The sequence below is a fragment of the Pan paniscus genome, chromosome 3, assembly GCF_029289425.2.
Source record: "Pan paniscus chromosome 3, NHGRI_mPanPan1-v2.0_pri, whole genome shotgun sequence".
NCBI classification, from domain to species: domain Eukaryota; kingdom Metazoa; phylum Chordata; class Mammalia; order Primates; family Hominidae; genus Pan; species Pan paniscus.
Window position 1 is genome coordinate 25,320,778 of NC_073252.2, and position 109,544 is coordinate 25,430,321.

Consider the following 109,544-nt stretch of genomic DNA (forward strand, 5'->3'; position numbering starts at 1 on the left):
TGCTATACTCATGATAGTGAATAAGTCTCACAACATCTGATGGTTTTAGAAAGCAGTTTCCCTGAACAAGTTCTCTTCTCTTGTCTGCCACCATGTGAGATGTGCCTTTCACCTTCTGCCATGATTGTAAGGCTTCCCCAGCCACGTGGAACTATGAGTCCATTAAACCTCTTTTTCTTCATAAATTACCCAGTCTCAGGTATGTCTTTATCAGCAGTGTGAAAATGAACTAATACAGTAAGTCATTGGGTCTCTCTATATTAGGGTAGGATAGGCTTTGCTGCAGTAATAAAATTGCACAATATCTCAATTTGATTTCTTGTTCATGCCCCAGTTTGATGCAGGTTGGACACCAATTCTTGATGGCTCTGTCCAAGCAGGGACTCAAGATTCAGACTCTTCTCATCTTTTAACACTGCCACCTTAAATATGTAGCCTCTTAGGTTGCTGCAGAAGGGTGAAAGAGTGTGGGAGATAGCACAGGGGGTTACAGCCAGGCTTGGAAATGATATTCATCACTTCTGCCTATTTTCTATTGGCTAGAACCTAGTAGTATGGCCCCACCTACCCTGCATACAGGCTAGAAAAGGTGGTCTTCCAGTGTGAGCACATAGAATTGTCTCTGCCACACTGCGTGGTCATCTGTTCAGTGGAGGTTGCGATAGCACCTACTGAGATAGTTGCTCTGTAATTAACTGCTTAATCAAGGGTAGTTATAGTTATGTGATTTTATTTGAGCTGTTATAAGAATAACTAATCTGTCATAAAATGAGGTCTGGGTTGCAGTCAGATTCAGAGACAGAAAGTAGAATGCTGGTTGCCAGGGGCTAGCAGGAGGGAGGAATGGGGAGTTACTGTTGAAAGGGCACAGAGTCTCAGTTTTGCAAGATGAAAAGGTTCTGAAAATGAATAGTGGGTGTATTAGTTCATTTTCACACTGCTATAAAGAAATACCCGAGACTGGGTAATTTATAAAGGAAAGAGGTTTAATTGACTCACAGTTCTGCATGGCTGGGGAAGCCTCAGGAAACTTACAATCATGGGGGAAGGCAAAGGGGATGCAAGCTTGGGCCTTCTCACATGGTGGCAGGAGACAGAAGAGTGAGCAACAGCAAGAAAAACTGCCTTAGAAAACCATCAGATCTCATGAGAACTCACTCACTATCACGAGAACAGCATGGGGGAAACCGGCTCGTGATCCAATCACCTCCCACCAGGTCCCTCCCTCAACACGTGGGGATTATGTGGATTACAATTTAAGATGAGATTTGGGTGGGGACACAGAGTCAAACCATATCAATGGGGATGGCTGCACAACATTGCATATAGAGTTAATGCCACCAAGCTGTATAGGTAAAAATGATTAAAGTGGTAAATTTTGTTACGTATATTTTACCACGATTTTAAATATTAAAAAAGTATATATATATATTAAATTAGGTCTGGATTAACTCCAGATATGGGTTAACCTGGCCCAGGGACAGGATGACGGCTCTCTAGTGGCATTTGTGTCAGACGGTAGTCTGGCTGGTTCTGGGCCTGAGCTACTGATGAAATTAAAGAAGTTTCAGATGGTTTGCTCTCTGTGCTTTAGGGAAACTTGGTATTTAAAGTTCTTCAAGTTTATCTTGAATGCAGAGTCACTTATCATTAAAAGGAAGGAAGAAGAAAGAAATTGTGATTCTTGTCTTCCTTCTCCCAGGCTCCCTAGTCTCGGAGTCTTACCTCTGCCCAGGTCACCTCAGGACTTACTTTCAGCTCCAACCCATCCAGCCATGGTTCACAGCCCTGACTGCACATCAGATTCACCTGGGGAGCTTTAGAAACAAACTGATGCCCAGGCCGCAGCCCAGTTCCATTCAGTCAGGCTCTCCGGGAGTCGCCTGGGCCCAGTGCTGTTTTAAAGGCTCCCCAGCTGATGTGACTGCGCCTCCGGGGCTGAGAACCGCTGACTGCAGTCTGTTCTGGCTTCTTCCCGGCTGCGTCTCTGCAGAGCTGCTAAGAGCCGGGAGCTTCAGACAGATGCAGGCTGGAGACCCACCTCGGCCACCCGTTCACTGAGTGGTCTTGCGCACACTGCATAACCTCTCTGTCTTCTCATCTGTACAATGAGGGCAATGAGAGTGCATAATTCATGGGAAATGGTGCAGTTCCTGGCACACAGATTAAGTACTTAGTACTCAGTACTTGTTAGTGTGAACATTTCTTGTTACTATGACTTCCTAATGTGAGGACAAACTTGCCATTTTCTCACAGGAATGATATGATTTGTATTTTGTAGCCTGCTCCACTGAGATCCCTAACTGTCAAAAGTAAGGAAGGGGCTACCTCTTTCCCCTCTGTTAAAGTGTCCCCCCCTTAGCCCGCATCCGCCTGTCACCTCTCTTCTCTTGACACATTCCTTTCCTTCCCTCAGATCATTCTAAATCCTATCAAGCAAAACCAAAAGTGAATATGAATAATCAAATACAGATCTCTGCCTAGCATGCACCTGCCATGAAGTGTGACAGGGCTGTTTTTACAGGAGGGGGTGGCTCTCTCCCCACGGCGGCTTGCAGGAATTTGTTCAGGCTGGCTTGAAGCTTAAGACTGTGGGGTAATAACGAGTTGGAACCAGCCTGAGTTAAACCAAGTCTGGTTCTTAATCTCCTTAAACAAACCCAATTCAGACAGGCTGAGGCAAGAGGCCACTTGAACTGTTGGGGGCGTCAAGGCCGCTGGAGCAGCAGCTGGTGGAGGCTGGGATGGAGCTCCAAGAGCCTGCCCAGGGATGGCATGACCTAGAACTTGGTCAGAGTGGGAGGAGAGGCCCAGAAGCAAAATTACCAGAATCCTGTGGCCCCAGACACTGTGTGAGTTTTATTCTGGCACCATATTCACTTTATTTATTATATGTAAAATTAAATGCGAGTCAAGCCACCACCCACCAGAGTCCTTTGCTTGGGAAGAATCTTTTTCAGGGTTGAGTGGAGGGAGGCAGGAGTTTATAGGTAACAAAGAGCATGTCCAAACAGTCCTTTGGTGCCCGACTCTCACTGGACAGGGCCGATGAGCCCATTGTCTGAGCCTTCTGCCAGAAGGAGCCTGGGGACCTCCTGCACCCTGCCCCACGTGGGAGGCTCCCAGAGTCCATCCTCAGTGAATCCCCTTCTGGGAGCTCCCAGGCAAATGGAGCCTCAAAACTGAGGTGCAGGCTGTGCCACCTCCTGCCACTCTCCCAAACCCATAGACTTCCAGCCTTTGGGAACTTCCCTTGCAGTTCTTGCAACTTTGAGGTCACCCACTTAACCGCTCAGTGCTTCCATTTTCTTATCTATAAAATGAAAACAATTGTGTCCTCCTCATAGGGTCAGACTGAAAAATAAATGAGTTCATATCAAATCCTTGGCACAGTGCTCAGCACAAAGGAAGTGCTGAATAAGTGTGATACTCTGTGGATATTGTGAACCCTCAGAGTGTCCCGAACCCCTTCCCAGCTTCTCCCAACCCCTCCCAGCCTCCCCCAACCTTCCAGCCCCCTCCCAACCGCTCTCAACCTCCTTCCAGCACCTCCCAACACCTCCTAGTCTCCCCCAACCTCCTTCCAGCCCTCAGGCTCCTAAGTAAGCTTTCAGGAACAGGGACCTCTTCCATCTCCCCCAAAGGTAACAAAATACATACTCTCAAGACTCCAAGTTTCCAAGTTCTGCTAGCCTCTTGAGGAGGAAAAGACAAAAAAAGGCCTTCTGGCAGCCACAAGGACAAACAAAAACTGGCTCAATACATTTTCCAGCAGCTGGGAGCATAAGGTTCAGTTCCCTAAGAAGGAAAGCAGGGCCATTCATCATTCATTCACTTGTTCATGTTTTATTAAGCACCAACTGTGTACCAGTAAGACAGCCCCCTGCCCTCAAGGACACCACAGCCTGGGATGGGGTTCTCAAGCCCAGCTCACATTAGGATTACCTAGAAGCTCTAAAAAGCTTCTGTGCACCCAGACACATGAAATCAGAATCTCCAAGGGTGGAAGTCAGGTAGCAATGTTTTTTTTGTTTGTTTGTTTGTTTTGTTTTGTTTTGTTTTTTTGAGATGGAGCCTTGCTCTGTTACCCGGGCTGGAGTGCAGTGGTGGGACCTCAGCTCAATGCAACCTCCGCCTTCTGGGTTCAAGAAATTCTCCTGCCTCAGCCTCCCAAAGTGCTAGGATTACAGGCATGAGCCACCATGCCCAGCCCAGGTGGCAATTTTTTTACGTTCCCCAGATGAATCCAAAGTGAGAACCAGTAGGAATGGCATATATAAGATTATTCCAGGCCAGTGCTGCTAGAAATGAAAGGTGATGTATGGTATGTGTATATCTCAATAAAACTGAAGAAAAAGAAAAAGGGAGAGAGAGAGAGGAAGGAAGGAAGGAAAGAAGGCAGGAAGGAAGGAAGGAAAAAAGAAAAGAAAAGAAATTAGAAAAAAAAAAGGAAAAAAATGAAGCTGTTGAAAATACACGGGCAAGGGTAGGGTTACAGAAACCCAGTGGGGGAGGCTGATTCAGGCTGTGGCTGAGGTCGCGCTCAGGCAAGGCTCTCCAAAAGGAGGAGTGTATTCTGTTTAGATATCAGCAATAGTCAGACATGCTGAGGTAATGAAAGGGAAAGTGTGTATTTCTCATTGCTAAAGCAACAGCAACCTATGGTATTGACATTATAGGACACACTGCATAATGAAGTCTGTTAATGAGTATTAATAGAATTGGCACTTTTTTTTTCATTGAGATGAATGCTTCACAAGCCTCAGGAATAGTTTTTGATGGTTCCGTGAGAACCGATTAGGAACTCTGGGAGAGGAAATCTGATGTGTGAGCAAAAACAGCAAGTCCTGAAGCAAAACATCTCAGTGGCAGCTTTGACTCACCCCCGTGTCTGAGCAGTCTCCAATCTGACAGGTTGCCATGGTGGAAAGAATCCAGAGACAGCTTCCAATAATTTCTCCCCTCCCTGGGCTTTTGTGCTTTTCCTCAGTTCAAGAGATGAGTCTGTGTGCCCTCCCCTGAGATCTGACCGGCCTATGGCTTGTTTTTCATCAGTAGGTTGTGGAGGCTATTCTGTAGGACTTCCAAGCCTGGGCCTGAAGAGGATGGGCAGATGCTACTATCGCTCTGGAGCACAGGTGCCATGCTTTAAGGAAGTCCAGGCTAGATGACTTCAAGGTCAGAGGTTATATGAAGAGAGGCCTTGGAGGAAGAGCAGTTTCAGATCTAGCCAAGCTCCCAAGTGAATTCAGATGCATGAGAAACCCAAGGGAGACCAATAGAAAATCACCCTACAGAGCCCTGGTGTATTAGTCTGTTTTCATGCTGCTTGTGAAGACATTTACAAAAGATAGAGGATTAATTGGACTTACAGTTCCACGTGGCTGGGGAAGCTTCACAATCATGGCGGAAGGCAAGGAGGAGGAAGTCACATCTTACTCGAATGGCAGCAGGCAAAGAGAGAATGAGCACCAAAGAGAAGGGTTTCTCCTTATCAAACCATCAGATCTTGTGAGACTTACTACCACGAGAAAGGCATGGGAGAAGCCTCCCCCACGATTCAATGATTTTCCACCGGGTCCCTCCCAAGACATGTGGGAATTCAAGATGAGATTGTGGTGGGGACACAGCCAAATTATATCACCTGGCCAGAGTCCTGATCTACAGAATCATGAGGAAATGTAAACCATTGTTCTAAGCCACTAAGTTTTGGAGTTTTATTACAGCAATAATAATTGAAAAGTTTCTCCTTCTGGCTCTGTAATTGGACTGTAAGTTCAATTAGTCCAATTATGGCATTGTATTATATTTTCATTGTATTTCCATTGTATTGCAGTCTTGTCTAAGCCCATTTGGTCATACCCAATAATTAGCTGGGCAGCTATTGGTAGCCTCCAATCAAGGGTGTTTATCCCAAGAATCATGAAATTCAAGAAAGTTGTGAACACAGATGGGGAAAAAGATAACATCTTTATTTTCATTAATGTTTAACTGAAATTTAGCATTGCCTTTCGTTACAAATGAGACAAGAAACCACAGTAGTATAAAAATTCTTGTGGCTTTGTCACAAGTGATTTCTACTGTCGCTAATAGAAATCACAGATTTTTTTCATATCACATTACAATTGACTTCATTCTTTAAGATACTAACAAGGAAGTACATATATAATTATATAATAAATTTGTTTTTAATAATTTGATAACTGTAATATAACTGGTTTCCTCTGTAGTAATAAGTATTTTATTTTATGCATTTGGAACCATTATTTTGCAAAGGGATCCAGAGGCATTACCAGACTCTTAAAGGGTCCAAGGCCCTAAAAAAAATAAGAACATCTGAACCAGAGGTAGAGATGGGTCAAAGATCACTACTCCACAAACCTCCTTCTCAGTTTTATTGAAAGCAAGTTTCATACAGATTCCTGCTGCCCACACAGACATTGATTAGCAAACTGACACTAAAACAGTTCCTGCCTACAACTTGTTCTGGAAGCAAGATCAAGTTCTGGCACCCTCTCTCTTTTTAGGAGTTCCAACAGCATCTCATATGAAAGGTTCATTTAGGGCAAATATTCCAGTGGCAGGTTTCAGCCAATTAGTTACAGCGGACTAGGAACATGAATTCTCCAAGATAGCAGCTAGACACCATAATCATGCCTTGGGAAATTTTCCAAAGATCAAAGTAAAAATAGTTGAATAAGAATAACATAGTAATGGCTAACACTTAATTGATAACTTCCGGCTTGCCAGACACTATTCTAAGCACTCATCATGGAATAATTCATGAAATCCTCGTGATCAGCAGATGGGGTAGGCATATTATCATACCCATCTTACAGATTAGGAGACAGGCTCAGAGAGGTTAAAGAACTTACTCAAGGTCACATAGCTCCTAAGAGACAGACTTAAGTGTGAGCTGTTGCAATGCTTCTCAAACTTTGCCATGCATTAGAATCACACTGCAGCTTTAAAAATCCCAATTCCCAGGGTGCACACCAGCAACACACCATTACATTGGCCCGCGCCAAGTCTGCCAATTAAGTCAGTCTCTATAAGTAGAGCCCAGATACTACATTGATATTTTTTAAAGCTTCCCATCAGGTGATTACAATATGCAGCCAAGATTGGGCTCCTTGGATTCTTAAATTCAGTTCTTCGAGAGCAGGGGTCCTGCTATAATACATTAAGCCAATCTTGAATGCTCCTTATTTCACCAATAACAAAAATAACTTCTAGCACCTATTATGTTAGCTAACAAAGCCTCTGATATTGATCTGAAATTTAAAAATAGTAACTGAAATCTTGTGGTAGCCACCTCAGGTTAGATGTCTGGCTTGAAGTTATTAAATGCTAACAAACCACCCTTGCAGTGCTGTGATTAGAACACTTAAAACGTTAACTGTCTCTAATGAATAGATTAAAGTGAACCCACACACACTGGATATTACACTATTTCTGTTAAAATATTTTAAATGAAATTACAGACAGCATAACACATTGCCATCACATTCACTCCCTTCTTATGTTGAAAAGCCTAACAATGCTCCCACCTGCCCTGCAGTCACCAGATGAAATTTCCTGAATCACCTAATTAGTAATTGATATGGTTTGGATATTTGTCTCCTGTAAATCGCATGTTCAAATGTGATTCCTAATATTGGAGGTGGAGCCTGGTGGGAGGTGTTTGGGCCATGGAGGTGGGTCCCTCATGAATGGATTGGTGCCCTCCTCTTGGTAATGAGTGAGTTCTCGCTCAGTTAGTTCACATGAGATCTGGTTGTGTAAGAGTATGGCACCTCCTCCCTCTCTCTCTTGCTCCCACTACCACTATGTGATAAGCCTGCTCCCCCTTCACATTCTGCCGTGATTGTAAGCTCCCTGAGGCCTCACCAGGAGCAGATGCCAGTACCATGCTTCCTGTACAGCCTGCAGAACCTGAGCCAATTAAGCCTCTTTTCTTTATAAATTACTCAGTCCTGGATATTCCTTTATAGTGACATAAAAACAAATTAACACGATAATGTTACTATTCTTTTTTACCTCCTAGATCTTCGACATGTGACTTTGAGGTCAGGTGGTGTTTCCTTACCCCTTGAGATCAAAGTTAGATCACCTTAAGACACCTGTCCCCTGTCCTTACTCTGCCACCATCATTCTGTCAGGGTCTGGGAAGAGTCTGAGACATTCCCTACTTGCAAGCTAATAAGTTAGCCTGGCCGAGTCCAGTGACTCACACCTATAATCCCAGCACTTTGGGAGGCTGAGGCAGGTGGATCACTTGAGGTCAGGAGTTTGGGACCAGCCTGGCCAACATGGTGAAACCCTGTTTCTACCAAAAAATACAAAAATTAGCTGGGTGTGGTGGCACACGCCTGTAGTCCTAGCTATTCAGGAGGCTGAGGCGGGAGAATCCCTTGAACCTGGGAGGCAGAGATTGCAATGAGCCAAGATCACACCACTGCACTCCAGCCTGGGTTGTAGAGAGAGACTCCATCTCAAAAGGAAACAAAAGTTAGCCTGCTACTGTTTTATGGATGCTGGCAGAAGATATGAGACTTTTGGGTCAGAGACAAAGCAACTTTTATTAGTCACAGCAGAGCAAGCAGAGACCATGATGTTAGCTTGGGTCTCAATGAGTCCCAAGTCCTATGGGGGTGACAGAGGCAGGCCCAGGGAGATGGCACACATTACAGGTGATTTCCATCACACCCAAAGAACATTGATCCTGGGAAGTGAGCAGTAAACAAACCTGCTCTTTGTCTGGTGGGAAACAAGATTGCCTGTTGCAAACACAACCCTGAGAAATAGCCCAGGTAAAAGCAGAATGGTTTGGCATTCCTGGCATACCCAGCAATCAAGAGCAGGGACGCTCAGAACTCACAGTGGATTGCTTCTTCTGACACCCGGCCATTGACTTTGTGTTATTTTCTTCTCAGCACTTAACTCCCTGATAAGTTCTCATTAGTATGTCCTTATCTGTCTCTTTCAATGCAGTGGAAGTTCCAGGAGCTTGGGGTCATCTGTCCTTTCATTGTTAACTCCCCAGCACCAAGGAGAACAGGCCTGCAGAAGGCATTCCGTAAATGTTTGTTGAATGAATGAGAGGGACTAACCTCACTTTCCAACATAAGGCTACAAATTCTCCACTCCAGTCAAACAGGATTCTTAACTGCCCCCAAATCTGCCTAACTTCACGGCTTTGGCCTGGAGAAGCCTTGGCCGCAGGTGGCTTACCTCTCCTGCACCACACAGTTCACCCCCTGCAAAGCCCACTGCAGTATCTTCTCTCAGTTTCCTTCTACCTATGAATCTTCTCTGAACTTTTATAGCTCTCCTCTTTGGTCTCATGCATTATTAATATTTCCATCATTATATTCTTTTTTTCATAATTATTATGTAGTTGTTAAGACCTATGAGTCTTGTTAAAATGTAAATGTCCCTGAGTTGGGAAAAGAAAGAAAGACGAGACCACAGCGGCGGTAAAGGGTAATGGTGACAGCCTCTAGACACCTGTATTGCTACTTACTAGCTGTGTAACCTTAGGCAAGAAGTTAAACCTCTCTGAGCCTTAGTTTTCTCATCTGCAAAATGGGGGAAATGACCATAACTACCTCCTAGGGTTATTCTGAGGATTCAGTGAGATATTTTATGGAAAGGACTGAGAAAAGTACTTTTGGTTATTTGTGGTACATCATGCCATGCCATGCTGGATGCCTTCCCTGGAGACCCCTCAAGAGAGCCTCACCCCATTGGAGTGCCAGCCCCTTGAAAGAGAAGATGCATGGACTTCATTCTGCATCCGCTGCTGTTCCTCACTCTGCCCCAGAACACAGGACTGCGAGGAGGGGAAGGGCATGAGGAGCATGTTGAGCAGATGCTCCCACATGAAGTTAAATCTTCACAGAAGTGGGAATGTAGCAGAACGAGCTGCAGACAAAACCCCTCAGACACCGAGTTAAAGAAGGAAGGGCTTTATTCGGCTGGGAGCATTGGTAAGACTCGTCTCAAAACCCGAGCTCTCCGAGTGAGCAATTCCTGTCCCTCTTAAGGGCTTACAACTCTAAGGGGGTCCACATGAGAGGGTAAGAGGGTAGTGATCGATTGAGCAAGTAGGAGGTACGTGACTGGGGGCTGCATGCGCCGGTAATCAGAATGAAACAGAACAGGACAGGGATTTTCACAATGCTTTTCCATACAATGTCTGGAATCTATGGATAACACAAGCAGTTAGGTCAGGGGTTGATTTTTAACTACCAGGCCCAGGGCATGGTGCTGGGCTATCTGCCTGTGGATTCCATTTCTGCCTTTTAGTTTTTACTTCTTCTTTCTTTGGAGGCAGAAATTGGACATAAGACAATATGAGGGGTGGTCTCCTCCCTTAGGAGGAGTGTTCAGTTGATGCAGCCCCACATGAGAAAGGACTCTTCCATGACTTTGACTTTGATTCTGGTCAAAAAGAAGAGACTCACTGAGCGAAATGGCTAGAGAGCAGTTATTTCACATTTCAGGTCTGGCAATGGAAGCAAAAGTTATAGTGGGTAACCTTGGAGCTGAGTTTTCTGGGCTGCAGAAGGCAAGTATTTCTAACTGGTCCTGGGCTGGCCTGGAGCAGTCTTTCTCTTTGAGTACTATTTTATTCAATAATAAGAAGTTATACATTCATAGAACTTTGCAAAGCACTTGAACATGTATCATCCCCTTTGACCTTCACAATCTTCGGAGGGAGGTATGTCCAGCAGCTTCATCATCCCCCGTTTTACAGAGGAGGAAACTGAGGCACAGAGGCATCACATGGTAGAGCTGGGATTCAAACTCTGCCTCAACCTTATAGTAAGTAGAGTAAGGCATTCCCAAAGATGCCCATGTCCTAATTCCCAAAACTTATGAATATGTTACCTTACATGACAAAAGGAACTTTGCAGATGTGATGAAGTCAAACATCTTTTTTTTAGATGGAGTCTCGCTCTATTGCCCAGGCTGGAGTGCAATGGCTCGATCTCAGCTGTCTGCAACCTCCACCTCCTGGGTTCAAGCTATTCTCCTGCCTCAGCCTCCCAAGTAGCTGGGATTACAGGCACATGGCACCGTGCCTGGCTAATTTTTGTATTTTTTAGTAGAGACGGGGTTTCACCATGTTGGCCAGACTGGTCTCAAACTCCTGACCTTGCGATCCGCCTGCTTCAGCCTCCCAAAGTGCTGGGATTACAGGTATGAGCCACCGTGACTAACCCAAGTCAAGCATCTTGAGAGGGGAAGATGATCCCGAATTATCCAGGTGAGCCTAATCACAAGGATCCTTACCAAGAGGAGGTCAGAGTCGTAGACGAAGATGCTGCCAACTTTGACAATGAAGAGGCTACAGCCAAGGAAAGCAGCCAGCCGCTGGAAGCTGGAAGGGCAAAGGATGCCTCTCCTCTAGCACCTCCAGAAGGAATACAGCCCCGCCAATACCTTGATGTTAGCCTAATTAGACCCAGTTAGGACTTCTGACCTCCTGCACTGGAAGCTAAATCTGTATTAAGCTCCCAAGTTTGTGGCAATTTGTTATAGCAGCATCAGGAAATTAACACACCCCCCAAATCCTGCCAGGGCATCATGGTCATTTCAGGAAGCATGGTATTTTAAAATAAATTCATACTTGATGGGAACAGCACAGAAGGCATGCAGGATCCACACAGCCCCTCCAACTACCCTGTGCTGCCAGCTCCTGGAATTCTTCAGCAGGATGTCCATGGAGGCAGGACAGTGCATGGCTGGAAACATGCCTTCTGGAGCTGGCAGCCTGGATTTATAACCCCAGCTCACTAGCTGTGAGACAATAAACAAGTTATTTAGCCTCCCTGTGCCTTGGTTTCCTCATCTGTGGATGGAAGTGAAAAACAGCACAGACTTCAAGGACCAGAAGAATTAACAGATGCTTAGGACAGTGCTGGGCACATGGCTGTTAGTTATTATTATTATTAAAGGGCTTTTAGTGTTTTTGGTTTTTTTTTTTTTGATACAGGGTCTTGCTCTGTCACCCAGGCTGGAGTGCAGCGGTGCAATCTGGGCTCACTGCAGCCTCCACCTCCTGAGCTCAGGTGATCCTCCCACCTCAACCTCCTGAGCAGCGAGGATAAAGTGACTAATAAGCACCTCCCAGGACTATTGGAAGAACCAAAAGAGATAATAGGCATGAGATTATTTTGCAAACGGAAACATGCCATTCAGATGAAAGGGGTGAGCATAATTACTGGCAAGGAGTCATTCCGGCTAGAATGAAATTGAGGAGAGGCAGGGGTCGGGGGTGACCCAGAGGCAGATGCAGCACCTTGGGGATGGGGAAGAGGACTGGAGCCAAAGACCAGCCTGGTGCCTTTCCACCAAGCAGCGTGTGTTTTGGAGGCTGGCTCTGGGCAGGGCACTGCGCAAGACAGTTGAGCACTTAGCCCACGGGCCAGCCCTGCTCCCCAGGATTGGCAGATTCCCACACACTTCCTCCTACTTAGAGAAAAAAAGAAATGGAGGCTTTGAAGGAAGTGTGTGAACATTTCAAAGCGCCACTAATTCATGACCAGCAACCACAGCTGAAATGCTGAGTAGAGTGAGTTCTGGCTCACAGTGCATCAGCTGATAGATTTCCCAGTAAGAAGTGGCCAGGCCTTTTGGGGTGAGTTAGCAACCTGCTCCAAAAGCAGATGTTTTGCAGTGGCTGGTAGGTCTCTGTGCTGCATGCTCCAGACAGGGTGGCTAACTATCCCGGTTTTCCAAGGACACAGGAGTTTCCTAGGACACAGGAGTTTCCTAGGACACAGAACTTTCAGTGCTAAAACTGGGAATGTCTTGGCCAAACTAGGACAAGTTGATCACCTTATTCCCAGGACTCTGCATCTCCCTTCACCAAAATCCTCCTGGAAATGCTCCCCAGCTCACCCTGAAATAGTACGGCCTTCATGCTCTTGCTTTTAGATTCATTACATAAAGCAGAGATTGGCAGTGTTTCCAGACCAATTCCAAACACTGTCCATTCACTGAGTGCTTTACAGTTTGCAAAGTGGTTTCCCATACATTAACATGTTTGGTCTTTAGAACAATCTCAAGGCCAAGGATAATAAAGATGGCTGTGCTAGAAATGCTTCAGAATGTAAGAAACAGAAAATATAACTAGAATGACTTAAGGAAATAGGTTGTTACTGTTTTCCAAAACAAAAAGTCTAGAAGCAGGCAGTTGCTGTGTTTGCGTCCTTAGCATGATATCAAGGCAAGCTGACTGCAACTCTTCCAGTCTTCCCTCATGGCTGCCACAACACTAGATACCTGGTTTCATCTTAGGCAGGAAGAAGGTGGCTGATGGGACACAGCCAGCAGAATTCTGCTTAGGTTTCTTTGGCCAGAGCAGTGTTACAGGGGCATTTCCAGCTGCATGGCCATTAGAGATATGAAGTTTTAGCTTTCTAGCCTCTGTAGTAGAGGAAGGTGAGGGATAAAAGGAATAGGAGCAGTGTTGAATGAGTCACTTACAGTATCCGCCACAGTATGAACAGAGGGTGGCTTACTACAGGGCAGACAAGGCTAGCGGGACTTGGGATCTCATGGAGCCCTGTGATTCTCAACACTTCATTGTACATTGAATCAACTGGAGCCCTTTTAAAATAATGATGCCCTGGTCTACCCCAGACAACCAAAATCAGAATCTCTGAGAATAGGTCCTAGCATAATTATCTTTCAAATCTCCCTAGTTGACTAAAGTGTGCAGCTGGCCTTCTAAAGCTGCACTGTTCAAGTGCTAGCCCCTAGCCACATGTGGTTATTGACATTGAAATTAAGTAAAATAGTTTCTCGGTCATAGTGGCCACATTTCAAACAGTCAGTAGCTGCACGTGGCTCGTGACTACCCTTTGTACAGTGCAGATACAAAACATTTCCACCATCACAGAGAGTGCTGTGACTGGACAGTGCTGTTCTAGGGGAACCTGAGAGTGAGGGAGCCTGTTTGGAAGTTCAAGCAGGGCTGGGCTTAGTGAGGCAAGTCAGATAGCCCTGACCTGGATGCAGTACAGAAGAATGGTTAAGGGGGTGAACAGGGAGCCAGGTGGCCCCAGTTTCAATCGCAGACCCTCCACTCACCAGCTGGGCAACTTCAAACAAGTCACTATCCTCTCTGGCCTCTCTTTCTCCCCCTGCAAAATGCGGGTGATAACAGCATACCAACTTTAGGGGTTGCAGTAAGGACTCTAAGCTGATCCTTGTAACATGCTCAGGACGGTGCCCTGGCACGCGCTACCTGCTGCATATGTCGGCTGTTGATGTTATCCAGGAGGCCTGACAGAGGGCCTCTCCCCAGGCACATCTGTGATGTTAACTGTCAACCCAAGACTTTCTCCCAGGTTTCCCAGCTGGGGCCCTGACACTGGCTTTTCCATGTCACCCCTTGCTCTGGGTCTGATTTCCTGGTACTCAGCCAGTCAGCCCACCCCAGGTCCAAGTATGTAGGAGGAGTGAAAGAATGAATGAGTGCACAAACACCGAACACATCCCTGGGATCATTCACTGAGTATAACCAGCCCCTTGACTTGTAACTTGGCCCTGGGTTCAGCAGGTGCAGAGGGCATGGAGCAGGGAGTCAATCAGTCCGTGTGGGCCAGGGCAGGTCGCTGGGCCTCTCTAAGAATACCTGATCTATAAAATCAGGGGTTCAGCCCAACACAGAGTACAGCCTCTCTGAAAGGCATTAAATCTCTGAAACATAGAATTTTCCTTCCTTGGGGAAAAATTACAGCTTCTTAACTAGGGTGCCTGTGCCCTGATCTTCCCAGGTTTCCGATCTCCCCAAGATACAATAGGAGTCCTTTGTCATCGCTCAGAGCTGCCACCCAGCCTTCCCTGTCCCCTCCATCTCTCCAGGTTGTGCTGTCTAGGAAGGGGGGCCAGGGCGTGCATCAGGAAGAAGACATTCACTGCAGCAGAAATGAGTAAGATGCCCCCTCCTTGCTCTATGAGGACTGTCAGAAAGTGGGGGGCAACGCCCCCTGATACAGGCCTGCTCAAACAGCCCCACCTCCCAGGGAAGGAAGGGCACTTTCAGATGCAACAACCTTGAGCCTCAGCACATCTGCTCCTGGCGTGCGAATGCCACAGCGCGGCAGACACGCCGCGATGGGTCCCAGTCATTAACTGGCTGTCAGGTTCCTCAGATGATGGAGCTAAAAATAGCGCGCTATAGATAGAAGCTTCTCCCACGCAGGCAGGCGCCGGCTGCAAATGGAAGTGGGGAGCAGGGGCTGTGCGCGGCTCTCTCCCCTAAAGCGAGGTTCGTGCTCATCTCTAGCCCCCGCCGCTCTCGTGGGCCACGTCCTGCTTCGCTCCGCAGCATCCCCGCTCAGGAACCTCAGATGCGCCCAAATGTTCCAAACCCGCGCGGGGCGGGGGCTCATTTGTATGCCGCACCCTGGATACAAGTGATAAGGCCCCAAACACTCCAAGGAGACCGCACAGATGAAACCCGGCGCTGCTCGCTCAGGAGGCGAGATATTTATAGAATCCAAATATCAGCATTTTCTCCCCATTTACACAAAGCAATTTCAGCCTTTTCAGATGAGAAAAGAGCAGCCCCGGCCGTCATTCATTCGGGTGCGGGAATCACATTTGGGACCAGGAAGCCCTGATTTTATAGGAAACCTCGTGCGCAGGCTCGGATTAAAGATCAATGGCGACATAAAATGTGGGCTGTCATATTTTCGCTCTGAACATGTCCTGGTAATAAAAAATGTTGTTTTAGTAAATAAACTCGCGGAGATGCATTGCCTGCTGTTTATGCTCTTCAGCCTTGGTGCTTGGAGCAAAGGATGACTACAGAGAGAGAGAGAGAGACAGAGACAGAGACAGAGAGAGAGAGAATGAATATCATCTTCGGAGTCCACAGCTGAGCCTACCAGCTGCAGGGGAAGCCTCTGACCCTCTCTCCACCTCCTGAGCCAGCGCAGCGCACTGTGTATTTCTCTGCCGAGATGCTCATTTTGCTACTTCTTGAAGAAAAGTGTGAAATGTGTTTCCAAAAAATAATGAGGCCGGCAGCGGAACAGGCAGGCTGTCAGTGCAGACCCTGGGGAGAGATAGGCGTGGGGTCAAGTCCTGGCCCTGCCGCATCCGGGCTGAATGGGTCTGGGGAAGTTACCTAACACCGCTGAAGCTCAGTTTCCTCATCTGTTAAATGGGGATATAGTAGTCCCTCCCTCATTGAGGCATAGTGAGGATTAAATGATAAAATGCAGGAAAAGTGCCTGTCAGGCCAGTCAATAGCAGATTTTATTATTGTGCCCAGGAATTGGAAGATGAATTCAGGCTATCAGTGGATATCTCCCTGGACCATAGGTCTTCAAGATTTGCTGAGCAGCTCCCAATTTGCCTGAAGTTTGACCAGGAAAAACACCTTATGGGGTTCCCCCATAATCCCCCATAGTTTTGTTCAGTATAACAGGCAGCCAGGCACTGGGGCTCACACCTGTAATCCCAGCACTTTGGGAGGCTGAGGTGGGAGGATCACTTGAGCCCAAGAGTTAGAAACCAGACTGAGCAGCATAGTGAGACCTCATTTCTACAAAAACTTTAAAAAATTAGCCAGGTGTGGCAGCTTGTGCCTGTAGTCCCAACTATTTGGGAGGCTAAGGCTGGAGGATCGCTTGAGCCCTGGCGTTAGAGGTTGTAGTGAGCTATAATTGCACCATTGCACTCCAGCCTGGATGACAGAGTGAGGACTTATCTCAAATAATAATAATAATAACATGCAAAATATGAGGGCAGAGATCTGGGCCTTTCTGGCTTTGCAGTCTGAATGATCCTCAGGAGGAACTTAAGTGGTCTTCCCTGACATGTCCCAAAGCCCTGTTGACAGTGGGCCAGGGGGTGGCTTTGTGGGTCCAGCATGCAGTCATGCCTCATCTGAGATCTCTTTGGGAAACTGGGCACAGATCCTTGTGTATTCAGACCAATCCCCTCCAAACCTCCTGGGCATTTCTGACACCACCCTCCTCCTTTGGGCACACCAGGCAGGGAGGGACCTGGCATAGGGCTATCTTGTCTCAGGATCTCATCTCATTCCTTGCTTTTCCGCAACTCACCTTTCTCCCTGATGTCTAGCTTAGTCGTTCTGAAATTTTAGTATCATCAAAATCGCCAGGACAGATCCTAGACTGCTTGAGCTCCATCCCCAGAGTTTCTGATTCAGTATCACTGGGATTAGGGCCCAGGAATGTATATTCCTAACAAGTTCTCAGATGATGCCAAGTGATGTTGATTTCCAGACCACCTTTGGAGAACCAATGATCTAAAGAAATTCATACGGAGGGTGAGGGACTGGGAAGTTCTGCTATTACTGCTATTACTCATCATGTCTCATAGGGTCTTGACGCATCAGCTCTTTTGGTTTTGTGGGCCTGGATCCTTTGAAATACAACAATAAATAATTATAAATTTAGATGAGTGCTCTGTAGGAAAACTCAGTGTGCCTTCAGAGAGCATATAGAGGGTCCTGACTGAGGGTCAGGAAGGACTGCTTTAAAGACACGACAATAGAAGCTGAGGATTAGGGTGCATAAAATTAGATGAGGAGCCAGGGAACAGCATTCCAAGGAGCAGGACTGGACTATGCTTTGGAGCCACATTGTCATGGGTTTGTTGCTCAAAGAAACCAACTAACAGCTGTGGTTTCATTGAGCCTCAATAATAAGAGGTCAGGGCCAGGTGCCACGGGTTATGTCTGTAATCTCAGCATTTTGAGAGGCTGAGGTGGGAGGATCACTTGAGTCCAGGACTTTGAGGGCAGGCTGGGCAACATACTGAGACCTCATTTCTACAAAAAAATTTAAAAATTAGCCAGGTGTGGTGGTGCATGCCTATGGTCCCAGCTATCAGGAGGCTCAGGTGGGAGGATCACTTGAGCCTAGGAGTTTGAGGCTGCAGTGAGCTGTGATGGAAGCACTGCACTCCAGCCTGGGAGACAGAGAGAGACCTGTCTCAAAAGTAATAGTCATAATAATAAAAGATCAGAAGAGAGACCCAGGCCCTTCCTTCTCACCTGTCCCTGCCCCTTCTTCCTCCCCTGCTTCCCCTCCTATCTGCCCTAGCACCATCAAGTCCTGTTGCTGGGTGCTCTGCCTTAGTTGACTCTTGTCTTCATTGTACATTGTGTCAGTTATCTATTATCGCTGCATAACAAACCCTAACATTTAGTTCTCCCAATTCGTGCGGTTGGCTGGGTGGTTTGGCTGCTGGACTCACCTGGGCTCACTCATGCAGCTGCACTCCGCTAGCAGCTGGTGAGGCAGCTGGGCTCTGGCTCTCTGGGCTGGGCATCTCTCTCCATATGGTCTTTCACTGTTCGTTCTTCATGGTAGGGCCATGTCAGAGCAATATTCCAAGATGGGCAGGAGGGAAGCACAAGGCCTTCCAAGGTCCAGGCTCCGGAGCCTACCTACTTGTCACTTCTGCCACATTCTATTGGTTGAGAGTGTTGGCCTGAAAGGAAGAGGCTGAGGCATGAAGTGTAATTTAACGAGTTTACTTAAGCCAAAGTGAGGACAGCTGCCTGGAAGACTCAGATCCAAGTAACCTTGCCTATGAGCTTCGTTCTGCCTTTCTTAAAAGCAGGTTTTTAAAGGAAAGAAGGGGACACGGAGGCAGTGGGCTGCTACAACGCTGTCAGGAATCCTCATTGGTTTACAGAAATAACATTAATTAGGGATTGGCTATACATTGTGAAGCTACAGGGTATGGGTTATAGTGTCTGGTGTGGCATTACTGGGTTAATTTACAGCTTCTTGTGGTAATAGCAAGCAGTTTCAAGAGATGAATGCATAGCTCAAAGTGAAGTGTAGGATGAGAGTGCTGTCTCATTGTCTTGTCTCTCTGGGCTTGATCATTTAAAAGGACTTGCATTCCTCAGATAAAAGTTCTTTTTTTCTCAGGGGAAACCGGAAGGCAGCGGAGCAGAGAAAAGGAGCTTGTTTCCTCCTGTTTTCTTCCTGTTCCCATCTGCACAGCCTCAGCACCAGCCTTCAGCCTTGCAGCAGCAGTTGTTTCCAGCTTTTTCCCACCCTTCCAGAGCCAGCCTGGATACCAGCTTTACAGGGCACTTCCTCCATGCCTCTAAGTCCTCATAACCCCGACCTCTTCTGATTCTCCAGTCTTAAGGATGGAATGTGCTTCCTTCAGCTACTACCTCTTTGAGATCTCAGTGGTCCCACTTTGCCTTTTCAATACTCAGTTCAGCCAATTCCTTGTATTAAACTATCTCTGTTAATATAATAGATGTGGCCGGGCATGGTGGCTCATGCCTGTAATCCCAGCACTTTGGGAGGCCGAGGTGGGTGGATCACTTGAGGTCAGGAGTTTGAGACCAGCCTGGCCAATATGGAGAAACCCCTTCTCTACTAAAAATACAAAATTTAGCCAGGCATGGTTGCATGAGACTGTAATCCCAGCTACTCAGGAGGCTGAGGCAGAAGAATCACTTGAACCTTAGAGGTGGAGGCTGCAGTGAGCCGAGATCGCACTACAGCATTCCAGCCTGGGCGACAGAGCAAAACTCTGTCTCAAAAAAATAAAAATTAAAAATAGATGTAGTTTCTATTTTCCTGACTGAACCCTAATACTTAGTATATCAACAAAAATACACTCTGCTGCAAGTATCAGATACCCAACTATTGGTGGATTAAACCATAAGGTAATTTACAATTTACTCAAGAAAAGGCCTAGAGCCTTTGGTTTAGTTTCTCAACAAAAGATCTTCTTGCAAAAGATCCAACTTCTGTCTTCCTACTCTGCCATCTATGGATGGTTGTCTTTTCATCCTCATGCTTGTTACCTCATGGTAGCAAGATGGCTGCTTTTGTTCCAGACATCATGGCTACATTCAAAGGCAGAAAGTCAGCATCTCTTCTTCCTTGGCTCTCAGAACTTCTTCCTTGGCTTGCTCTTACTCTCTTTCTCAAAATTTCCTCAACAGACTTTCCTTTACATCTCATTGGCCCAAACTAAAACAATGGTTACACCTAGCTGCAAGAGAGGCTGGTAAATTTAATCCTTAGCAAAGGAGGATGGGATTACCATGATGGGCTAGGTCAATCATCGTTCTACCCCTGGGACTCTATCTACTACTACCTGAAAGAAAAATCAGAGATCTCTCCTCAGTGGAGAGCAGGGAAGGGGTATCAGGAGTGGGATTGCAGCTGAGAAAACACTTCTGCATCTACCCACTGGCCTTTACTGCCTTCCTTGCCCCTGGCAGGTGCATTGGCACTTAGCTTGCTTCCAAGTTTCCTTATCCATGGTTTGCTGGAACCTCTGGGTCCAACCCATGCAGCTCAGGAAAGCAGAGTGAGAAACAAACCCTGGCCCTCCTGGTGCTCCACATGCAGGCCACTGGACAGGCCTGAGCTCCAGGGCTTCTGGGCCTCTCCAACTGGGCTTGGCTGCCACACTGCTGGCTGAAGGCTCACTTTCTCTTCCCCCAAGCTCTGTCTCTCCAGGTGTACCCTGGGTTGTGAGGAAGAAGAGAAACCCAGCTCTTTAGAAAATTCACAGTCTAACCAGCAGCCTGTGTCCCTTTCTTCCTGTGACTGCCTGTTTTCTGGCCTATGTTAAATAGTGAAATGAAGAAATTTAGAAAAAAAGCAATTTCTCTCCCTTCAGGGCTTGGTTTTTTCAAAACAAAAGAGGGCAGGAAGCTGGAAAGCACCACCTCAGGCTTGTGTGGTGGCCAGCTCCCCTTCCCTCCTCTGCTTCTCATCATCGCTCCAGAGCCGAGCTGGGGCCTGCAGCCTCCCGAGCCCTGACTACCCAGTGGAAAAGGTGCAAGCTCTGTGTGCTCTAGTACACTCGTGCCTGTCTGGATATTCCTAGAGCTACCCACTCCAGCCATGGCTGCTGGGAATGGAAAAGCTACGTGACCTTTTCAATCTCTCTCTAGTGCCATTTTTCTCCCACAACCACTGTCCCCCACCCCCCAGGGACAGAAGGAAGGTGATACAGTGATGTGTGTCCCTGCCCAAATCTCATGCTGAAATGGAATCCCCATTGTTGAAGGTGGGGCCTGGTGGGAGGTGATTGGATAATGGAGGTGGATTTCTTATGAATGGTTTAGCACAATTTTGATGGTGCTGTCCTCATGATAGTGAGCTCTCCAGAGATCTGGTCATTTAAAAGTGTGGCACCTCCACCTCCTTGCTCTTGCTTTCACCATGTGAGATGCCCACTCCCTCTTCGCCTTCCACCATGATTGTAAGTTTCCTGAGGCCTCCCAGAAGGCAAGCAGATCCTAGCATCATGCTCCCTGTACAGCCTGCAGAACCGTGACCCAGTTAAACCCCTTTCTTTAGAAATTACCCAGTCTCAGGTATTTCCTTATAGCAATGCGAAAATGACCCAATACAGATAATAAGGGATTTCTATTCCCTTTATATTTTCTTTTTCTTAATTTGTAACTTAATATGTAACTCATATGTAACTAAATACATATACACAGATATACTATATATACCATGTACATATTTTATGTATATGCATATTATATGTGTATATGTAATATGTGTATATTACATATGGATTATATATTACAATATATAATTGCACACATGCAGGTATACTAAATTGCATATATACAGGTAAATTATATATACAATGTACATATTTTATGTATATTATATATTATAATATGTGTATATGTAATATGTGTAATAACATATGGATTACATATTATGTATAATAATTCTAATAATGAGCCTTCCTTTGTTCCAGGCACAGGTCTACATTCTTTTTTTTTTTTTTTTTTTTGACACAGAGTCTCGCTCTGTCACCCAGGCTGAAGTGCATGGCGCGATCTCGGTTCACTGCAACCTCTGCCTCCCGGGTTCAAGCAATTCTGCCTCAGCCTCCTGAGTAGCTGGGATTACAGGCCTGCACCATCACGCCCAGCTAATTTTTGTATTTTTAGTAAAGAGGGGGTTTCACCATGTTGGCCAGGCCGGTCTGGAACTCCTCACCTCGTGATCTGCCCTCCTCAGCCTCCCAAAGTGCTGGGATTACAGGCGTGAGCCTCCGTGCCCGGCCAGGTCTACATTCTTTGCATATTACCTCACTCCATCTCCCCAGCAGCCCGGAGAGTTGCCCAAGGCCACGCAGTCAGTGGGTAAAACAACTGAGATTCTAGTACTGGAAACTACCTGGTTTGAAAAGTGATCCTAAGGAAAGGGCAGGTGGCCTTTTGCCCTTGGTAAATCCGGGAAAGCTTCTTGAAGGTGGGGGTGGGTTCGCTGGTTAAAGGAGAGGAAGAGTGTCCTCTTGGTTGGAGGTGGCAGAGAATAACCCGGAGGAGTGGGCGGTCCTGGGCACAGCCGTTTGCTCTTCGTCTGTCCTCCACTCATCTGGCCTTAAGTCAGCAACATCAAGAGCAACTGCATTATCTGGTTCCAGGGCATGATGGTTCCAACGCACATTACCCCCATATGCTGACTGCACCAGCCCTGCGCTGCTGGAAATGCGCTGGTCTCGGCCTATCAGAGCTCTAGTGAGCGGTTCCGGCGGGTTATCAGGAAGCATTACTTCCCGCCTAGGCATTCAATGAATTGCATAAATGCCATCCACTGTGGCTAAAGGGCTCCTGCTCCATCAGCATCATTTCCGAGGCTGTCATTCGGCGTGACATGTGTGCGCCGGGCCTCTCGCCGCCATCTGGCAGCCTCTTGGAAATCACAGCTCCCCCTGCACCCCCCATCCCGTGCTCCATCAGGAGCGGGGGCCTGAGCCAAGACCGTGGGTAAAGCAAGATCGGGACTTAGGCGCGCCTGTGCGGTGACAGCCAGGATTTAGTCGCCTCGATTGCTTTCTGACATGTTCATAGCTCTTCCGGGCGTTACCTCTGCAGCCGTTGAAGCCGCAGGAGGCAAGAAGCAGAAATTGCATTTTCCACAGTGCACGCTTTGGGAAGGCCCATTCTTCAGGTCTAGAGGCAACTACCTGGGAAGGTTCCAGCAGCTGCCACTGCCTCCAACGGCCTGCCCTGGCCAACTCCCCCAGAGGGGATGTTGCCCGTCCCAGGCAAGAGGACTGTCACTCGGACAGACAGAGCAGCAAGAGTGTGCTCTCCTCTGCGGCCACTGAGTAGGCAAATGGAAGTCCTCCCCTGAGAATCCTGAAAAATCCCAAGAGAATTTCGCATTTTACGGACAACTTAGCCACGAACATTCCCACGGCGGCAGGGGTACGGACACATCAGCAGCCACACTTAGCCAGTTCTCTAAATCCTGCAGACCAAAGAATGTTCTCCCACAGCGAGGTTACACAAGAACCAGGGAGAGAGATTTCGCCTCCTGACACCAGAACAAAGGGGCTGATGTGAGGGTGTAAAGGGCAGGGAGGGTGCTGGACTAATGGGTTATTTGTTTTGATGCTAACCCTAAATCCCCCTTCTCTATTTCACTCTAATATCTACTAGGTGGGTGTTGCCCCGAGCCATGGCTCCCAAGTTTCGCCATGTCAAGGAATTTCCTGATGGATGTGGCAGGACCTGCCCAATCTCAGGAGCTCCGATCCACTTGCTTTGTGGTGAAGACAGGAAAATGCATTTTTAGTTAAGTATTCGTTCAGGGCTCTCTTGCAGGTGGTTCTCAGCTGTAGGTTAAGAAACCACGGCCACTGCACAGAGTCCCTTCCTCCTTCATGGAATCTCTCCCTGAGGGGTGAGGCAAGGATGCCAACCGCGAATGCAGTGAGGGAGTGTCTGCCTCATTGAGGGAGGTCTCACTGCTCCGCGCTTCCTCCTTTCCACCTTAGACACTGTGTCCGCTCCCAGGACGCGCCCTCTGTAACCCACCCCATGGGGGGACTCTCGTTTTCCTGTGTTCTCCCTCCCACAGCATTGTTTCTTTCCAAAGGTGGGTGCCGACCATGTAAGATAACACGTCAAGTCTCCATGTGGCCAGCAGCAGAAACAATGACATATTTCTCTGCATGTCCTTGGGCGCCTAGCAGGGTGACGGGCTTTACAGACATTCTTAAGCAACTGCATTACACATTTATTAAGTACTTCCCTTACTTCAGGCTCTGGGCTAGCTGCTGGTAAAGAAAAGAAAGAAGGGAGACGAATAATTTTAACTCAAATTGATAAATGGAGCTTTAAGTATAAAGCATCGAACCTATTTGATTGGCAGAGATTGAAATAAAGGAGAAGACCCAGCTGCGGTGGAGCAAGGAGGAACTCCGACAACGTATGGAGGACCGTTAAGTGGGCAGGACTGTTCTGGAAGGCAAGGGGGCAATGTGTGACCAAAATTAAAATGTCTGTTCCCTTTGATCCCAAAATTCTAGTTCTAGGTACTTTTCCTAAGGAGATAACAGAACGAGGACATGAAGCTGTTTGCTTGAGTTATTCCCCAAACATCTATGGAGAACCTACCAGACACAGGGCAGGTGCTAGGTACTAGGCACAGAGTAGAAATGAAACGGGCAGGAGGATGTCCACGAGTGGATGGGTGCAGAGAGGATCACTCTGCTGGGGTCTCTGAGAGCAAAAAAGTGGCAACAACCTAAGAGTCCATCCATGGGTGTCTGAGTCCATTTATTTTGACACAGCCATGTAACAGAAAATTAAGCCATCATTTAAAATGTTGATGTGAGCCAGGCTTGGAGGTTCACGCCTACAGTCCCAACACTTTGGGAGGCTGAGGTGGGAGGATCACTTGAGGCAAGGAGTTCAAGACCAGCCTGGGCAACATAGCAAGACACCGTCTCTATAAAAATAATAAATAGGCCAGGCATGGTGGCTCATGCCTGTAATCCCAGCACTTTGGGAGGCCGAGGCGGGTGGATCACAAGGTCAGGAGCTCGAGACCAGCCTGGCCAAGATGGTGAAACCCCGTCTCTACTAAAAATACAAAAATTAGCTGGGCACGGTGAGGGGTGCCTGTGATCCCAGCTACTCAGGAGGCTGAGGCAGGAGAATCACTTGAACCCGAGATCATGCCACTGCACTCTAGCCTGGGCAACAGAGCAAGACTCTGTCTCAAAAAATACATCATCATCATAATAAATTTAAAATTTTTAAATGTTGAGGTGGGCCAGGCATGGTGGCTTATGCCTGTAATCCCAGCACTTTGGGAGGCTGAGGCAAGTGGATCACTTGAGGTCACGAGTTCAAGACCAGCCTGGCCAACATGGTGAAACCCCATCTCTACTAAAAATACAAAATTTAGCTGAGTGTGTTGGCACACGCCTGTAATCCCAGCTACTCGGGGAGCTGAGGCACGAGAATTGCTTGATCCTAGGAGGCAGACGTTGCAGTGAGCCAAGATCACACCACTGCACTCCAGCCTGGGAGACAGAGCAAGATTCTGTCTCAAAATAATAATAATAATATAAAAAGTTGATGTGTGTATCTATAGTTATTGTTGGAGGAAGCTCTGTATGACATTGCTGAGTAAAAAATGCAAATTAGGAAACCAAAAATTCTCATTATGTAAAATTACATATAAATGTCTACGTGAGTATACACATAGGAGAAAGGTGTCGAAGATGTCATCTGTTAGATGTCAGAATGTTCAAATAATTGGTTTCCAGCACATTCCTCCGTCTACCTGTTTTTGAATTTTCTACAACAGCATGGAGCCAGAATGCAAACATTATCTTTGCAAGCAGAACAAACGAATGAACGAGCGAAAGAAAGAAAGAAAGAAAGAAGAGAAAGTGAGAGAAAGAGAGAAAGAAGGAAAGAAAGAGAAAAAAGAAAGAAAGAGAGAAAGAAAGAAGAAAGAGGAGAAAGAAGGAAAGAAAGAGGAGAAAGAAAGAAACGAAAAAAGAAAGAAAGAAAAGAAAAGAAAGAAAGAGAGAGAGAAAGAAAAGAAAAGAAAGGGAAAGCAAAACAGCACCAAAGCCCAACCAGGACGCTAACAGCCTCAGAGGATGGAGCAGCCTCTTGGGAATCCTGATACTCCTCACACTGCCTTGCGTGCTATTTGCCCTGCAGGATTTCAGTTCACGGAGGTTAGGAGTGGGGCTGACACATGGTGGGGATCTGATAACTGTTTGTCCCTTTGTTGTGGCTGCTGTCCTCCTGCTGTGTTCTGAGATGAAACACTTGTACCCCAGAAAGACTCATGGGTCTCCTGTAACCTGACAAGTGCTCCATGACCTTCCTGGGCTTCTGTCTTCCAACGTGAGAATCTCAGAGGCTGGGACTGCCATCTGACAATATGTATCATCAACCCCGGGCCCAACGCCAGGCTGGGATTTGGCCGGCTGGCCCTGGGCCTGGGTTGTTCTTTCTTATCTACTGAGGCTTCGTTGAACTGGCCAACTGACGAGGCACAGCTGAGGCAGTGAAATCTTCCCGAGCGATACATGTGGCTGTCAGGATTATTCACAGTAGTTTGTGTCCCCTGTCCAAGACCCTTCTCCCCATAGACACCCTTCCAAACCCAGCTCATGACTAATAAACCCATACCCAAATTGATCTCACAGCTGTTCTTCAAATGTGGTGCCAGCCCACTCCTCGGAGCCAAGCTGTTTGGACTTGCAGTAAATTGGGGCAATTTCTCATCTGGGGCTTGTCACTGGTTTCAGAAACTGTTCTCATTCAGCACAGGCTTTTCAGTGGCGAAAGTAACATGTCTTGGCAAAAACACTGAGTTTGGAGAACTGGTTTCTCCTACCACCAGACACACTAGCAAAAAGCCCACGTCTAGCTGCTAGTTCATTCAGTTCTTCAATGGATCCATGATTTACTCATGAAAAAGAAAACAGTGAAGGTCCCCTCCTCATGGCTTTCTTCCAACAAACTGAGGCACGACTTCAAACGGTGTGGCCCAGATAGGGAAGGGAGACAGGAAATTAAACACCAGTTGACCAAGTCAGTATTAGGCAGCTGGGGAAAGAGGATGGGGTGGAGGTTATTTGGAATAAGGTGTCAGGTTATCCATGAGGGCAAGAGCTGCCAACCACTTGAAGGCCAGCAGTGGCCAAAGTTCTAGAACCAGTAGCCACAATCAAGGTAGTAACAGTGGTGGGAGAAGTAACAATTGTAACCACAAACATCTGTGTGAAGCTCTACCCTTTATAAAGCCTGTTTCCATACATAATCCCATCAGCTGCAGTTAAAAAAGCAGGCTTTCCCTTAGATCCAGAGCACCCAAGGGCCATAAGGATCCGTTTATTCATTTATTCATTCATTCACTTATCCACAAAGACTTACTTTTTGCAAGCACTCCACTAGGTAACTATGTTCACCAACATTCTACAGAGAAACAGAACCAATAAGATGTGCATACGTAAAGGGGGAGGTTTATTTTAAGAATTCACTCACAAAATTATGGAGGCTGGCAAGTCCACATTTTGGAGGGTGGGCCAGAAAGCTGGAGATCCAGGAAGAGACAATTTGCAGTTGAATTCAAAGGTCATCTGCTGTCAGAGTCCCTTCTTGCTCATGGGAGGTCAGTCTCTGTTTTATTCAGGCCTTCAACTGATTGGATGAGGCCCACCCACATTATGGAGGGCAGTTTGCTTTATTCAAAGTTCACTGATTTAAATGTTCATCTCATCCAAAAACACCCTCACAGAAACATCCAGAAAAATATTTGGCCAAATAGCTGGGCATCATGGCCCAGCTAAGTTGACAGATAACATTTTATTTGCTTATTATCCTTTTTATTTTTACAAATTGATGGGGTACATGTGCAATTCTGTTACATGCATAAATTGCACAGTGGCCAAGTCAGGGCTTTTAGGGTACCCATCACCCAAATAATGTACATTGTAACCATTCATCAATTTCTCTTCATCCTCCCCACTTCCACCTCCTCACCCTTCCGAGTCTCTATTGCACATAAAATTAACGATCACAATAATGAAGGCACTGAGCTGAATAAACCTAGCCCTATAGAAGGTCATAGGCTAGTAGTGAAAGCAATGGCATGTGCTAGAATAACTGTACAAGATTGAAAGTGATGCATGCTATAAAATAGACATAGATGAAAGTGCTAGAAACCGGAATGCATTTCCTTTAGTCAGGGGAGGAAGTGAGGGAGCAAGGGGCTTTCTGAAAAAGGAGGATTTGAGTGGGATCTTGAAGAGTAGGTAGGATTTGGATGGGTGCACATGCACATAGAGGGAGGAACATGACACCAGCTAGATGGACGAGCATAAACAAAGAGAGATTAGAATCTGTACAGGGAGCATCCAGGAAGTCATTGTACTTATAGGCAGAGGAAATACTGAAAGAATTAAAAAGCAATATGGCAACCAACAGAGTAGACACAGGCCAATGCACCCTGCTGATGCATACCAGCTAGATATCAGCCTCAGCTATAGCACAGGGTTTTGAACATCTTCTTTCCCATCCCACTCCTGTAATAAGTGGTCTTATGTATTTGCACAGTTATCACTAACAATGGGTGAGCCAGGTTGTAGGAGGCAAGCATTACGGTGCTTGCCCCAGCATCCACTAAACCCAACTGTGGTTTCCCTCCCCAATCTCCAGCCCATACTCTTCAGTTTGTACTTCATCACTGGCTCTAGATGGGCCATGTGATGCAGTCCTAAGCCAGTCAGAGCCTCACACCCTCACTGCCAGGGAGATTGGTCAAGAACAATGACACCACTGGAGCCAATTATACACTGCAAGGCTATTGCGGTATTTTCATTCTTCTGCTCTCATCCTCAATACAAGAGGTGATAGGAGTGGAGCCACTGTCCTGTGTTCAGTTTGAGACTGAAGCCCAATACATTCATGGGCAGAGCAGAGACACAGAGAGAAGATGGGTCCTGGTTACTTCGAATCCAGCCCACAGCACAGGGAGGAGGCTGTGAGACAGAGAGCATGAGTCCAAATCCACAAGCACCTGGCAGTGCTTCAAAACCATGATAATCATCTTAACATCCAATGTTTATTAAGCACTTACCATGTATCAAGCACTAACATTGTATTTAATCCTTTCAACCTTCAAAGGTAGTTACTATGATCTCTCATTTTATAGCTGAGAAAACTGCCTCAAAAAAAAAATTTAAGAAACATTCTCAAGGGCCCCCTCACAAGTCATCAGTGAAATCAAGTTTCAAGCCCAGGTCTCTCAGATGTTGAACTCCGAGCTCTTGCTGCCTAAGTGGTTCAGAAATACCTGGAAAGAGGCCAAGTGTGGTGACTTACACCTATAAATTCCAGCATTTTGGGAGGCCGAGGTGGGTGGATCACCTGAGGTCAGGAGTTCAAGACCAGCCTGGGCAACAAGGTGAAATCCCATCTCTACTAAAAATACAAAACTTAGCCAGGTGTGGTGGCGGACATCTGTAGTCCCAGCTCCTGGGGAGGCTGAGGAGGGAGAATTGCTTGAACCCAGGAGGCGGAGGTTGCAGTGAGCTCGGATCGCACCACTCCACTCCAGCCTGGGTGACGGAGCGAGACTGCCTCAAAAAAGAAAGAAGAAAGAAAGACAGAAAGAAAGACGAAAGAAAGAGAAAGAAAGAAGGAAGGAAGGAAAAGAAAGAGAGAGAGAAGGAAGGAAGGAAGGAAGGAAAGAAAGAGTGGAAAGATTTTTTTTTTTTTTAATTACAGAGATCCAGGCCAACCCCTAGAGATCTGGGTCACTGGGTCTGGGGTGGGGGCCCAGACACCAGATTTTTTTCAGTGCTCCCAAAGTACTACAAATGGGCAGCCAGGATCAAGAGCCACTGGTCAAAGCACATGGGATGAAGCTCTTATTTCTGTAAAGCAGTTTCAGGCATTTGTACAAAAACCATGTGACACTGACCTCCCAAACTCCCAGTAGCTTGGGGCGACCCCATGTTTCAGTAAACACCTCCCTTTAGATTACCTACACAATCTCGGCCAGCTCCTGATGGATGGAACTGAGATCTGACTTAAAGGAAGTGAGTGAGGGGTGAGGAATGGACTAGGTGAGAAGAAGAGAAGCTCTCTTTTTTATTTGGCCTATCATTTTTAGAAAACACACTTTATAGTACTATGAAGGAACAGAAAGCAGCTGCTTTGGGAAACTCTGGGGGATGTCAGCTCCTGGCTTGTCACGGTTATGATCCATGTTCTGTTCCACTCCACTTACAAGAACAAATTTCCCCATGAAATGCCGGGTACAGTGTACACAGCTGGGCCCACCACACACACTGCAGCAAGGGCCAGGAAAGGGCCTGGCTGAGATAGGGCACGAGCCAGCCTTCCTCATCCTGGGGCCAGTTGGTTTTGTAGTTGTTGGAGGAGGGGAAGGGAGTTATTTGGTTTTCTTCCCAGAGGTTGGATGAATATAATCATTCAGGAGTTCCTCTCTGAACATTCTTCCTTGCTTTAAAAAAAAAAAAAAGCCTGGACTGCAATTTTGTCTTTATGGCCTTTCCCAGGAGATCGGCTTTTATTTCAAAAGTAAAACCCCAGCACAAAGGGTAAGGAAGCTTGCAAACCTTTTGAGGATGGCTGTATAGCAAAAGCTTTCATGAGAATGCTTCTGCAAGTCCTGTATTATCAGGAAAACAGCTTTTGCACTTGTTCTCAAAAATCTCCAGGTTCCTTCTGATTTTATGATTCTGAGTCTCTTGGTTCTAACACAGTGCTGGGCACATAGTTGATATTAAGCATGAAAGTGGTGGTTTTTTGTTTTGTTTTATTTTGTTTTGTTTTGTTTTGTGTGTGTGTGAAAAAACATGAGCAAAAAAGAACGCCTATTGGCCAACTAGCTTCCTTCTTCATCAGCAAGACTCAGGACTTCAGTATCCCCTGAAATGTGAAATGATTACCAAATGGCTTGAATTTTGATGATACATTTCACTACTGGAGTGAAATTTAAGAAAAAAAATGCAAATACAAAATTATCCTATGTTTGTTGTTAGTATTTTAATGTGTTTCTACAAACAAACAAGAAAACGTTAAAACTATATTCAGAGGGGTGGGGAGGGAGAGGAGATTCGATCCAGTGCTGGGAAGGATGTTATCCATTTCTAAAAGGCAACAGGGAGACCTTTGAACCCAGGACTCAACTCTTAAGACCTTCCTTTCAAACTGATTGTTACTCAACATCCTTTGCCTACAACCAAAGACAAATGGACCTATCTGTGCCAGATCACACTTCTCCTTCCTGTCCAAAAGGATAATGTGAGGGTCTCTGATAACATCTCACATCTTCAAGGTCCACCTGGTCTGGAGCATTTCGCAAATCCATATTAACCACATCCCAAAAGAGCCAGTGAGCCCATGAGAGTCCTGGGTGATTTTTACTCTTTTCTTCTACCAGTGTGCCAAACTGCCTAACAATTTTATAAGGGATTAACACCCTCCCGTCTGGAACTTCTGCAGTTTACCCTTTTTTCCTTAAAAGGGAACTAAAAAAGCTCTTTCCATCGCCGGCTCTCTCATGCCACTCCCATACCTCGTGGTTCCTCAGGGAATACTCACAGCAGTTCCATGGCCATATCAGCAAGTTTTTCAGTGTCCTGGGGTGCAATTTAGCTGAGCTTTGGACATGGATGGTACTAATTTAAAGGAACTAGACATTTTTTCACTGTCCTCCTGGTCCGAAGGATCAGTTTGCTTGTTCCCTAAATAGTTGCTTTAAAGGTAAGCTTCTCTGAAAAAGCTAAAAGCAGACTTAGTGTGGTTATAGTCTGTTCTGGGCTTCAACACTTGCTGCTTATAGGCTCACAAGGAATCCTCGCAACAACTCTATGCAGTAGGTACAGCTGTTTACCCTCTCGTGCAGATGAGAAAACTGAAGGACAAAGAGGGTAACTTTTCCAAGGTCACACAGCTCATAAGTGGCAGAGCCGGCCATGCAACCCCCGTCCTGAACCACCATGCTACACTGATCTGTTCCTTGTCACTTTTTTTGAGCTTAGCTTGAAAAGCCCTTCATGATTGGCAGGTGGAATTATGGGATATGATTTTCTCTTTTCTGTTCAAGTGTTTTGCATCAAACAAATGTTTTTAAAGCCCTTTGAGATAGCTCTAGCGCCCCAACTGGCCCCAGCCTTAATGGAACCCGAGCCTTCCTCTACCAGCCCTGGCCTCCCTGCCTCCTTCAGCCTCCCCCTGGTTGAGAGCATCAGTCACGGGGCTGCTGCCTCCTTCACTCTGCAGCGGGAAAGCCCACCCGGCTCCTTGCCTGCCTCCTGACTCATCCCCTGTCGGTCCTTTTGGGAGCCACAGATCCAATGGAGCTGGATGGTAAGGACCAAAGACTCTCCCCTGGAAGCATTGTGACTCCAAGAAAAGACTTGATATTATAAGTTGAATTGTGTCCCCTCAAATTCACATGTTGAAGCTCTAACTCCCAGCTCATTAGAATGTGACCTCATTTAGAAATAGGGTCATTGCAGATGTAATTAATTAAGATGAGGTCACAGTAGAGTTGAGTGGGCCCAATCCAATAAGACTGGCGTCCTTACAGAAAGGGGAAATTTGAACACAGATCTACACAGAGAACACCACGGGAAGATGAAGGCAGAGATGGGGCGATGCATCTACAAACTAAGGAACACCAAAGACGGCCAGCAAACCACCAGGAGCTAGGGAGGGGCATGGAGCAGATGCTGCCTCACAGCCTCAGAAGGAACCAGCTCAGCTGACACGTTGACCTGGGCTTCCAGACTCCAGAATTATGAGGTAATACACTTCTGTTGATTATACCACCCAGTTTGTGGTACTTAGTTACACAGCCCTAGGAAACGAATACACTGAATATCACATGATAAAGAGGAAAAAAAGAAAATTCCAGTTAACAAAATCTTCCAGCTCTCCTCTTAGATTCCCTTCTTTTGGGAAACCTTTCCAGAGCCTTTGACCGTGGCCCTACAGAAAAGGGGACTGGCAGAGCTCGCTGGCAGAAGAGAAGGCCAGGACGTGGCGTTGAGATGCTGTGTTGCAGGGATAACATGCTAGTGTGTTTATTTGTGGTGCCTTTGGTGGAAAGCTTGTGAGGCTGGGAGGAAATAAAGGCACCTCCAAGGTCCCCGTTAGGCTCCATCCTGCCCCGAGTCTGGGTAAGGTGCTCCTTCCACGTGTTTCCTGCCTTAGCTCCTTAGGCTTCCCCCATCCTCCCTCCCATCGCATGGCCTGAAGATCGTCTCTTTCCTTGTTGGCTCCCCAGCTAGACTCACCCTCAGGACCAGACTAAGGTCAGGAGATGCCCACTGGCTCCCCATTGTATCTGCATGGCCAAGCGACATGCCAGGGCCACCGTACACATCTGTTAGGTGGATGGATGGATCGTGTGTGTATAGGAGGAAAACGAGAGCCAAAGAGCTACGAAGATGAAGCCAGGCGTGGTGGCTCATGCCTGTAATTCCAACATTTTGAGAGGCCAAGGTGGAAGGATAGCTTGAGACCAGGTGTTCAAGACCAGCCTGCGCAACAAAGCAAGACCCCATCTGTACAAAAAGTAAAAAAATAAGCCAGTTGTAGTGGCATGCATCTACAGTCTCAGTTACTTGGGAGGCTGAGGGGGGAGGATTGCTCGAGCCCAGGAGTTCAAGGTTACAGTGAGCTATAATTGCAACACTGCACCCCAGCCTGAGTGACACAGCAAGACTGTCTCAAAAAACAACAACAACAAAAACTACAAAGATGAAAAGCAGAAAGGGAAGGTAAAGAAGAAGCAGAATATTTTAAAAATAAGAGTAGGAGTGAAAAGGTAGAGAAAAGAGAGAAAAAAAGGACAAAGAAAGAATGAGAGAAGGACAAGAAGAATATGCATTTTTCTGATATGGATTCACAATTCCTGGTCTGATCCTCTTGGGACCAGGTGTTTTTCATATTCCAAATCTGGGGGTTTTTAAGGAGGTACTGTGGGGCATTGTACCCACATGAGGGCAGCCTCCTGTACGCAAACACACATTGACATTTCTGCAGCAAAAAGGTATGTATATTCACACAATGTGGGATAAACAAAGACTAGAAAGAGCCTCGCGTAGTTGGAGTCGGGTCAGATTTTCTTAAACTTTAGGTTTTCAGAGGATTTTGGACTTAGGAGGATGTTCATGGAGCATGGTTCTCTTATGGGGCCTCTGCAACCCAAGCCATGCTAAGATGGAGTCTGCTCACACTTTTTGTGTCTAAGAAGGCAAAATGCCCGGGGCCGAGAGCCTTTCCCCTGCTGTTGTGTTCTCAGGTCTCATCCAAGGTGAGTTTTGGGCCAAGTGTTCCCAAGAAAGCATTGAGGACAAACCATTTGCTCAGTCTAGAAAAAGACAGGGCTTTGTTGGCAATCAAAGCAAGATGAAGAATGAGAGACAGGGAGAGAAGCCTTCGTATGGAAAATCCAGTCCTTTAGTTGCATAATCTTCACTTTTCCCCACTAATAAGCCCCATTTTCCATTATTCTTTTCTGGGAAATCGTTCCACAGTCATTTTCCCAGCTGCTGGGCCCCCGCCTCTGCTGTCCTGGCTGCAGATGGTCTGGGCAGCGTCTGGTGGAACCCCCATGGGGCCTCCAAGCACTGAGAGTGCTCCCCTCCTACAGGATTTGTCCTGGAACCAGCTGAGCTTACTATTGAATGGCCTGAGGCAGCCGCAGACATATTTCTGCTGTCACTCAAGGATCCTGGAGCGTGTCCAAGCCCAACTCCCAGTGCCATATCTAGAGGTGAGGGTTAGGATAGGGCAGAGAAAAGAAAACAAGATTCACGGCCAGGTAGGTTTGGCTTTCAGGCTTGTCTCTGCCACTTGTCATGTGATCTTAGGCACATGACTTCATCTTTCTGAATTTCAGTCTCCTCCTCTGTAGAAAGTGAATAGTGATATTCTCTTGCAGAGCTGTTGTGAAGGTGAAAGGAGATAACATAGGATAATATAGGAAAAGCCTAGGCCCTTACTGAATAGCAAGTGTTCCTATGTTTGTTGTTCCATGAACCATCTGTTGACTCTTCTTCTTCGGGGAGTGGTTTCCTGTTTCCTAGGTGGTGGTTGGGGTGACGGCTGTGGGAGAAATTGGAAGACTTTTGGAACAAGTCCCTGAGTTTCTCCTGCCCTGGTCCATACTCCCCAGACCTCAGGCAATTCCACAACTTTTGGGACCCTCCAGAAAGCTGTCCTGCAATTAGGCCGGTTTCTATAAAGCAAAGTTGACTTCAAAACCTCCCTCTCCAAGATGTCAATGGTTAGAAGCAACCCACTGGTGATCACACCAGCTCACTCGACCTGGCCTACCTAGGGGCCAGTGTAGCTCCAGGGCTGGCCCTGCCCCATGCAGACACCTCCACCTGCCTGGGCACATCTGCCCTGGACCAGCCCCTTGGTGCTTCCCAAGTCAGCTGCTGCCATGGTCGGCAGCTCACAGAGCTCTCATAGACAGGGAGGAGACCCAGCCAGCACTGACCACTGGTATAGATGCCCAGGGCAACACAAGTCCTCCTCAGCTCTTAGGACTCACCTGCGTCAGGTTGAGATTCTACTCACTGTGCATGGTCACTATTGTCTGTGCAGTGCTGTTGGCTCCTGGTGTCTGTCCGTGGAGTCCTCATGGTCCAAGATGGTTGCTTGAGCTCCAGCTACCATGTCTGTGTTCCAACTGCTTCCTCCCCACCCAGTGACCATCACTGAGCACACGTCTCACTGATTCATGTGATGGTTCTAAACAAATCTATACATTCTTTGAGAAAGGCGGGAGTCTGTGTCCCCTCCTCCTGAGACTGAGCCAGCCTTTGTGACTTACTTGTTACCAATAAAAGGCAATGGAAGAAAGGCCACATGCCTCATCCCAGAAAGCTCATGCAGTTTCCAGCTGGTACTCTTGCCAGGCGTGCTCTTGGGGACAGCCACCACTAAGTCTCACGCCCCAGGATCATCATGTTGAAAGGGAATCATCAACCTGAAGGGAATAGCGTTGTTATAAAGACTACTGGATAGGACCAGGCACGGAGGCTCACGCTTGTAATCCCAGCACTTTGGGAGGCCGAGGTGGGCGGATCATTTGAGGTCAGGAGTTTGAGACCAGCCTGGCCAACATGGTGAAACCCCATCTCTAGTGAAAATACAAAAATTAGCCGGGCGTGGTGTCGCGCACCTGTAGTCCCAGCTACTTGGGAGGCTGAGGTAGGAGAATCGCTTGAGCCTGGGAGGTGGAGGTTACAGTGAGTTGAGATCGCGTCATTGCACTCCAGACTGGGCAAAAAAAAAAAAAAAAAAAAAAAAAAAGACTACTGATATCAGTTAGAGGGCCCAGCGCTGGTCAGGCCACAGTTCCTGGGAAGTGGTTCCTCTCTCTACCCTGCTATGGAAGCAGTTGGGGGAGCTGCTAGGAGGGTGAGCTCTGGAGGCTGAGTGTTGGGAGTCACATGCTGCTTCCTCTGCTCATTGGCATGTGTCCTTATGTAGGCAATGTTACCTACCCACTGGGCCTCCTTTTTCATCTGTAAAATGGGTATGATAATTGTCACCACCTCACAGAATTGATATGAAAATTAGATTAGTTAATAAATGAGACAGTCTCAGAACTGTGTCTCACTCAATATCACCTGTTTTATTTCATGCCACCAATTATTCATAAAATTACTGTTTCCTCATATATAGCTTTCTCTCCACTGGAATGTGGCTGTACAGGGCAGGCACTATGGTCACTCTGCTGGTGACCATCCTATCCTCACTGCTGGGTCACCACAACCTCGAAGAGTGTCTGTCACACAGCAGGGACTTGAATCAGTTTGGATCAGGTTTTTTTGCTTTTTCTTTTGAGTTTGGATCAGGTTTGACTATGTGTAACAGATCAACTCAAAACAACAGCGGCTTTAAAAGGGAGCAGTTTATCTGCCTCTCAGGAATAAGAGGTGTCTGGAGGCGTACACCCCAGGAAAAGTTTTGTGAAACTGTCATTGTCAGAGGTCCAGACTCCTTCCACCTTGCTCCTGCAGCAGGTTTAGTGTGTCTACTTCATGGTCCATGATGGCTGCTTAAGCTGCAGCCATCACATCTGAATTCTGTGTCAGGAACAAAAAGGCACAAAGAGGCATAAAAAGGCAAATTTTGTAGGGAAAATTTCTAGCAGTTCTATACAATAATTCAGTTTACATCTCATTGGCCTAATCTTAATGCATGGTTACATCAGCTAGGAAGCTTATCCCACTGGGAAGGGCAGTGTTATTCCCACCGGGAAGGGCAGCATTATTCCCAGTTAAAGTCAGGATTCTAAGGGACAGGAGGAAATATTGAGAAGAAATGAGCAGTCTCTGGCCAGTGCTCAGTAACTCTCAGACAGATAAATGGTCCAGCCCGCCTCCGCCCTTTCCACCCACACGCTGGGGGTTCCCACTGCCCTGCAGGCCAGCTGACCTGTGATTTGCGCCAGCTTCGTCTCTAGAAGGCTGTGACTACTGCCTGAGAGGGAGTCAAAAGGTAGGAAGGAGGCTGGCTCAGGAGAGGGGAATGGTGCAAGGCAGAAGCAGCCACTCTTCCATCCTTGGCATACCCATCCTTGACAATGACACTGTCATCAGTCATCCCTTCCATGCCCAGGGCCTGCTGTGGCAGGGACTTTGGGGGCTTGCTCCAAAGGAGTGAGGATGGCTAAGGACAAGACCAATCTTCTTTACTTCCTAAGATTTCATCACCCCAGGACTTCATCTGCTTGGTTACCAGATGGTTATCACCATCTACCCCCACAGGACACAAGCTGTCACCTTGTGGCCACCGTCAGTGCGAGTCAGCAGTCCTCTGGGCAGGTGTGAAGGTTCCAGCTGATGAAGGGGAAACTTCAGGCTGGAGAGGCAGGGCAGGAGCCCTACTCAGCCTCTTGGGTCCCAAGAGCCCTGCATCCTCTTTGGCTCAAGGTGCAAAATCTTCTGAGAAGGTTGGGCCATAGTGGGTTCCGGAAACAGGTGCCAAGTCACAAGCTTCTGCTTCTGAAAGGGGAGAGCAGGGAGCTGGATTTGGGCAAATCTAGGCCAGGTTCACACATGCTGAGTGGACAGACTCTGGCTCCTACCTGGATCCTGCTCCTCTGCAGCTTTCTGTGCTCACGGTCATTGTCCGTCTCGCTCTATCCTGGCCTCTTCTGCTGACCACCAGAGCCCCACAGACCACGACCTCTGGCCTGGGCTGAGTCTTCTGGCTGCTAGGAGTGGAGGATTCGCAAAGTTCACAGTCCCATTAGTCCTCAGGAATAAAAGGTCCTACTTGGCTACTAGATGATTCCTCACCGCCATCACCAACACCAAAGCCAAGATCAAGGGAAGACCGTCATGGGTCTCTTGAGGACGTGAGCATGGAGGCGGGCACCAGTGCAGAACACTGAGCTGTTCGTTGACTTTGGCAAAGTTCTTGTCCCATGCTATGCACTTTGCACCTAGCATCCTATTTCGTTTTCCCCTCAACCCCGTGCTGTTGAGACCATTGTTATTATCCCCATTTCACAGATGAGGAAACTGAGGTGTAGAGAGGTAGACTTGCCCAAGGACCTCACCTACAGGGAAGCCCCAGTGACCCTGTGGGGAGGTAAAAAAGGACATCTAGAAAACGTGTGATCTCCTCTTGGTGGCAGGGGCCTTGCTAGCAAAGCAAGAACATTGCAGACATGAATTCTGGATCTAGATATTTTGGTCATCACCTGGCATGACAGAGTGTTAAGAAGTGGACTGACCCGGGAGAGGACCAAATCCAAAATTCTCCTTATGCAGAGGAGGAAACGGAGGCCAGAGTGGGGAAGCACCTTGCCCTGGCTTCATGTCAGCAGGTCCAACGTGCAGCCTGCTCTCATTTAGTTTGGACATTTCTTGTCCCTGATGAGTTGCTATTTTGTAAAAAGGCTTTTCTTTGGTTTAAAAAAAAAAAAGGTATTTCTGTCCTGTGGGCATGGTTGGATTTTCCCTCAACTTTTCACTAGCACCAAGTGCAAAAAAGGCTGAGGTTGTTACACAGTGACAAGCACCCCCTATCAGTATATTTTGGGAGGACAAACAACTTCAAGGGACTCAGCATCATCTTATCATGACACCTCCCACTCCCAAGAGTGATCTACGTAAGTATCATGCTAAACACTTCACAGTTACTCCATCGCATCCCCCAGTCCCTGACGGAGGAACTCCTCCTTACTTTTCCCATCTTGTAGCTGAGGACACTGAGGTTTATCCAGGGAACCTATCCAAGATTACACACTTGATAAACAGCAGAACCAGCTCTAAAGGAGGGTTGGCAAACCACAGCCCACAAGTGAGATCCAACCAGCTGCCTATTTTTGCATGGCCCATGAGCTGAGAATAGTTCTTACACTTTTAGAGGATTGGTGGGGCGGGGGGGAAAGGACCAAAGAAGAATATTTCACGACTCATGAAAATTATATGAATTTCAAATGTCAGTGTCCATAAATAAAGTTTTATTGGGACACTGCCATGCCCATTCATTTACAGATTGCTGCTGCTTTCGAGTAGTTGCAACAGAAATGGTACGGCCAGCAAAGCCTAAAATATTTACTGCCTGGCCCTTTACAGAAAAAGTTTGCTGACCACCCCCGCTCTAAAGCAAAGGCTCCTACCCCACGTTTTAATGTTCCAAGAAAGCTCCAAAGCTGGCATCAGAACTGTGAGCGTCAGGGTTTCCAGACCTTACCCTCAGAATGACGCCAGACAAGACAAGCCATGGAAATCACCAAACTTCTCTGGGGCTTAACTGCAAAATAAGGATAATCATCATGCCCTGCCTGGCTCCTAAAACTGTCAGAAGATGAAAACAAAATAATGTACATGAAAGCATTTTGTAATCCAGAAAGCACTCTACAGAAATGGAAATGATTCAGAGAAAGAGGGCTGGTATAAAGGAAAGAAGCCAACTGGAGGAGGTGGAGGCGGGTTTGCCTTGCTTTTGCAGGATTCATTAATAAAACAGACCAAGCCTGTTGGGAATGGCCTTTGTCATAAACCCTGTGCCCCTTGCTCCCCCATGGAGCATATTCTTTGACCCTGAAGCATGGATTCATCTCTTAAAACATTTACATTTGGGGCCAGTGTCACTGTCCCAGAGAAATGGCTTGCAGGGCATTCCCAGGTTTGGGCTTCTTCCCAAGGTGTGGGCTTCCTCCATGAGGCAATTTTAAGGTACTAGGAAGACTTCCCTGTCCCCAAATTCACTCTGCTCTTTTCTGCTCACTGATTTGCAAAATTTCATGGAGATTCATTTCTGCGATTATTCCAAATCTGTTAAAACAAATATTTCTGGACTAGGCTATCATTAAACCCTGTTGGTTATTTCTAGAGTGTGAACAAATCAGTTGATCATTTGTTCAAGAAATATTTGCTAAGGTCCCACAAAATGTAGGAGACCAATGGGCATTCGAGGGACAGACAGGAGATGCTAGGAGGGTGAAACCGAATCAGATGTTGTCACCACTGTGTCCAACCAGCTCCATTTTTCAAGGTGTTTAAGAAAGAGAAGGGAGAAAGAAAAGAAGGTGTAGCAAGAGTTCCAGCAGGCATGGTTAGGGCTGGAATCCTTCTACGATGGAGAAGGGTGAGAGGCAGCAGAGCCCGAGAGCTAAGTTTTGTGGAGACACGTTTTGATTTTGTGAAGGGGTATTTGGAGCTGCTGCCTGGTAACTCCGGGGTGGAGTCCACTGCTGCCATGAACCCCCTCCCACTTACAGGGGAACCTGCTGTTTTTGACTGTCAGCACAAAAGCCAATCTGAACCCGACAGCAGCCCAGCTTTCCTATCGTTCCCCACCCACAGGCGCAGCCCCCCTGTTGGCACCATGGATGCCTGACACTCAGCTGATCTTTTAAAAGTGAGAAACAAACAAAACTGTGTGCAGAATTGGATGTTTATTTCCACCATCTGCATGGCAATACAACTTCAAGTTATAATGGCATCCGCTCTCCATCAGTATTAGGCAACCATTTAAACATCTACAGCCATTTACTGATTATAAACACACACTAAAAAAAAAGGCGGCAAGTGGCATGTGGCCCCGCACCTGCTGCCTCTGTGTGCGTCAGTCAATTTCATGCCTAGGAAGCTCTGGGCTCCATGGGGATGGATCTATAAAGCAGTTTGGTTGGTTGTGGGTTTTACTTTTTTTTCCCTGGGAACAGCATAAACCAAGTTGGCCCAAAATACACTTATTGCAAATAGATGGGAATAAATGGAAAATAGACAATGATCATAAATGCAAACCCCAAAAATGCTGAATTTCCTAATGTTAAAAGGTCCATTTGCTTTTAATTAGAAGATAAAAATTGATGAGTGTTTTTACTGGCCTTCAAGAAAAGTTAGCAGGGATTACTGTTCAAATGCTCCTGCTTGCCACCACCCCCACCTCTCCCATCCCAGGAAGGTCTGAGTCACCAGGCAAGGACAGAACAGCACATCAACTGGATGTGGTGAGAGGCACTGGAAACTGAAGAAATCGATGCATTTTATAGGGGGAAAAAAGAAAAGTTGATCCAAAAACTGGGAAAACGTTTTCTGGATCAACTTTTTGTCTTGCAAAAGGTTTCCCTACCTCCTTCAGACCTGCCCCTGGCCGTCATGGGCCTGTGGCTGGCTGCAGCCTGAGACCTGCCTCAGTACCATCCTGAAGGGGCTGTGTGGTTTTGGGTTGCCATTCTCAGAATCTGCTTTATTACCTGGGAGAGCTAAAATGGGGAATTTCATAAGACTAATGGATTCCTAGGGACTCTGGATCTTACATTTCCAGGTTAATGTCTCCAACGTAAGGTTTGGTTTGGTTTGTCTGAGAGTTTTCTAACTAAAAGTATCTTCTGCCACTGTGGTGTAAAGGCCCCACTGATTGCCCATGACCAAGTTTTTTGGAAGGAGGAGTGGGAATAGACCTCTCTCAGCTTCTGATCTGGTCAGAAGCTCCAAGTTCTCCCAGAAAGCTCCTTCATCTCTCTCATGTGATCCATGAAGCGCATCAGAGACTCTTCCACCAGGAGCACCACAGTCAGCTCCTCTGCTCCACCCTGGGGGTGCCTCTCTGCCCCCCTTTCCTTTGAACACTGGTTTTGAGATGGCGCTCTGCCTTCTCGGCTCATTGAGCCTGGCTAGCGGGAACCCAGCATAGCTTGCTTTGTCTTCAATCCATTTTAGAATAAAAGCTCTATATAGCTACAACAATTACCACCCCACCACCAGCATATTACAGAACTAATCCTATTTGGGGTTCTAACTTAAAGCCTCACATTGGGAAAGGTGGCATTGAAAGTGAATTATTACACACCAATGTGGACTCAAGTCCATTTCTCACGATAACCAGCAAAACTTGAAGCTTGTCAAATTATAATTTCTCCAGCATCCTGAAAGACCTTTGGGAGCCTGTGTGGAGGCATAAACATCTCCTGTAAGTCCAGTTTTATTAACCCAGGGGAAAGTTGTTTTAAAAAAAAAAAACAAAATGAAAACACTGTCTCAAGTACTTTCAATCTCCCCTCTCCGCACTTGTGTAATTGTCACTGGTTCCTAATGCTTCCTGATTCCCTCCTCTTACCCTTTTTCCACTAAAATCTACCCTTAGGATCTTATTTGCATCCTGACTAACGGGTAAAAGGAAGGTCATTACAGAAATGAAACCAACAGCATATTTTACGACATCAAGACATTATTGTTAAATTTTTCAGGTGTGATAATGGTATTGTGACTTAAAAAACAAAAATGACTCCTTTCCTTTGGTGACCCATATTGAAATGTGAGCTACACCCAGAAATGATGAGGAGATTTGCTTAAAGTGATAGAGGGGGAGGACTGGCTGGTGCTGTAGGTGAAAAAAGATTGGACCTGGTATGTGCCAAAGCTGATTAATGGATACTAGGCGTCATCATATTTTTTGGTATATGCTTGAAAGTTTCTATAATAAAAAGTGTGTGTTTTTTTTTTTTAACAAAAAGCCCACTCTTAGGGAAACATCTGATAAATACATCCAAAGTAAGATGTCACCAACGAATAAGGATAAATAGCAGTTATCTATTTCCTGAGGCATCTGCGTTTAACAGGACTTAAAAAGCCTTAAGACAAAGAAATGAATCCAACAGTGCAAGTCAGGCAGGAGAAAAGAGGAGGGGAGCGAGTGGCTACCTCCAAAAAGGCCACTGAAGCCAAGCGCTCTGAAGAGAGTTCCAGGCTCAATTTTCTTTCTTTATCAGAACGAATGGGATTTAATAAAGATAGGCCAACAAACACAACTACATTTTACAAAGACTGTTTCTGGTGCTATTTTATTGAAGATCTTTTCCAGTTTATTTTTAACCACCATTTAATAATTTTAAATAAGATTCATTTAATAATAGCTACTGTCAGACCACTTGCTATATATGAGACTTTTTGCTAAGTACTTTATATATGATAGATTCTTCCATTTGATCTTTATTTCAGTCCTGTGAGATATTATCCCCATTTTACTGATGAGTCAAAAGTAACTTGTGCAAGATCACTCAGCCACTAAGTGGCAGAGCCAGGGTTGAAGTCTGCCCTCTCACTTTGTGATCACTGTAGTGCCCAGGAGAAACCTCTTCCTGAAGGTTGGTCACTGAACAACTGATTCACCTTCTCACGGCATATGGACCACTTATCAAAGGTGTGCTAAACCATTGAGTCATGAACCATTCCTCAAAACAGTAGTTAGTATTTAAAATCATTAAATAGCTAAAAAATGATGCCAGATGAAAACAATGGCATAATCTGCGATAGCCAACACAGAAAAAGATTCATGAGGCTAATGAACCTTACTGACGATTGGTGTCACTGGAATAGTACCAAGTGGATGCAATTGGGTTTAGTAGACATGTTTAGAGCAAGGGAGAAAAGAATGAGTAGAAATTTGTGCAGAAGGGTGTAGGTCATTCTGTTGGCCACGGGTATCGAAGGTTGGATTCTCTGGAAGGTACATACTGAGGCAAAGTTAGGACAGCAAAAGTTTTATTGGGCAGTAACACCTGAAAAAGAAAAGAGGGGAAGCAGGCCAGGGCAGGGGGAGCCCTTGGACTGTGATGCAGACCCAACCAAGTGTCCGATAGCCCAGCAGGGAGCTCCAGAGCCGCACTGGGTGGAAATGGCTAGGCCCTTATATCTGCGCCTTGCTCAGAAACTGGCTGAAGGCCATGACTTTGGCTCAAAGACAGGCTTGAGCTAACCTTGAAGGAGCTAACAGTAGGGAGGCTGTCAGCTAAGCACACTCCTTGCAGCTGGGTAGAGTCTTTCTGTGCAAGATCTGAACAGAACCTCTTTGTGTCTACCACCCAAGTAAAATTTTTAGAGCTCTATTCTAGGAGAGATGGAAAACCACTGAGTAGTTTCAATCAGATATGATGGGATTTCATACATAGTTATATAAATATTTAATAATACCTATTGAATCATTCATGCAATAAATATTTGAGTGTCTGTCATGCTCCAGGTGCTGTTTAGGTGCTTGGGATACACGAGTGAACAAAACGAAGATTCTGCTTCAGTGGAGTTTATGCTATAGCCAGAGAGGGAGAGACAAACAGTACAACATAATAAATATGTAGATGACAAACTATGTTGGACCTCTGCTCCTCAGTGTGGTCATGGGCCAGCAGTGTGGGCACGCCCTAGGGATTTGCTAGAGATGCTGCCCCACCCCAGACCTAGTGAATTTGAATCTGCATTTTAACAACTCCAGATGATTCTTACAAACCCTAAAACTGAGGCCCCACCCTCAATTTTAAGACAATTTTTACACAATGTTAACCGGGGGTAGGGGGAGGGGGAGATAGCTACAGTATTAAAAAGGGTAGTCAAGGTAGAGCTCATTGAAAAGGGAGAACTTTGGTAAAAAGTATGAAGGAAGTGAGTTAGCCAAGCATCTGGGTTAAGAGATGTTTCCAGGCAGAGGGACTAGCTTGAGGCAAGGCTCTAAGGCAAAGCATGCCTGGAGTGTTTGAGGAACAGCAAGATGGCCAGTTTGGCTGGAATGGAGCAGGCAAGGATGAAGAGTTGGGTCAGAAAGATAAAGGGGGAGTGGTTATGGTGGCCAGTGCTGTGGGGCCTTTTGGGACACAGCAAGGCCTTGGGCTTATTCTCTGAGTGACATGGGAGCTACTGCAGGAGTTTGAACAGACAAGTGACAGGACCTGTTTCCAGAGGATCACTCTGGCTGTGTGTGCGTCACATACCTAGGAAGCTCTGGGCTCCATGGGGATGGATCTATAAAGCAGTTTGGTTGGTTGTGGGTTTTACTTTTTTTTCCCTGGGAACAGCATAAACCAAGTTGGCCCCATGTGTAAACGGACATGGGTAGAACCAGGGGAATCAAGGGTACTGTCATAATCCAGACAAGAAACACTGGGAGTTCAGAACTGGCTGGTTACAGAGCAGGTGGGAAATGGCTTGATTCTGGATAAATTAGTACGTAGATATAGCATGATCTCTTGATGGATTTGGCGTAGGATGTGAGAGAGAAAAGTGGAGGATAACTCCAAGGTTTCTGGCCTAAGCAACTGAAGAGAAGTTCAGATCACAGATTTTTAGGGGAGATCAAGGAATCAATCACCTTTGTCATGTGGAGGTTGAGATGTCTATCAGACATGCAAAAGATGTTGACTAGGCAGTTGCATACAAGTGCAGGGTTCAGGAAAGAAGTCTGCTAAAGATATCCATTTGGGAGCTATGATCAGCTATTCTACTACAAAATCATGTAAGAATAGGGCTAAATATACTGAACAACTGGCATGCCTATAGATCTGCTATTATACCATAAATTTTGGTCAGATAATATAATCAATGTGGAAGTGATTGTGATGTGAACTTATTCTGTATATCTTTCCTGGGTTGTGACCTGAAATTTCAGGTAATTAGTCAATGCACTTTAAATATGGGTTTAAAAAAATTCTCAAAAATGCAAAACAAAAGAAAATCCATAAAAGCCAAAATAGAAAAACCCTGAAAATAAAAAATAAAGGTCATCTAAAATCAACTGCATACTTTTAATTTCCACTGGCAAATGGACAAAATTCATTGATAACTCCCCCTCAAAAAAAGTTCCACTGAATAAACTACATAATACTGAATACATTTAAATTTAAATCTAGCACAACTTAGGACAGTATAGCTTTTTGCGGAGCATAATAGCAGTTATTAAAAGTAAGTACTCTATGCATAGATACCGAGTTAATCACGTTACCATACATTATCTCATTTAATCTTCAATCCTATAAGGTTGTATCTATTTTATATTTGATGAGACTGAGATTCAAAGAGGCTGAATATGTGACCTCACATGGTTAATAAGCACCAGTGCAGAGATCAAATTCCAAATCAAAGGCCACTACCTGCAAACTTCAAATAGCACAATTTAGATGTGAAATCTAAAGAAGAAAGTGATATTAACCTATTTTCAAATAAAAGATAGTATTTCTTTTAGAAAAGATTAAATGCTTCTAAGTACTTTCTACAGTCAATAGATCCTTTGCAAAATGATTGCTGGAATATCGTCTCTTTCCTTTTTTTTTTTTTTTAATTTAGCCCCCAGCCATGACTCATGCTTCTCATTAAGGTATGACTTTTCTTGCTGATTTCTAGACAAGCTGATACTGATGACTGAATCAAAAATGGGGAAGTAATTTAGTTCAGTTATTTGTACTTTCAGATTTTATCTATCATAATGATTCGGTAAAATAACGTACTATCAGTGACTTATCAAAAATTTATTTCATATAATAAATTATATAATTTATTTTTATCTTTAAACAGTCTACACCGAAAACATTTTTGGAAACATCTTTTCCTTTTGGTAAAACAGGTTAGCAGGCTGATATCAGCTTCATATTCTCATTGCTAAAATCCCCCACGGTTATACAGTTAAGCATAGCCTTTCTTTGTATGTCTCAAGTTGACACCACTTGATAAAAAACAAAACAATATAAACATTTCTAGATTTTGCCTAAGGCCTTAGCTTTAACTGCAGAGTAGTGAGTAGGAAATTATAAACATACATTCATTAGCCTTAAACTTACCATCTTACATGCGCACATACCAAAAGGGCAAAAGGAAAGTAAAAAGTAAGGCACAAAAGGATGCAGTGAGTGTTAGGTCTGTCTACTAAGATTGGCCATAAGAGACATTAACCAACATAATATGACAGACAAGGAAAAAACTGACTAATAGAACCTTTTCTTAAAAAGCTGTTAATAGCATATTCAATTATTATCAAATTATTCAGGTTGTGAGACTTCTAAAATGACCAAATTTCTGTGTATGCAAAACTGGACTTTTTTCAGTTACAAAATAAGGTTGGCCTCAAAAATGCAAAACATAACAAAATCATTTAAGGGTCTGGCAGAAGTTAGTACATCTCAGAAAGTGGGAAAAGGAAACCCAACTCTTATATGCACCAAATGTGTATGTATTCCAAAACCTTTCTCCGAGTATGAGTCAGACTCACCAGAGCTTTATTATTGTTGTTTTCAGCTGTTGGTTATTTTCCTCTGTGAAATATAACTCTCAGGATGAACTACTAATTCAATATTAAAGTAACATCAGCAGTACACACAAATTATCTGTTTAAATTTTACTAAAATCTATGGAAGCCATAGATGTAGTCTAAGCACATTCTGTAGCCCAGTCCTCAATAACAGTTCTTATTATGAGGTGGTTAAAGACACAGCACCACAGTGAAGTGCTGATCATAATATTAGAAAAATTTAATTTATATTTAAATTTACCATTCTGTATATCAAGTGCCTATTGGCTGAACAGAACTGTATTCAATAATTCATATTCTATAACTTCATTCAACTAATACAAAAAGCTAAATAGAAAGATTTACAGTTGAACACCAGGTTCCTAAGGCTGGCGTCACATATCATTCCCTGATAGAGCGAGAATTCATCAGCAGAGGACCTAAGAACCAAACTGCGAGTTTGATTTAAAATTCCTTTCCCTGCCATGTATAAGTAACACATTGTGTAGTGACCAAAAGAATATTCTATGTTCCACCATTTTCTTTTCTAAGCACACTGCCACAGCCCAATGACTTTAAAAACCTAACTCCAATATTTTACCTGATAGTTTTAATAAGTGTAGTTGGGTCAAAAAGATAGAAGAGGTTATCTTCGGCAATGATTGGTAATGTATCATCCACTGCCTTCGTCACAGTACAAAGATAACAAAGGCCAATTATGAGGCTTACCAATCAGTACTAGCAAATTATAATAAATACATCCTTTTTAATACTTATGTGTGGAAATGGGAGTGAGTGAAAATGACACTAGGGTGGGGACAAAGGAAAGCCTGAATAGACAGAACTCTTCAAAAACTCTTGTGAATTCTATGCCCTCAAATTTTAAGCCAGGAGGAATAGAGCTAGAATTCCAAAACCACTGAAAAAGAAAGGGTTAATAATAAAAACCACAGCTGATTTTCTGCATCAGGAATGAAATATTGTAACATATCTATCATTCACATGTGAGTTCATGTAATTTATGTTCAATTAGAATTATTATCTATTCAGCAGCTGAAGCCCAAGAACTGCTGATACACTGCAGATGAGAAAACATTTGCTACTCTCCCAGCTCTGGCCTTTCTTAAGCTAAATGATGATCACAACAATATAGATCACTTGTTCTATAAAACAATTTTGGCTTACATGTATAGCAAGCTGCACTGCCAGCATTTACATTTGCAACAACATTTCAATCCCCTTTTTGACTCTAGAGGTTGCAACTCTTCAGCTTTATTGGTTCAGCAATTTAGTCCCAAATTCTCATGAAAAATTTACACTTTTTAATCCAGCATTTATTCCCTTGAAATGAGTTACTACACCTATGTAAATTTTTTTAATGTTTGAACCCCAAAGATAAAATAAATACATTTTTAAATAACCTTCATGATATTCATAGTTAAATACTTCATCTCAAAATAGTCATTGACTTCCAAGGTGGTCAAGCCAGTGACCATAGGCGTCTACCTTACACATTAAAGGAAGTAGTATCTGTCTGAGCTCATGTTTACAAACAGTCTGGGACAATGTACAATGTCACCAAAATACCAGAAAATCTCTTTCTCATACATAGGTTACAATTCCAAATCAATAAGAAAAATGCAGCCCAGAAGGCAACACGGCATTCTCTACCATAGTGTTTTTAAAAGTATGTTCAATGGGCTGTTAACAAATATTTCACTTTAAAAAAATGAGTTTCTCTTTGGATAAGGATATATTAAAACTGGGTTATTTAGTGAAGGAATTCTTAGAGCCTTCAATATGCCAACAGGCAGGTTTGCAAAGGCAGCTCCCAGAATTATTTGTCTGTAAACGTTTTCTCCCCATGAGCATCTTTTAGGAACATGATCCACAGAGCTGGTTTTGAGAAACATAGCTTTGGCAGGTGGCATGTTCAGAAGCTTCAGTAAATCTTCAGGCTATGACATATCTATTTCTTAAAATAGTCTTAAATAAGTCTATTTCTTAAATTAACAACAAAAATTATTGTTAAAGCCAGTAAGTCTGGAATTTCAGACTCAGAAAAATGAGCACATGGGCAAGTAGAGGGGAATACACCTGTTTATCATACTATGTGATTTTCATCTTCCTGGCAAAAATATGTTCAAAAACACCCATGTTAGCTAATTTTGATGATGTCTGTGCACAACATCTGAACAAACTAACCAATATATGCAGGCTGCTTAAAGCAAAACAGTAAGTGGAATAATGTTTTCCCTTACCCAAAAGGAAAAATGCACCAGTGAGCGCCATATAAAACAATTTATAATGACATGTTTGGAATCCGTGACCCTGGTTATCACTTAAGATTTTCTATATAGTATAGTTTGATGACATTTATACAGCTATCTTCTTTGAAGTACTACTGAAAGTTGCTATGGTAAACTTCTCTTTACTCAAGGAGTTTATCTACTTTAGAGGAGTATTTCTCAACCTCAGCACTAATGACATTTTGGGCTGGATAATTCTTTGTTGTGGGAGTTGTCCCATGCATTGTAGGATGTTGAGTAGCACCCTGGCCTCTATCCTCTAGATGTTAACAGCATCCCACCAGTTGTGACAACCAAAAATGTCTGCAGATGCTGTTCAGATAAGCGAATCATCCCCAGTTGAGACCCACTGCTTTTGAGTCAAAACGAAAGTTTATACCTTGACTCTGCTTCCTTGGGGAATGCCCATTTTACAGGCACACTGTGACTTACACATCTCAACAAACAACTAGTAACTAGTGGCCTAAGAGATCTTTCTCAATTCTGTGTGATCAGAAATGGTAAAGAATGGTTAGGAGGAAGCACTCTACATTTCAAAGAGAATTGAAGTAATTTTACTGTCATTACACTAGTAAAAATTATCTGAGTCATGATGCTTAATTGACAGATATTCTAACAATTAGAAAAATGCTAATTGTATATTATAACCTGTTAAGGATCACAAGGATTGATGCAGTCTAAGAATGGGAAACTTAACAATCATCAATGGCTAGTTCAGACCACAGTCTGCTCCTTGACTGAATATTCCCATGAAATTCTCAACTCAAAAATCTCAAGTCTTATCTTTAAACTGCTTGCTTGTACTACAGCCTTATCATTTCTTTCAAATGATCAAGAAGAAACCCTTCGCATGTCATTAAGAAGCATCCTGGTATGTGTCAACAAGTACATTATCTAGTTTTAAAGCCATTTCTTCAATATCCACATCTTCAGTTTTGTCATAATTGTCATCACTCTCTTTACTTCGTTCTTTTCTTACTGCCTTTAAACACCTGTCAAGTCTCTTTATGAACAGGTCCACATCCTGCATCTTCATTCCGATGGCTGATGCAGCATTGAGGTAAGCACAAGGGTAATTATTTGTATGTGACATAAAGCCTCTGAAAGTATAGCCACTCACAGTTTGCACGGACCCAAGAGGCACAACCCTGAAAGAAGAAAGATTTACCAACTTAATATGTCTGGTAATGGTAACACAATGTCACCCATAAACAAAAGATATGTGTTACAAAGCCTTACATCCACTTATTACGAAGTTTAAAACAGCCATAAATCATGGCCTACGAAAATAGACTGTATTGACTTTAAAATGAAATTCTATAATACACTGCTTTTTTACATAGAAAAGTCCTGCCTCGTGATTATCGTTTACTTAACTTCTATTAAAGACCTATAAGCTCTAGGAATCTCTTTTGATTTTATTTTTGCCAGTATCTTTTTCTCTTTACCTGAAGCTCTAGGAATCTTAAACACCTCTACATCTTCTTTAAAGAGGTAAAAAGAAAATGATTTGGTTTTGTGCCAAATCTGGAATATGACTTCATATATACACACTTTACTGAAATATTGAAATTTGCAAGTCAAACCACTGTAATTGTCATGTGTTACCTCAAATAATCAACAAACTAAAAGTCTAACTATCTGATCAGTGCTATACAATGGATAGTTTTAAAGCACAGATACAGAAGAAGTTATGTAACTGTTTATAGTGGGGTGGTAGTCAGCAAACAGTAATATTTAGCAAAGGCACCTGCATTTTTAAAGCTTGATTTCACTGGCATATTAGATATAAGCAGATTTCTAATAGTTTAATCGCTTAGCTTTTTGTTTTTTTCAAAGAAGTCAATTAGGCTCAACCTAAACACAAAGACAAATAGTGGCAATACTAAAAGCAATGTCAAGAAAACCATTTTAGAAGTGTCAAAACTATATTGTATATAGATGAGTTCATCAAGGTAAAAAGTAAATTAATCTAAGATTTTACTTTTAAAAAGTTGTCCTGTGATATAAAATCTCTATTCTCCGGTAGCTACAGAAAAATTATTTAATAGAAGCATATAAAGTATTTACAGCAAGATATTTCTTTTCAAGTCATTTTTCTCTGACCTCATCAAATCTAAAATGAAAAATCAGATTCATTTTTCAGGCCATGTATATAGAAGAGGAAAAAGTAAAATTTTCTGAGGCAGTTACATAGGCAAGGATTGCATACTCTTTTTTTTTAGTTTAGGAAGAAGGCTTTTCCTTAAGAACACTTTCACTTCAATTTAGTGATGAAGATGGCTTATTTCTAATACCATAATGTGACTTGCCGAAGATCATCTAACAAAGGAAATAAAGAAAAAAATCTATGTAGAGAGGTAATAAAACTTTGGTTCTGTACATCTATGAAAACAAACAAGATTCATGTCTTTTTGTGACTATTTCAGGCATAAGCAGTCCACAAGTGGGCATACAGTAGCCTTACAGATTCTCTAACTCATCATTCTTTACTCCATGATGAATTCGCAGGTATAGTTCAGGATATACTTGGGGGACTATTGTTGAGGAAAGGTATTTTACTGGAGTTAAGTTTGAAAAGACAAATAAACCCATATCTATCTTAAACATACTTACCTGGCTCCAGAAACCTGTCTGGTAAAAAGCATCGAGCCAAGCTGAGTGACAGCTTTGTCACGGTGTTCATCTAGTGTTTTAAGTGTCATAGCTGAAAAAGAAAAAAGTATCCCAATAAGCCTTGGTTTACTGGCATAAAAATCACTCAAATAATAACAATAATAATGATGAAGGCATTACTTTTTATTCATTGTCAAGTGGCACAATTTCACTTTAATGTACTTAATAAATCTTAGGGATTTGTTTATATATCAGACAAAAATATTTTAATGTAAATTAACATCTCCAAATATGAAACAGAATTTCCAATATCAGCCTTCAGGAGAGTAAATTTTTCCAACTAAATAGATGGAACAATAACATGATCAGTGTGGCTGTTTATTCAAATTCAACCAAGTTTTAAAAACTTGTAAAGTGAGGATGTGGGATATATTTCAGTACATATATAAAACTAAGTAAGATCAAATTCTGCATATAGAAATGGAAATGATCATTCTGAGGCTGTGTGGGTAAACTGGATTGCATACATAGCACCACTCGTAGCTACCATTTACTAAGGACTCGCCATGCTAGATGCTTCACAAACAATCTCAACCAATCATTTAACAATTTTGCATGTGAGGGAAAAGGAGGTCAGAGGCTAGGACATGGAAGATTCGGAATTCAAGCTACACAATATCACCTTCTATAACATCTACATAGATCATAAATCAGCAAAGGACTAATTGGGGTGGTTTTTATTATATATTGGTGTTCAAATGGTATTCCACAGAAGCCCATTCCTAAAAAAGGCTTCAGCTACAAATGATTCACCTTCCTTACTTTCTTCAGATATATGTGAAATATGAAACATTATATTACATATATTCACAATTTAAAAGGGGGTAATTATGAAGCTTAAAAGATAATTAAGTTCATAAAAGTCAACATTCACATTATTGTTTTTAGTAGCCCCTACATTACATGATAAAAACAGTCCTTATATATACAAATGAAAATATCATAAATACAAATTTCTCTAACATCCGTAGGCTAAAGAAAACAAGCAATAATGACATTAAAAACAACATAAGAAAAGATTTAATTTCTGATATGTTGGGGTTTTGTTAACTGGAGAAAGTTTTGTTTATTTGTTTAGTTTAAATAATAGAGACAAGGTTTCACTATGTTGTCCAGGCTGGTTTTGAGCTCCTGAGCTTAAGTGACCTCCTGCCTCAGCCTCCCAAAGTGCTAGGATTACAGGCGTGGGCCACCAAACCCGACCTGGAGAAAGCTTTAATTATTTATAAATAGAGTTATGGTTAGAAATAGGACTTTAAGTATTCTTTTCTGCATTTTTGTTATAATACTTAATATTGATTCTGATTCTCTCAGTGTATAGGCTTTATCTTAGAAATATATTAGAGCATTTCAAAAGCCTAACTAAACTTTTTCAATTTACAAATTAAAATACTGTGATGAATTTAGAAATATCATTATAACTAGAAAGAGTTTTCTCTCCTTCTAGAAGTATCAGCTTCCTCCTAGAGTGGATCATAAGTATTTGTTTTTCTTTAGGAAAAAAGAAATTACCTAAAGATATGGGATTGTGAGGTGTATGCAACAGTCTTTCATTGTAGGCTTCTGACAACTTCTTTATTTGGTTGGACAAATATGAAAACATTTCCTGCAACAACAAAATGTCACATTTAAAACAAATCAAATATCTACTGCCAGATTTAATAAGACAAAAATCTGATGGGTATGAAGTCTACATTTTAAATTAACTCATCCATGTGCCTTAAGACCAATTCTCTCCTTTGCCACAATACAGTGAAATTCAAAGCTGCCACAACTATCAGAAGCCACAGGATTTCAGTAAAGGCCAAGAACCAGCACATTTTCTCCCTTCACTATTACATATCTATCACAAATCCATCTTCTTCTCAGAACTTCCAGACCTACCACTCTGGTCCTCGTAGCCATCAACCTCTTCCCTGGACACAGCAATAGATCCTAAATGATTTTTCTGCCTGTTCTCCACCCTTCTATAATCTGTTCTACACTCAGAGACTAGAGAGGTCTTTCAAAAGCATACCAGTTCATGCTTCTCCCCTGATGACTTCCTCCAGTAACTATTAGAAAACCACACTCTTCATCTCTAAGGCCCCACATAATGTGACCCAGCCAATATACTCAACCTAGTGACTATCATTTCCCCTAGTCACTACACACCAGTCACATTAGCCTCCTTTCCAATCATTGTAGTGTTCAAACCTTTGTGCTTGCTTTCCCTGCATTTCCTAGATCATTCCCCAAGTGGTCCCTCTTGGCAAATGCTAAAGACACCTTCCTTTGTTAACTTTGCTATTAAAGTAGCTTTCCAACTCTGCCAATCTCCTTCCCAATCCCAATCTCCTTCCAGCATATTACCTATTTTGGTTCCTTCACTATACTTGCCACAATCTGAAATTATCTCATGTATTTGCTTAAATGAATATTGCCTATTACTACCCATTACAAGGCAAAAACTCCTTGACCACAAGGACTTTGTCTTCTTCACCACCATTGCCCCAACACCAAGAAAAATGTGCCAGACTTTAGTATGCAAGTTATTTAGGAAAAGGTAGTTTATAAATGTATTTCCTTTAAATCACACAACATTAAAGTGAACAATTCCCTTACTTCAATTAAAAGAATACAGCAACTCCCATAGTCCAAGCTTGAGCCCAGGAGTTCAACACCAGCCTGGGTAACATAACAAAAACAAAAACAAAAACAAAACAAAAAAAGGCAACTAAAACTAAAAATTGTCCCACTCTGAAAAATAAAATATATTCAATAGTAGAAAATATAATAAAAATGTATTTTACAAGTATCAAATGTCACATGTATATAAGTGGCAGTTTAACAGTTACAGGTAAATATTAAGTTGGCAACTATTTGACCTAAAATTTTACTTTCTTCTCCTCACAAGACCTTTAAAAAGTGTTGAAATCAGTATCTGCCCAACTACATCTGCAGCTAAACAAACACATTTGCACTGAGCTCCTCTAATCACAGAAAAAACATATAAACTCTAAGGATACAACAAACAGCCAGGGGCTAACAGAGTACCCAAGCAGAGACAGCAAGAAATGACACTTCCCCAACCTCAAAGGCCAAGATACTCTCATCCCACACTGAGTCCCAGAGGAATTTTTTCATGTCTGAAGCACACAGATGACTAACTCCATCTTTTAGGTAAAGAGTAAGAGGAAAATTCCTACCAGGTTTATGAATTATTAATGAGTCTACTTAAGACCACAAACATTTTCACTTCTGTCAACCCAGTACACATATTTTATATTCTCACCTAAAAATTTTTGAATAATCATTTTTAAATTTTAGGATACTTTATAAAATTAATTCTCAGAATGTTGGAATTACAAAAATCTTAGATCACTAAAATAAATTCATTCCTTTTATATTCAAAAAGTTAACATCTACAATGGCCATACCTAATGAAGCTATTAATAAATGTTACTGCTACATGAGATAAGCCTTTCTCTTTCGTTATTTAAAGTATAGAGAAATATTTAAGGAGACAAATGTCATTATCATTTCCAGAAACAAAAAAAAAAGCATCTTTTCTTAGACATATAAAAATATCCTGGGCCAAGCATGGTGGCTCACGCCTGTAATCCCAGCATTTTTGGGAGACTGAGGCAGGTGGATCACCTGAAGTCAGGAGTTCGAGACCAGCCTGGCCAACATGGTGAAACCCCTTATCTACTGAAAATACAAAATTAGCCAGGCATGGTGGTGTGAGCCTGTAATCCCAGCTACTCGGGAGGCTGAGGCATGAGATTCACTTGAGCCTGGGAGGCGGAGGTTGCAGTAAGCCAAGATTGCGCCAGTTTCACCACGCTGGTCAGGCTGGTCTCAAACTCCTGACCTCAGGTGATCCACCCGCCTCGGCCTCCCAAAGTGCTGGGATTACACCTGGCCCTGGTCCCTCCTTCTTAACCCAATATTCCCATACTATGAAAGGTGAAACAATAAGATAATCAAATGGAACAAATCAACAGTTTTTCCAGCAATTAGAACAACTCATAATTTTTTAGTAACACACCAGGGTTAATAAAGAGGAGGATTCCTGGGTTTCATCCATATATTTTCATCTTCTATAAAGTAATTAGGTTACTAATTTAAATGCTCTGTTTGTTTTTAAAGCAGTCACATATTTTCATTTAGATATTAAATGCTGATTTTTCTTCACTTATATAATTCACCAAAGTCTTAACTGGCCTCTGCCTTTCCAATTTACTCTGAAATTCATCAACCTCCCATAGGCAGAAACAAATCTCACAGGCAGGAAATGCCTTTTACAGAGCCCTACCTCCTACAAACCACCTAACAACAACATAACCCACATCCATCCTTCATTTATCCTCAAGCATATATTCATGAAGCAAAATTTTCTCCAGTTTACATATTTCAGTGGTGAAGACAATTTAAAATATTATTCTATCTACTTTGGCAGCCACATTAAATGCCAATGTGGTCACATTTGTGAATAAGCTGAACCTGAGGAGTACTTAATTTGTACTCAAGTTAGCTATTTCTGAAAAAAGAGAAAATGTTTCCTAAATAACACCCCTAGAGGGTGCTTTTAAACTTACTGATGCATACATGGCTATTAAAAAGTGAATTTGCTCAATGTTCAACTTCTAATACTTTAACAAATTAGTTTTTACCAGTTCTATCAATCACTTGCTAATGCCACTAGAATTCCTTTTGAACTGTAGGTAATATTAGGATAGTATTTTTAGACTACGAGGATAACACTAAAGTAATTAAATCTCGTATCACTAGTATGGGAGTAATTAGATTTAAAAAAAATTTGAAGCAAGTTCACATCCATCAACAAATATTTACAATATGTTTACTCTGTGTAAAGGGTTATAAGTAAACCAATAAGCAAATATGTTTTAAATATCTTAAAGCACAATAGGCTGAATTCTATAATATTCCACATGTTAAGCTCCTAAATGCTCTCCTATTAATATTACTACATTTTAAAAATATCATTTAGGAGACTATACCACTATCCTACACTAATACTTAGCTAAGCAGTTTTTTACCTGATATATTAAAGCTACTACCAAACCTGTACTGTTTTTTGCTACAGTTAAATCTATAACTGACATTTATTATAAAATACTTCTGTAAAGAAAGAAATTTATAAGCAACCCAAGCAAATGTATATAGAAAGATCTTACTTAAAAGAAATGAAATATTATTGATTTTCCATGTTCTCTGTGCTGTATTTAACTTAATTTTAAGAGACTTTTCACTAGAGATAAACTGAACTGTACACCTGAATGCTAATGTCAGCTATATTTCTAGAATAAAAATACAAAACTTTACACCACAGTTCAAGATGTTAATGGAAGAGAAGTTGAATTATATTAAGCATTATCTTTCATATGGCCTTTTGCAAATTGATTTGCAGTCATGAAATCCGACATCTAGCCTGTCTCTCCCAAAATCCAAAGATGTGCATAATTCACTAAATTTTATGTGAAACGGTCTTATGTAATTACACCTTTGGAAACATACTGTTTCATGTTATAGGATAAAATAAAAATGGAACCTCACATATTATTACAATATGTTTCACAAGGCAGGTAATAAACCAAAAGAAACATACCCAGTAGTCTACTATTTCAAAGATAACATGAATGGATGGATGGATGACCGAGAGTAGGTAAATACTGAAGCAGACAGATGTCCATATTGGAGGAAAACAGTACTAAATATGACATGCTGCTGTCTATGACTGTGGCCAGCTAAAAGGATCCAGGAGCAAGTGGCGAATCTTGCCTCAGAGGCTACACCCATCTGCATTCAAGTTGTTAAGGCCCCATATGTAGGCTTGAAATCAGATGCTTCTGCAGAGATTCAACTACTCCACTTACAGGGCTGCAAATCTAGTAGTGTTTTCAAACTTAGCTCTGCTATAAGGACACTGAAGTGTATGATGTTCTTTTAAAACTTAGTTTGTCCCCCAGTTTTTAGCTCACAAATTCCAGCCACTGAGCAGCCATAGTGCTGTTATTCTTCTTCCACTTATCCAATTCAGCAGATATTTGCAACAATAAATGATTACCTGCCTTCCCTGTTCAGCAAAGCACTTTTCTAAAAGGAAAGCTAAACAGAATAATGATCTTCTCCAGAAGCAAAACAGAAGTGAGGATAAACTTCTAAGACCATAGACTTTCTTTCTGCATAGACAAACTAAAAGATACAGTCTTACATTTTCACCTCTCTTTTAAAAGGGGTTAAATTCATGGTTATTTCTCCCCTCAATGAAGCAAATGTGTTGATCAGGAAGGGGATAAGGGCAAAGAGGCTCAATTCACACACAGAGCTCCACTCTCTCTGATCCTTTCACCCTTCAAAAAAGAAAGCTTAAGAAGGAATGGCTTCAAGCTGAGTTCTTGTCTGCCACTACTGTGAAAAAGATAAAGCCTTTTCTGAAGAGATAGAGCTAGATGAAATAACCTCTAAAAATATCATTGTGGTGAATAAGGGCATAGAATGAAAAAAATTCTAAGTTTTCTTCTAACATTCCTTTTTTTAGTACACAATAACACCAATAATATAAAAAGGAGCTCTCAGTGATGGTATATAAATAGCTCTGGCTGGAGCAAAATAGCTTTGCCTCAGCTTCTCCAGAGCTGAACCAATAAACCATCACGATTAAATTTTCACAGTTCAAAAGCAAGTCCATTTAAACAAAAGAGGCCCTTATTTCTGCAACAAATCCAATAAAAAAACAATATTTATGCTACATATATGCAATTATGGTTTATGGAGGACATCCACATTTTTCAACAGAGAAACCTGCCTACTGAATGAAGTTGTTAAAAAAGCAAACTTTAACTTACAGTGACAGAGTTCTCAAATGGGCATCGTAATACTTTGAAAATTACTCCTAGAGATATTCTCTCTTGTAAATTCTATACAGAGAATTTTAAATAAAACCAATTAGTACATTAGAGAGCTTTTGGGGTTTTACATACCTCCACTAGAGTGAGAGGGTCACAAGATCATCATCTTTATGGCTCAAATGCCTAGCACAGGGCGAGTGATCACTCCCTCAACAACAGATGAGTGACTGGAAGCAGTGACAAGAAAGTGGTAAGACGGAAAGCGCACAGACTTTAGCATCACACAGACCTGGGTTTCAATGGCAATTCTGGTACTTATAAGTGGTACTTGGGCGAGTACTGAACTCCTCTGGGCCTCAATTTTATCTGCAAAATGGGGATAATTCCTACCTCATACACTTGCTCTGGGTATTACAGGAAATAATAAGTACAATGCATCTAGCACAGTTCCTGGCATACAGCAGAGACATTCATAAAAATGTTAGCTCCCCACCCACCTATTTTTCCCCTAGCCTAAAAGAGTTCTCAGGATTAAAAAAAACTAAAGTTAGCTAGCAGGACTCCTACAGACACATGATAATACACTGTAGCTATAATCCTGTTCTTGTCCTGTTCCTGTTTATTCTACTCTACTCTATATATCTAGATAAAAGGAAAAGAACAAAGTTCTGAATGTTACAAAGAGAGTTACCTCCTGACATCTGAGATGAAGGCATCCAATTCATGAATACTACTCCAACATAAAATTTCTCCCATAAAGTGTTTACCCAGTGATAATAAAGAACAAAGTCCCAATGAAACTGAGCTGCCTGCTGGATTCATTTACTAGCTGAGCTACATATTCCTGCAGGTCATTCTCAAAGGAGATGGATTTTCACTCATGCTAAGCAAAATGTACACATGCATGGGCCTTTGGAATCAATCATCTACAAGTAGTCAAAAATCTTAAAGTCAAAATCCTAAATGTCACAAGACAGAACATCAAGACATAACAGAAATTCCAAAAAGATGACAAAATCCCTAAAATCAACAATTCCAAAATCTTAAGGCTAGAAAAGTGCTTCTGCTAGGCAAGAAGTACAATGCCTGTTATATACAACAGGTAATCTCCATTCCTTTTCACAAGTTTTTGACTATATCCATATAGTTGAATATTTAGAGAAATGTTTCTATAAGAACATAGAAATATACAGTAGATTATTCCCTTAAAAAAAAAAAAAAAAGGCTTGGTGCAGTAGCTTATGCCTGTATCCCAGCACTCTGGGAGGCTGAGGCAAGAGGATTGCTTGAGCTCAGGAGTTCGAGGCCAAACTGGGCAACATGGCAAAACCCTGTCTCTACAAAAAGTAAAAAAAAAAAAAAATTTAGACTGGCATGGTGGCGTGCACCTGTGGACACCAGTTACTCAGGAGGCTGAGGTGGGAGGATCACCTGAACCCAGAGAGGTCAAGGCTGCAGTGAGCCATGATCATGATACTACACTCCAGCCTGGGTGACAGAATGAGACCCCATCTCAAAAAAAAAAAAAAAAAAAAAAAAAGGGCATAGAATTCACAATGGAAATCGGTATCAAAATATTATGTGCAACTGGACACAGAGGTACATGCCTATAGTCTTAGCTACTTGGGAGGCTGAGGTGGGAGGACTGCTTGAGCTCAGGAGTTCAAGCCCAGCCTGGGCAGCATAGCAAGACCCCATATCTTTAAAAATGTGTGTGTGTGTGTGTGTGTGTATAAAATTTGCTTTCTGACTAATTTTCCAGAAAGACACTTATTCTATATAAAATATGAGATGATTATACAACATTTGATCCAGGTGTTCTTAAATACCCTGTGTTCATACATTCAACAAACATATGATGAGCATCTACTATATATCAAGTAAGGGATGCTAAGAATAGAGGGATGGATGGCAAATTCCAAGGGGGCATTAGTCTACCAAAGTACTCATAATTAAGGACCAAGTTTCATTTCAGACACATAATAGTAATTTTTTAGAAGAGTACACTCAAACTCTCAGTTTAATTTGCTAATTAAATAAGTTTAACTATAAAATTACTCAAGACTTACATTAGTTTATTGTAGTAAATATTGCATATTATTATTTTTACTTATGGTTTCAAAGTCAAGAACAAAAGCAAGAAATACTAAATAACATGCTTATTTGGCATTATAATGGCAGCATATAGAAATCTTAAAAGTGTCACCCCTCAGCAAATGCAAAAGAACTGAAATCATAACAGTCTCTCAGACCGCAACACAACTAAATTATAACTCAAGGTTAAGAAACTCACTCAAAACCACACAACTGAAACTGAACAACCTGTTCCTGAATGACTCCTGGGTAAATAACGAAATTAAGGCAGAAATAAAGAAGTTCTTTGAAACTAATGAGAACAAAGAGATAACATACTGGAATCTCTGGGATACAGCTAAAGCAGTGTTAAAAGGGAAATTTATAGCACTAAATGCTCACATCAAAAAGCCAGAAAGATCCCAAATTGACATTCTAACATCAACTAAAAGAAGTAGACAACCAAGAGCAAACAAATCCCAAAGCTAGCAGAAGACAAGAAACAACCAAGATCACAGTGGAACTGAAGGAGACAGAGACACGAAAAACCGTTAAAAAAAAAAAAAAAGTCAACGAATCCAGGAGTGGGTTTTTAAAAAAAATTAATAAAAAATAGGTAGATTGTTAGCTAGACTAATAAGAAAAGAGAGAAGAATCAAATAGACACAACAAAAATGATAAACGGGGTATCACCACTGACCCACAGAAATACAAACAACTATCAGAGAATACTATAAACACCACTATGAAAATAAACTAGAAAATGTAGAAGAAATGGATAAATTCCTGCATATATACACCCTCCCAAGACTGAACCAGGAAGAAGTTGAGTCCCTGAATAGACCAATAACAAGTTCTGAAATTGAGGCAGTAATTAATAGCCTACCAACCAAAAAAAGCCCAGGACCAGACAGATTTACAGCTGAATTCTACCAGAGGTACAAAGAGAACCTGGTACCATTTCTTCTGAAACTATTCCCAACAATTGAAAAGGAGGGACTCCTCCTTAACTCATTTTATGAGGCCAGCATCATCCTGATATCAAAACCTGGCAGAAATTTAAAAAAAAAAACTTCAGGCCAATATCCCTGATGAACATCGATGAAAAAATCCTTAATAAATTCCTGGCAAACCAGAAGCACATCCAGCAACACATCAAAAAGCTTATCCACCATGACTCAGTAGGCTTCAACCCCAGGATGCAAGGCTGGTTCAACACACGCAAATCAATAAATGTAATTCATCAAATAAAGAGAACTAAAGACAAAAACCACATGATTATCTCAATAGATGCAGAAAATACCTTTGGTAAAATTCAACATCCCTTCATGTTAAAAACTCTCAATAAATTAGGTATTGAAGGAACATATCTCAAAATAATAATAGCCATTTATGACAAACCCACAGCCAATATCATACTGAATGGGCAAAAGCTGGAAGCATTCCCCTTGAAAACCAGCTCAAGACAAGGATGCCCTCTCTCACCACTCTTATTCAACATACCATTGGAAGTTCTGGCCAGGCCAATCAGGCAAGAGAAAGAAATAAAGGGTATTCAAATGGGAAGAGAGGAAGTCAAACTGTCTCTGGTTGCAGATGACATGATACTGTATCTAGAAAACCCCATTGTCTCAGCCCAAAAGTTTCTTAAGCTGATAAGCAACTTCAGCAAAGTCTCAGAATATAAAATCAATGTGCAAAAATCACAAGCATTCCTATACAACAACAAACAAGCAGAGAGCCAAATCATTCATGATTTGGCTCTCACAATTCACATTCACAATTACTGCAAAGCAAATAAAATACCTAGAAATACAGCTAACTAGGGAAGTGAAGGAACTCTTCAAGGGAAACTACAAACCACTGCTCAAGGAAATTAGAGAGGACACAAACAAATGTAAAAACATTCCATATTATGGATAGGAAGAACCACTATCATGAAAATGGCCACACTGCCCAAAGAAATTTATAGAGTCAATGTTATTTTCATCAAACTACCGTTGACATTCTTCATAGAATTAGAAAAAAACTATTTAAAAATTCACATGGAACCAAAAAAGAGTCTGTATAGCCAAGACAATCCTAAGCAAAAAGAAAAAAGCTGGAGACATCATACTACCCAACTTCAAACTATACTACAGGGCTACAGTAACCAAAACAGCATGGTACTGGTACAAAAACAGACACATAGGCCAATGAAACAGAATAGATAACTCAGAAATAAGACCACACATCTACAACCATCTGATCTTTGGCAAACCTGACAAAAACAAGCAATGGGGAAAGGATTCTCTATTTAATAAATGGTGCTGGGAAAACTGGCTAGCCATATGCAGAAACTTGAAACTGAACCCCTTCCTTACACCTTAGACAAAAATTAACTCAAGATGGATTAAAGACTTAAATGTAAACCCCCAAATTATAAAAACCCTAAAAGAAAATCTAGGCAATACCATACAGGACACTGGCACAGGCAAAGATTTCATGATGAAAATGTCAAAAGCAATTGCAACAAAAGCAAACATTGACAAATGTGATCTAATTAAACTAAAGAGCTCCTGCACAGCAAAAGAAACTATCATCAGAGTGAATTGACAACCTACAGAATGGGAAAAAATTTTTGCAACTTACCCTTCTGACAAAGGTCTAATATCCAGTCTACAATGAACGTAAACAAATTTACAAGAAAAAAAATCAAGCAACCCCATTAAAAAGTGGGCAAAGGACACGAACAGACACTTCTCAAAAGAAGACATCCATACAACCAACAAACATATGAAAAAAAGCTCAACATCACTGATCATGAGAGAAATGCAAATCAAAACCACAATGAGATACCATCTCATGCCAGTCAGAATGGTGATTATTAAAAAGTCAAGAAACAACAGATGCTGGCAAGGTTGCAGAGAAATAGGAACACTTTTACACTGTTGGTGGAAATGTAAATTAGTTCAACCATTTTGGAAAACAGTGTGGGGATTCCTCAAGATCTAGAACCAGAAATGCCATTCGACCCAGCAATCCCATTACTGGATATATATCCAAAGGAATATAAATTATTCTATTATAAAGATACATGCACATGTATGTTCAATGCAGCACTATTCACAACAGCAAAGACATGGAATCAACCCAAATGCTCATCAATGATAGACTGGATAAAGAAAATGTGGCACATCTACACCATGGAATACTATGCAGCCTTAAAAAGAAATGACATCATGTCCTTTGCACGGACATGGATGGAGCTGGAAGACTATCCTCAGCAAACTAAAGCAGGAACAGAAAACCAAATACCGCATGGTCTCACTCTAAGTGGGAGCTGAACAATGAGAACGCACAAACACAGGGAGGGGAACACCACACACTGGGGCCTGTCAGAGGGGTGCAGGGGGAGGGAGAGCATCAGAAAAAATAGCTAATGCGTGCTGGGCTTAATACTTAGGTGATGGGTTGACAGGTGCAGCAAACCACCATGGCACACGTTTACCTATGTAACAAACCTGCACATCCTGTACATGTACCCCAGAACCTAAAATAATATTTTTTTAGTCTTAAAAGTTACTATCTATATAATAAAGTATACTTTTAAAATGACTTATAATTTTGTATAATGGTCTTATTGTTAGTTATAATATATTCCATTTATTTAGTTTAAAAATAAACTTAGGCTCATGCCTGTAATCCCAAGACTTTGGGAGGCCAAGGCAGGAGAATGGCTTGAGTCCAGGAGTTCAAGACCAGCCTAGGCAACATAGCAAGACCCTATCTCTATTTAAAAATAAAATTAAATAAATAAATAAAATAAATTTATGATTTTAGCCAAATCTGAGGAGTGCTCAATATAAAACAAAAAGCAGCTAAGAAAAAAGAAAAAAAAATCTAAGAAAAAAGACTACAAAAGATCAGAAATAAACACAGATAACTAATGTTATATTTTGAAGTTTTGATATTTGGGATATTTATGCATTTCATCTCAAATGCCATAAAATATTATCTACCTATGTATAAGTGTTAAAATGCTATGACATTGTATGTTTCCTCTCCAAGTTTCTGTTATATATACAAGTGACCTATGTGCCCCAAAACAAGGGCTATCAAACATGAATCTGCACCAAAATTCATCAGGAAAACTTTGTTAAAAATGCAGTTGTCTAAGCCCTCCTTCTGACCTAATGAATCTGAATCTACCCTAAAGGAAAGCTAATTTTATAAAGTGACTCAAAACATAAACTCTCAAATAACTGCATAGTACTTTGCTTTCTAGACTCAGTTTAAAACACCCTTTCATAGTTCCACAGTTGTACTAGCCATCAGTACTACCTTAGGACCACACCACGAATGTCAGTGAATAAATGCACTGTCTTTTCTCCAGGGAGCTTTTACCTGACCCTTCCAGATCTGGGGTAGGTGTCCCAGCTGGGTTTGGTAATAGATGCTCTCACACACTCTTGCTTTCCTTTCATAATTCTCATCAGATTTGTAACTATTTAATATCTAGATTTCCTCCCAAAACTATAATTTCCATGGAGGTAAAGACTAAGTCAGTCTTGTTTGTGGATTTAGCTTTAGGGCCTACACATAAATATTTGTTTGAATGAATAAATGAATGAGCAGGGGCCAATACTATTTTTAAAGGAGTTTGAACTTTGTCTTGTAGGCAACCAGAACCCAAAGCAAAACAACTTGAAGAAAGTTGTGTCTTTTTTTTTTTTTTTTTTTTTTTTGAGATGGAGTCTCACTCTGTCGCCAGGCTGGAGTGCAGTGGTGCAATCTCAGCTCACTGCAACTTCCGCCTCCTGGGTTCAAGTGATTCTCCTGCCTCAGCCTCCCAAGTAGCTGGGACTACAGGTGTGTGCCACCACACCCAGCTACTTTTTGTATTTTTAGTAAAGACAGGGTTTCACCATCTTGGCCAGGATGGTCTCGATCTCTTGACCTCATGATCTGCCCACCTTGGCCTCTGAAAGTTGTGTCTTTAGAATATTAACCTGGCACTGCTCTACAATGTGACAAATTAGAGTAGACCAAGATGGGGGAACAGGAGAAGTGTGAGTAAATTACTGTAACCATGAGGTGGGATGTGGTAAGGACTTAAATTAGGGAGTGATAGCAGTGGAAATGGAAAGAAATGAATGTTGGAAACATTGTGAAAGACTTAATGATATAAGGGCTTAAGGGTATAAAAGGAATCAAAAGTATCAGCATTAGAAAGTTTAAAACAGAGATGGGAATTTACTGCTTCATCTCACAGCCCAGTCCACAAGCAGGCATGGCTGGATAGAGTCTCAAATGACTTAATTCTGTTTTTCTTCTTATAGTCCCTAGTGTTGAGAAGTCTCTCTTGGCATGGCTAGAAATACGGCAGCTGACAGTTGTAAGATTATATCCTTACAGCTTACTATCTGCAAAGCAAGAGGTCCTGTCTCTAAAGGATCAATCAAATCTACTGGAAGGACACTATCTCCACATGCCTGTGAACCAGGCTAGCCAGATCATCAGCCCACCATATGAAAGAGGAGGGACACTGTAATTGATAGACTCAGCAGGACCACCTGGAGTCAGGGAGGAGCAGTTCTCCAATGACAGTGATTCTGCACAAGCAAACAACATATATCCTCTCTAAAATATAACTGAGCTTTTTTGGCCAGAGTAGCTAGATTTATTCACTGTTTTTGTCTCCTTTAGATATCAGTAGACCCATATCTTGAGATTTACAGCCATATAAATCCACCAGGCTAGATTATCTTCTATATTTAAAAAGGCAAGTAGAATTTAGAAGTTAAGACAGAGAATAGGAGACCCAATTGCCTAGATTTCATTCCATATTCCACAATTCACCTCATACATGTTACTTCTTGATTTCCTATGAAAATGAGGACAACAATACCTCATAAGAATATTTTAAGGATTAAATGTATACATAAAAATGTACTTAGAAGAGTGCCTTCCACATAGTAAGTGCTCAGTATTACGTGTAATTATTTCATATGTATATAAATGTATAAGGATGTATATGGTATTTGTATAAACACAAACTTTGCATGGAAAGACTATGTTAAGAATGATTTTTACATGAAACCTTTCTAACTAATGGTCAAATCTTAATGCTCACCCTACTTGACCTATCAGTGCCATCAGCTATGCTAATCACTCCCTCCTCCTTAATACACAGTTGGTCCTCCATATCCATGAGTTCTGCCTCCACAGCTTCAACCAAGTGTGGATTGAAAATATTTGAAAAAAAAAAAACAAATTGCATCTGTGCTGAATACGCACAGAGTTCTTCTCTTGACATTATTTCCTAAACAATACAGTATAACAACTACTTATGTAACATTTACATTGTATTCAGTATTATAAGTAATCTAGAGTTGATTTAAGGAATACAGGAGGATGTGCATAATTTATATGAAAATACTATGTCAGTTTATATATGGGACTTGAGCATCTAAAGATTTTGGTATCTGAGTGATACCAAGGGATGACTTAGGACACCATTCTTGGTCTTCCTCCTCACTGAATGTTCCTTCTAAGTCTCCTTTGCTGGTTGCTTTTCTCAGACCTCTTAATGCTGTAGTGCCCAGAGCTCAGTCCTTATACCTCTTTTCTGTTTACACTCACTCTCTTGCAATCTCATCTAGTCTCTTGGCCAATTAACTCCCAGATTTTTATTTCCAGCCCAGTTCTCTCTTAATCCTAAACTTGTATATCCTACTCTCTACTTTGCAACTCTATCTTAAGGTCAATTCAAATTCAATTTTGTCCAAAACTGAACTCCTAGTCTTCCCCCAAAATCTACAGCTTCCCCATCATAGCTAATGGCTGTTCCATCCTTCCAATTGCTCAGGTCAAACCTGACTCTAACCACTTCTTATTACCTCCACTGCCACCATCTAGCTCCCAGCCAATATCACTTCTTAACCACTATAAAAGGCTCCTAACAGGTATCCATCCAGCTTCTGCCCTTGCCCCCCAATCTATTATCAATGTGAGCATTCAAAGCCTGTCAGATCATTCTACTCAATTCAAACCTCCAGTGGCTCCCTATTTCACTCAGAGTATGAGGCACGGACCTTACTGTGGCCTAGAAGGCCCCACATGATCAGCCCCACCCTCATTACCACCCTGACCTCAACTCCCACAGTTCTCCTCCTTGCTCTTTTTGCTCCAGCCACACTGGCCTCCTTGCTGCTTCTCAAATACGCAAGGTCCACATCTGGCCTAGAGTCCTGATACTGGCTTTCTGCCTGAAACGCACTTCACCATCATATGTGTATATTCCCTCAAACTTCAAGTTCACTCAAATGTCACGGTATTGGGCTGGGCACGGAGGCTCACGCCTGTAGTCCCAACACCCTGGGAGGCCAAGGTGGGGGGATCACATGAGGTCAGGAGTTCAAGACCAGCCTGGCCAACATGGCAAAACCCCGTCTCTACTAAAAATACAAAAAATAGCCAGGCATGGTGATGTGTGCCTGTAATCCCAGCTACTCAGGAGGCTGAGGCAGGAGAATAACTTGAGCCCGGGAGGCAGAGGTTGCAGTGAGGCAAGATCACGCCACTGCACTCCAGCCTGGGTGACAGAACGAGACTCCATCTCAAAAAAAAAAAAGTCACCTTCTCAATGAGGCCTGCCCTAATCACTATATTTAAAAATCAGTTCCCACTACCACCTCATCATCCCAAATTCTCCTTATTCTTGCTTTTGTTCATAGCACTTTTCACCTTCAAGCAAACTTTGTAATTTCTATATTATGTTGCCTGTTTATTGCTGGTTTCCCCCATAGGCAATGTGTGCTCCTCAAGAGCAAGTATCTTTATCTACTGTACTGACTGCTATATCTATATGTATCTATATGCCTGACACATGACATGTGGTCAATAAATACACAGTAAGTTAAATGTTTACTCGAATCTTATCCCACATTCAACTTTACCTTTGCATTTCCGTACTTTAGACTACGCTATTTTAAGTGGGCTTATTCAGATGCAGGGAGGGAAGCCAAGACAGCTTGATAAGGGTAAAAATGGGTATGAGGTAACATGAAACTGAAGAGACCATTGCGTTAAAAAGAAAAACTCAAATTTACAAAATGTCTAATTTATATTACCAGTATGCCTTATACTGGATTACTAAATTACAGGCCAGTTCCCATGATTATTATGTCCAAAGTCCAGGAAGTAACTCTTTTAAGAAATATTCTAGACTCTTTTAAGACTAAAAGTGGCCTGAGATATCAATTGTGTCTTTCACAAACGGGGAAATAAAATCTTTAAAATTTTTCCAGGACGAAACGACTAGTTATAGGAGAGCTAAGAACCACTGAAACAACTAAACTCTCATAGAAGCAGATGACAAGTTTTCCTCATCTATAGAGAGTTGTTATCTGACATATGGATCTGTTTTCTTGAAAGATTTGCCACAGTCTTCTCTTGGCTACAACAATCTACGACCATGAATGATTACAATTTGGAGTTTATAAAACCAGAGTTTTATTCTTATTGTATAAAAATTCATTGTCAGACTTACTGAGGTACAATTCGCTCACACAGTAAAATTCGGGATGTCTGTTTTTTAGGTGCCCACTTCTATGAATTTTGACAAATATATACAGTCATGAAACCACTACCACTATCAAGACATAAAACGTTTCATCACCCTAAAAAGTTCCCTCCCCAATCCCTACCCTTTAGCAACCATTAATCTTTCTTCTTTCCTTATATTTTTTACCTTTTCCAGGATGGCATATAAATGAAACTGTACAATATGTAGCCTTTTGAGTCTGACTTCTTTCATTTAGCATAGTGCATTTGAGAGTCATTATCTTGTTGCATATTTCGGTACATTAGCCATTCTAAAAGGTGTGTAGTGGTATTTCATTGTGGCTTTAAATTTGCATTTCCCTAATTACTAATGACATTAAGCATCTTTTCCTATATCACATAAATCTTAAGAAATGTCCTCACAATTAAACAATTACTATCCCATGGAATGAATTAGTAGGGGAAGGAAGACTGGGGTAAAATAGAGCACAAGATTTTTAAACTTGTTATGTATTCATCCTAAGGCTATGAGATCATCTATGAGATAATACATATGAAAATGCTTTAGAATATATAAAGTACTATTATAAATATAAGGGACTACAATTGTTATTAAGTCCTAGAAAGTTATCAGATTTAAAAACTGCACCAGAGGACTCACTCTCTCCCAGATAGAAGATGAATAAAACACTGCCTGCCCTAGCTATACAAGCTCTGTCTTTTGGAGGTGTCCTGAATTAAGCTAGTTGTGTTGGAGATAAAGTCATGTTTTCAAATATAAATGTAACTTCTTTTCATAACCAATATAACCAATGAGTTCAGCGTTCAATAATGACAAGAAATAGGCCAGGCGTGGTGGGTAACATCTGTAATCCCAGCACTTTGGGAGGCTGAGGCAGGTGGATCACGAGGTCAGGAGTTGGAGATCAGCCTAGCCAACATAGTGAAACCCCGTCTCTACTAAAAATACAAAAAATTAGTCAGGTGTGGTGGCGGGCACTTGTAATCCCAGCTACTCGGGAGGCTGAGGCAGAAGAATGGTTTGAACCTGGGAGGCAGAGGTTGCAGTGAGCCAAGATCGTGCCATTGCACTCCAGCCCAAGACTCCGCTCAAAAAAAAAAAAAAAGATAGAGCTAACTTCTGACCTGATTCTTCCTCTTGTGACTGACATCTCACTCTTAAACAATTTTCAAGTTTCCAAAAACTAAAAAGATGACTTGTCCATTTGTCTTTTAAGAGCTTCTACCTTTAAGTACCTTTAAGTGATATATGAATTGAATTTTATTGAATAAGAGTCCCTAATGCAGGAGTTTCTAAAAAGTAAATAAATAAAAGCAAAATCACCTAACCAAGATTCCTCGTAATATCTGGATAGACAGGCTGACAAAAAGTAATAGGAAACCACCTATGGTGGTTCCAGATCTGAATAAATACTGTCGGACCATACTAGATGTCTCCCTCCCAATGCAAGAAACCAATAGGCAGAAAACACCAATGATTTGGAGCACAGTTCTAGTCAAGAATGTTATTCGACACCTAAAGGGAAAGCTTACCTTTCTTTCTTTTAGTAGCTTCTTATAGCCATTTGATCCAAGTGACAATAAAGTAATAAGGACATCTAAAGAAGGTGAAGCTGAAGCTCTTCCTGAAATAAGAAGGATAAGTTACATTAAGACTGTGGTGGGGGGGGGTAGCTTTGGAAATTAAGATTTACTACAATAGCCTATGTACAAATGGATTTTTGTTTGTTAGCTACTTTTTCTGAAAAGCAACTTATTTATTTACCTGGATACATCTTGCTGATTTCCTGAATGAAGGAATCATTAAAGCCAGCAATTATAGCACCACCTACTGGAACCATAAAATTTTTGTCCAAGCTCTGAACAAAAGCATCTATTCTACCAACTCGAGCCCCCTGGAATCAATATGATATTACATATTAGTTGCTAGGAAAACAGACAACTGCTATTAACAAACAAATACCACAACAAAAAATTATAACTATTTGAGTTAATTAATATATTAGCCTGATTTAACCATTTTACAATATATACATGCATCAAAACATCAAATTGTACACTGTAAATATATACAATTTTTGTCAACTCTACCTTAGAATAAAAATAAACACCATTAAAACAATGCATGGAAAAAACTGAAAATTTTTATTTTTATTTTATTTGGTTGTAATAGTGCCAAGAAAATGTTTTTAAGTATTAAACCAAAATTTTTAATGGTGCCCCTTATATGTGCAACTTTAAGTTTACAACCTGCTTTCACACATAAATCATTTAATCTTCATAACAACTCTGTGAGGCAAGCACGGTTTCAGTATCAGCTCAGGTGGGAACTTTAATGAAACAAAGCTTTACACCTTAAAATTTGATAAGAAAGAATGGATTCATCCCATGCCTCTCATCTGTGCTCCTTTTTTTGACAACAAATGTCTACAATGGGTCCTATAACTATTAAGTGGTTTTAAACATCCTCTGTGAGTTCGAGGGTGGCCACCATAACCTAATGGACTATAGCCATCCGAGTTGCCAAACAGTTAATTATACATGTGCCTCTCTTTAATGCTTGGACAATCTACTACCTGTATGACCATTTTAAGCACTCAGATAAAAAACAAATGCAAAGTTTTACTTTTAACATCACTTAATGGAAGTTTTATTTGTATACTCTTGGCAATTCTAGAAGCAATGTTTATACATAACTCATGCTCCCTAATATTATAAACTTAGATTTCATTCCACTGCAAATGAACTTCCATTGAAAATCTAATATTCTGGTGAAAAATTGAATACTTACCTACTAGAAATGTAAAACTAAGTTCGGTCCTCATCCAACTTTCTGTCTAATGTGCTTCAATTTTCTCCTCTTAAAAATAGAGATACTATCTAAATTACAACTAACATAGTCTTTTTCTTTATCTGTAGCCACAGATTTTCAATCTGTATTCACAATCTGTATTCCTATTAATATTATAACCATATTTGACCTTCATTTTCACACCTTGCTATCTGAGGGAGAATAGAAGGAGCAGATAGCTGGCCTAATCTCAGAGTCCAGATCCAGGCAACAGGTGGAAGCAGCCGAAGCAGGGAAGAGGAGCAGCTGCTCTGGAGGCCATTATACAACTGTTCAAATCTTAACCTTCCTCTTCCTCTTCTTTCTAATTTCCTAATAAACCATGATCACAGAAAATCTCACCATATCACAGGAAAATAGAGAGATGCATATAAGACTAACAGAATAAAAAAAAAACTGGAAAACATGCGAAGTAGCAGCATATAAAGATAAGTGGAACAGTCAGAGTTGCCTTTGTATTAACATTTTAGTACTGTCCAAGGCCTCCTGAGAGAAACAGGAACCTAAACTGGAAGCAGAAGTACTAGAGGAATCAATGCACCAGACTTTGCTAGAACCCTTCCATCACTAAAACACAGAAAGCATTTAAAAGGCAGCACATTCTGTGGCAAGAAAACAAACAGGCTAGACCCAATCTCAGAAATGGTACAAGACCCCCTTTTTTCAGCTACATCTAAGTCATCAGTATATGCTCTAAAATCCACTCTCAAAATACATCTGAATAAAAGCATTTATTACCACCTTCACAACTACCACCCTGGCCAAAGCCACCAACAAATCTCATATGGGTTGCTGCAACAGCCTTCTACTCTTGCCTCCCTACAGTCTATTTCCCACATAGCATGTCACTCTTTACTGCTTGAAATCCTTCCATGGCCAATGATCATACCAAAAACAAAGTCCCAAACCCTTAACACACCTCAAAGCTCTACAACCACTGTTCACCTTGTTCATTATGGTTCAGCCATAATGGCCTCCTTGCTATTTCTCACATATTCCAAGCACGCTCCTGCCTCAGAGTCTTGGCTGTTAGCTTCTGTCTGGAATCTCTCTCTCTAGAGAGCTGCAAAGCTTCCTCCTGCATCATTCAGAGCTCCACTCACATGTACTTCTTGAAGAGTGCTTCCTAGATCACTCCATCTAATGATATCCATCCTCCCCAAATACCAGAGCATTTATCCAAGACTTGTCATACTCAAGGTTTACTCTCTGCTTTCCCACAAAAAATAGAATGCTCTATGAGGGTTAAAGATTTTGTCGGATTCACTATTGCATCTCCAGCTCCTACCCTGGTGCCTGGTACACAAGCAGGAACCCAGAAAGTATTTGTTGAATGAAGTGACAATTGGGTTTGTGAATAAACAGTAGTAATACCTACTTCTCTCAAATTCTTAACAGGCAAAGTTGCTGCTTCCCACACTTTTGGAACTTTACAATCCATTGTGACTCAAAATAATCGGTCTTATATGTATATTTTTGTGACTCTACTATATCCCTCTCCATTAATCTATCCTAACATCCATAATTCATGAATCTCTTAAATTCGTCATTTTAGTAAATATAAACAGAAATATAGGTTACTCAAAACTAACTTCCCCTGGAGGTGGGGTTATGTGCATACAGAACACTCTATATGCTCAGCCTTAAGTCATTCTGGGGTCTCATCTTAAAAACAAAAAAGTTAAAAACATAATGTTAAAACAATAAAAATAAAAAAATTTTATTTATACTTTTCTTCATTGATTGATTATTGCAATATTATTTTCTCAAGAAAAGACTTACAGTATTAGTATTTTAGTACTTTGCTTTTTAACAGAAAAATGGGACTTTGGAGTCGCACTGAACTAGATGGGCTATTTTGTAGCTACAGGACCTTAGGCAAGTCACTTAATCCCACTTATTTTATTTCCCCATGTGCAGAATGGGAATAAGAAGTACACCTTAAATTGTCAGGATTCAGCTGATAACTTTAAAAGCCTAGTAGAGGGCCAGGCACGGTGGCTCACACCTGTAATCCCAGCACTTTGGGAGGCCAAGGCGGGTGGATCACGAGGTCAGGAGATTGAGACCATCCTGGCTAACACGGTGAAACCCCGTCTCTACTAAAAAATACAAAAAATTAGCCAGGCATGGTGGTGGGCGCCTGTAGTCCCAGCTACTCGGGAGGCTGAGGCAGGAGAATGGCGTGAACCTGGGAGGCGGAGCTTGCAGTGAGCCAAGATCGCGCCACTGCACTCCAGCCTGGGCGACAGAGCGAGATTCCGTATCAAAAAAAAAAAAAAAGCCTAGTAGGATGCCTGACACATGGAGAGTGTGTAGTAAATGGTATATATTAACAATAAGGACTATTGAGATGAATTAAGGCTAACTTTAATTTTTTAGAATGTCATGAAACAGCAACCTGCACTCAACAAGACTCAAGTATTCATTTGATTTAAATCAATAGTGCCACAACCTCTTTTGGTGAAGGCCAATTTGGGAAAAATAGAATGTTTATATATTTGCTTTTTTTGTTTTAAAGAAATGTCCATTTTAATAAGTTCTAATGTTCAACAGCACAGTACAGTGACTATAGTTAACAACAATGTATTGTATATTTCAAAATACCTAGAAGAGAGGATGTGAAATGTTCCCAACACAAAAAGATATAATAAATGCCACATAATGGATAGCCTAAGTACTCTGACTTAATCATCCCACAATCTGTACATGTATCAAAATATCATATGCACTCCATAAACATACCCAGATATTAGGTATCAAAGAAATTTTTTAACAAATGTCAACTTTAGAAGGTAATACATTATCTGCAACAATATCTGCATTTAAAAGTTTATTCATCCACCTTATAGTTTTATTTTTTGGTTAAAATTTTAGTAAAACCACCTCCCAAATGCAGAGAGGTAATGACAAAGCAGAGTATTAGGGATGTGCAACCCCAAGAGCACCTTTCTTATTGTATTCTGGGGCTTTTATTTTTTTTTTGGCGGAGTCTCGCTCTGTCACCCAGGCTGAGTGCAGTGGGGCTATCTCGGCTCACTGCAAGCTCCGCCTCCTGGGTTCATGCCATTCTCCTGCCTCAGCCTCCTGAGTAGCTGGGACTACAAGTACACACCACCACACCCAGAGAATTTTTTTTTTAATTTTAGTTTTGTAGAGATGGAGTCTTGCTTTGTTGCCCAGGGAGGTCTCAAACTCCTGGCTTCAAGTGATCCACAAGCTTCAGCCTTCCAAAGTGCTGGAATTACAGAGGGGAGCCACCACACCCAGCCTCTCTTAGTTTTAACCTCTTCAAGTGCACCACCAAATTTTCTAGTATTTAAAAATATGTTGTATCATTAAAATGATCATTATGAAAACTTTATAGCATCTGAAGGGTACAGAAATATAACACTAAAAAAATTAAATGTACACAATGAATATAACTATGTAAAAACAATATGCATATAAAAAGAGAAAAAGCAAATACATAAATTGTTAAGGGTATTTGTTAGGGTAATAGCATTATGAGTGATCTTCTACTCCTTCCTCATTTTCCTAAACTTTTAGTAATACTGATGGTATTTGACTTTTAAAAGGAGAGAAGCTACTAAAAATTATACAGAAGAAGAGCAAGAGGGAAAGGGAAAGGAGGAATAAAAATCAATCACTGAAATAAAATGTTTTTCAAGATTTCCAGTGTAGAAAATTGTACACCCTTCCTCTATGACCATACAAATTAGATATAACCTAGTCTACAATAAGTGAAGAAGCCTTAAAAAGTTAAGGAATAGCAAAAAGAAATACCAAGGAAATGGTAAACAGTCTTTCTCTAAAGGTTTTAAGAAATCCCAACACACCATGCCTACAACCCACTCCACCTCTGGACTTGCTACATAAATTAATCCATTTCCTTATTGGTTTAAGCCAACTTGAGTTGGGTGCCTGTTACTTGCTGCCAATGACATCCTAACTGATACAAAGTTGAGTAAAGAAATTAAGCAAATCAGTGATTACTATTTCATATAAACCACATTTATGTAAAAGATGATATTAGTATACTAAAAATAATATAAAAGACAAAAAATGTACTAGATAGTATCTATTGTGCTTCAGAGCATTTACCATATTGGAGCAAGACACAGGTAATCTGTGAATAACTTATGCCCACATAACACAAATCACACGTATGTCAAAACTGTATGTGTATATTAACATCATTATGCACACAAACTATGTAGTCCATACCATACATGCATAAATACAATACTTTATTTATTCACTGACTGTTCAGACCAGTTATTAATTGTCCATTACGTACCAGATATTGTCTTAAGTACTGAGGGCACAGCAGTGAACAAAACAAAGTTCTACCCCAACAGAACCTTAATTCTAATTACTGTCAATAACAAACATTATATCAAATGGTGATAAGTGTTCTGGAGAAAAATAGCAAGGAGCCATCAATTTTAAGAAACATCATTATTTTATATGTCACTACGTAAAAAAAAACACTGCCTATTAACATTGTAAGACACCACTGATTATTAAGACATCACAATTTCAGATGTCAAAATGTAGAACATAGCATCTTAAAATCAATGAACATGGTAAAAAAGCAAAAAGAAGGATAGAAAATGCTAGCAAGGGCTGGGCGCAGTGGCTCACATCTGCAATCCCAGCACTTTGTGGGGCCGAGGTGGGAGGCTGGCTTGAGCCTAGGAGTTTGAGACCAGTCTGGGCCGCATGACAAAACCCTATTTCTAGAAAAAATACAAAAAGTTGGCTGGGTGTGGTGGCACACACCTGTGGTCCCAGCTACCCGGGAGGCTGAGGTAGGAGGATCACTTGAGCGTGGGAAGTTGAGGCTGCAGTGAACTCCAACCTGGACAACAGAGTGAGACCCTATCTCAAAAAAATAAAAAACTAGAAAACGCTAGCAAGGAAGGGGGAGGTGTTAGATAGGGTTTGACATGTATGTCAAAACTGAGTATGTATATTAACATCATTATGCACACAAACTATATAGCCTGTATCATACATGTATAAATAAACACAATATTTCATTTATTCACTCACTTTGTTCAGTAACCGGTTTATTGATTGTCAATAATAACAATCATTGACAGAGTTTCTGAGGAAGTCTCACTGACCTAAAGAAAGCTACGCAACTCTCTAGAAGAGCAATCCAGCAAGTGGGATGAGCAAGAGCAAAGGCCTGGAAGTGCAGGCACGTGACAAAATGGAAAAAAAGTAAGGCAGCAAGGGTGGTTGGAGCACAGCAGGCAAAAGGAAAGCAGTAGAAAATGAAATCAGCAAATCAGCAAAGGCCTGAATACACAAAGCCTTGTAGGCCATAGTTCTTATTATAAGTCACATGGGAAACAAAGACATATTTTCAAAATTAGAACCTAAAACAAATGACCAGGATCTAGCTGATGCTTAAAAAAAAAATACAAAAACCTGCCAATTCCACAGCTATATACTAGCATGTTTATAAATGAAGTCACTTCTAGTCTAAGATAATAAGGTACAATAATTCCTTAAATATAGACTAAATCATATTTTTTAAATGGTATAATCCAGTATATTAGAAAAATGAAAATCCAGGTAATGAAACAGTCTCAGAAAGTTAAAAGCTAAACTACTAAAGTATTTCTATGTTGATTCTAGCCTACCAAAGCTATCAGTCCAATTATCACCACAGTATCAAAGAATAATGACTTTTATTGAGAGATTATCAGATGTAAGTTCCTAACACAACCTGAAGCAGATGGTCATAAATAACTGTTTTACTATATCAGATTGTAAGAAAAAGTAATAATCCTATAATATGTTAAAATGAATTTTTCCTTGACATACATATCATTTTAAACTCTCTTACCTGCTGAATGAGATGCATACACTTTGAAGACTGCACTCCATAAGCATTATTAACTATATGTGGAATGTCATAATTAGCACAAATCACAGCCAGTTCTTCTAATCTATAAACATAAATATTCAATAGAAAGACATACTCACACTGTGTTTTATAAATGATAGTGCAGAAAGTTTTTAAAAAATTTAATAGTTATCCTTAATATACACCAAAGGAAAAAAACGACAAACACTGAAATTTCTATTGCAGTATTTTGACATGTAATTCAGCGGCTTGGAAATACATAGCAAGCTCTTTCGAATAAACCTAAAAAGGCTTTTAAATTAATGTTATCAATATACAAAAAAAAATACAAAAATTTATGTAGATGATAAATCATTTTAAAATTAAAAATTCCCTAAACAGAAAGCCAGAAGATTATTTATAATGACCCCTCACAAGATGGTATGCTCTTTTTTTCCACTTTTGGTTGCTTACCATACTGAAGCTAGTATCTGCAAAATAATTAGCATATCTGGAATCTTAAGAAATCTCACATTAAACATCTCATAAAATAAAAAATGCATTCTCAAATAGACTTTAATGTATTAAAAAATACAGAACATTAAAATGTGTCATTACCAAAATAACTAACATTTTCCAACAACTTGGATACTGAGGAATCTTCCAAATAGCTACTGGTTTTAAATCCACCCTTATCTACTCTTACTTTTTCATTTTACACCTCTCATATTAATCTAATTTGAGAGTCTAACTTTATGCAAAGTAAGGTAATAAATTTCAGTGACAGCATAATAAATAGATGTTCTTTCACAAAGCCAAATACTTCTTGTGACTGAGCTCATCTTTAATAGAAATGTCTTCATGCTATGAAACTAAAACTAAATCCTATGTTTTAGTAAAATTATTAAAAGTTTTCTTTCTAAAAGTATAAAGAATTTGAAAGCATTTTTATACAAGTAAAGTCCTTTTTGACAGGATATACTACAAATATATAGTTTGAATTACCGATTTACGCATAATACATGTCCTATTTCTAGTAGATGTCATTAATATATTTTTAACTGTAAGTAGGAATACCATTATGTTCATCTGTTACAAGTTTTCTTTTTTTTGTCCAGTTTGCCTCAGACCAAAAACAAGTTATCAATTTGCTTGCTTGAAGTCTTATGAATTAAAAACTCATTTTATCATTCATTTTCACAAACCCTACAAATTGATATAGACATCCTTTTTGTTACTTCAAACTAATCAGATGATGTTTTTAACAAAATAGACCTCTGGGATACACAGAAGTATTTTCTTCATAAAATAAAAGGCACTTTCATACGTGTGTGTTCTAATGAAAATATTCCTTAATAAAGAATTTCTTTGAAAATAAGGCTCCATAACATTAAGCTCTATTTTTAAAAGAAAAAAAATAACTTGTGAGTAGTTTTAAATAATCTGAATTACCTAAATCTGTTAATGGTTAGGGTGTGTTAAAAAAAAAAGAAGTATTAAATGAAAGGAGAAGCAGAAAAAATATTTTTCATATGTATCAAATTGTTTTCTAACTTAGAAGACAATTTAAGGTGTTTATCAGTTAGAAGAAATAATACCCTTCTTTTTTGCAACATTTCCCTTAAGTGAATTTCCTCCACAATAGTTTTTGTCTGATTAACTAATAAAAACAAAATGTATACTGTATCCAAAAAATTAAAAGGAATGAAGCCGATGTAAAAAAAAAAAAAAACAACAAAATGTGGTTTTAAAATGTAATAAAGTCAGAAATTCAAACATTACTGTGCATCACCCTTTTCCTAAACTTCGCTCTTACTCAGAAATATTCATTACACAACAGTGACAAATGAGAATTTTTCTGACTAATAAAAATCTTCATTAAATTTTTTCTAAAGGAGATAATACAGGTAAAACACTTAACACTGTGCCAGGCATACCGTAAACATTCAAAAGACGTTAGTCAAAATGAAACGAAAGCAAAGTATCCACAAGGATAAATAATCCAACTAATACAAATATCCATATGCTGTTTTTCAAAATGTGATTTCTATCACATTAAAAATTTTATAGCTATCAAAACCATCAACAAAGAACAATGCTTATTTAATATTTCAATACAAATTTGAAAGCTGATTGGTAAGTAATGAATAAACCACAAAGCATATGAAAAGTAATCTTAAAATAGAGTTCACAGGCTCATGAATGTAGCAAGGTAAATTTTTAAGAGCATAGTTAAAAAACTGTCTCTTACAATCTGCCTGTAAGATAACAAAAGCCAACATAGAATTCATTATTGCCAAATAATGTAATTCCATGAATTAAAACCAAAGTATAATTTGATGCTACAAGAAAAGCCCAAAGTCAATATAGTGCTTACAAATTATTACCACTTCCATTCAAAATGTTAAAATGAAACAAAAAAAATTGTAGAAATCTGTAGAAAAAAACAGAAACCTGTATTACTAGACATGAGCCTATTACATTTTCAGAATAAAAATGTGTGGCTATCCTTTAGAAGAGTAAACCTTTGCTTTTTCTTTCCTTTTTGCTTTTATTTTCTTAAATATTTGTATTATTCTCAAAACGCAGACAATGACAACCACTATGCACACCTAAGGTATAATCTGAGTTAATCTTCCAATTACAGAAATTTGAAAGTAAACAATCCTAATTTTTTTAAATTTATTAATACTGATAGCAATGAAAAGAAGTAAACCCAACATTTAGCTTAGAAAAGAAACTTCTATTAAATAATAAGAAAAAACATGTTAAGAGATCAGAAACAGGACAAAGAGCAAGAAAACAGAGACGGTCTGCATCGACTCAGGTGATAAAGGGAGCTCCCCACCCTGTACTAGTTGTTTTTCCTTGTTATATTTCAAATGGTTGGTTTCCCAAGCTGTTAATGCTATTTCTCCACAAGGTCAATCTATTCTCTTAGAACAGACCATTCACCTATTTATTGTGAAGTGTTATTTAAGCATATTTGAGAATTAGTATATTATATTTTATTTAAAAGACTGATAAACAGCTAAAGGACAATATTCACAAATCATTTACCTATCAGGCACCCTTGGAGCAAAACAGGATGTAGTAGAATGAATACACAGAATGCAATCAGGCCCAAGTTCCTGGACTTTAGCCTCCACTGCTTTCAGGTCTGTACGCAGCTCGTCACCTTCCAAAACATTTTCTATCACCACAGGCTCAAAACCTAACCAAATCAACCAGAAAACAAAATGTTAGTGTGAACTAAAATAAGGGAAGATCCTGAAACTCTAGGAAGCATGCTATTCTACACAAGAACTCTTAATATTTATTTTGGTAGATTAACCTTCCTCTGGTAATAAATACACGGCTCAGTACTGGTATTAGTCAAAATAATGTGAGGGACTACTACACAATTTTAGGACCATAAGTCTATTTAACACTTGGATATGACAAGAATGAGTTCTGGAAAATAAGGAAAACAAATGTTAAATAGATATCTATAGAAGTAATAACATAGACACTGATGACAAAAAGGATCACTTTAATCCAGTTCAGTTTCAATCCACAGAAAAATAAGTCGACTCATTCTCTGGTGATATTTCTGTTTTATTTTAAAGTTCACTTTATTTCAGAGATGGACATAAATAATAATACAATTCACTCAGTGAAACAAATCACAATCATCTACTTAATGTTTTACCTCTAAAGAAAAACATAATAAATTTCAGTAGCCTAAGGATCACTGATCCATCTCATAGCCTACAAAAGCCTCCTATGAAAACAAAATGTATACTGTAAATTTTGCATAAAAATTGTTTTCACATTTTCAATTAAAACAGTACACTTAACTAGTATATAAGCAAAGGTCCCCCAATAAATAATAATTATGGAACCATAGATATTTAGGTATCCATAAACTTAAAAGTTGCATAGAGTAATACAAACATTAAATTTTGTTACATATATTTTACAATTTTTTCTTTTAAAAAAGCAATAGGGAAGAGAGTTTATTTTTCATTTATCTATCTTTATATAAGAAATCTGAATTTCATAATTATGATGTTTAAAACATTATGTATGACACTTCTCTTACCTGCAGTGATCATGGATTTAAAGCAGGACTTCTGGTCTATTCGTGGCCATATAATATACTTTGCCTTTGGTCTTTTGTGTCGTAATGTTAAGAAACACAGAGTTAGACTCATACCAGTTGCCATAGGAACTACAAAGCAGTTGGCTACTGTATGGACACCTACAAATAAGAAGCAAAACAGAAATCTGTTATCCCACTAAGCACCCAGCATCCTTCTTGAGGAAATAATATATTTCATATATAAAATAGTAAGAGTCGTAGCCCTAGTGCTTCTGTTTCTGTACTCGCTCTTGGGAAGCTCAATGCCAAATTCAACTTCAGGGCTTATGGCTCTGATTTTCTATCTTATTCTAAAGACTTTTTATTTAAAAAAAAAAAAGTCTTTTCGGCCGGGCGCGGTGGCTCATGCCTGTAATCCCAGCATTTTGGGAGGCCAAGGCGGGCGGATCACGAGGTCAGGAGATCGAGACTATCCTGGCTAACACGGTGAGACCCCCGTCTCTACTAAAAATACAAAAAAAAATTAGCCAGGCGTGGCGGTGATCCCAGCTGTAGTCCCAGCTGCTCGGGAGGCTGAGGCAGGAGAATGGCGTGAACCCGGGAGACGGAGCTTGCAGTGAGCCGAGATCGCGCCACTGCATTCCAGCCTGGGCGACAGAGCTAGACTCCGTCTCAAAAAAAAAAAAAAAAAAAAAAGAAGTCTTTTCAAAAGCCACTCATACTCTTTTTGGAAAGGGGCAATAATAAATGAAATGAGTCAGTGGTGTGTGTGTGTGTCCAGACAGCCAAAAGCATTATGATTAAGACGGTACATACCAGCCAGCTTTATAATGTCCAGGACCAAAGAATTGGTAATTTTGTTCAAAAGGCTAGAGCCTGCAGCTTTTGGTTGCACAGCAGAAATATCACCGGATCGTCCAATGCCATGAATGAACCTAAGCAAAAAATGGGCCAAAAACTGGACAAATACATTCAGCATTCCAAGTAATACAATGTACAAATATGCAAATATAATAACCAAAAAAACACCAGGAGCAATATTTGGCTGTTACAGATATATGTCACAAACTATTAATGATGTGGAACTCTCCTACTTAAATTGAAATAACTTCATCAATTATGCTGTGATAGCTAGTTTCCAAAGACGGCCACCATCAGTTCTTTTTCTCCCTATGCCCACATGCTACTCCCACACCAAGAGATGGAGTCTACTTCCTCTCCACTTGAATCTGGGCTGAATTTAGTAACTTGCTTGGCCAGGAAGAATCTAGCAGAAGTGACTGTGTGAAATTTTCATGCTAGGCAAACCTTCAGATGACTAAACTCTCAGCCAGTATCTGACTGCAACTACATGACAGACCCAAAGCAATACTCACCCTGCTGAGCCCAGTTATTCCAAAAAGCTATGAGAGGTAACAATAAATGTTTTAAGCCACTTAATTTTAGGGTGGTTTGTTCTGTAGCAATAGAAAACTAGAATACATGAAACATTAAATTATCTTTTTTTTTTTTTTCTTTTTGAGACGGAGTCTCGCTCTGTCGCCCAGGCTGGAGTGCAGTGGCGCGATCTTGGTTCATTGCAAGCTCCACCTCCCAGGTTCCCGCCATTCTCCTGCCTCAGCCTCCCGTGTAGCTGGGACTACAGGCGCCCGCCACCACGCCCGGCTAATTTTTTTGTATTTTTAGTAGAGACGGGGTTTCACCATGTTAGCCAGGATGGTGTGGATCTCCTGACCTCGTGATCCGCCCGCCTTGGCCTCCCAAAGTGCTGAGATTACCGGCGTGAGCCACCGAGCCCGGCCAAATTATCTTTTTTCTTTACTTTTCCCCTAATTCCACACTGGGCTAAGTTCCAATGATGGTTCAAATATTGCCTTAATTTTAAAAGAACTATATGCTCCTAGAAAATCAGTGTGCAAATCTCATTTTAAATTAGACGATATTATACATTGTTTAAAGATACCTCTCAATACTCTTTAAAATAAAAAACCCTTTCGTAATTTGAGTAATTTCTAATTGACAGTCAAATATATCAGAAATTCGGTATAGGGGGATTATCGAAGAATACTAGTGCTGTACTTCCTCACCACTGAAATCTCATGTACAAAACATTTCTTACATATATTATCAACCATGTTATCAGCAAACTGTTAACTGAAATTTTCATCCAAGTTAGGCATTATCATCAGTTTTGACTGCAGTGGTTTTTACTGAAATACAAATTCTACGATGCCCAGGAAATTTTCATTATAATGTAAAAGCATGGAAGACAGGAGTTTCATTTAAAAGAGTTTACATTTCACAGAAAGGTTAGTGGACAGAGCAATGAGTGATCATATTAACTACCAATTAACTACCAATTAAATCGTTATCAGAATTGATGAAAAGCTTTCTGCAATAATGCAAAAGAAAAAGGTCACTTAATAATCTAATACACCTTTCCCTGTATCTATTGCAACAGAGAGGTATTTATAAAATGGGATTCAGTTTAAACACAGTTTAAAACAAAATTTAAAGTTGATAACTATAAATCATTCTAAAAAAAAAACACTACCAATGTTAGAAAAGAAATATGGAAAGCTATAAACAACCTTAATGGATTTTGAACTCTTACAGCCAGATATGTTTATTAGGGTAACCGTTCCTAAGAAAACGTATAGCCTGTGTTAGTCACCCAGAACCTGACAGGGTAACCCCCACTTAGTTTTACTCTATTGTCTTTGAAAAGCACCTGCTGAGATAAAATTGTTTCCATCTCCCTGTTGCATTTGGCTTACATATCCATTAGAGCAGGGAAGAAGTGGTTTACAAACTGACATCTGATAATCTAATAAGATGAATACTGCTGCCATTATTTTGAACCAAAAATAAATAAACGATATATCTCCTGTACTACTTAAAAAAAGATACCTGTAATGACGACGAGCAACCAGTGCAGATGCCACTCTCCCTTCCCTTTCTCCCACACCACAATTGCCTAAGAAATTGTTGCTGTCCATGATTGCAAGTTCATGTAAAAAGAGTTCAAGTGTACTTTCATCCCAGCCATTCTCTGGACACTTGCCCTTAAAAAAAAAAAAAAAAACTTATGATTATATTTAATAAAACTACCGTTCTCTAGAATACTACAGGAATACATTTTGTCTTTTTAACGTGTATTTTGCCAAGCTCCTTGTTTTCTAAAATTCAGGCATAAATTCACCACTATATAGAGACCGCAAAGAGGCAAAACGTTTGTACATTTGATTACAATTATTTACAGATTTCGAGAAGTGATGATAAATGCATACAATGAGGTTTACTCAGATATTTAAATTTCCGTAAGTGAAACTAACTGAAAACCAATACACCACATCCCCAATGAAGATGCTTCAAACCAGGGCGTTACGATTGGGGCGGTGGGACGTGGAGAAGGGTGGTAGTTGTCAAACTTTAATGAAATTTTGGCCACGCGCTGTAGCTCACGCCTGTAATCCGAGCACTTTGGAAGGCCAAGAATGGCCGATCACTTGAAGTCAGGAGTTTGAGATCAGCCTGGCCAACATGGTGAAACCCCATCTCTACTAAAAATACAAACATTAACCGGGTGTGGTGGCGGGCGCCTGTAGTCCCAGCTACTCGGGAGGCTGAGGCAGGAGAATGGCGTGAACCCGGGAGGCGGAGGCTGCAGTGAGCCGAGATCGCGACACTGCATTCCAGCCTGGGCGAAAGAGCGAGACTCTGTTTCAAAAAAACAAAACACAACAAAACTTTTAATGAAATTAAAATACATGAACGCTGGCAGGAGGGAGACCTGTGAAGTTCCGCGGAAAGCTCGTGGTTCGAGTTAGCATACAGTCTACAAACACCATTATGTGTTCTGAGTCGTTGAGGGTGGTGAAAGATGGAGGTGCGAACTTTGCCCTTTCCGCGAATAAAAAAAGTACACTGGGACTTTCCCTCACTTCCGCATCCCGAAGTTAGAAACAGCGGGACTCAAAACCCCGACCCCAACACCCCCTCCTAACAACACCATTTGGCTTTCACTGGCTTTGGCAAGGCTGAGAAGGCACAGACCGCAGTCGATCAGCTAGGGCAAGCCAAGCTGAGACAGACTTGGGACTAGTCTCAAGCAGCAAAGAGCTGCCGGTGAGGCAGCACCAGCGGGGACGCCCGGCGGAGCCAGAGCCCCGGGGTCGCGGCGGCTGGGGAGGGGACCGACAGCTCGGTACCTTCTCCAGAAGCAGCCGTATGAGGTGCTCATGCGAGCGGCGGGCCTCACAGCCCTGCCGCACGTAAGCCGGCGACACCAGCCGCTCTCCCGCCGCGAAGCTCTCGCGGTTCATGACAGCGGTGGCGACAGTGGCGAATAAGCGGGAGCACTAGCTCCACACGCCAGACACACGACGGAACCAGAATGCAACTCGCCGCCTGGACGGTACGGCAGCGCCTTGGGACAAAAAAAAAAAAAACAAACAAAAAAAACAAACACTTCTCGTTCGTGCACATGCGCAGACCTTCTCAGATGGCGCTCCAGGAGGAAGTTGGCGTATTTGAGCATGCGCGAGGGAGTCCGCGCTTTTCGCTGACTTCAGGCAAAGGAGGGACTGAAATTAGCCCCGCCCCGCTGCGGCTGATTCGTCTAGTTAAACCCTGGTGTTCCTGATACGAACTTCAGGAGAGGATTTTGCACTTGTGCAGACCGGGCGAGCAAAGTAAGAAGCAGGTACGTGGGTTTTTCCAAGTTCTGTGTTTCAGTCCTGTTGGATGGTTGAGATCTGTGCAGAGTCTGTGCTTCCGCCTTATTCAAACTGTCAGATGCCAGAACCTTCGATCTTTACTTTGATACATTTCCACACTTATTACTGCCTCACAACCCCATAGGAAATAGCAGTGCCCCACTCCTTTTCCCCTTGACACTACTGTTTAGCCATAGCACTTACCACTCACCACGTGACATGCCAGACGTTTGTTTATACACACACACACACACCCATACCCACGAATGTAAACTCTCTAACCTAACGGCAGGGCCTCGGTTTTTGCTGCGGTGCCCCCTTCCCCCGGGCACCTAAAACAGTGCCCAGAATAAAGTAGGGCCTAAAAAAAAAGTTGATATTGAATTAATGAATTAGTTTGACCATTCTGAAACTATCCCCAAGAACATTTTGTAAAATTGATTAAGGAGGGGAAAAAATCCAACTAGGCTTACAGCTGCTGTTATTAAGCCAGCCTGCCGTGTGGCCGACTTTCTTGTAGCTGGTTGCTACTTACTACCCCATGAGAATGTGGCCCTTGTCACAAGACTCTTCATTCTTTTTCTGCTCTATAGATAAAATCTAGACATTATGAGAAGATAAGCTTTCTGTTTGCATTGCTTCTTTAGGTCCCGCATACCAACAAAACTAAGGATGCCAGCTTGTCTGGAAGGCCCAATAAAAAGCTGATTCATGGAGGAATGAAATTGTCACATCCTAATGATTTCATCTCCCTTACCCCAACGAATCGATAACCCCAAATTTTCCAGCCCCTCACCCTCCACAAATCCCCTTAAAAACCTTTGCCTAGAACCCCTTGATGAAATGGATTGAAGCTTGAGAACTCTTCCTGTTTCCTGGCTTGTAACTTGTGATTATTAAAACTCTTTCTCTGCTGCAAGCCTGCTGTCGGAATATTGGTCTGTTTCTGCACAGCCGGCATAGGAACCTGGCAGTGCTGTAACAGTTCAACAACTTAGAGGTTCACTGCTGGAGATCCCTGCCTCCAGTTTCCTTACAATCTTCATCTTATGTGAGCCTACAGTAATTCCTGACATTGCTTTCACCTGGTGGTTTGTCCATTTGCACTGATTCACACCCACTTGCAAGAGCTGATTGTTAAATGTTCAGTGATTTTGTGAGCTAGTTTTCAAATACAGCCACTCAAAAATTATATTACAAGCAAAAGTAAAAATACTCAAAATTTGTCACTTCCTAATTATTTTACATTTTACTATTATCTATGCTCTTCAGGTTATTTACATGCATTTTATCTATATGGTGGAAATTCAATGTAATGTTATACTACTGCACATCTTCCAACTCCTCTTTTGATGATGTCACATTGGCCATGGTGGGAGCATTTACACCATGGAAATCAGTAAACACTGCTAATCAGGCCCTTACACTCCAACCCACTCCCCTAGAAGTCAGTTGTTCAACATGTACCAGCTCATCACTGTTTCTACTGCATGTTCCCATGGCATCCAGCTATTAATATAAATCAGTCTATTTACGGTATTTGTTGAATTGCATTTCAATTGTTAATTTTCTGTCTCAACTAGACTGTGAACTCCTGGTTCACAAGGGCTATACCAATATCTGTGTTCAAAGCACAGCACTAAATACATAATAGCTGTTTGATAAATATTTGTTGAATGACATAGAGCATTTAACTACTTTAAACAGAAAGGTAAACCACAAAACAACAAGAATTTAGCGTACTTTCTAAAATGAGTATTTTTCAAACTTTTGGAAAGTTGAGTTCCTATTCTCAAAATGCAACTATTTTTGCAACTTCTTTGGAAAAGCCTTCAAAGCTGCTTTGTCAATCACATGCAAAATGTGCAAAAATCCCAAAATTAATGTCATTACTGAATGGACACACCAGGTTTTTGAGCCAGCTTCTTCTCTCACCTTATTCACCACCTTACTTCAGAAAAATGTTTGTCTGTTTCCAAAAATTAGTCATTGTCAAGATATGCATTCATTAAAGGTATTCAAAAGATACCAGCTTTGGAAGCAATTTCAAGAGAAGTATTCTAAAATTACTTTCATCCATTCACTCATCCAACAAATATTTATCCATATGCCCATTTTACAGATCAGGAAAGCAAAGCTCAAGAAGTTTGAGTAATGTATTTAAGGTTATACAATGAGTGACACTAGCAGAATTTAAACCTGTGTGTTCTGGACCTATTTTAAATGATGCTATCTATTAAAAATAGTATGTAATTATTATTTTAAAATAGTAGTTTGTAACTACTATTTTAAAATAGTATGTAATTACTATTTTTAATAATAGTATGTAATTACTATTTTTAATAGGGCAACATCAGAATAACCTCATGGTCTTTACAAGATGAAGCATCATTTAAAATAGGTCCAGAACACATAGGTTTAAATTCTGCTAGGGTCACTAGTTGTATAACCTTAAATACATTACTCAAACTTCCTGAGCTTTGCTTTCTTTATCTGTAAAATGGGGATATGGAAGAGGCAGTTATGATGATTAAATGAGAGGTAATTGCTCAATGACATCTTCCCCTAGATAGACTGACTATACAAATGGACAATGGCCAGATCATATGTGATAACAGAACTCTCACCCACAACCTCTCTAGCAACTAGCCTTCCAAACCACCACCTCTGCAGCAATCAGCCAAGAATGGTTAAGACTTGGGCAATGACTGCCAGCTTCCCTCTTTTATTACTCGCTTCTAACTTAAGACCAACCAGAGAAAGCTAAATATCCTCCTTAAATTACATAAGATGCCCTGTTTCTAGTTAGCCAACCTCTAGCTTCTCCTTGCCAACACCTCCAATCGGCACACCTGAATTCTTCCCTGTACCTGAATCTTTCACTATAAAGCTTTCCCACTCACCTGCCTGCCTTTGAGACTCTTGACAAATGTAAATGATGGTGACTGACTCCCTTCTCTAGCAAGCTCTGAATTTCCAGTTTTCCTGGAGACTTCACTGAGACATGGTCTGTGCTGTCCATGGCGGTGGACCTCAGCCTTTGGCCAGTTGTGGTGCCCACAGGGGCCCCTTGTGCCTTGTTGCTTATGGCTTGTCAAGTCCATGCCAACATGGTAAGTCAGTGCTGGCTTGGAACTCCTCCCTGTTTGCCTTGAGTTCCTAAGCTATTCATTTGAAGTTTGGTACTCAGATTTTGTTACTGGTTCCTATTTGCATCCTTAGTGGAATCAGGCAATTCCTTTTCGTCCTTTGTGCTGTCCTTCGTACTTCTGTTTTGTATTGTGCTATCTAAAAGTGTTCTTTTCCATAAGAAGGAGAATCATAGGGTAGAACATGGCCATGGGCCCTACAACCCTGTTGTTTAAGCCAGTTTCAGAGACCGATGAGTTTGCAGTTCTCACCAGACTACATCCGTTTGGACAAATTTTGTTGTGGGTCACCAATAAAACTGGATGAAGTTCTCCCTTCATCTTGATTTTTTGTTCTGAGGGCTTGCTTTTGATCCAAAGAAAGAGGTCATTCTGATATTCTGCCTGCCAGGGGGCACAGATTGTTCGGTCTATGTTCAAAAGGGGCAAAAATCAGGCTGGGGGCTGAGACAGGATAAGCACGAGCATAACTTTCAACACCGTAGCCAGCGTTCATGGGGTGCTCTAAGTCTAAATCCTCTCCACCAGGAAAAACTTCTGCTTCTTATACATACTCTCATTACAATCCTAATGCTTGTGCCTATCTCTCTAAGTGGCATAACTTCAGCAATGAGGAGTTGGGCCTTCAGTGGCCACTCTGGGAAACACTTGACTTGACAAAATTTTTTATTTGATGGGCAAGAAAAGAAAGGGAATTAAGATTTCTTAGGTTTGATGGGCAACAGTTTTTTAGTGGTACACAGAGGCCTCCAAAGGAAATTCTGATTCAAGAATTATTCCACTAAAAGATGCTTTGGCTAAAGCTAACAAGCAATTTGACATCTTAAGCAACAACAAACTAGACTCATTTCCTAGTAAATCTTCCCCTTTGCGTTGGCTCGCTATATCCAGATGTCCCTTTTATCCCTTAGCCTTCTGATAGCTCTCTTTCTTCACTTCCATCAACTCCCCCCTTCTCTTCCTCTTGTCCAGGACTCCTGCATTTTCCCAACAACTCTCCTAAAACTCTAAAATGTCAATTGCTTCTAAAGATCCCTCTCCCCTCAAAAGCCAGGTATGCAGGCAACTGCAGAATTTAAACTTTGCACCCAAGATGAATTAAGAGCAATAATCAAGAATTTCTCTACTTCCAAACAAGACCAGCAACTATTTATAGAAGAATTTAGGATTCATTTGAATGCATATGATTCAGGGTTACCTAACCTAAATATATCAATGTATACATATATTGGCCAGATCCTCAGGTGTTAAATCTTGGATTTAAAGAAAAGCTGATTGGACTGACATGAGAAGGGATCTGCAAGGATCGCTTTTTCCCCAATAAACTTAAGCGTCTGAAAAGAAAAAAAGCCCTGAAAAGTAGAACACAGCCTCCTAAAAGCAATATCCCAAACGTTTTCTATAAAAATCTGTTGTACCATAATTCAATAATGCAAACACAGACAAGATGAAACTATAGGAGATTTTCAGGATAGACTGTAATATACCTCCTGACAATATTCAGGAGTTAACAACGGTGCCAGTGTAACAGCAGCCCTTTCATCTTATTTTGTCAGTGGAGTTAAATCCGAAACTAGAAGGCTAATTCAAAAGTAGAAATTAGCATGGAAAATAGCTCTTTACCTGAACTAAACACCTGTCAGAACATTTTGAAAGGGCTTTAGAATAAAAATGACACAAGGCCCAAAATAAACTATGGTCTTACAGATCAAACAGCTAGGTGGCCCTCTTCCCACCAGCCATTTTGACAAGGACACTTACAGATATTGTAAACCAGAAAAAAAGATTGTCCTATCTTATAAAAGAAAAACCAAGACAAAAAAAAAAAAAATCCCTCAATTCCAATCAATGAGAGTGCTCTCAGAAGAAGAAAAATGCTCCCAATATCCTGCCTTGCCCTTATCTCTCAAGTGAATTAACTATATAGATGATGGTATAGTCTGAATGTGTTCCCCAGAATCTATATGTTAGAAACTTAATCCCCAAGGCAAATGTGTTGGGGGATGGGGACTAATGGGAGATATTTAGGTCATGAGGATTCTACCTCAGGGATGAATTAATGCAATTATAAAAAGAACTTGCAGGAGTAAGTTCATTCTTTTTGCTCTTCTGCCATGTGAGGACACAACATTTGCCCCCACTTGCCCTTCCACCTTCTGCCATGTGAGTACCATAGCAAGAAGGCCCCCAACAGACACCAGATACCAGCGCCTTGATCTTGGACTTCCCAGCCTCCAGAACCATGAGAAATACATTTGCGTTCTTTATAAATTACCCAGTATTCTGTCATAGCAGCATAAATCAATGAACACAGATGGTCAATCTCATCAATTCCTGGTAGGTACGTCTGCTGCTCTTTCTGCATTAAACTTCACCACCTTTGCTGAGCCTCCTCCTCAGAGTAAGCATACACACAAGTGGTAGGTCTCTCAAATAACCCACAGATTTTTTTCTATCTCCCAGCCCTTAATTGTAACCCCTTGAGTGAAAACATCCCTTCCTGGTCTGTGAAACTGCCCCTGCAAATTTAATAGCCTCCTCTTTGCAAATGGAATCATAATATTAAATGTGCAAGAGAGGAATTGTTTCTTAAAGTTCCAGAAGACTCATCTATTCATAATCCAGTTGTGCCTACTGTGGATATACCTTTGCCTCCTCCATTATATTTGATGGATACCCCCACATGAAGGTCTTCACACTGTACCTGACATTTTGTGGCCTTAAAAGTCCACAGACATAGAAAAAAATAACTGGAGTAGAAACTGAAGAGAAGATAGGTTGTACCAAACTGTTACCCAATCATCCCCAATATCCCTTGAAGACAGAGCAAAGGAAGATTTTAAAGCTACATTTGAAGGCCTTATCTCTAATGGTGTTTTCATACCCTGCACTAGCGTTTGTCACACTCTAGTCTTGCCAGTAAAGAAACCAAATGTGTGAGAATATCAATTTTGCAAGACCTCAGGATAATCAACAGATTTTTGTTCCTTGCTTCCCAGTAGTACCTAACTCAGATACCATCTTGGCATCAATTCTACCTGAAACCACTTGCTTCACTGTAGTGTATTTTTGCTCTGCCTTTTTATTTATTTATTTATTTATTTTGGATGTGCCTCTAGACCACTTCTAGGACAGTCAATACCTTTTAGCTTTCACCTGGAGAAGATAACAATATACCTGGACAATCATGGGTTTTATTGAAGCCCCCTCCTGTTTTTCCCAGTTCCTCAAACAGTTCTTAAAAGATCTGAATTTCTCTTGTGATTCAGTTCTGATATCATATGTAGATGATCTATTTTACTCAGAGAACAAGAAAACTTGTAAAAGTGTTCCATTTACTTGCTCTCAGCCTTAACAGAAAAGGAACAAAGTTTCAACAGAAACATTTCAAGTTTTCCAAAGTACAATCCATTATTTAGGACATGGTATGTCTAAGGAGGGAAAAACATTCTCTCATTAGGCAAAAGATTGTCCAAACTTATTTTAGACCTCTCACTAAATGACAGTTGATAGGACTTCTAGGTTTAACTAGATATTGCATACAAATTTTGTGAGATTGTGATATCCGTTTATGAATTGACCCAGACCTCAGGAAGAGACTTTTTCTTCTGGGAACCCAAACTTGGAATAGGCTTTCTGCAACCTGAAGAAAGTTCTTCAACAGCTTCTTTCACTGGTCATCTTTAACTACAAAAATCCCTTTGGTCTATTTATGTATAAACTATATGGATAAGCCCTTGGGGTTTTAATTCAACTTGATGAGAACCATCAAAACTCATGACTTACTATATATAGCCTTACCTTTGATCTGGTTGCAAAGGCTTTCCTCTCTTATCTGTGTCGAAAGCTGCAATTCTGACCAACGTGGTGAAACCCCATCTCTACTAAAAATACAAAAATTAGCTGGGTGTGGTGGTGGATGCCTGTGGTCCCAGCTACTTGGAAGGCTGAGGCAGGAGAATTGATTGAACCTGGGAGGCGGAGGTTGCAGTGAGCTGAGATGGCACCACTGCACTCCAGCCTGGGTGACAGAGCAAGACTCCATCTAAAATATATATATATTAAATAAATAAATAAGTGGGTGAATCTAGATTAATATTATCTATATAAAAATTACAATACAGTGTTGTAGGGTTTAAAATATGGAGAAAGAACATTATTGGCATTTATTTAAGTAGAGAGGAGGTAAAGAAAGTAAAGTGTTCTAAAGGCTTTCTAATCATAGAGTGGCTCATAGAGCTTATTAGAAGGCAGAATCTCAGAACTATCATTGAATCAGAATTTCTATTTTAACAAAATCCTCTATGATTCATATGCATATTAACGTTTGGGAAGTATTGTTCCCAAAAGGTGTGTATCATCTGAAAAGGGAGTAAAAGAACCAATTGATATTAGATTTTTGCATATCTAGAATTTATTTTGTAGTCTCTATGGTAACCACTCAAGGAATGCTAAAAGACTATAATTTTCAAACACAGGGGGAAAGTGAAAAAGTAAAAAATAATCAGCTCAAAATAAAGCAAGGAAAGAAAGAAAAAGAAACAGAACAGGTTGAATACATAGAAACCAAATATAAGTAAGCAAAATATCCATATTAGAAGACAGTGATTATCCGACTAGATTTTCAAAGACAAAAACAATTACATATACAAGATGATGTTTATATTTCCATGTAAATGTGTATAGCAATTTACAATTTATAGTTTTTCACATACGCTAAGGCTGAGAAACATTAAGACTAGGTTATTAATAACCTGAAGAGCAGTGGGTTGTCATATTAAGATCTTCTACAAAGTAACATACAAATCCCAGGATGATACCAATCTAGTAAATCACTTATACTCTTTAAAATGACCGGGTGCGGTGGCTCACACCTGTAATCCCAACACTTTGGGAGGCCGAGGTAGGTGGATCACATGAGGTCAGGAGTTCGAGACCAGCATGGCCCACATGGTGAAACCCTGTCTCTACTAAAAATACAAAAAATTATCCAGTTGTGGTGGTGGGCGCCTGTAATCTCAGCTACTCGGGAAGCTGGGGCAGGAGAATCACTTGAACCCCAGGAGGTGGAGGTTGCAGTGAGCCGAGATCACGCCATTGCACTCCAGGCTGGGCGACAAGAGCAAGACTGTTGTCTCAAAAAAAAAAAAAAAAAAAAAAAAAAGTCTTTAATAAAACTATGGGAAAAAAAAAATTTTATTACATACTGTTTTAACCAGGAATGTATCTAAAACAAAAGGCTACAGAAATATTGAAAATTGAAAGTAAAATAATGGAAAAAGATATTACATGCAAATACTAACAAAAAGAAAGCTAACATAAATTATTAATTTTAGACAAAGTAGACTTTAAGATAAATGACATTACTAACCATGAAAAATACTACATAATGATAAAAGGTTTAATTTACCATTATCAATTATTGTATGAGAAGATATAATAATTCTAAATTTGTATACACTTAATAATATAGTTCCAAAATACATAAAGCAAAAAATGAAAAATCTAAAAGGAAGAATAGACAAATCTGCAATCTTAGTGAAATTTTATGACACCTTTTAGAAACTGATAGAATATGTTAATGGAAAAAATTAGTAAAGATATAGAAATACCATGTTTAACAAACTTGACCTAATATACATTCCTAGAACACTGTACTCAATAACTGCAGAGTGAATATTCTTTTCAAGCTCATAGGGAATATGTACCAGAATAAACTATATGCTGGTTCATAACATAAAACAAGTCACAACAAATTTCAAAGCAGTGAAATCATGCAAAGTACATCCTCTGACACAATGCACCTAAGCTAGAAATCAGTAACAAAAACAAGGCTTATTTAGAAATTAAGCAATATTCTAAATAATCCATACATCATAGAAAATGTTACAATAAAAATTATAAAATATTTTCAATGGAATGATAATGAAAATACCACACATCAAGGCATATGAGAGGCAGCCAAAATCATGCTTGTGGGAAACATAATTTTAAAAGCATGTAACAGAAAAGAAAAAAAAAGCTAAACATTTATGAGTTAAGATTTTAATATCAAGAGTTGTAAAATAATGGAAAATATATACTGGGAAGTTTTTAAAAGAATGGAAAATAAACCTAAAGGAAATTAAAGAAAACAAATAATAAAGATAAGATCAGAAATTAGGAAATCTAAAATGTCTCAGTCTGTTAGAGCAAATCTCATGTCCCCCACTCCCCCTCTCCACTCCCCACCACCTAGTCCAGACTTCTGTCTGCTCCCCTTGGACAAATGCAGTGGCCTCTGCATCCTCTTTGCCATCATCCCCTCATTCCAGTCCACTCCTCACTGAGTCGTGAGAATTCGTTAAGTAGACATCTCCTTCCTCCCCTGCTTGGAACCCTTCAACCGTTCCCATCACACTGAGCATACAATCGCAACTCCTTTCCTTGACCTATAAGGCCCTGCAAGGTCTGGCCCCACTGATTTCAAGGATCAGCCTCCCTCTGGCCAGTGGGCTTCCACCCTGTGCACCTCCTTGCACACCGGAAATACACCAGCCTTTTCTTTTCCCACCTCACACCTTCCCACATGCTGTGCCTTCTGCCCCAAATGTTCTCTTCATTTTGCGTGGCAGCTTTTTCCTTTTCCTTCAGTGTAAATGTCACCTCCTCTGAGAAGCCTTCCCTTTCCATTTTGTCTAAGTAAGAACCTAGTTTTGAGGAAAAGCCCTATATATTCACTTTAATTTTTTTTTTTTTTTTTTTTTTGAGACAGTCTTACTCTGACACTCAGGCTGGATGGTAGTGGTACGATCTCAGCTCGCTGCAATCTCCGTCTCCCAGGTTCGAGCGATTCTCCTGCCTCAGCCTCCCGAATAGTTGGGATTACAGGTGTCCGCCACCACGCCAGGCTAATTTTTGTATACTTAGTAGAGACGGGGTTTCACCATGGTGGTCAGGCTGGTCTCGAACTCCTACTTCAGGTGATATTCCTGCTTCGGCCTCCCAAAGTGCTGGGATTACAAGCGTGAGCCACCACACCTGGCACCCACTTTAAATTATTTTATGAGTTGACCGCTTGTGTAATGTCTGGATTGGAAGCGTCTGGAAGACGGGAACCCTATTTATTCACCTACTCTTCTGAACACTTAGCATAGTGCCTGGCACATAGTAAGCATTCACAGTTTTGGATGGATAAATGATAACAATGGATTCCAAGGGTTGCTTTTCTTTTGGTGGTTACTGAATGAACCCAGATGTGGAGACAGGAGAGAGAGTAGGGACCAGTGACAAATAGGCGACACCTCATATTTTGAGAGTATTTTAAATTGAAAAGGAGACGTTTTCCAATGGTGGACACAAATAGGCAAATAATGACCACATTGCTTTACCATTCCATCCGCGTATGTTTTACAATGTTTAGGGTAGAGGAAACGACAAGTCTCTTAAGAGGCATGGCAGGATCTGACTGTCATCAACCTCATTAATGAGGCCTCTTAAACAACTTGAAGCGGAATAATTTCCCTAACAAAGCTGCTTCAAAGAGCAGTTGGAAGTGGAGAGTGAGGGAGTAATAGAATCAGTAACTAGGTTGCTGAGAGAAGTCTCCTGTGATTAGAAAAAGAAAAAAATGTAGTAATTACATTCTGTGGAGACTAAGAGAACTCAGAAACCATGGTCTTGCCTTCATCTTTATTTCTAATGGAGAGAGATGAAATAAAATCTGTGGATGTAGCAGAAGGTCATTTAAGGCCTTCCCTGTGATGAGTAAAGCAATCCTGTCCCCAGAGGGAGGAAAGATAGGTAGAGAAAGCTTCCTTCAAACACTAAAACTGCTGAAATAGTTATAATTCCCAGTAAAAGCAGGAGCAAGAGAAAAGCTGCAGGAGATCTGTCGGGAGTCCGTGAACAGGCCTGGAGCCTGGGGCTTGTTGCCACTTGAAACAGAGTGAGGGAGAACTTCAGGGGCCTTTGACTTGGAGAGACGGCGGCTGTGGGGAGGATCAAGTACTGGCGGGGAGTGCAGTCTCTGGAATCAGACAAATGGAGTTCCAAGCCTGGCTCCCCTTGTTGCTCCAGCATAGGTTTGTGCAAAATATCCCACACCTCTAGGCTTCAGCTGATTCTTCTATGAAAGGGGTTAATAATAAAGAGGGAAGGCAATGACCACGTGGTAGGGAGGGACTCCCTCTGCCTGCCCTCGCAAATGTGAGGGCTCATGATCACAGCTGATACAGCTAGTCGTAGCCATGGTGGCAAACAGGCCACTTGATCCTAGATGTGTGGAGAGTGTAGACTGGCTCACTTCAACTCCTTCCAACCAACCTTACCAGGGGCTACAAAACGACAAACTATATTCTCTAGGCTCCCTCCCAACTAGCATTCCAGAAACAAATCAAGTTTGCCCATTAGATTATACTTAACTGAGATTTGGAAGGTAGATCAGGTGGAGACCAACTTCCTGTTCCATGACAAGCCTTTGATGTCATTGGCAAACAAGGTAGTAGGAACATGAGGCTTTTCAGCCTTTCTGCATCCATTTTCCAGCCTTCTGCGTGTCTAGAGGCAGCGTGAGGAGCAGCGCTGTAACCAAATGCAGGTCCGGTTGCTTGTTGCCTACAGAGTTCAACAAGAGCAAGGTCTGGTGGAAAGAAAGTGACTTTATTAACCAAAACTAGTAATGGGGAAGTGGCTGGATTCCCATCCAAAGTGACCACTTTGAATTTGGGGGGAAAGACAAGGGGCAAAGGATTAAAAAGGGGAAACTTGATATGGAAGACACGCAAGAATTGTACTGAATACAATGTCTGTGTGTCTCATTCCAGTGGCTATCTTGGGTCTCAGTCTACCTGGAGCATGGGCTGACATCATCTCCACAATGGCTGGGTTGTTCACTAGCCACCTTGAGATAATCTCTGGAATTTTGCAGCTGGGTCTCCAGGCTTGGTCTGCCCATCTCAAGATTAGCCCCTGGAACTTCTAAGAAGGCACATAATTAGATACTAGCGTACCGTTAGACAAATGTGGAGGGAGTGTATGCGGTGAGAAAGAGAGGGATGTGGAGTTTATTTTTTTGAAGGCTTCTGCAGTTTGCTTCAAGGTTACATCTTGAAACCCATTTTGAAGCCAAGCTGCTTGTTTAGTGTGGCTTCCTGATACGGGAACACAGTCTCACAGTTGAAATCAGTAGCCCTAGTGGTGGCCTCAGAGGTAGTAGCTCTTCTGGTGGGTCAGTTCTGCTTTTTTCTGGGAGTCATTTCTGGAAACCTAGTCTAAAGCCCATACCCTTAGACCTTCCAATGATTGTGTAAACAGACATTCCCTGAATTAAATCCCTTGGAAGTTAAGACATCTTGAGTCATTTCTTTCTCCTGCCCTCAATCTTGACACTTACACCAGATTTTCGCATTTTTTTCCTTCACAATCCCAACTGTGTACCACATTTTTATAAGTGAGAATATTTTTTTTCTAGAAAAAGCATCATTCACTTCACTTGGTTGTGTTACTTTTCCTGAATTATTTACATCAATGGAAAGACTGACCAATCACCCCATTCCTACATAATTAAGCCTGAGGCATTGCCATTCCCTGGTGACAGCTGCACAAACTGCAACTGTAATGCTGGGCAGGGAATAATTAGAGTCAATAGAGCAACTTCACAATCCCAAGCCAATAAAGTGAAGCCTGATGCTGATGTTTTAATGGAATATTGAAAATGAAGAGTTGAGAGAAAAGACTTTCTCCAGCATTGTCCAAGAGAGATAGAGCATTGATGACTCAATGAGTCTTCCTGCCAGTTTGGCAGATACAGCCTTTTAGTTGAGAGTGACTCACCATGCCTCAGTGGTGACTGTATTCCTTAAAAATAGCAGCTCCCGTTGCAATGGACTCAAATCCTTTTTGCAAGGAGACAGGAAATAAACTCACTCTGCAACCTTCTCATTTCAACTTAGTTTCCCTATTGGTCATTCTAACCATCTGACATCTGTGCTGGTGTGGTTGTTACTTCTCTAAATCCGTAGACACTAATAAATTAGCATTCTAGTTTTTTTTTTTTTTTTAGCTTCTTGTAAGACTGGTTACAATGATTCAGTTCAACAGAGCCTGATTCTCTCTAAGAGAACTGAGAAAAATTTGTGAACCTAAAGATCTGAGTCTAAATATGAGACCCAAAAACCCATGAACCCTGAGATCTTCTTCTACCCCTAAAGCCTGATTTTCAGTCCAAGCGAGTGGGCAAACACGCACTCTCTGGCCAATTCTTCATTATCTGCATGTGGGTCATTTGTAACCATTTATTTTCAATTATAAGACTAGTTGAAAAGGCCAGCCTCTTGAGTTCAAGAGATATGAGTTCAAATCTTGGCTATGCAGCTTCCTAGCTGTGTGATCTTGGACAAGTTACTTCACCTTTCTGTGCTTCACTTTCCTCATCTATAAGGAGTCAATAAGAAAACCCACTTGACATGGAATTAAAAATATATAAAGTAACTAGCATAAATAAATAATAGTGGCCAGGCATGGTGGCCCACACCTGTAAACCCACCACTTTGCAAGGCTGAGGCAGGAGAATCACTTAAGCCCAGGAGTTCAAGACCAGCCTGGGCAACATAGTGAAACTCCATCTCTACAAAAAATAAAAGATTAGCCAGGCGTGGTGACACATCCCTGTAGTCCCAGCTACTCCGGAGGCTGAGCTGGGAGGATTACTGTAGCCCAGGAGTTCAAGGCTGCAGTGAGCCATGATCGCGCCACTGCACTCCAGAACCTGGGCAAAAGAGCACTCCCCTGTCTCAAAAAAAAAAAAAAAAAAAAAGTGGACTAGGGCTCTGTCCAAAGACAGTTAGAAAAAGGGTTCCAGGAGGAGGAAAGTGTAGGAGGAATAGTGTGGTGATAAGAAGCCTGATAGGCCTTTCTGTGACAGGTCTTAAAGGCCATTTTCAACTCAAATAGTCTGATTACAAAAGCAGCCACAAATGCTTCCTGCTCCCAGCATCCACGCCCTTAGGCAATCCTGTCTCACTCTGGACTTGGTCATGCAACTGGCTGTGACCAGCGGGATGGGTGGTAGCAAATGTGATTCAGGTAGAGGCATTCAAAGGGCTTGCACATCTGGGCTGACCCCCAGGTTGTGTAGTCATCCCTCTGTATCCATGGGGGATTGGTTCCAGGACCTCCCAAAATCAATGGACACTCTAGTCTCTTACATAAAATGCTGCAGTGTTTCCATATAACCTATGCACATCCTTTTGTATCCTTCAAATGATTTCTAGATTACTTATGTTACCTAATACAATGTAAATGCTGTGTAGATAGTTGTTATACTAAATTATGACAAGAAATAATGACAAGAGAAAAATCTATACGGGTTCAGTACAGTCTCAATTTTTTCCTGAGTATTTTCTATCTGCAGTTGGTTAAAACCAGAGATGCGGAGCACATGGATACGGAGGGCTGACTATACTTGGAACATTTCTGTCACCATGTGAACAAGCCTGCTCTAGCCAGGTGGATGCTGAGAAACACGTGGCCCAGTCCTCTCCAACATCCCAGTCAACAGCCGGCACTGCCAGAGACACGGCAATCCAGCTCTCTGCAGCTGCCTATAGATTCACACGCAAGCCCAGTCAAGACCAGTAGAATGGCCCAGTTGAGCCCTGTTCAAACTATAACCCATAGAACTGTGACCAAAATAAATGGTAGTCATTTTAAGCCATTACATTTTGGGATGGGTTGTGAAAGAAGTAAAAGCTTGCTGAAAATGGGGGGGTAAGCATGAGAAGTGGGGGCAGATGAGTGACATAGGCAGGTATGAAATGCTATCCAGATGGATGTGCATTTAGGAAACTGGAGCATTCTAAATATTTGATTGAGCAAAATAACTATTTGCATATATTTGCTTCAAGATAAATAGGTCGAGCTCCCCTTCCTTTTTCCCTTCCTTTTTTTCTCTCCTTTTCTCTACTTTTCCCTTCTTCCTTCCTCTCTTCCTCCTCCTCACAGAAAATAATAATAAATAAATAGGTTGACGAGTGATTACTGCCTGCAAAAGGTAGTGATTCATGATGTCTTACAGCCTTGTAGCTCTAGGTGCTGTCTGTGGACTGGAGGCATCAGCATCACCTGGAGCTTATTGGAAACATGGAAGTTGGGCCCCACTCTAGATTTAGTGATCATAATAGGACTTTCAACATCCCCAGGTATTTCTTTGGCGTGATCACAGTTTGAGAGGCACTATCCTATCCTAAAAACAGAATCCACATTGAGCACTCATGTCATTCTTTGTACTCTGCTTAGATTTTTTTTAAAAACTTCTTTAGCTGCTTCAACATCCCTTCGTTTCCACCTGCTCCCTACCATTGCATTAGTAAAACAAACAAACAAAAGCCACCTTTATCCTTTGAATGGTATCATCACAAAACTGTGTGTGTGTGTTTGTGTGTGTATGTGTGTTTTCTTGGGAACTTTGAGTGGACCCCAGTAAATAAAAATTGCTTTCCCCATCCAGATTTTGAACCAATTAAGAAATAAGACAAACGATAACGCAGATAGAGGCCAAGATATCATCTTTATCACTGTTAAAGTCTAAGTTAGAGACATTGCCAAATGAGCTTCCTCTATAGCATTCAGAATTAGCCAGATTCATCCATTATCAGTTGTGGTCCAGGGCAGTCTCACCCTGCCTTCCCCAAAAAGAAGGAAGAAAAAAGGACTGGTTGGGGGAAAGGACGGGAGTAAGAGATGGGCTGGAGAGAGCCAGGAGAGTAGCCTCTGCATAAAAGGAATCTCTAAGAATGGAGAAAGCCATGTGTGGTGGTGGTAATGAGACAGACACGTTCTATAAAATGCAGTCATCATCACATCTAGAAATGTCTTAAAATCTAAATGGTTTGGAAATGCTCTTTAATGATGACTGATGATAATCGGTTAAAATGAAATAATACAGATTGTACTGTGTAATTTTTAAAAATGATATTAGGTTTAGGTTTAAAGTTGATGATAACAAAGAACATGTTTGAAAGTTTATGTCTTATTTTTGTTTTTTTGTGGGTTTTTTTGTTTGTTTTTGAGACAGGGTCTCACTTTGTCACCAGGCTGGAGTGCAGTGGCATCATCTTGGCTCACTGAAGCCTCGACCACCTGGGTTCAAGCCATCCTCCTGCCTCAGCCCCACAAGTAGCTGGGACTATAGGTGCAAGCCACCATGCCCAGCTAACTTTTTGTATTTTTAGTAGAGACAGGGTTTTGTCATCTTGCCCAGGCTGGTCTTGAACTCCTGAGCTCAAGCAATCCATCCGCCTCAGCCTCCTAAAGTGCTGGGATTACAGGTGTGAGCCACTGCACCCAGCTGGTTTGAAAGTTTATGACAAGAATACTGCAAAAAAAATGCTTGCCAGACAGAACATCTTCCTTTGACTCTTCTGTGAGTGAAATAAATGAACCTCTGTTATGTTTCAGCCACTGTACAAATATTTCTGCAGTGATGCAAAATAGATGTTGCTGAAAAACACACACTCAGCAAAAGCGAACATTAAAAAGACTGCTTTCAGGAATATCAGGATTATAGTCAGACCACTAAAAATTTATGCAGCTTTGTAACTAGAACACTAACAAAACAGTATTGGTACCTTGAGAGAGACAACTTGGACAGTCCAGGCAGGAAGCTCAACACGTTTGGAAGTTGCCTCAAGGCTTTAAAATGCTATTCAAAATAATTGTGGAATATCACAGAGATGAAGAACAGATTAGCCATTGCTGGGGTTAGGGATGGGTGGAAGGGGCGAGGTATGGCTGTGAAGGGAGCCTTGTGGTAATGGAACAATTCTGTAGCTCAGTTGTGGTAGTGGCTATATTAATCTGTACATGTGATACAATTGCACAGAGCTGCACATACACACACACAGTGTATATAAAAATGATGAAATCTGAATACACTCTGTAGATTGTACCAATAAGCAGTGTCAATTTCCTGGCTTTGTTCCTGTACTGTAGTTGTGCCAGATGTTACTATTGGGGCAGCTAGGTGCAGGGTATATGGAATACATATATATAGCAATTTCCTGCAAAACTATAAATTTCTCAAAAATCAAAAGTTAAAAAAAAAATTGGCCAGGTGCAGTGGCTCACACCTGTAATCCCAGCATTTTGGGAGGACAAGATGGGCGGATCACCTGAGGTCAGGAGTTTGAGACCAGCCTGGCCAATATGGCGAAACCCCATCTCTAATAAAAATTCAAAAAATTAGCTGGGTGTGGTGGTGGGCATCTGTTAGGAAGGCTGAGGCGGCAGAATCACTTGAACCTAGGAGATGGAAGTTGCAGTGGGCCAACATCGCGCCACTGCACCCCAGCCTGGGTGACAGAGCAAGACCCTGTCTCAGAAAAAAAAAAAAAAAAAAAATTCAATTACCGGGCAGAAGTGCTATCTGTGGTTGTAGAATCAATGCAGATGGAAATGGAGCCCTGAGCCAGTGGCACTGTATCTAGGCAGCCAGAAAAGGAAGTGTAACTTGCCCTGGGCATGGCTGGGCGTCTGCCTGTTTAAAAAGGATGCCCAACATGTTGCACTTATTTTTATTTTCTCAACATATACCAGAAATAGTTCTTGCCTGTGTATCAGCCAACCTAAGGATATTCTCCCCCTTTCTGTTGAAGGTTAGAATTCTATTCTCACTACTCAAGCTCCTCTTCTTTCAACATATGTTAGCGTTTTGAATTTGATGTGTTCTCTTTATTCAGGATCTACGTAGCCATTTAGAAAGGTATACTTGATTGCAAGCGGGACATTTTCCAAATATAAGCCATAATATATGTAAGGATCAGAGAGTCTTCTGGGAAGATTTGAATCATGTGAACAGACCTCCCTTTTGTGCAGATACTCAGGTGTATTTCTGGGAACTGGCTTCTGCAGACTATTGATGTCCCCATGTGTAAATGAATACACAGGCTCAACAAAACTATAGTTGGTGACTGCAAAAGCCCTCAACTCAAAGGTCTTAACCATCATTGCAGAGGAAATACCAGGGGCATTTGTTTAAAATGCACATTTCCTGATCTTTTCCCAGAGTTTCTGAATCTGTTGGTCTGGGGACAAGGTCCAGGAATCTGCAGTGTCACATGCACCCAGGGCATGTTGACGCTGTCTCTCTGAGGACTGCTCTTTGAAAAACAGGCTTATATCACAACAAGAAGGAGGCTGGCCCACTAGCTTTTAAGTATTTAGCTGATTTCCTGCTGAAATAGTGCAATGTGGTTAACAGTGAGCCTTGGAAGAGATGAGTAAAGGTGATGCTTCAAAGACATGCTGAGCAAACTGAAAAGCAAGTTAAAGTGCCGTGACATTGCTTCCAAAAGCCGAGGATTGACAGCAGCTGACAGTCATGCTGGTACCAGTGTCACCTTTGAATACAAAGAACATTGGGCATTTTGACTTATTTCAGCAGGGATAAAATGTTAGGGAGGAAAATATTCCCCTAACTGGCTTCCTCCTCTGAAACATCACTGTAGAATAATAATGCCTTCTACTCATGTATCAGCTTTCCAATCACCAACTTATTTGAAGGCATCACAAGAGAGACCTTTTAAATCATCTACCCTTAGGCAAATAGTACATTTCTTGAAATTCCTTGAATGTTGAAAAATGTACTTTTGAAAGAGACATTCCAAGACATTCTTTATAGCTTAGAAACATTTCCTTCTCAGGATGTTAGGAGATGTCCAGGTGAAGTAAAAACACAGAAGGAGGCAAAAAGCTGGTTGGCAGATTATTCAGACATCCAGGAAAATTCTATGCCCATGTGACTCTGTGTTGCATTTGAATTTATAAAAATCATGAGATCTGTGTTTCTCCAAACACTGCTTCAACCATTCAGTGAAAAACATCCTTCTTGCACTCTTGGAGACACTGAGTTCTGCCTGGTCCATTTTTAGGACTTGCATTTGGAAGACCTTTGCCTCAAGGACTAGAGTTCATTGTGTATATTCAACATTTAGTATATTATCCAATGTGTAAAAGATATTAAATAGTGTTGACAGATTGAAAGGCCTCTTCTAGATGGCACTAACTAAGGGGAATTTAGAATGGGGTGGAAGGAGGAGAAGGAAAGGTTATTACCAGACCCATTCTGTCTTTTTGCTTTGAAATTCATGGTACTCAATAATTGGTTCACATCCAAAGAGTTAACTGATCTAGATGAGGTGCTGTGTAACTTCTGCAGGCCAGAGGGAAGAGAAGAGAGTAAGAGCTAACAAGTATTCAAAAAAAAAAAAGAAAAAGAAAAAGCTGAAACCTATAGTCTCAGCTGCTCGGGAGTCTGAGACAGGAAGATCCCTTGTGCCCAGGAGTTCAAGTACAGCCTAGGCAATATAGTGAGCCTTCGTCTCTAAAAAAAAAATTTTTTTTAGTTTTTTAAAAAAGAAAAAAAAATAGAGCTAGAGATCTTCAACAAGTAAGACCCAGTGTCAAGGCAGGCCACTCTAATTAGATATTTGGATCAAATATAATTTAAGGTTAACAAGAATTACTGCACCAGACCCTTTATTTGAATTATTACATTTAATCCATACAACAAACCTATGAAAAGGAATAATCTGTAAGAGGCTTATTGCAGCCCCAGCCACTATCACCTGATGGATGCCCAAATAATTGTGTTTTAATAAATGAAGGAATGAGTGAGGAAATCTTCACCTTCGCAGGTAAAGAAACTGAGGCTCAGAGAGGGAAGGGATCTGTATTTGAATAGCCATTCTGTATTTTCAATGTGCTAATAATAAATGTGGTTTCATGTAATCAAGTTTATTAACTGTGCTGATACATGTTATTCTACTCTCAGTGTGACCTCCAAGGTCTACCAGTTGTGAATCTTAGCAACCAGTAGGTGGCGTCCCCATGCAGTATTAATACTCAATGCTCATCCAGTAGCAGCCCCTTCCAAATTGAGGAAATAAGACCCCTCTGGAGCACTTCAAAATAGTAATTTATAACTAAGATAAAATGGTCATTGAAAACTCCTGGAATTGCATCCCAATGGCTTTTATAAATGTATTTTTGATAACGGAGTGAATTGTGCTACCCCTCCCCCACAAAAATATGGTCACCCCTAATCTCTAGAGCCTATGAATGTGACTCTATTTGAAAAAAGAGTCTTTGTGGATGTAATTAAGTATCACAAGATGAGATCGTTCTGGATTACCTAGGTCATTACCTAAATCCAATGGCATATCCTTATGAGAGCAGAAGAGGAGAAGGTCATGTGAAGACAAAGATAGAGTGGCAGCCACATACCAAAGGATGTCTGCAGCCACCAAATAAGTAAAACTGTTTCAAAATCAAGGCATATCGCTTAATAAAATCATGATGTTTCAGTCAGGCATACTGACTCACACCTGTAATCCCAGCACTTTGGGAAGCCAAGGCAGGCAGATCCCAGGCCAGGAGTTCAAGACCAGCCTGGCCAACATGGTGAAACCCCATCTCTATTTAAAAAAAAGAAAAGTAAAAACATTTTTAAAAAATAATAAAATAAACATGATGTTTTAAACTCAAGTACTTAACCAAAGTATTCAACCTACAACATTATAGATCTTTGATGTGTATATTACTTTGAACATGAATGTTTGTATCATTTGTGAGACAGAATTATATCGGAGACGTGTATTTTGATTTCCCCAAAGATAACAAACCTTGTCTCTTTTCTAAGATCTTACCACTCCCATACATCATTCAAGAACAATGAGGCATTCAATTATCCATCACAACTTTTCCAAGCGCAGTATCAGAAGCAACCCAGGGACCATGGAGAGATAAATGTGCATTACAGTCATCTCTGAATAAGCCATTCTTGTCTTATTTATTATGACCTTGCATAGGCACTCATTCAAATACATTCAGCAAACACTTATAATGTACCTAGCAGGTGCCAGGTGCTCTACTAGGTGCTGAGCAGTCAACAATGAATCAGATCTAGTTCTTGAAGTTCAGTTGAGAAAATCAAAGTCACCTAGGAGAGAAGAGCAAGGAGTCAAATATGGTGCATGTGACAAGTGAGAATGGGTAGGGGTGGTGGAAGCACACGTAGGAGGCAACCTTCACTCAGGGCCAAGAGTGGGAAGAGGAGGAGATAGCGCCCAGGCTGCATCTTGAAAGCACAGTTAGCAGAAGTAGGGACTGGGACACATGGTGGGAGGAAGCAGCAGGCAGGAGCAGAGATGTCTGGGAACCAGCCAGAGAGTCACTTTGTCTGGACTGGAGACTGAAATTGAGGAAAGGCCGGAGAGGCAAACAGAGCCATGATGGGGAAGGGCTTTGGTAAGGGGTTTGAATTTTCTCCTTAAAACAACAGAGCATCAGTAAAGGGCTTTATATCAGTTACTGAGTGATAGGATCAGATTGCTTTTTTGGAAACATGAATCTGCTGGTGTGTGATGGTGAAACAATATGCGGCAGGGGTAGTGAGAGAAACCAGGTAAGGAGTGTTGAGACCATCCATGCAGACATTAGGAAAGCCTGGCAGCTGCAGAGGGGTGAAGAAGAGAGAGTCTGGAGAGGGTTGATATGGTTAGGTTTTGTGTCCTCACCCAAATCCCATCTTGAATTGTAATCCCCGGGTGTTTAGGGGGAGACCTGGTGGGTAGTGATTGGATTATGGGGGGGGGGGGGTTTCCCCCGTGCTGTTCTTGTGATAGTGAGTGGATTCTCATGAGGTCTGATGGTTTTATAAATGGTAGTTTCTCCTGCACTGACACACCCTCTCTCGCCAGTTGCCATGTAAGATGTGCCTACTTCCCCTTCTGCCATGATTATAAGTTTCCTGAGGCCTCCCCAGCCATAGGAAACTGTGAGTCAATTAAAGCTCTTTCCTTTATAAATTACCCAGTCTCGGAAAGTTCTTTATAGCAGTGTGAAAACGGACTAATACAAGGGTTTTAAGGGAATAGTTCTTAGGATTAGATAAGGAGGTGAAGGAGGAAAAAGTAGAATGGGAGAATTACTCTTACCAGTTTTTGAATTCCTGAAAGGTTAAGCCCTGGCTTTTTATTCATCTCTGTACCAACCTAGCCACC

At 41.3% G+C, this 109,544-nt stretch overlaps 1 protein-coding gene across 2 annotated transcripts; it reads right to left on the reverse strand.

Moving 5' to 3' along the window:
* Window positions 1-45,862: 45,862 nt before the first annotated feature.
* Window positions 45,863-87,058, reverse strand: SEPSECS (Sep (O-phosphoserine) tRNA:Sec (selenocysteine) tRNA synthase). Of its 2 annotated transcripts, XM_055111252.2 has the most exons (12): window positions 86,849-87,042; window positions 86,103-86,357; window positions 85,548-85,702; window positions 83,454-83,572; window positions 82,638-82,796; window positions 81,614-81,767; window positions 78,554-78,656; window positions 71,605-71,734; window positions 71,373-71,464; window positions 53,854-53,947; window positions 52,282-52,372; window positions 45,863-50,813 (listed from the first exon to the last, which is right to left on the reverse strand). In XM_055111252.2, the coding sequence occupies exons 1-12, from the start codon at window positions 86,960-86,962 to the stop codon at window positions 50,522-50,524; spliced, it is 1,758 nt and encodes a 585-aa protein (XP_054967227.1). In that variant the 5' UTR covers window positions 86,963-87,042; the 3' UTR covers window positions 45,863-50,521. The 2 variants fall into 2 exon arrangements, with proteins under 2 accessions (XP_054967227.1, XP_003826883.1); XM_003826835.5 differs by lacking the exon at window positions 86,103-86,357 and having other exon boundaries at window positions 86,849-87,058.
* Window positions 87,059-109,544: the final 22,486 nt, after the last annotated feature.

Bases quoted from the DNA above. Each gene is read 5' to 3' on its own strand.
- SEPSECS (XM_055111252.2), bottom strand. From the start codon at position 86,962: ATGAACCGCGAGAGCTTCGCGGCGGGAGAGCGGCTGGTGTCGCCGGCT. The intron at 86,358-86,848 runs GTACCGAGCTGT...TTTTTGAAACAG, and splicing joins TACGGCTGCTTCTGGAGAAG to AGTCTCGCTCTTTCGCCCAG. The intron at 71,735-78,553 runs GTAAGAGAGTTT...TATTGATTCCAG, and splicing joins GTATGCATCTCATTCAGCAG to GGGGCTCGAGTTGGTAGAAT.